Raw genomic sequence first — 144,179 nt, forward strand, 5'->3', positions numbered from 1 at the left:
ACAGTGAGAACAGCCTACCTTAATATGGTTCTCAATCAGAGGAAACGTCAAACACCTGCCTCTAATTGAGAACCATATCAGGCAACACATTTAACCCAACATAGAAACACATAACATAGAATGCCCACCCCAACTCACGCCCTGACCAACTAAACACATACAAAAACAACAGAAAACAGGTCAGGAACGTGACAGAACCCCCCCCCCCCCCTCAAGGTGCGAACTCCGGGCGCACCCCTAAAACTCAAGGGGAGGGTCTGGGTGGGCATCTGTCCGCGGTGGTGGCTCCGGCGCAGGACGAGGACACCACTCCACCATTGTCTTTGTCCCCCTCCTTAGCGTCCCTTGAGTGGCGACCCTCGCCCCCGACCATGGTCCAGGAACCTTCACCAAGGCCCCTCCTAAATATAGACAACTCAGGACAGAGAGGTAGCTCAGGATAGAGAGGTAACCCAGGACAGAGAGGTAGCTCAGGACAGAGAGGTAGCTCAGGACAGAGAGGTAGCTCAGGACAGAGGGGTAGCTCAGGACAGAGGGGTAGCTCAGGACAGAGGGGCAACTCCGGACTGAAGGGCAGCTCCGGACAGAGAGGCAGCTCTGGACTGAAGGGCAGCTCCGGACTAATGGCAGCTCCGGACTGAAAGGCAGCTCATGACTGGAGGGCAGCTCATGACTGGAGGGCAGCTCATGACTGGAGGGCAGCTCATGACTGGAGGGCAGCTCATGACTGGAAGGCAGCTCATGACTGGAAGGCAGCTCATGACTGGAGGGCAGCTCATGACTGGAGGGCAGCTCATGACTGGAGGGCAGCTCATGACTGACTGGCGGCTCTGGCAGCTCCTGACTGATTGGCGGCTCTGGCAGCTCCTGACTGGCTGGCGGCTCTGGCAGCTCCTGACTGGCTGGCGGCTCTGGCAGCCCCTGACTGGCTGACGGCTCTGGCAGCTCCTGACTGGCTGGCGGCTCTGGCAGCTCCTGACTGGCTGGCGGCTCTGGCGGCTCCTGACTGACGGATGGCTCTAGCGGCTCCTGACTGACGAACGGCTCTGACGGCTCGGGACAGACGGGCGGCTCTAATGGCTCGGGACAGACGGATGGCTCAGATGGCGCTAGGCAGATGGATGGCTCAGATGGCGCTGGGCAGACGGATGGCTCAGATGGCGCTGGGCAGACGGATGGCTCAGATGGCGCTGGGCAGACGGATGGCTCAGACGGCGCTGGGCAGGCAGATGGCTCAGATGGCGCTGGGCAGACGGATGGCTCAGACGGCGCTGGGCAGACGAGCAGTGCAGGCGGCGTTGGGCAGACGGCCGACTCTGACCTGCTGAGGCGCACAGTAGGCCTGGTGCGTGGTGCCGGAACTGGTGGTACCGGACTGGAGACACGCACCTCAAGGCTAGTGCGGGGAGCAGGAACAGGGCACACTGGTTTCTCAAAGCGCACTATAGGCCTGGTGCGTGGTACCGGAACTGGTGGTACCGGGCTGAGGGCACGCACCTCAGGGCGAGTGCGGGGAGAAGGATCAGTGCGTACAGGGCTCTGGAGACGCACAGGAGGCTTGGTGCGTGGTGCTGGAACTGGAGGCACTGGGCTGGAGACACGCACCATAGGGAGAGTGCGTGGAGGAGGAACAGGGCTCTGGAGACGCACTGGAAGCCTGGTGCGTGGTGTAGGCACTGGTGGTACTGGGCTGGGGCGGGAAGGTGGCGCCGGATATACCGGACCGTGCAGGCGTACTGGCTCCCTTGAGCACCGAGCCTGCCCAACCTTACCTGGTTGAATGCTCCCCGTAGCCCATCCAGTGCGGGGAGGTGGAATAACCCGCACTGGGCTGTGTAGGCGAACCGGGGACACCATGCGTAAGGCTGGTGCCATGTACACCGGCCCAAGGAGACGTACTGGAGGCCAGATATGTAGAGCCGGCTTCATGGCACTTGGCTCAATGCTCAATCTAGCCCGGCCAGTGCGGGGAGGTGGAATAACCCGCACCGGGCTATGCACACGTACAGGAGACACCGTGCGCTCTTCCGCATAACACGGTGTCTGCCCGTACTCCCGCTCTCCACGGTAAGCATGGGAAGTGGGCGCAGGTTTCCTACCTGCCTTCGCCACACTACCCTTTAGCCCCTCCCCCCCAATACATTTTTTGGGTTCCTTCACGGGCTTCTTACCGCTTCGTCGTGCTAACCTCATTCGCCGGTATCCCTCTGCACATTGCTCCATCGAATCCCAGGCGGGCTCCGGCACTCTCCCTGGGTCAACCGACCACCTGTCTATTTCCTCCCAAGTGGTGTAACCCAGATCCGGCTCCTGCTGCCGAGCTAGCTCTTCGAAACGCCGCCTCTCTGCTTTTGCTGCCTCCAGCTCTGCTTTGGGGCGGCGATACTCCTCTGGCTCTGCCCAGGGTCCTTTTCCGTCCAGCTCGTCCTCCCATGTCCAGGAGTCCTGTGTAATTGGCCGCTGCTGTCGCTGCTGCCCGTTACCCCGCTGCTTGATCCATTGTTGGTGGGTGATTCTGTAACGGTCGTCTTGTGGTGAATGAGCGGACCAAGGCGCAGCGGGTGATGAATACATAATGAATTTAATTATAATAACGAATACGAAAATACAAGACAAACTACAAAACAACAAACGACGTCAACAGACCTGAACATGCGAACTAACATAAAACGAAGAACGCACGAACAGACTAAACAAAACGAAACAGTACCGTGTGGTGCACAAACACAGACACAGCAACAATCACCCACAAACAAACAGTGAGAACAGCCTACCTTAATATGGTTCTCAATCAGAGGAAACGTCAAACACCTGCCTCTAATTGAGAACCATATCAGGCAACACATTTAACCCAACATAGAAACACATAACATAGAATGCCCACCCCAACTCACGCCCTGACCAACTAAACACATACAAAAACAACAGAAAACAGGTCAGGAACGTGACATATGCAGTGTCTTTGTCATTGGGTCAGTGCCACTTTTGTTTGTTTTTGGACAATAATTTCCTCCTCCAGGTTAGATGGACATCATATTGTATTTGTGTCTCCCCTTTTTGTAGGCCGGTGGATCAGACAATGTTGTTTTTTATTGATCTGTTTGTCAGTGACAGCAGAGTAGGCTGCCCTGTCATTTTTGTAGTAGGCCTATTAAAAGAAAATTGTGAGTGCACTTGGGTGTCCCTTACCAGTAAGAAATGTAATCTACTTTCACCCCTGGTTAATCTGTAATCATGATAAGCTCCAGTATAACCTGGTATCAGAGGATAGATAGGGATATATAGGATAGAGAGGTAGGATAACTCCCAGATGTAGTGTGTCTTTTTAGCCTTTGAATCCTGATCATTTCTTGTTTCTGGTTGAAAGTACAGTACATACAGTATAATTACCACTTTGAGAGCTGATCTACACATCATTTTGAATGTATTAATATGGAGTTATTTGGTATTCAGAGAGGCAGTGGTAGGCTACGCTGACTGTGAGTGTGTGCTACTGTTAACCTGTCCTCGGGGCAGATTAGATGCTGGGTCGTCCTCCACCAAACCCTGCTGATTAGATGAGAGAATTGGCACTATTTACAACAATACCACTGTCACACTCACTGCTATATAATGAAATTGTGTGTGTGTGTGTGTGTGTGTGTGTGTGGCAAAATACCCCTGTAACAGATGTGATGGTGACATCTTAGACATTTATCATCATTTATCAGTCTTTGATAATAGAAGGGGATCTTACAACCCATGATTAAACCACCCAGAAGATCATTATGTCGTGTAAAGTATAGAGACATGGTGTGTGTGGACAGGAATGATATATGAAATGTCAATCTTGTGGAGAGCACACACTAACAAGCCAATACTGGTAAAGGATACATGACAATATGTTCCATATCTCTCCAGTGAGGAGAATGCCCTGAGAATATTTTATTTCACTGATCGAAGATCTACATTTAAATTACACCAGAGAAGCAAGAAATCTCTACCAGTATGATGACAGATATAAGATATACACACAGCTCACTGTACACATGACCAGCACAATAACCATCAGTGGAGCTTTATAGGCTACTGTGTATTTCCAAATATACAGTGTAATACAATTTTAGATACAGTATGTCCAGAATTTCCCCTTTACTTTATTGGCTAATTAACCTTAGAGACAGGCCAGCTCTGTTTGAAAAATGTATCAATGGATTGTTACAGTGCGTGGCGATGATATCCCAGCAAATTAAATTTTTCATAGGTCAATTAGGTCCTTTGCTCCTCGTTGTACAAATTTTGCTTCTTTACTGGAAACCTGGCTGCCAATCTTAGAGTAATATCAATATCAGTGGTCATAGATCATTTATAACGTGATACACCACAGCTGTGTGTTGGGTTTACAGAGAGAGAGAGAGAGAGAGAGAGAGAGGGAGAGAGAGAGAGAGAGAGAGGGAGAGAGAGAGAGAGAGAGAGAGAGAGAACGAGAGAGAGAGAGAGAGAGAGAGAGAGAGAGAGAGAGAGAGAGAGAGAGAGAGAGAGAGAGAGAGAGAGAGAGAGAGAGAACGAGAGAGAGAGAGAGAGAGAGAGAGAGAGAGAGAGAGAGAGAGAGAGAGAGAGAGAAAAAAACGAGAGAGAAAAAAAACGAGCGAGAGATGGGGGATGGGGAGAGAACACACCATTGAATGTCCCAAGCCATTAGAACAAGGGATATTTCTGGTTGACTGAGCAATTCATTCTCGACGTGTCACATTGAATTTCTTCCATTATAAAACACTGCTGCCTTCTCCACGTTAAAGGCAGATTGCCTGCTCCTGTTTCATCCAGTAAAATATTGCCTCTCCCTCAAACAATATTTTTTTATCCTAGTTATGAGGAAATTCAGAACATAAGATTGATCTGTCTGTGTTCATAATGTGGACGGATTATTTGAAAGAGTCTCACATTATTTTATTAGATGGATAAATATTGAAAACCCTAATGTTATCATGCCATCCTTATGAAATACATGTATACCATCCTTGTATACAAATATAAATTGTAAGCCTTACATTTGTTCACATTTTAAAAGAAATAAGCAATCCAAATCCATTTACAGTAAAGCCAGTCTGTGTACTGTCATTTTATGACATGGTTTCTGATGTTGTACATCACACACCTGTCCATTTTCTCTGTTATTGATGTGTTATTGGACATCAAAAAGAGAATCCATCTGTAACTGTCACCATGTATGGGGCTTTAGTGCTAAAGTCTGTTTTTCACTGAACCTGCCCCATGACACATGGAGTAAAGAGTAGGATTGAGTCTCTTCTATCTGTCGACCAGCGGTATCATATCCTCTCATCCTCAGCAACATATTGTGGTTAGCTGTTAGCTCCACCACTTCACAGCATCTCTCTTTTAGGAGCCAGGCTTTATTCTGTGACTCAGACAGTTCTGACAGCCCTGCAATACAGATTGATGTTGCCCAGATCGAACCGGGAAGGAAAGAATGCCAATTATGTCTGCCTCAAAGAAACATATGTCTGTGTGTGACGATACAAAGGCCTCCTCACTACATTGTTATCATTCTCAATAACCCAAACAATGTTTGGGAGTAAATTGACTGTCTGCAGACATCTTTCCCTCTATCGTCTTCTCCTCCTTTCTGTGTCTTCCACCTCTATTCTATAATGAATCTTTCTTTCTGTTGCTTTGGGTAACATGAAGTCTTTCTGTCTACAAGAAATTGAATCACTGATAAAAAAAATTATAGTTGTTGGACACGAGTTTGCAGATTGAATACTATTGATACACACGCAAGACATCGTTGTAAGAATTGGGTTTGTATACAGTAAACAAACATGTATGCTTAAACCTGACCACAAAATGCTTGAATGGTTGTCTTTATCTACAATAAGCTGATACATGAACTAAGATATACAAAATAAGTTGTTAGTTCTGGATAAGTACAAGCCCTTTATCTGTGGGTAGCTGACAGCATACTGTATATGGGATTTCTGATACATTATGTTCTAAACAGAGAATGATCTAAAAGCTATTATTATTCCAAACCCCAGATTCCATCAGTTAAGAGCACATTTTGGATAGTGTCCAAGTTGTAGTCGGAATATGCTCTCATCTCTGTTAGTCGTCATTAGAATAACAAAGGAGGTCACATGAGATAGTTCTGCGTGATATGTACACTATTCAAATGACTAGTCAGAAGCCTATAGCTGATTACTGAAAATATAATAAACCATAAACATCAAATCCTGTACTTGTCCAAATAACACACTAACACACAATGGGAGGGGTGACTGAATGTATCTGACTGAGCCTCTGATCTTTCTGTGCTAATGGAAATGACAGTTGGGAGAGACAGACAGAGACAGTAGCAGTAGGATCCTGGCTAAGATCCAGATCCATCCACCCCTCTGTCTGCATCCCAAATAGCACCCTATCCCCTAAATAATGCCCTAATTTTGACAAGAGCCCTAAGGGTTCTGGTCAGAAGTAGTGCACTAAATAGAGAATAGGGTACAATTCGGGACGCCCCCTCTGTTGTTCCCCTGTCTAAACATGGCTGCCCTCCCTCTCTCCTGACCGAGCGAGTTCTCACAGAGCTTAATATGACACTCCACTGGTGTCATGGCAACCCTAAAGCCACACGGTAATTACTGCTGTGGAAATCAAATATCTGTATTGGGTATCAGATTAGATTGGTTGTCATAGAAAAACACTACCAATTTGTACTGACTTGTTAGTTATATTACCATACAAGATACAACCTAATCTGTTTGTGCCCTCAACAGTGTAGCTACTATTTACCTCAGCATGTTGCTTGTGTTTAGGAGCGATACACATAGAAATAGAATTACAGATGTAGGATTTTAATTTGATCACCCCGTTGCAGAACAACTTTCGTGCCAGTCCATTAATTATAATCCACATAATAACTAATATTTCCTGTTGCTCCAGGATTATTTTGCTGCTGTAGCAGACTGGCTCAAATTAGGATCCTACATCTGTACATCATTTGAATCGAATGACAGTCAGATAGAATGACATTAGTCAAATAGAGTGGCATGAGTCCAGAGGACAGGATTCTATTCCATTCTATCAGTAGGAATGACAAAATGTTGAGTTAAACGATAGCACGCCGGATTAGGATTGAAATTAACTACTTGCTACAAATCAAATATGTGTCACTCAAACAGGGACAAGTCTGGGGCTTTCTTCTCTGGCAGACTCATCGATTTCAGCAAATGACACATTTACATACAACAGAATATGAATTCACATTTTGTTTTACACTTGTGTTGACATTTAATTCAAAAGACAATGGGCCAAGAGGACAACTCCATTCTCAGGCTACTGTTTAATGTGTTTGAATGGCTATTGTAAAGACAAGCCCTGATCTCATTGAGATAATGGCCAGAAAAGTGGATTCATAATTGGTTTGTAGTTTAATGTATTATGTTGTCAAAAATGTGGATCAACGCCAACAGGAAAACATATCAAGATGAGACATTTATACAACCAAGTAGGCAGTGCTATTCTACTGCTCTTCTATCTATTGAAACAGTACAATTAAAGGGTCCCTTTCCAAGACCAGTGTCCATACCATATCACATATAATTTCCATGTGATCAGATTGCATTTCATCAATGCTCAGGGACCAACACTACAGTAATAGTCAAGGCCATGGTAAAAGCACAAAATAAATACACTATTCAACAGCTATCTCTACTGGACACCTATGGGTAAGATAAAGTCTTCATGTATTGTTTTAAATGAGTTTCAGATTAAGCCAGCCTACAGCCGCTAGACTCCTGTGAGCTTTTCTATCCAACGGGCTATATGTAATATTCAACGTACAAGGCAGAACAGCTAACAGCAAACAGCCATCAAGCTGTGCAATAGTGAGGGGTGAGTAGTGTTCAACTGCAGTGTTGCATAAATATTGATGAGATTCCTAGCTACAAACCTATGATATAAACATCAGAAAATGACCAGTGACAGCCATTAGAGAGTGGTCACACTGAATCAAACAGAATAGCCTGTCTTTGATGCCAGTTGTCAGCATTATCACTGCCATTAGTGGACACATAAGAGGAGAAAATGATTTTCTAAATAGACTCTGACTCTGGCACTCTAGCCTTAAATTAATGTTTTTGCAGCACCTTTCATGTGTGCTATGGAGATGAGGGGGTTTAGCAGCCAGTGACCCTGGCAACTCTACACTCTTAGAAAAAAAAGGGTTATTCGGCTGTACCCATAGGATTACCTTTTTTGGTTCAAGGTAGAACTCTTTTGGGTTCCATGTAGAACCGTCTGTTCGAAAGGGTTCTACATGGAGCTCAAAAGGGTTCTTGCTGGAACCAAAAAGGGTTCTCCTATGGGGACAGCCGAAGAACCCTTTTAGGTTCTAGATAGCACCTTTTTCTATGTTAAAGTGATGCCAGCACGGACTATTTTTATTTTACCTTTATTTTACCAGGGAAGACATATTGAGACCTAGGTATTTTTTTCAAATGTGCCCTGCACAATACAACAGAAATATACACAAAATATACACATACAGTACCAGTCCAAAGTTTGGACACACCTACTCACACAAGGATTTTTCTTTATTTTTACTATTTTCTACATTGTAGAATGATAGTGAAGACATCAAAACTATGAAATAACACATATGGAATCATGTGGTAACCAAAAAAGTGTTAAACAAATCAAAAAATATTTTATATTTGAGATTCTTCAAAGTAGCCACCGTTAACTTAGATTACAGCTTTGCACACTGTTGGCATACTCTCAACCAGCTTTATGAGTTAATCACCTGGAATGCATTTCAATTAACAGGTGTGCCTTGTTAAAAGTTAATTTGTGGAATTTCTTTCCTTAATGCCTTTGAGCCAATCAGTTGTGTTGCGACAAGGTAGGGGTGGTATGCAGAAGGTAGCCCTATTTTGTAAAAGACCAAGTCCATATTATGGCAAGAACAGCTCAAATAAGCAAAGTAAAACGACAGTCCATCCTTACTTAAAGATATGAAGGTCAGTCAATCCGGAAAATGTCAAGGGCAGTCGCAAAAACCATCATGCGCTATGATGAAACTTGCTCTCATGAGGACCGCCACACGAAAGGAAGACCCAGAGTTACCTCTGCTGCAGAGGATAGGTACATTAGAGTTACCAGCCTCAGAAGTTGCAGCCCAAATAAATGCTTCACAGAGTTCAAGTAACAGTCTCATTTCAACATCAAATGTTCAGAGGAGACTGCGTGAATCCGACCTTCATGGTCGAATTGCTGCAAAGAAACCACTACTAAAGGACACCAATAATAAGAAGAGACTTGCTTGGGCCAAGAAACATGAGCAATGGACATTAGACCAGTGGAAATCTGTCCTTTGGTCTGATGAGTCCAAATTTGAGATTTTTTTTTTTTTGTGAGACTCAGAGTAGGTGAATGGAAGATCTCCGCATATGTGGTTCCCATCGTGAAGCATGGAGGAGGAAGTGTGATGGTGTGGGGGTGCTTTGTTGGTGACACTGTCAGTGATTTATTTAGAATTCAAGACACACTTAACCAGCATGGCTACCACAGCAGTCTGCAGTGATATGCCATCACATCTGATTTGCGCTTAGTGGGACTATAGTTTGTTTTTCAACAGGACAATGACCCAACACACCTCCAGGCTGTGTAAGGGCTATTTGACCAAGAAGGAAAGTGATGGAGTGCTGCATCAGATGACCTGGCCTTACCTTGAGAACTGCCAGTCTCAAGGTAATTTACCATATTTAATATAAACTCATTTAGCATCTCCTGGCTTCCACGCATAGCCCACAAGCCACTGATGCAGACCTTTGGAACATCTACATTTTAAAAAGTCAAATCCATTTAATATAGTCTACACCATAACAATAAATCCATTATTTATTTTAGAAATGTCTAAAGAAACATGATATTGTAAGGGTGTGAACTGGTGGCAGAGAAGTCAGACGCAGGAGAGAAATAACTGTTTCCAACGGCTCAGTTTATTTACAAAAACCCACCGGAAAACATAATAAAAAAAATCAATGGGTAACATAACCCGACGCACACCAGTACAGATGTACACATACACAAAACAATCACTGACAAGGACATGAGGGGAAACAGAGGGTTAAATACACAACAAGTAATTGATGGGATTGGAACCAGGTGTGGTGGAAGACAAAACCAATGGAAAATGCATTTTTCATTTTCCATTGGTTTTGTCTTCCACCACACCTGGTTCAGCGATCAGCGATGGCTAGAAGGTCGGTGACGTCGACCGCCGAACACCACCCAAACAAGGAGAGGGACCAACTTCGGCGGAAGTGGTGACAGATATGAAGAAAATTTTGTCTATTTCAGAAGAAGAGAATAGAATACTCTGACTTGTCCATGTGTTAGGCCCTGATCTTGCTATGCCATGTGGTTGTGGGCTACACTAGTTCATTTAGCAGTCAAGATTTGCGTAGAAACACAAAAACAGACACGTAACATCACCAGACGTAACAACTAATAAGCCCGCACAAACACTAGCGGGCAAAATGAACCTAAATAGTACCCATCCCAAAACCCCAACAAGGAACAGGTGAAAACAATTAGACAGACATAAACGAAAAGGAAAAAAGGATTGGTGGCAGCTAGTAGACCGGCGACGACGACCGCCGAGCGCCACCCGAACAGGAAAGGGAGCCACCTTCGGTAGTATTCGTGACAGTACCCCCCTCCTGACGCGCGGCCCCCGCAGCGCGCCGACACCGGCCTCGGGGACGACCCCGGGGGCGAGGCGCAGGGCGATCCGGATGGAGGCGATGGAATTCCCTTAGTATATTTGGATTCAATATATCCCCCACCGGGACCCAGCACCTCACCTCCGGCCCGTACCCCTCCCAGTCCACGAGGTACTGCAGGCCCCTCACCCGGCGTCTGGAGCCCAGAATGGCCCGTATCGTGTACGCCGGGGACCTCCGGAACCTCACCTTCCTGCATGGGACCAGCTACCACCGGCCTGAGGAGAGACACATGAAACGAGGGGTTAATACGATAATACGAAGGAAGTAACAATCGATAACACACCTCGTTTATTCTCCTCAGGACTTTAAATGGCCCTACACACTGCGGACCCAGCTTCCGGCAGGGCAGGCGGAGGGGCAGGTTTCGGGTCGAGAGCCAGACCCTGTCCCCCGGTGCAAACACGGGGGCCTCACTGCGGTGACGGTCAGCGCTCTTCTTCTGCCGTCCACTCGCCTGACGCAATGACTCCTGGACGGCTCTCCAGGTCTCCTTAGAGCGCTGCACCCACTCCTCCACCGCAGGAGCCTCGGTCTGGCTCTGATGCCATGGTGCCAGAACCGGCTGGTACCCCAACACACACTCAAATGGTGACATGTTGGTAGAGGAGTGGCTTAGTGAGTTCTGGGCCATCTCTGCCCAGGGGATGTATCTTGACCACTCCCCTGGCCGGTCCTGGCAATACGACCGCAGAAACCTACCCACCTCCTGGTTCACTCTCTCCACCTGCCCATTACTCTCCGGGTGATAACCCAAGGTCAGGCTGACCGAGACCCCCAGACGCTCCATAAACGCCTTCCATACTCTGGACGTGAACTGGGGACCCCGATCAGAAACGATATCCTCGGGCACCCCATAGTGCCGGAAGACATGGGTGAATAGTGCCTCCGCAGTCTGCAGGGCCGTAGGGAGACCGGGCAACGGGATAAGACGGCAGGACTTAGAGAACCGATCCACAACGACCAGGATCGTCGTGTTCCCCTGAGACAGGGGAAGATCAGTAAGAAAATCCACCGATAGATGGGACCACGGCCGTTGTGGAACTGGGAGGTGTTGTAATTTCCCTCGTGGCAAATGCCTAGGAGCCTTACTCTGGGCGCAAACCGAACAGGAGGAGACATAGAATCGCACGTCTCTCACCAAGGTAGGCCACCAGTACTTCCCTCTAAGACTTCGCACTGTCCTTGAAATACCCGGGTGACCTGACGAGGGTAGACTATGAGCCCATCGAATCAATTGATCACGAACAGCGAGCGGCACATACCTACGACCCTCCGGTCACTGTGGAGGCGCAGGTTCCTCCCTTAGTGCCCGCTCGATGTCCGCGTCCACCTCCCATACTACCGGTGCTACCAGCTTGGCAGCCGGAATGATGGGAGTAGGATCGATGGACCGGTCATCAGTGTCGTATAGTCGGGACAGCGCGTCGGCCTTAGTATTGAGGGAACCTGGTCGATACGAAATCGTAAAACGAAATCGGGTGAAATACATGGCCCACCTTGCCTGACGAGGATTCAGTCTCCTAGCTGATCGGATATACTCCAGGTTACGGTGGTCAGTCCAGATGAGGAAAGGGTGCTTAGCCCCCTCAAGCCAGTGTCTCCACACCTTCAGAGCCTTAACCATGGCCAACAACTCCCTATCCCCCACATCATAATTCCGCTCTGCTGGCCCGAGCTTCTTCGAAAAAAAAGCACAGGGGCGGAGCTTCGGTGGCGTACCCGAGCCCTGGGAGAGCACAGCCCCAACCCCAGCCTCGGATGCGTCCACCTCAACTATGAACGCCAAAGAGGGGTCAGGATGCGCCAACACTGGCGCATCGGTGAACAGCGCCTTCAAACGACGGAAAGCTCCGTCCGCCTCTGCTGACCACTGCAAGCGCACCGGCCCCCCCCTTCAGCAGTGAGGTAATAGGGGCCGCCACCTGACCAAAACCCCGGATAAACCTCCGGTAGTAATTGGCAAACCCTAAGAACCGCTGCACCTCCTTTACCGTGGTCGGAGTCGGCGAATTACGCACGGCTTTTACGCGGTCACCCTCCATTACCACCCCCGAGGTGGAAATGCGATAACCCAGGAAGGAAACGGCTCGTTTGGAAAACTCATATTTCTCTGCCTTCACGTACAGGTCATGCTCCAGCAGTCGCCCAAGAACCTTGCGCACCAGAGACACATGCTCGGCGCGTGTAGCGGAGTAGATCAAGATGTCGTCAATATACACCACTACACCCTGTCCGTGCAGGTCTCTGAGAATCTCATCAACAAAGGATTGAAAGATGGCTGGAGCATTCTTTAACCCGTACGGCATGACGAGGTACTCATAATGGCCAGATGTGGTACTAAACGCGGTTTTCCACTCATCTCCCTCCCGACTACGCACCAGATTATATGCGCTCCTGAGGTCCAATTTCGTGAAGAATCGCGCCCCGTGAAATGATTCCACCGCCGTAGCGATGAGAGGTAGTGGGTAACTAAAACCGACAGTGATGGAATTTAGACCTCGATAATCAATACACGGACGCAAACCACCCTCCTTTTTCTTCACAAAAAAGAAACTCGAGGAGACGGGTGACATGGAGGGCCGAATGTACCCCTGTCCCAGAGCTTCCGTGACATATGTCTCCATAGCCAACGTCTCCTCCTGGGACAACGGATACACGTGACTCCTGGGGAGTGCAGCGTTTACCTGGAGGTTTATCACGCAATCCCCCTGTCGATGGGGTGGTAATAGGGTCGCCTTCCTCTTACTGAAGGCGATAGCCAAATCGGCATACTCAGCAGGAATGCGCACGGTGGAAACCTGGTCTGGACTCTCCACCGTTGTCGCACCGATGGAAACTCCTAAACACCTGCCTGAACACTCATCAGACCACCCCTGGAGAGCTCCCTGTCTCCACGAAATAGTAGGATTGTGAATAGCCAGCCAGGGAATCCCCAACACCACCGGAAACGCAGGTGAATCGATAAGGAACAGACTAATCCGCTCCTTAAGATTTCCCTGCGTCATCATCTCCAGAGGAATCGTGGCCTCCCTGTCCAGCCCTGACCCTAACGGTCGACTATCTAAGGAGTGCACGGGGAAGGGGGGGGTCTACCCTAACTAACGGAATCCTCAACCTCTGAGCGAGTCCGCGATCAATAAAATTCCCCGCTGCGCCTGAATCGACTAGCGCCTTATGCTGGAGAGATGGGAAAAACCTTAGAAAACAGATTAACAAAAACATGTGACCAACAGGAAGCTCTGGGAGAGTGTGGTGCTGACTCACCTGGGGTGACCGAGGAGTGTTCTGCCTGCCCTCTCGACTCCCAGATGGACTCCTCCAGCACCGACCGGAAGTGTGCCCTCTCCGGCCACACTGGGTACAGGAGGAGCCTCCTCCTCCGGTCTCCCTAGACGCAGCCCCTCCTAGCTCCGTAGGAATGGGAGTGGGGGGGGCAGTAGGTGGAACTGACAGGACCCTTTCAGAACGTCCGCGAGCAGCCAGCAGATGGTCTAGCTGGATTGACATGTCAATCAGCTCATCCAAGCTGAGCGTAGTGTCCCGACAAGCCAGCTCCCTGCGGACGTCCTCTCTTAGGCTACACCTGTAATGGTCTATCAGGGCCCTGTCGTTCCACCCTGCTCCAGCGGCCAAAGTTCGGAAGTCCAATGCAAAATCCTGCGCGCTCCTCGTCCCCTGCCGGAGATGGAACAACCTTTCACTCGCCGCTCGGCCATCCGGGGGATGATCGAACACAGCCCGGAAACGGCGGGTGAACTCCAGGTAGTGACCCCTCGCTGAGTCGGGCCCATTCCAGACGGCGTTGGCCCACTCCAGGGCCCTACCCGTCAGGCAGGAAACGAGGACACTCACGCTCTCCTCGTCCGAGGGAGCAGGTCGAATGGTGGCCAGGTAGAGATCAAGTTGTAGCAGAAATCCCTGGCACCCAACCGCTGCTCCATCCTACTCCCTCGGAGGCGTGATGCGCAGGGCGCTGGCACCGGATCCCGCTGGAGGAGATGGTAGAGTTGCTGGTGGGAGGGTAGGTGGGGTAGTAGGGAGACCACTCCTCTCCCAACGATCCATCCTCTCCATCATCTGATCCATTGCTGATCCAATGCGATGGAGGATGGACGTATGAAGAAGGACTCTCTCCTACATCGTGGGGAGAGGGGTGGTCGCTGCTCCTGCTGACTCCATCTGGAGGTGCGGGCTTCTGTAACGACGGGTGAGTGAAATGAATGAGGAGTCAACTGCAGAGAGCGAAATGTCCGGGAAAAACGCTTTAATGTCCTTCGGAAAAAGTAACAGGTCCAAACATGGGTGAATGCCCAAAACACTGGCGCAACACAAACCCCAAAACCTTATTACCAATTATCGGCCTCAGATAGAGCTATACACCCCATTCCAATTCTCACTGCCTACTGACATCTAGTGGAAGGCGTATGCAGTGCATGTAGACCCATAGATTCCATGCAAATTGATAGGCTGACCCTGGAACAGAGCCCCCGATTTCAGATTTCTCACTTCCTGACAGGAAGTTTGCTGCAAAATGAGTTCTGTTTTACTCACAGATATAATTCAAACGGTTTTAGAAACTAGAGAGTGTTTTCTATCCAATAGTAATAATAATATGCATATTGTACGAGCAAGAATTGAGTACGAGGCAGTTTAATTTGGGAATTTTTTTTTACAAAGTGAGAACAGCGCCCCCCCTATTTAATGTGCTTAATTTTAAGAAGTTATTTGGCCACTTTTGTTGTGATACAGACCTTATCAAATAGGCTTATAGGCTAGGCTACATGAGGTGTGCAACTATGATTTGAAAAAGTCAGGGAATAAAGGTATGCGCTGTTTCTTGCCTTACTGCACACAAGCTGGGCATCATTCACAAGTGATAATACATAATTCACTAGTGATAGGCTTATATCACCCATCAGCATATTCTTGATTTAATCTTGTCTTTACATATACTAAATAATATATGTGTGAAATTTGTTTTGATTTAGAATGGACCATTATCATGCACCTGTCTCTAAACAGGGGCAGGGGGAAAAAATAAATGTAATCTATGCACTTAAATAGCGAATGGAGGACACTTTTCCCGTGTTTCATTTTCATGCTAGCTAGGTAGGCTATACTCCTGTTGTAAAGAGAAGAAACGTGCTTAATATTAGGAAAGTTGAGAAATAAATATAGTAGCCCTAACCTATAGAAAGCTGATGGGATCCTCATCTTTTTAATAGAGGCCATCTAAACTGTTTTCTCATGCAATGCATAGCCTATAGAACGTTTTTGCAACATAAGCTCATGGGCTCTCATGAAGTGTTTGATTAGATTTTTGATTGCATTTGCCTTGATTAGAGTAGGTATTCCCCAACTGGGGTACACGCAATGCCATCGGGGTTACGCCAAATAAAAATATGATTCACTTTTTTTTTTACATAAAAAAAATAAAAGCATTTCTTCACATTTTGAAACAGTAGATTTATATTTTCCAACGGGGCTATATAATCTGGTGAGGTTTTTTTCTCGCCTGAGTAACCTTGTTTCACTGCCATTTTTTTTTTACCATCTAGTGTTCAGCAAAATAACAACACAACGTCCAATCACATTAACCTTTACTCTCTCATGTGAAACCTTCACTCTTGCACAGACATTTAGAAACCAAACATGACAATTTGAAAAATAAGCCACGGGAGTTTTTTGAGCGAGAATAAAGACGACATTCAAGTAGTAAGACATGTATAAAAACAACAGATACCATTTCTATGAAGGGTCTAGAAGCGTCTTAAACATATTTTTGGGCTATATTTGTTGCACCCGTGAGTGAAAGTGCTGTACCAATTTAACTGATATGTGGTAGTAGTGCCCCATCAATTTAAACTATATAGGGGACAGATTGGAGTGGCAGCAAGTCTTAAACCTTTAATGGTTGAGCATTTTGCCATGTCCTTGGTTTGTTTTGCACTGTAGTCGCTTTTTTCCATCATTGTATGATTTTTTGTGTGCAAATGAACTCAAGCTTACGCACAATGTCAAATGTGATATAGCAAAGCACCTGAGTGAGCTGGGTGCTCAATTACTCAGGTACTTTCCCGAAACGGATGACACAAACAACTGGATTCGCTATCCCTTTCATGCCTTGCCTCCAGTCCACTTACCGATATCTGAACAAGAGAGCCTCATCGAAATTGCAACAAGCGGTTCTATGAAAATCGGGCTGTTAAGACACTGATGCCCTTTGCAACCATGTACCTATGTGAGAGTGGATTCTTGGCCCTCACTAGCATTGGAACTAAATACAGGCACAGACTGTGTGTGGAAAATGATTTAAGACTGAGACTCTCTCCAATACAACCCAACATTGCAGAGTTATGTGCATCCTTTCAAGCATACCCTTCTCATTAACCTGTGGTGAGTTATTCACAATTTTTTAACAAATACGGTTTTATATGTAAGAAGGCTAAAATAAAGAGCAAAATGATTGATTATTGTTATGTTATTATTTGTGCTCTGGTCCTATAAGAGCTCTTTGTCACTTCCCACGAAGTCACGTGTGCTCCCTCTCCGGCCTCTAGGTCACCAGGCTGCTCATTATGGCGCACACCTGTCACCATCGTTACGCGCACCTGCGTGTCATCAGACTCACCTGGACTCCATCACTTCCCTGATAACCTTCTCTAAATATTGCACTCCCTTTGGTTCCTTCCCCAGGTGTTATTGTTTCTGTTTCAGTTTCATGTCTGTGCATTGTTCGTGTCTCTTGTTTTGTATTATGTTGTGTTCATTTATTAAAGCACTCACTCCCTGAACTTGCTTCCCGACTCTCAGCGAAATCGTTACATTGTGACAAAAACTCACACTCATTCTTATGTTTAATAAATGTATCGTATAGTGTGTGCGGCAGGCTCGTATAGTGTGTGCGGCAGGCTTACAATGATGGCAAAAAACAACATTTGAAAGTGCACTGACCCTGGTGCTAGAGGGGTACGCAGCTGGAGGTTGAATGTTTGAAGGGGTACGGGACTATAAAACGTTTGGGAACCACTGGATTAAGCGATGTCATTTACAAAATAGCCTCCAACACTCTACTCAGCAAACTGGATGCAGTCTATCACAGTGCCATCCGTTTTGTCACCAAAGCCCCATATACCACCCACCACTGCGACATGTATGCTCTAATCGGCTGGCCCTCGCTACATATTTTGTCGCCAGACCCACTGACTCCAGGTCATCTATAAGTCTTTGCTAGGTAAAGCTCTGCCTTATCTCAGCTCACTGGTCACGATAACAACACCCACCTGTAGCACGCGCTCCAGCAGGTATATCTCACTGGTCATCCCCAAAGCCAACACCTCCTTTGGCCGCCTTTCCTTTCAGTTCTCTGCTGCCAATTACTGGAACGAATTGCAAAAATCGCTGAAGCTAGAGACTTATATTTCCCTCACTAACTTTAAACATCAGCTATACGAGCAACTAACCGATCGCTGCAGCTGTACATAGCCCATCTGTAAATAGCCCAACCAATCTACTTACCTCATCCCCATATTGTTTTTATTTACTTTTCTGCCTATTTGCACACCAGTATTTCTACTTGCACATCATCATCTGCACATCTATCACTCCAGTGTTAATTTGCTAAATTGTAATTACTTGCTACTATGGCCTTACCTCCTCATGCCATTTGCATGCACTGTATATTGACTTTTTTTTTTTTCTATTGTGTTATTGACTGTACGCTTGTTTATTCCATGTTGTAACTCTGTGTTGTTGTTTGGGTCGCACTGCTTTCCTTTATCTTGGCCAGGTCGCAGAACTTGTTCTCAACTAGCCTACCTGGTTAAATAAAGGTGAAATAAAAAATAAAATAGAGGGACAATAGAGTGCTGAGTACCAGGCAGTTAGCAAGTTTGGTAGGCTACTAATGACCATCAGCAGCTTCAGAGCTTGGAGAAGCCTAGTTACCACGGCTAAACGGTCACGTGGAATTTGACTGCGGTCATGACTCGTGACCGCCGGTGTGGCGGTAATATGGTCACTGTAACAGCCCTAGTAGGGCCTTGTCATTCTTTTAGCACTGTTGTACAAACTGAACAGGAACATGTTGCCATGAAAGTCACTAGCAGAATGCATTGCTTACCATTATGGCAGAAAGAATGCGTTGACATGACATACTTGAATTATAGACAACAATAGGATCAATGTAGATGGGTATTTATGCAAGAGGGTGACAGCAAGCCTGTAAACATGCTAATTTGCTTAGTTAACGATGAGATGAAGAGAATACATTTTCATTCAGAGCACTGATGGGGAACAGACTACACAAAGACGTGCAAAGCAAATTGTGGTAGAATAATTGATTTAATTTACCAAAATGGCAACCCCAAACTATCCATCAAAAGAGGATGTGGGTAGAAATCGTATTATGCTGCAGCATTTGGAAAATAAGCTCTTTGGGAGATAGCTATTTCTTATTTTACCTCAAGACAATCTTTGGTTTCTTGTATCTGTCAATATTGTGGGTAGATTAGATTGTATACAAAGAAGTGCAGGCATTACCCTTATACAAAAATACCATGTAAAAGAGTCAGATAATAGGATTCTTTAACTTTAGTATCACGCTGACATTAATATGAAGTCCTTGTGGAGGGTTCTCACAATTATATGTTTTACACACAAATTGCTGAAAGCCTTGTGAAATATAAAATTATTATAAAAACACTGAAGCATATAATGTAATTACTTCCCCGAGTTTTTACAGAATGTCAATCAGCATCATATCTCTGCATCATTTAATGGGATATTGAAATATCCTCTTACAGCATGAGGCACTGGAGGCTGCTCTACTAATTAGTATGAATGACGAGCGCTAAGATGACTAATGCTGCTGAGGACAGGTTTTAATTGAGAATAATATAATGAAGTATCCTGTAGATTTGTCAGAGTTCTCTAGATGACTTTTCATTGGTCTACTTGGGGGATATGAGAGGGGTAGCTAGTGTTATTTAGGTCCTGTATACAGTAATAACTGTATAATAACATAGTATTAACAGTTACAGTGGTTACTGTGTAACATGTTACTTATAAACAATATTTTTGTCATTGTTTAAAAGGGCAGGGGAAATCAATTTTTGTAGAGGTTGCAATTACAATCTTCTTAATGTGCTGTATGTGTGACTCGAATAGGGGATGGCTTACTTTGAATGATTAAACTGTCTCTGAATATAAATACAATGCTGGCCACTTAGGAGGGAACTCAAGTCATGCATATTAATTAGGGTGCTAGTATGCACTGTATTTTGGGATGGGGTGGAGCTGAGTGGAATGGAGTTTCAGCACCTTAATATAGAACATCATTCAATGAAAATTGAATTGGTTTCTGGTAGACATCATCATTGAAAAGCTACATATTCTAGAGACAGATTCATCTCCCATTTCATGTTCATGTTTGAACATTTCAACAACAGTCAATGAAAATAACTGTTTCAGTAACAAATAGTTCCTAGAAACTGTCCTTTGAGGCGTTAATGGTATTACATATGTTCAAATGCAAATGTAGGTTCCGCGGATATGATTCAGCATTGAAAGACATGTTACACAAACATGCCCTGTAACATTACCGCATAGGCCTATCACCTTAGAGGAAGGGAATGGTTCAGTTTGGCTTTAATCTTTAATCTTCTCATCATTACCGAGTAGTGTAATAGAGGCAATGGTCCCCAAGAGCATGGCATGACACGCAAACACAACACAGCACATCTAAATCTATCTCCTGCAGGATGAACGATGCTGGCTGCTAGATATACTCAGGCTAAATGGTACCCTATTCCCTATATTGTGCACTATTTTTGACCAGGGCCCATAGGGGCCCACAGACAATCAGCTCAGGAGACATTCAGGTTGGACTGGAAATATTACAGCCCTATGATAGGCAATGAGCTCATGTCAGACTGCATCACGACCAATCTGATTTAAAAAAACACACATTCCTTTTTTTAGAACACTGTAGCTGCATTTACAAAGGCAGAGCAATTCTGATCGTTTCCCAATTATAGGCAAAGGATATGATCTGATTGGTCATGGCACAGTATCTTCTTCTGTGGTGGAGGTATTCAAAAGGAGCTAGGGATTAGAAAGATGCTTAATGACTTAATGACTGTCCACAGCTCAGGAGGCTGTCTCTTTCTCTGTGTGGGGTTTGGGTCTGCATTATCCACTTCATGTTTACTCCTCAGTGGCTAGCTGCAGGCCACTATTTATCTCCTAGGAGTGTGTGTCAGGGAGGTGTATATGTGTGTGAACTGACTGAGTGATCACCAACAGTGCACTGTAATAGAAAACTGTCATTTATATGTTAATTTTGGGTATAATTAACAGTAAAATACAGTGAAACGGTGAACTGCAGCATTCTGTAAAGAATTGCTGTATTTCAAATGGTACTGTATTCAAGCCCACAGAATACAGTACCATACTGTATTATTGGAGCAGGAAAAACCTTTGACCAGTAGTGGGTGCATGGTATTGTTGTTTCTGGGTCATTAACATATTTTTGGGCTAAATTTGTTGCACCCGTGAGTGAGAGTGCTGTACCAATTTAACTGATATGTGGTAGTAGTGCCCCATCAATTTACATTGTATAGGGGACAGATTGGAGTGGCAGCAAATCTTAAACCTTTAATGGTTGAGCATTTTGCCATGTCCTTGGTTTGTTTTGCACTGTAGTTGCTGCCAAGTGGAAGCTATTGTTCAGGCCTCTAGTACAAGTGATATAAAACACCAAATATCCATTGATATGCTGTGTTAACACATTACCTAGCAGCCAACCTGCTTGCATCATTCAATATAATTAAAGTAAAATACTGAAATACAAATCTCCTCTCAATGAATTTCATTTATTCATCCATTCATTAATTACAATTACAGTAAAATGAAGTCCCTTCTACAGTATTACTAGACACTACTTGTTGTGATACTACCGAGATTACAGTAGGTGTCCTACAATATAAAATACACAAACTAACTTACCACTAGCTGCCTGTAACTTACAGTAAAATTCATGGCAACCCCTTTACAGTGTGTACAGTCACCTTATGCATGTCTTACAGAAGCACTGCTAGCTCATGGGCAGCCAATGTCCTCTCCAATGACAGACTCTCCTGAACATTTAGTGTTCTCTTTCTGTAAATTAACACATTGTCCTGGTGTGGTGCTTCTTAACCAAGCATGTCCATTCTATGTTACACAGCATGTACAGTTGAAGTCTGAAGTTTACATACACTTAGGTTGGAGTCATTAAAACTTGTTTTTCAACCACTCCACAAATTTCTTGTTAACAAACTATAGTTTTGGCAAGTCGGTTAGGACATCTAATTTGTGCATGACACAAGTAATTTTTCCAACAATTGTTTACAGATTATTTCACTTATAATTCACTGTATCACAATTCCAGTGGGTCAGACGTTTATATACACTAAGTTGAATGTGCCTTTAAACAGCTTGGAAAATTCCAGAAAATGATGTCATGGCTTTAAAAGTTTCTGATAGGCTAATTGACATAATTTGAGTCAATTGGAGGTGTACCTGTGGATGTATTTCAAGGTCAACCTTCAAGCTCAGTGCCTCTTTGCTTGACATGATGGGAAAATCAAAAGAAATCAGTCAAGACCTCAGAAAAAAATGTAGACCTCCACAAGTCTGGTTCATCCTTGCGAGCAATTTCCAAACGCCTGAAGGTACCACGTTCATCTGTACAAACAATAGCAGACAAGTATAAACACCATGGGACTGATTGAGAACCATACTTAGGTAGCCTTTTCCCACCTGTGTTCTGTGGGTAATTATTTTCCGTGTGTGTTTGTGTGCACCTCGGTTGCGTCACGTTCTTTGCTGTTTACCTGTTTGTTTTTTGGTTGTTTCGGTTTCACTTTCATTAAAAGATGTGGACCTACATGCACGCTGCGCCTTGGTCGATTTATGACAGGGAGTTTGAGGATAGCGAGCGTGACATATCCACAGTAAAACGAGTCCTTTATTGACATATCCTGAAAGGCCGCTCAGCAAGGAAGAAGCCACTGCTCCAAAACCGCCATAAAAAAGACAGACTACGGTTTGCAACTGCACACGGGGACAAAGATCGTACTTTTTGGAGAAATGTCCTCTGGCCTGATGAAACAAAAATATAACTTTTTGGCCATAATGACCGTCGTTATGTTTGGAGGATAAAGGGAGAGGCTTGTATTCCGAAGAACACCATCCCAACCGTGAATCACGGGGGTGGCAGCATCATGTTGTGGGGGTGCTTTGCTGCAAGATGGACTGGTGCACTTCACAAAATAGATGCATCATGAGGAATGAAAATTATGTGGATATATTGAAGCAACATCTCAAGACATCAGTCAGGAAGTTGAAGCTAGACCGCAAATGGGTCTTCCAAATGAACAATGACCTCAAGCATACTTCCAAAGTAGTGGCAAATGGCTTAAGGACAACAAAGTCAAGGTATTGGAGTGGCCATCACAAAGCCCTGACCTCAATCCTATAGAAAATTTGTGGGCAGAACTGAAAAAACGTGTGCGAGCAAGGAGGCCTACAAACCTGACTCAGTTACACCAGCTCTGTCAGGAGGAATGGGCCAAAATTCATCCAACTTATTGTGGGAAGCTTGTGGAAGGCTACCTGAAATGTTTGACCCAAGTTAAGCAATGTAAAGGCAAAGCTACCAAATACTAATTGAGTGTTTGTAAACTTCTGACCCACTGGGAATGTGATGAAAGAAATAAAAGCTGAAATAAATAATTCTCTCTACTATTATTCTGACATTTAACATTCTGAAAATAAAGTGGTGATCCTAACTGACCTAAAACAGGGATTTTTTACACGGATTAAATGTCAGGGATTGTGAAAACTGAGTTTAAATGTATTGGGCTAAGGTGTATGTAAACTTCCGACTTCAACTGTACATTAAGATCCTATAGTTCAACTGAATGTCCACTGAGTATACACACATTCAGAAAGATTTGCTCTTTCCATGTCCTAGACTGACCAGGTGTATCCAGGGTGAAAGCTATGATCCCTTATTGATGTCACTTGTTAAATCCACTTCAGTCAGTGTAGATGAAGGGAAGGAGACAGGTTAAATAATATTTTTTAAGCCTTAAGAAAATGTAAACATGGATTGTGTATGGGTGCCATTCAGAGGGTGACAAAATATGTAAGTGCCTTTGAAAGGGGTATGGTAGTAGGTGCTAGTTTGTATCAAGAACTGCAACGCTGTTGGTCCACCACCCAAAGGACATCCAGCCAACTTGAAACAACTGTGGGAAGCATTGGAGTCAACATGGGCCAGCATCCCTGTGGAACACTTTTGACACCTTGTAGAGTCCAAATTGAGGAAATCAGTCAATTGAAATAAATAAATTAGGCCTACAACTTTAATCAATTAAATGCAATTGTGTTCATTGTCCATAGATTATTCCTGCCCATACCATAACCCCACCATGGGGCACTCTGTTCACAACGTTGACATCAGCAAACCGCTTGCCCACACAACCCCATACAAGTGGTCTGCGGTTGTGAGGCCAGTTGGACATACTGCCAAATTCTCTATAACAACGTTGGAGGTGGCTTACGGTAGAGAAATAAACATTAAATTCTCTGATAACAGCTCTGGTGGACATTCCTGCAGTCAGCATGCCAATTGCACGCTCCCTCAAAACTTGAGACATCTGTGGCATTTTGTGTGTCAAAACTGCACATTTTAGAGTGGCCTTTTATTGTCCCCAGCACAAGGGGCACCTATGTAATGATCATTCTGTTTAATCAGCTTCTTGATATGCCACCCCTGTCAGGTGGATGGATTAGCTTGGCAAAGGAGAAATGCTCACTAAAAGGGATGTAAACAAATTTGTGCACAACATTTTAGAGAAATAATATTTTTGTGCGTACGGAAAATGTATGGGATTTTTTATTTTAGCTCAGGAAACATGGCACCAACACTTTAAATGTTGCATTTATATTTTTGTTCAGTATACAAAGAGAAATCAAATGGATGAACGCTATGGTGCACATGCACAAAACAACCATTGGCTGGATAGATAGAGGGTTAACTAACCAATGGCCCGACAGAACAACCACAAAGCACAGGAAGCCTCCAGGTGTCCCATGTCAAGGTGAGGTTGTAGCCTTGGAAATAGTGTTACAGTAGGTTGTGGATTTAGTAGAATAGTATGGAGATAAAACATTTGTACATTGTTATTGTGTACATGGTGCCCTTCAGTAAGGATAAAATCTTCCGCAATGAAATCTACATTTTGTTTTGCTGTACATGTAACAGTATTATGTTATATGTTTTGATAAAATCATCTATTCTCGTCTTAGCAGATGTAGCTTGATAATAAATGTTCTGCACATCACATTTGGTCAGGTGTTAGGGTTGCATATCTTATGTCCAACGTATGTCAGTAATTCACATAAGTTCTCCACTTTCCTCGAATAGATTGACATTCTAACACGTATGCTGATGCAGCTGTATCCACAATGCACAATATGTTCTCAATGGGTTAATGAGATGGTAATCATAACAGCTCTGGGTATGAAATGTACCTGAGCAGTTTTTAATTTGAGATGGGAAATAATGAGCATTTGATTTCACTAATGTAACACAGGATGAAAAACAAGCACGAGAATTCAGTTACAAACATCCAAAAGCAGTTATTTGTTCAGGTTGCCGCACAATGGAATCCCATACTGAATATGAGGAGGATCATAAATAAAGATTATTAGGTTAATTAATTATTTTGCATTTATTTCTCTTTTGTACCTCCACATAATTACTCAGCACTGATTTAATTGAATTTGAACGAGAGCCAGCGGAAGATAATTTGTTTTCAGGTTACCAAATGGTTCCAATGTTGCCTGAGAGAGCTGAGAGAGGGAGAAATGACACATGATTGCATCCCATTTGGCACACTATTCCCATCCCTGGTCAAAAGTAGTGCACTATAAAGGGAATAGGGTGCCATTTGGGACATATCCATGGTAGCAAGGCATAATTCATCAGGCTGGGACACTGACACCCAACCAACAATACGGAAATTAATTCAGCTCCGCAGCTGCATGGGCGAACAACATTAAACACAGAAATAAATAACAACACCAACCCAAAGACCTGCAGGAGCCAGAGCCGTGCTTTATTCAAAACCAAAACATATCTAATAACCATGAGCTATTGAATTAGAAATGTAGTGTGGCGGGCGGTGGCACTCTTATCTGATAAATTATGTGGGAGATTGTGTGGGTTTTTATGTGTGTGTGTGATAGTGAAAGAAATGTGATTGAGTGTATATATGTGGGTGTATCTGTATGTGTGCATGCATAATGCTTTTTTAGGCATGTTTGCAGTTTAATCATCCAGGAACATAACATAAAAACATCCACCTTGGGTCAACGTATCCATAATTGCAAAGTATATTTCCTTTGCGAAGCTACATGGATTTTTTTACATTTTGTTAACCATCTTAAAGCAAGCGTTGGATCGTTGGACAGCGCTCAAAACAAGGATTATCTTCTAGCATGGGCATACAGTGATGTACAGTATTTCTTTTCTATCTTCTAGCATGGGCATACAGTGATGTACAGTATTTCTTTGATTCAGTCTTCAATAACACATGCTGAACACCTCCCACATTCAGAATATCTTATAAAATGAAAACATACACCAAACCTTCACCCACTTGGGACCACAAAGGAACCTTAGATCTGAGATGTTCAATAACGCAAGCTCTCCATTTCTTTAACACGTATGGCAGTACTCCATGTTTAGGTATATGTGTAGGTATGTGTTTACATACAAGAAGAATACTTTGTCCTTAGATGTTTATGTGTGTGTGTGTGTGTGTGTGTGTGTGTGTGTGTGTGTGTGTGTGTGTGTGTGTGTGTGTGTGTGTGTGTGTGTGTGTGTGTGTGTGTGTGTGTGTGTGTGTGTGTGTATGTGTGTGTGTGTGTGTGTGTGTGTGTGTGTGTGTGTGTGTGTGAGTGAGTGAGTGAGTGAGTGAGTGAGTGAGTGAGTGAGTGAGTGAGTGAGTGAGTGAGTAAATGAGTGAGTGAGTCAGTGTGAGAGTGAGTGAGGGATAGAAAGGTAATAGAAAGCCCTTTGTCCGGGGTCTCTTTGTGGTTGCTAATAAGTGATGCCCCTCATTTTCATCTCTCCACTGGTCAGTATGTATGCAGCAGGCCTACTATCCTGAAGAGATAGATGTGCAGGCAGGTGGTTGAAGTATCTAATAGGCCATGTCTCTACATTGGGCCGTATATGTTTGACTCGGCCTGACAAGAAATCAGGTTATCATTATATACATAAGAGGCCGAGCACACATAAAGTACATCTCCTCCAATCCCTGTAATGGGAGATTCTGACTGTTAGTTCAATCTTTTCAGAGGAGAAAAGAAACAAGTAGGGCTACACATCATTGAGACATGATGATTATTGTAAATAGACTGTTTGTATTCATTCTACTGTCCCATGTGGTCATATTAGGGAGGGGGCCAACAAGCTGCTTCAGGCTATAGCGATCCCTAAGATTGGATTGGCTTTCAAAACCAATGTTTGTTTGTTTTGAAGAGATTTTCATTAAAAACAATGTTTGATTTAGTTAAGCACATATAAACAATTATAGTAATACGGTTTATAAGGTTAATAAGGGTTTTGCTGCGGCAGGTAGCCCAGTGGTTAGAGCGTTGGGCCAGTAACCGAAAGGTTGCTGGATTGAATCCCGGAGCTGACAAGGTAAAAATCTGTCGTTCTGTTCAGGGGTAGGATGTCATTGTAAATAAGAATTTGTTCTTAACTGACTTGCCTGGTTAAACAAAATACATGAAAAAAATATGACCAGTATTACAAACATAAACAATTCTCAATTGAGCAACTGCTGTAAAAACGTGTATATTGCTGATTAAGTATTTTTATATAAAATCTGTCAATCAAAGTATCCCCAGAGACTGAAAGCAGTGTAAAATGTAACTATCTAGTGTTTTCATTGAAGCAGATGCTGGCTAAATGGGAGTGGCGTGCTGTGTTCGGGGAGTAGCCCGGGTTGTTCACACATTGTTCATCAACAGAGCCAAAGACTGAACCAAGCATCTATCTAGTGTTGTATAGCAAATCTACTAATTCCACATTATTGGTTGACCGCACAAATTTATAATTTTTTGTCCCGAAACCCCACTCTCCACTGGTGGAACACTGTAGCAGAATTCCAGGGAATACAATATCCTCACTGCTTTATGCTACCTTCGCCAACTACTGTCCAAACTTGAGGAACAACAACTTTTGCGGGGAAACGAGCGCTTTTTACGTGGATAGTTACTCTCCTGTGAGCCGGACGTCTTATTATACACATATTATAACGTTAGTTCTGTTTTCAATTTTGTTTCGCAAGCTGAATAGGGGAAAGACAATTGTGCAGTCTGTCCCTGCCGGTCGCGTGGCTTCTTTGTGTACAGCAGCTGCCTCTAAATGCATGGGCAAACATCACGGCTTGGCGCAGATATCATAAACCTTGAGGACGAGCTTGGACATAGCTCAACCGTTATTTGGGTTTCAAAACTATGAACAGCTTCTTCAACGAGAAGAAGAGGAATAACAAAACTTCGTATTTTATCCCTTACCTCTTCTTATCCCGCTTTCTATTTCTTTGATTTACGGTCCCGATAAAGCTTGCCCGCCTCGCCGCCTTTCTCTCACTCTGTGCGCGTGGATTGTAAAAAGGTAGAAACAAATTGAGCTCTGTTCACAGTACAGCAGCGCTGTTGCCTGATACATCATGGATGTACGGTTTTATCCGATTGCCGGAGGAAATCCTATTCCAGGAGACCCACCAAACCTGGATTTTCCCCACTGTTTGGGCTACTACAACTATAATAAGGTGAGCAATTGCGTTCTACATTGTTTTGCGTACTTCTATCTTGTTTCTGCACACTGTATTCAAACCCCATTCCTCTGGAGTCCGGACAGACTAATATAATGACAAATGGTGTTGTACACGATTGGGAAGGTTTTCTTTGATGATTAATTAGGCTTCTCCATCATCCAATCCTATTCTGCATTGGCATTACAAAGCTTTTATAAAATAGACAGAATAACACAATAAGACAAGAGGCAGTTTTACCAGTGCATTACACACTTTTATCAATTAGGCAAGTTACCATCTTCCTTTGGTGCTGGAGTTCTGCATGTCATAATTTTTACACGTTGAAATGCTTTCTCATATAGCACATCTCTCAATTGGATGAAGTTTTGGTATCCTATCTCTTGTAGAGTAAGCTATTCATGCCAGGTGGCAGTGACACTGCTACTTTACAATGAGTGATCAACTTGATTACATGTGTGACAGAGCCTTTAAAAAGTGACTTGATCCATAATCATTTAATCATTTAATGGGCAGTGTTTATAATTTATAATTCCATCATCATCAATCAACATGCAGTTCATATGTTTTAGATTCACTGAAGACACATGATAAAGTGATGTCACTACCTATAGAGCTTGTCATATTTCAGGGCAATTCATGAATTGTGAAAGGCATTAATTATCCTTGAAGTGAGCAGGTTGTTTATGTTGATATCTGATGTCTGATTCAACTGCAGTTGTTTCAGATCGGGATCCCTAGTTTTGCTCACAGATAATATGTCCCTGTTTACTGATGTGTTGCAGTGTTTTGAAAAAATGTCATACTGTCCCTAGTAGGGTTATCCTATGTGAGATATCCTTACACAAACAGTCCCAGACAGACAGGTGGTTTGGTACACAACCAGCAGCAGATATTTGGTATTTTTGTATCACAAGCACAAAGGAGTATTTGTTTTGAAAAGGATAATGGCTCTATTTGACAACATCTTCAGGATGTGGAAGCATGGTAAGCTGCCAAAAGAGAGAGACAGTCCATATCAAATGAGTTTCCAGACTTTTCCCCAGAATATCCTCTAAAACTGTTCTGAGAACCAATAGAAAACATACTATAATCCTGTTCTGAGAACACTCTGAGACCAGAGCAGTGTTTGCGTCTGCTTGGCCAAATAGCCCAGGCTTGTTAAAGCTCCCAAGTGCAACCACATTTGTTTGACTGTCCTATAATAGATAAAGTGTGGTTTTGTGTTTGCTTGAAAACTCCCCGGGCCAAAGATTGAGAAAGGAAATAGTCTTTCTGTCAGGGATAGGCCAAAATGCAATTGTAGTCTGAGAGGGAGAGGAAATGAAGCGCTCCCTCTGCTACATGTCTCATCACAAACCACATATCACATGCCAATTCAGAAGCCTCTGCATACTGAGTGGAAGGGAGATTTGCATGTGTTTGCATAATGCAAGACACATCATCCCCAAATTGATTCGACCAAACTCATTGAGAGGAAACATTAGTCATCCAGATGATGTGTCATGTTTTCAAGTTGTATAGACTCAAATTAACTTGGGTTGATAACAGAGTTATTTATTATAGCTTTCATGTCAAGTTCCCACTCCAAGAAGCTGTGACAGTGCCTTGGTCAATGTCAATGGGTACTCAATGTGATGTATAAACAGTAACACCCTCAAAATGTTGTCTGAGGAAATCATTCAGATTTAATCACAATGGGGCCCAGAGGCACTTTCAAACATCACAGATTTTTTAAATCTACAGAAACATCCAAACGAGTGGCACAAACTTAATTATGTACTACAGTCATCATGATTCATGACTAATGAATCCAGCCGTGATTTGGCAATGAGATAAAGGGAATATGTTAATATCATGTACTTTACAAGGGAACATGAGCTGCTAGTAATCTAGTAGAATTGAACCTCGGACCTTGATGATGAATGTCATTAAGAGCTGATTTAAAGCACACTTCATATAGGCTACATATTATTCTATACCTTTTTAATATTTAATGGTGTGGATTGTGTTCAGGTGTATGACAGGGCAGTCTCAGCAGGGTGCCTTTGGTAAAGTGCTTTGATTTAACTGGGACACAAGGCAACTATGTTTAGGGGTATATACCCACAGGGACTCTTTTTAGCCACTGATTGGTTGGTAGTTGGTACTTCAGAAATTGTGTGCAGTCTTATGTTCAATTTATGTGGGATAATGACTTGGTTTTTACTGGCTCTTTGGTTTATACTGAGCACATGTGGTCTTAGTCAGTGAAATTTACAAGAAGCCCGGCTTCACTTCTGAAACCTTATGAATACACGCCTAGATTATTTTTGGTCATCAGGGTGTATTTTCTCTCCTTTTCTGTCGCAAAAGTTGAATCTTTTATATGTCCCCCTTGGTTTAAAATGTGGGACATTTTGTGGTCTACATAACTGTGCAAGCTCTTCAGGTTGGACACTACTAAAGGCTTTGAGCTTTTTTGGTATATTCTCAACTGTACTGGTTTACATTTAGCATGTCTAAATGATTTGACCGTTTGATTGACTGAAATGCCTTTGTTCATGAGTGTGCAACCGCCCCCCCCCCCCCCCCCCCCACACACACACCTCCCCTGTTACTGGCACATTTATAGTCCTGTGTTATACTCCCCTGAAGTTTAATAATGTTTTAGATGTAATATACATTTCATTAGCTGCACTGGTAGAGGTAATTAGTTGGTTGTTACCAGATGTAACTGAGGAATGGGTTGCACCTGCAGCACTGCCACTACTACAGAGCTTTAGTTTGTGAAACTATTACTAATACTGCCAGTAAGTGATTATAAATTGTGGATGGCTATGTTCAGATCCAAAGATTATGTAATATGCATTAGCATTGTTTTGACTGTGATTGACTGAATTTTTCCACTGTTCCGTAGCCATATTTTTCTGTTGGTTTAAAAGGTGTCATTACGGAAGAGTGATTGATTGTCTTCCAAGAATCCTTTCAGTGACAACCGCTGTAAACAGGAAGTCTGTTTCACTAAGTAGGGTTGATAGTAACAGCTGATTGGCTCTGATGACAAATGGCGTCTGAGACTACCAAATATATGTGTTTCCTCTTATTCAAGGAAGCGCTTATCAATGGATTATATCTCAACTTTGAGTTGTATCAACCACTCGTCTGTCATACGTAATAGACTACATACACTGTAAGAACAACAAATGGGAAGTTATTCACAGCATAACACATGAGGATGGAAGGCAGCAGCTGCAGCCGGCATACTCTAGGACTTTATTGAGCCTTTAAATGAGTCATGTAGGTGAAACAAAAGCCTGATTGAGGATGGGTTGGATCCTATTGTTCCTTGCATATGTATAGGAAACAAAGCAGAAAGGACATAAATGGACTCAGAGATGCTACATTACAGTCCCTTCACACCAGAAAACCCTTGGGGCAATATCTCCCCATTGTCCCCTACAGCCAGATTGGCCTAGCCTCCCGTGGTCTTTGTTGTCCCGTCTGTGGAGTGGTAGTGAAGGGGTTAAGACGCTCTTCAAACACACAGTGGGCCGTGTGCATCTTGTCAGTGTACACAGCTGGTGCCATTTCACCACACACACATTGTAAACATATCCAAACACTACTAGGACTCTAAATCGCTGGTACCCCGAGAAGCTGCTTACTTTGCCCTTTTCTAAAGTTGATGGATGTAACCGAAGTTATATGTTTCAAGGTTTAAATGTTGAGGAAGTGAAAAGCTGATGTATTTCCTGGGCATTTTAATTGCAGTTTGTCGGACGCCTAGTTCAACAGATTTATTAAAGACCCGGTTTTCCATTTGAGATTGGGGAAGTTCATTTTTAGCTCGCTCACTTGAAGTACAGTACTTGGAACCCCTGAGCTAATGGATGCTCTGTCCGAAAGTGAGTTACTCTGCAGATTCAGACAATTTCCCCAATTCATCTGGTTCTATCTTCATTAATTAAACTGATTTGTGTATGTGATTAACTATGTAGTGTTTACGTTTTTGTCCTAACTCTGAACTTTTATCAGCTCAGTAAAGCTTCCTGCATGGAAGACCCTAATAGTTGTTGCTATGGAAGCTGTGTCCGGACTGTGAGTCATATACTGTATATTAGAGGTGGCTTTGTGGTGGAACATTAGTAGATCATACTCTCTGTTTTCTATGGCTGTGCCGTAGATGATCTAAGCTATTACACACATCTTTCCTTGCAATGTACACACACACACACACACACACACACACACACACACACACACACACACACACACACACACACACACACACACACACACACACACACACACACACACACACACACACACACACACACACACACACACACACACACGACTAGGGAGTCCTCCTGTTTGTGTTTGAATCTCTCTGCGGTATGCACTTTTGAATTTTACATGGACGTAAATCAACACTTAAGAGGCCTCGTCTATATGTCCACTGAACCTGTGTGCAACATTGGGACCGATTGACTGTCTTTACAAGGTGGATTTGGATAGAGAGGCTGTGGTTGGTGTTGAATATGTAAATCTCATGCTGACACAGTCCATTACCCTGATCAGCTCTCATGAAGACCATCTTTAATCCAACCACCACCCAGTGCTCATGAATCCATTCCATCTCCTCTTCTCACATCACCATCATCAGCCAGCAGGCTGCATGTAGATAGAGTTCACACAGTATTGCTACATTTTAATATCCACCCTAGCATACTACTTAGAATGAAACGATGTAATGGGCATGCACGGCAAGCGGTACCGATGCACCAAGTCTGGAACCAGCAGGACCCTGAACAGCTTCTACCCCCAAGCCATAAGACTGCTAAATAGTTAGTTAAATAGTTAACCAATAGCTACCCGGACTATTTGCATTGACCCTTTGTGCACCAACTCTTCTAACTCATCACATACACTGCTGCTATTGTTTATTATCTAACCTGTTGCCTAGTCACTTTATAGCTACTGATATGTACATATCTACCTCAATTACCTCGTACCCCTGCACATCGACTCAGTACTGGTACTTCCTGTATATAGCAATTTTATTACCTCGTACCCCTGAACATCGACTCAGTACTGGTACTTCCTGTATATAGCCATGTTATTACCTCGTACCCCTGCACATCGACTCAGTACTGGTACTTCCTGTATATAGCCATGTTATTACCTCGTACCCCTGCACATCGCCTCAGTACTGGTACTTCCTGTATATAGCCATGTTATTACCTCGTACCCCTGCACATCGACTCAGTACTGGTACTTCCTGTATATAGCCATGTTATTACCTCGTACCCCTGCACATCGACTTAGTACTGGTACTTCCTGTATATAGCCATGTTATTATCTCGTACCCCTGTACATCGACTCAGTACTGGTACTTCCTGTATATAACCAAGTTACTCATTGTGTATCTATTTTTCTATTATCTCTCTTTTCTTTCTCTCTGCATTGTTGGGAAGTGCCCATAAGTAAGCATTTCACCTTTTGTTTACCAAGCATGTGTCAAATAAAATGTGATTTGATTTTGGAATGTCCACACTAGCCTACTACGTAGAACACATGCCCGATACATTGCTTCCTTTTAAGTAGTATGCTAGTATGGACATGGGAACAGAGAGACTGTCTCAGAAGGTTCTGTTTTCTCTCTGGACAATCCAACAGCCATGTCACTGTTACAGCTCCACAGCACTCAGATATAATAGACGGGTAGTAGCTCAGAGCTGAGGTGTCATGCTCGGTGTAGGGTTACGGTCATTTATCATGACACACCTGCAAGTGAATGAGAGAGAAAGGCCTCATTTAACCATTATTGCTTAAACTGTCAAAGTTCTGAATCATTTAACAAAGGTGTTGTACCCTGGAAACTTGAGCTATAGCATGTCCTCTGCCTAAGGGTCCTAGATGGACCTTCTTTAGGCTTTAAAACCACAGCCAAGCGTTTGCCTGGCTACCCATCCACATCGCTCCGGCCAACTGATGTTTCTTCTCCACGTTGAGTCTGAATTTGCCTCTCTCCCCAACAATTTCTAGAATGTGAACACATTCTGTCCATTCTAATTGGTCTCAGAAACCGATGGATTGGTCCAGAGCCGGCCTACATGATGACATCATTAACTTTGGTACTCTGATTGGTTAGACTGTTAGAGAAGATCCAATCGCTGATTAATTTGTTCTGTACAACGCCCCTCATTTTGAAGTCACACAAACAACAGTTTCAGACTGAATGCATAGAGCGATTGATAGAGCAGAGGAATTAAATTCAGGGTGAGTCGTTAGGCAAGCCTAACATGTCTCTTTATATCACACCAGGGTCTACTAACTCACCATGAGACCTACTTTTTTCACCAGGATCAACCATTTCAATCTGTCTTTGTCTCGCTACATCTCTGACAGCATCAACCTCACTGACTTATTAAAGATAGAATCTGTTCACCCCAGCGCCATTGTTATTGTTTTTGTTTTGTCGACTAAACGGAGGTGAGCAGCGTCCAAATGGAAATGAGCAGCGTGGTACAACAAATTGCACTACATCAGTGGAGGCTGCTGAGGGGAGGACGGCTCATAACCATGTGGAAACCATGTGTTTGATGTATTTGATACCATTCCAGTGATTCCGCTCCAGCCATTACCACGAGCCCATCCTCCCCAATTAAGGTGTCACCAAACTCCTGTGCAGTACATATTCTGCTGTTCTATTGAAGCGTGCAGTGATGTTTGAGGCAAAACAACTGTGTTCGTTGTTTGCTGTAACTTCTTGTGTGTTATAGTATCCCAAATTGATGTGGCAGTTTCACCATTAAGGATTCCATCTTTAAAGAGAATAATTTATTCTCTATGTGCCACAGAAACTGCTTTTACTGTGGAATTAAGCAGTAGGACCAGTCAATCAGTTCTGGCTGGGTGATTCAATAAATTGTGTCCTATAAATGATTAGCCTTGCAGTTAAGACACCTACATTTATTTTTAAAGCGCTGTTGCAGTGAGGCAGCCATCACATTTTTCACATAACTACTTTCTAATGCCTCGTAATGGGCTGACGGAGGACTGTATCAAAACATTTAACTGATCTCCCCTGGATTTAACCTTTAATCCAACACAGATTTAATTAGTAGATAGATTAGAAATGTGACGTTTTACAAAATCAAATATGCATGACCCCCTTCACTCAACACGTGAATATGAGGTCCTGTCAAGAAAACGAGACTTAAAAGTTCAATTGTTAGAATTTCTGCCTGTGCTATTTTTCAGACCATCCCTTACTGTTCAGAATGGAAGTATTTTCCGTCTCATCAAGGTATTGCTGACTGTTATTATTACATTAATTTGCAGGGTAGTGCATTGTCGTGACTCTAAGTGTGAAATGTCACCTCATTAGTGAGCTATGTGCTGTAGGGACTGAGAGAGAGATATTACGTACAAGGCAAAGGAGATTTATGTGCATCCAAAATGACACCTACTTCCCTTTGCACTACTTTTGACCAGGGCCCTGGTAAAACAATGTGCACTATATAGGGAATAGGGTGCAATATCAGACGCAGCCATACTGTGGTGATTAGTCCAGCTATCCTTTGTTCAGCTGCCCGTAGCACCACCACGACCATGCAACGTTCCCATAATGCTCAGTGTGTGTCACCACCAGGTCGTCCTTTAAGGAGAAGACAATGGCAGCAGGTGGGCAAATATCCATCAGACCTGCTGAACAAAGAGCACAGCAAATGTAGTAATACAACAGCTATTTGAATGTTTAAATGGGAGACTGAAATGAACCACAGTAACAACGTACTGTTTTTCGATAGATGATTTAATGTGACTTGGCCCTATGCCATGGTTACTGTAATACAGTAGTAAACAAATCATCTGTGTCACGTTTAGAACACATTGACTTTAACGGCTATGTTTATCTTCATTTCCAAACTGTTTTTTTACATTTTCCCAACCAGTGCAGAGGTCCCCAAGCCAACAGCTGGAGTCAGTGTTATGGAAATAGGGGAGCCATGTTGGCCTCAGAAGGTCATTGATCGTAGATCGCCGCTCCCCCAACGTTATATATGTGGTAACAGGGTAAATGTTAAAATCTCACTGCTAATCCAATTTTACTGCAGCGTTAATACTGTAGCATTTAAAGTCATTTTCACCTAATAAATAAACTTTAATAGTCTCCTCAAAAGCTAATATAAATTGGAAAAGCGCCATCACACTGCCAGATTTTAATTGGATCTTTTATAGACGTGCATTAGAATGATAAGAATATTCTATTGCAGAAAAGTCCTTTGTTTTTCCTGGAAATTTAATTTGCCATCATTTATGTTAGAATTAAATGGTAGCAGAGATCTACAGTACATAGGCACTGTGCTGACATGGCCTTGTCTGTCTCTCTTCTCTGTGTAGGCCTAGCTCTGAGAGTTTTGAAAGAGCTGTTCTTGGGAGAATGTCGCTGTTTCTTGTTGTTTATTTATGGGTTTAAATTGTTGATTGTGTCCATTGTTCTTTAACTGGATAGTAATGTCCAGTAATATTCAGAATTTATCCACTCTGTCAGAAAGAGTTCATCTCATATATGGATACTTTGTATTCATTTCTTTGTGTACAGGTACACAATTGTAGTTACAACTCCTGCCTGTAGTTTCCAAAGCAGTCAGTTCACAGTGATGTCTAGAATGTTTTTCTGAATAAAAATGCTTGACTGTACAACCCAAAACAATTCATCATTATGCCAACATATGAAATTAGACACATGGTGAGTGAGCCCCAATATCAAAACAGGGAAAGAGAAAAACCGAGAGAGAAAAAACAATATTTTACTAAAACATCAAACTCTCTCTAACATATTCAATAATCATAAAGTTGTTGTCAGCCTATGGGGTGCACCATTAGTCTCAATAAAATAACACGTCTGGCAACCACACAAATCCCTCTCACATATCCGCTCTGAACCCTTCTTTTGAGATGTAACAAGTAGCATTTCCCTATCTGTTCTCAATGTACCACACATTTACTGTAAATCACTATTTAGTTAGAGTGCATTTTTATATATTGGAGAAAAGATAAAGACATGTAGTGTTTTGTAGAAAGCACAAGCCTATGGATAGATTTTTTCATCCACCAAGCAACATATGGTTTCTCTCATGCTCTGGCTCGGCTCTAATATTTATTTCATACGCATATTAAAACTGGAAAGTGATCTCTTTGTAGATGGTTTCCAAAAATGGTACAGTGATTGCTTCATTGCTGATTTTTATTGGCCTCAGAAGTACTGTGTGTTAAACAAAAAGCGTGCCTCCCCTTTCCCCTGCCGTAATTCAATGTTGCATTTAGTATGTACCAATAAAGGCCCAATAAGGGGACACTTTGCTGCTGGCCTCCATCTGGATCTCTGAAAGCAGTATTGATGTGGAGGGAGAAGATTCTGAAAAGTAATCTGCTAGTTGGTTTAGATCTCTTTTGTCTCTTGGCAACCATTCTTGTGGGGTTTAGAGGTCGCTGGTTGCAACCTCCAATTGTTTGCAAACTGATGACTTGATGAGAGGGTTCTACCATGTATTTGTCTTATGAAGACTCCCCTAGTACATTTGGGAAAGGAGCTGATATTTTAGGCTTTTTGTTGGAGCTCATCTCTTTGTGGCAGTGCATTGCAGGGGGACTTAATGCACTGCCACTGCACTGTGACCCGGTGAACACTTCCTCACAGGTGGCTGTGGTGTGGGATGGCAGTGGTAGGAACCAGGCCAAGGAGAAAGAGGCCTCAGCATTGAGGAGTCCTTTAGTTTCCTCCTGAGACAACATGCTATTGACAAGTCTTTCATACTCCATTCCTTTCTAGGAAAACGATCTAGTTTCTCTGACAATGGGCAATAACCCTGAACCTTCCGCTCTCCTCTTCGGAAGCTCTTACTCACGTGTCTTTCCAGACACATGCAGATCCTGGAAAAGGAGCTTGCTCTCTTTTTCTCTCTTTCTATAATGAGACACAGGTACGTTTTTCCTTCCTACCCGCTGCTAAATGAGAAGTAGAAGCAGAATGATTACATTGTATCAGAGACATTACAGGCAGTTGATTAAAGCGTTAGTTGGGGAGTTAGCCAAGGTTAACAATCCATAATGAAACACTGTGAAAATAATGATACGCTGCATGGTTTTATGAAGGCTTGTGGCTGCTCAGCAGAGCTGCGTTGACCTTCAGCAGTTACACAAGCTAATCGTGGTGAACCTTCAGCCCCCCTGTAGTTTCCAGCAGACTCCATTAGCTTCTGATATGCATCTTCTAGGAGAGCAGCCTAGACCTTACAGAGTTTTGGCTTTGGGATTGGGATTGTTCTAGTGACATTGAGATTACGGGCTATTCTAAAATAGCTCTTTTAGGTAGTATCATAAGTTGTTCTTCTGACGTATACCAATACTTAGGGGTTTACCCTTGATACACCACACTTCCTTTTACATTGGTGTGGCTGGCTTGAATGGCAACAGTTATTTAAATGAATCAAGTATTTCTTTGTTGTGGTTTGTTTTCAGTGAAGTCTATTAGAGTGCCATTGATTCTCCTGGAGAGAGCCAGAGATTGGTCACTGTCCAATGTCAGATCCTTTGTGTATGTTGAAAGCAGTTGTCTGGTGTTACTAAAGTCTCAATTTGTGATGCTGTCAAAACAGCAGCATATCTGTATGCTTTGGACAGTAGCTTGGATCATGTTCCTACTGCTTTATCCAGACCATTTGCTACTCAACAGGCCATAGTGCTAGCGGCCTAGCACCATTAGCTTTGATCACTGACTAATAAAGCGTTCTACTATCTAGGGATCCTGTTGCCACAAAACATTGAGAATGTCAGGTGATGTCATATTTTGATTGGCCTGTAACGGTAAGTCTTTCCTATTGGCTAATGACAACATTAACCTGTTGCTGACCAAAATAGTAACTGTAAGACATCTTACAGGATTACACCTACTTCTCCTCCACAAACTATCCTCCAGATGCTAATAAGATATTTAAGCAATACTTAGCCTATATAGCGATGAACTATTGCTTCAAAAGATAACACATTTTCTCGGCCCCGATGTGTGAAATCACAGAAAAACGGCATTGTTTACTTTAGCATGTTCCAAGTGAAGCTTCATGCATGCATACCAACATCTGTGAGAAGTGAGTATTGTAATAAACTGTGGATGAGGCGATATGCTAAAGTTAGACGGAGGAGCGTGAGTTACGTCTATCTTTCTGTAATTACCTCAGTGATTGTCCGCTCCTTTGGTTCTTATCAGACATAAACTTGAAGCACATTCCTCTGTGTAATTGTGCTCGCCATTATTACTGCAATTACTGTAAGTTATTACTCATATTGTTCTCTGTTGGACTGGTAGTTTGCTAGTTGCCAAATATGGACTCTAGGGTTGGGGAGTATTCAGGTTTTCATACCTTCATACCGTTTCTGTAACCTCCCAAAAACATTTATTTTATTTTTGACACACAAACAATTTAGGCAACAGGGATCTTCATCCAGGGGGGAATTGAATGCCTCTGCTGTAACCAAGAAGCTTGATCTTGACATCTAGAGAATTAGCCTGCAAACCAAATGCATAGCTGGAGCCCTGAGCTGGATATAATTTATTTGACACATCTTAGATTTCTTATAGTTATACTAAACTTATAGTTATAAGCAGTGGTGTAGCATGCACCCCCACAGCCACCACGAGGCAGGGATGCCCCCACGTTTCCACTTAACAATAACAGCACTTACAGTTGACCGGGGAAGCTCTAGCAGGGCAGAAATTTGACGACATGACTTGTTGGAAAGGTGACATCCTATTTTAGTGCCACTTTGAAAATCACTGAGCTCTTTAGTAATCCCATTCTACTGCCAATGGTTGTCAATGGAGATTACATGGATGTGTGCTCGATTTTATACATGTGGCTGAAATAGCCTAATCCACTAATTTGAAGGGGTGTCCACATGCTTTTGTATACATACAGTGCCTTCTGAAAGTATTCAGACTTTTTCCACATTTGATTACGTTACAGCCTTATTCTAAAATTGATTAAATAAAAGAAAATACTCGGCAATCTACACACAATACCCCATAATAACAAAGCGAAAACAGGTTTAAAATTTAACAGACACCTCACAAGTCCTCAACTGGCACCTTCATTAAATAATACCCGCAAAACACTAGTCTCAACGTCAACAGTGGAGAGGCGACTCCGGGATGCTGGCCTTCTAGGCAGAGTTCCTCTGTCCAGTGTCTGTGTTCTTTTGCCCATCTTAATATTTTATTTTTATTGGCCAGTCTGAGATATGGCTTTTTCTTTGCAACTCTGCCTAGAAGGCCAGCATCAAGGAGTCGCCTCTTCACTGTTGACGTTGAGACTGGTGTTTTGCGGGTATTATTTAATGAAGGTGCCAGTTGAGGACTTGTGAGGTGTCTGTTTCTCAAACTAGACACTCTAATGTACTTGTCCTCTTGCTCAGTTGTGCACCAGGGCCTCCCACTCCTCTTTCTATTCTGGTTAGAGCCAGTTTGCGCTGTTCTGTGAAGGGAGTAGTACACAGCGTTGTACGAGATCTTCAGTTTCTTGGCATTTTCTCGCATGGAATAGCCTTAATTTTTCAGAACAAGAATAGACTGACGGGTTTCAGAAAGTTATTGACATTTTTCTTTCTTTTTCTTGACATGTTTCTTGACATTTTGAGCCTGTCATCGAACCCACAAATGCTGATGCTCCAGATACTCAACTAGTCTAAAGAAGGCCAGTTTTATTGCTTCTTTAATCAGCACAACAGTTTTCAGCTGTGCTAACACAATTGCAAAAGGGTTTTATATTGATCAATTAGCCTTTTAAAATGATACAACTTGCCATTGGAACACAGGAGTGATGGTTGCTGATAATGGGCCTCTGTACGCCTATATAGATATTCCATAAAAAATCTGCCGTTTCCAGCTACAGTAGTCATTTACAACATTAACAATGTCTACAGTGTATTTCCGATCAATTTGATGTTATTTTAATGGACAAAAAAATAGCTTTTCTTTCAAAAACAAGGGCATTTCTAAGTGACACCAAACTTTTCAACGATAGTGTATATATATAAAAAAAAAAAAAGGGGGTTGTGGGCTGCCTCGTGGGGGCTGTGGAGGTGCGTGCTACACCACTGATTATAACTATAAGTTATGTGTAACTATATGAAATCTAAGATGTGTCAAATAAATTATATCCAGTTTAGGGCTCCAGCTATGCATTTGGTTTGCTAGTTAATATATCATTTGTTTTTGTGTTTTAGAAAATAATACCGTCTGTATTTCAAAATACCCCAGTATATGGTGTAAACGGTATATCGCCCAAGCCTAGTGGACTCCCTCAAAGAATTAAAGTATCTTTCCAATTATTTACAGATTGGACAGGCTCAAAGAATTCAAGCATATTTACATTTTTTTTCTCCAATATATATATATTTTTTGCCTGTGGATAGTACATTCAGCAGATGGACTAATGATTACTTATACAGCATCTAGTGGCTGCAGGTAGCCTAGTGGTTAGAGTGTTTGGCCAGTAACCCAAAGGTTGCTGGATCAAATCCCTGCGCTGACAAGGGAAACTTCTGTTTATTCTGCCCATGAACAAGGCAGTTAACCTGCTGTTCCCTGGTAGGCTGTCATTGTAAATAAGAATTTGTTCTTAACTGACTTGCCTAGTTAAAGGTTAAACTTTTTTTTTATCCACCATACAGGATGTGTAATGTTTTCATAACGTTAACACATTTTCCACCAGTGTCCACCACATACCAGGCCTATTTATTCAATTCCAGGATCTCTTTCATTTTATGAACTAGCCTAATGTGCAGGGGGTTTCAGATCACGTTAGCGGATCAAAGCACAAATTCCCTTTCTATGTTTTTCTCTAGCATGTCTAACTACAAACAAGCTCTCATATTTTCCGGTTGCAGTTTTATTTTGTTTACTCAAAACAGATGAAGAGGTCCGTGACACTCCAGCACGAGAGTGGGCTGTGCTAATATCTCTCCAGGCTAAAAGGATGTCTGATAGAGCCATGATATTGAGGCTAAATCACGAGTGTGTGCACTCACATTAGCAGGCTACAGTTGGACAGCCACAAGGTTGAGTACTAATTAGTGTTTTCAAAAGCCAATCAGTTCCGCACGATGGCTGCTTACTGCCGTCCAAAAGTGCCATTTTATTTAATCTGGGTAACAAAGTTTATCCAGCAATGGAGTGTCATTGCAAATACAGGCAGATTGTTTTTGGTTTAATTGTGAGAAGGCGGAGACTGGGAAATGATAGGACAGAGAGAGAGAGCCTTATGTTCAGACTGGCTGTTGTGGTGTATTGTGGGTATTGACATTTTCAGAGAGAATATATTTTTAACAGGAGCTAATTAATAAATAAGAGTAAATGCTCCATCCGCATATTCATCACCAGGCAGGGTCATCTCTCTCACAACACAACAGGCAAGCCTTAAGCAGGAAAAACAAAGTAGTACATAAATCAAAGAGGTTTTCTCTGGCAAGGCGGAACCCCCTGGGACCTACCTTGGTGCTTCATTAGACTCCAGAAGGATCATGTTTTAAGTGGAGGTGAGCGAGTTCTGAATAACAATGACAAATCATGCTTCAGAGCATTGGGTGTTTAGGGAACATAAAAGCAACATATCCCTTTTCCTAAAAGTGAATAAAATATTATTTGAGAGAAAGGATATTCACTCCACTACATCATATACGTACAGTAGGGATATAGACTATAGTTAACGTAACAGCTACTATTGCTGTTTCTGGCAGAGTTTCCCAAATTGAGGTTGAGCATATTCCATTCATAATTAACCATATGGGATTACAATGAATATATACTCTTTATTAGACTTCAGTGTGATGGCTTCACGTTTTAGTAATTTAAATTGTTGTCCTTTTTTGCATCTCGTTATATTTGACCACATAATTCTATTCACTTAACTCACCCCACATACAGTACTTATGTGAGGAAACACTCATGGATAATATATGATCAGTATCACATTTCTCTTTTAATTATAAAAACATGATGTTTCTCTGCAGAAAGTGATACTAACATAACTGAGAGAATATGCAGCACTCTATGTAAAGCTTGTAAGATAAAATACTCCAGAGTTTGTTACACAGGCTGTCAAACCACTGTGTGCTGACATAGAGGCTTTTAGAGCCCAGTCAGGCAGGCCTCTGGCTATTGTTGTTCCTGATCTTTGAATTCCTGGATCTGACAACTCTACACTGACCGGCCTAACCAGCACTGATGTCTGATGGTCTGTGGGCTAGAGAGAGCCAACAACAAATCTGAGGGTAACAAATCATCATATAAAAATGATATGGATTAAGGATATGGATTCAGATGATGCTAGTGAGAAAGAGTCACTGAATTATAATATATCACAATTTGCAATGTGCGGCTGCCTGTTTAGAAAGGCCTTTACAAATAAGTAATACATTAAATAGAAAACCTTGTGTAGCTGAGTTATAATAAGAAAGCCATTTCCAGAGTATAAATCTGCTCAATTACAGACAGGAGAGATATGCTGGAGCAACATTCCCATGGCTATTCAGTCACACTGAATATCCACACATGGCAGATTTGAATAAAGAGATCGGGATTATTATTGCTTCCCAGTGTGATGGTAGCCTCGTTTTCCAATCCAGGCCTTTATTTGGATTTTGGGGCCAGCATGATAGCAGTAATGCTCCCGATTTAATAAAAACTGTGAAATACAAGGAGCTAACAGTCAATACTGTTGGAGAGCTGATTTGGTCGATCTCTTCAGTTTACATGAATGAAGAGATGAATTATCTCTGTGTCCATTGAATCTGCCCCTCTCTCTCCAGGTAAATTGGCTGATGACAGGCAGGGTGACAGCTTGTTCTCTCCCTCTCTCTCTCTCAAAGAAAGTGGCATTTTCTCTCCACCTGTCCAGCACAACTGTTTAAAAGCCTCTCACTCTCTGTGTCTTTAAAGAAGGACTTCTGTGAAGGATAGTGAGTAGGACAGTGTAGAGTAGATGAGATGTGGGCTGCTACAGTATGAAGGAGCTGCAGCTGCTCCCAGTAGACCCTATACTTACAGAGATGTGGAGAAACAGTTCAAACACAATCTTAATGAAGACGAATGGAGAGGCATGTTGGTACACACACACACACACACAGTGGGGAAAGTGCTTGGGTTCGTTGTAGAACGTATGGTGGAACCCGGCCTTTACTGAACTGTCTCATTTATTTTGGTGCAGAAACTCACAGCGTGGTTCCCATTTGCCCCTAACATAGAGGTCAAGGCTCAAATACAGCATATGTCACTGACTGACCCCTTTCTCATCTTCCTGGACTGTTAGAAATTGGATAAAACTGCTCTGAGGGAGTTGTGGTCAAAGGAGGAAGTCAATGACTTATTTTTCTATAGACACTTAGCAGACCTTGCTGCCTCAGAGGTGGAGTAGTGTACAAAATCAAATGTGCAGTGTTATTTTTAAGCGTGGAAAAACGGATACTTCCTATCTTAGAGTAGTTGTTTAAAACAAAATGTACACTACTTAATCTCTAGTCAACTTAATTAATACCCAGCATTAAACTGTCCATTAAAGCACCTCTACATTTCAATAAGTAGATCCTCATGTTCTAGAACACACTACCAAATCGAATTGAACCATGATCTTAATGTAATGTATTTCACTTCATCTAGTATACTCAGTTGAAAGGGGTTGGATAGACTAATGACATTACCATGACTCTCCTACTTTCCATTCCAGACCCAGATGTTGGTTTATGGTTGTAATGTACTGTATGCGCACATGACTGACTTTATGAGTTATACCATTGGCTCATACATTAGTCGTAAAGGCAAACTCTTAGCCTCATATTATCCAGAGGAAAATCCACACTTTTAAGTGTCATGGCTGTATTTGATAGGTCACATGCTTTTTACGTGTCAGCCTCACCAAGGATATTTTTGAGAGAGAGAGAAAATCACACAGACACACAAAGAATTTGAAAACAAATCAAACATTGATAAACTCCCATATCTGTGCAGTCATGGCAGCAAGATTCGTGGCCCGTTGCCATGAGAAAAGGGCAACTAGTAGAGCACAAACAACATTGCAAATACCACCAATATTTATCTATTTATCTTCCCCTACTATTCGTACTACAACTATTTGCACATTACTAAAACACTGTAAATAGCTGATAATAAAACACTTGAAAGGTATTTATCTTTTTGAAACCTTTTTGAGTGCAATATTTACTGTTAAATTCTAATCGTTTTTTGTTAATGTTTTGTGTCTTCTCACCTTTGTTTATTGTTTATTTCACTTGCTTTGACAATGTAAACATATGTTTCTTATGCCAATAAAGCCCCTTTGAATTGAATTGAGAGCGAGAGAGACGGAGAGACAGACAGAGAGAGAGGTATATTTTCTCCTTCACCTTTTTCAATTCTTTCCTAGCTAAGTTTAGCTTCTCTTTTTTCCTTCCCTGTAAAAAAGAAATCCTCTAAAACATAGTGGGGTTCCATTAACTCTGTGGACTGTCATTTTCAGGTTCACTTTGATCTCGCTGTTCTTTCTAACATTGAGGAAAGGAATAATTTTACATTGTGTCTAAACAGATGTGGATTTCTTCTTAAGCTCTCTAAATGTCACTGGCTGCTGTGATGTGAAATAAATAGTGAAGATTAAGTCTTTGTAATTATTCAACAGTAGGTATCATAATCTTACACTTCCTTTGAAAAGTGTAATGTTAAAATGGCACTTCAGGTGTAAATAGAGTGAAAAGCATGAACAGATCATTTAGTCTTGATGGCTCCTGTCACATAACGAAAACAATATCTGAAACTCAACAGACGCTTGTTTTTTTTGTTTTTTTGGAGGCCCTGTTGCCAAGAATTGTCAGTCAAATTGCTGAATGGAGGGTAGTATGCTGGAAAATACATACTTGAAATAGCTAATATGCAGGTCTAAACAGCTGTTTTTTGTCCACAGTTGTCTTTTGCAGCTGTCCTTTCATTGTGGAATAAAACAATTAATAACATGCTTGGCAGTGCACTAACATTGACTCTTGTGCTATAATGGGTGTGTATGTGATCTTATACACCCACCCCCAACGATTGTGTAGAAGAAAGATACTGTAACAACTAACAACGACTGGCAAAAATGGCAGGTATATGTCGCTCGACAACCCGAAAGAAAACATCCTTATCCATAGCATTTCCATCATTTCAGCCAATTTGCTCCAGTCATTGCGTTAATCTGCGCCGACCTGTTGATTGTCAGTTTTCCAGACACATTTCTGTAGCCGAACACAAACAGTATTTGCAGCAGGACCTCTCTCTGTTCTGTCAGTAGTGCCAAGCAACACAGCCACAAATTGGAATGTGGTAGAGCTCTGGGAAGGCAGCCAAGATTGAAATTAGACAATAACCTTTGCTCCCCTATACTGGCTCTCTCCTCCAGCTGCAGGCAGATCCATTTGTTTAATACAGTCAGCCCTGTAGTGTATAATAGACTGATATATGAGTCACCGCTCAGCAGTTTGTGTTTCTCAGATTTCTAGAGATTGAACAACTGGTCGGTTTCTACTTACTGTAGTCTTATGGAGAAAAAGACATGGAAAGGAAGGATGCATGCAGCCAGCACAACACAGGGTAGATAGATACAGTACACCCACGCCAGTTTACAGCTGTATCTTTACAATACATGCATGGGGATAGACACAGGTATTTACCTAATCCATTACTAGCCTAAAGAGTTTTGTTTTTGCGAGTAAGAAGAAAAGCATGAAAGCTTAACAGGTAATACTACAGATCCTACTGATTGTACACAATGAATTTGCTGTTGGAATAATTTGTTGGTACATCAGATCTATTTACATAAGCATTGGATGGTAGAATACTTTCATACTGTCACTTTTAATCCAGGAAGCTTTTCTGCCTGAGTCAAATTATAACGGTAGCCTGGTTTATAAACGTTGTTTCAACCTCCTGAGTTAAATAGAATTTTCATGCAATTACTCTCAAAGAATTAGAGGATTAGTTTCCAGTGAGTCCCTGAAACAGTGACTGGTACCTGCATTTTGCAGTGTGTACAGAGGCAAAACCGTTCTAATGAGTGTGTTAACCAGTAATAGTGTCCAGGGAATAGAGAAATGTGTCTGTTCTGCCAGCGCAATAGGAGAAGACTCCATTCTCCGCAGCCTTCAATAGGGCTGGATCCAGGTCACTGAGCCCATACCCACCTGTCATATCAAGTACAGCAACACCACCATCAGCACTAATACCACTGAAACAAACCCATCTACTGTGGTGAAAAGCTTTCCTGTATGGCGATTAAACAATGCATTATCTCAGATAATGACACCTAAAACCACAATAGCTGTAGACCAGAGAGCTAAGAGTGCAGTAAAAGGAAGCCTGGTTTAAATGATAGCATCTTGGAGCTGGAGTTACTTCAAAGTTGTCCCAAAGTAAACAGCATCTAGACATTCAAGGTTTAGAAGCGAATGCAAGACAACACCACCACCAAGTTGATTTGGACTACTCTCATGTCATTTCCTTAAAGGTCCAATGCAGCCGTGTTTATCTCAATATCAAACTGAAAACTAGCTGTTATTGGCAGAGAGGTTTGGAACTCTCTTTCTTATTGGTCTATTAAGTAATGTACATCCTGGTGATGTCACTAGGCAGGCCAAAACTTCATCCAGCAAAATAAGCTGAAATTTCAAGTGCTCTTTTCAAACAGCTCTTACACTAAAAGGGCATTGTCATCGTTGTCACAATTTTACAGTATTATTCCAACCTCATAGTGTGGAATTACTGTATATATATAAAACACAGGAAATCACATTTTTGACTGCACTGGGCCTTTAACGACTTGTGTGTCTGTGTCTGTGCTGCTAACAGCAGGCATTGTGGGAAAGCTTCCCCATGTTTCTGAGGCCTTATACTCTTCTCCTCAGCCCTAAGCCCCTTTGTGGCGGCGGGCCAATGGCTTTGCACCCCGCTAGATCAAAGATGAAACCCCTCATTCAGCTACTGCTTTCTTTTAGGGTTTGCTCTCGGGAGTGTGGACCAGACCAGACTCAGTGGCAAGGGGAGAAGAGGAGAGGGTGGTTCATCTACATAGTATGTAGACTAGCTGGATTGGACCCAGGCTAAGGACACAAGTCCATGTTTACCTAGTGCTAGAACAGATACTTTTGGTCATTATTGGTATCAACTAGGGCTGTGGCGGTCACGAAAGTTTGTCAGCCGGTGATTGTCAATCAAATAACTGTCGGTCTGACGGTAATTGACCATTAATTAACATAAACACATTTAGCATCTCCTGGCTTCCACACATAGCCTACAAGCCACTGATGCTGACCTTTGGAACATATACATTTGAAAAAGTCTAATAAATCCATGTAACATAGCCTACACCTTCACAATAAATCCATTATTTATTTTAGACAGGTCTAAAGAAACATGATATTTCGAAAATGTAGTCTATTTCAGAAGAACAGAATAGCATACTCTGAGTTGTCCTTATGTTAGGTCCTGATTTGGCTATGCCAAATGGCTGTAGGCTACACTAGTTCATTTAGCAGACAAGATTTGCTTAGAATTCCGTGCCATTATTTTATAGTATGAAGAATACAATTGAACATAGCTGAATAATTCTCCAAATGATTTGACGGAGTGCGCTCATGCGGCTATTCTGTATTGAACGGTTAACAAAGCAATAGTTATTCCTATATGCTTAATTTAAAGTTATTAATGTAACTTTAGTTGTTCTACAAACGTTGGGCGATGTGTTTTGATTTTTAATACATTGTAAGGCTGCATGATGCGACTTTAATGATGATTTGAAAACAGTTGCTTGAAAGGCATGATCTCTGCTTTGTTTTTTTGCGTAGGCTGTACACACTACATCAGTCACTCATTCACAATTCGACAAGCACTTGATATTGCCTAGAATTTAATGGCGGCATCGCCTTTGTGTGGCCGTAATGCACCCTAAAAAAATCCATGCCTTTTGCAGCCGGTGGCTGTTGTGCCCTCGCTGCGTGCCACATGCTCCATCACGTGAGTTGGTCTTTCTCACAGGCTACAAGTGAAGACAAACACATCGGGGACGCAACTGCACGCATCCTTATCCAATTCCAAGGTGCATATTGAAGATATTGGAAGAACTGTCCACATTTACTTTTCGTCAGCTAACAAGATGAGTAGGCCTGACGAACAGCAAAAGCACGAGCATATGTCAATCTACTATTCCCCATAGTACAAAGGTCGACCTACTCTATTCTGTGCAAGAAATAAATATTCCGAACATAGTCTGGGACAGTTGTGGGATGCGATAGATCCCAAATTAATACAACCACTACAATCAAAAAAACGTAGCTGATGCAACAGCTCAGAATGTTTAGCTTAAAATGTTGATAAACTATTAGGTTATTTCTTCACATTGTAAGCGCAGCAAGGCTATAAGCGCGAATGTTCCATCAGTGGAAAACAACACTATCAAAAGTGACCGCAAATGCAATTATGCATGTAATGCTTTTATTATAAAGGTGCATTTTTATTGTGAAAATGATCTTCCCCAAACTTGAAACTCACGTGCTGCTTATGTATGGCAGTTAGGCTCTACACCCCTTGTGAAGTGCAATAATGTGCTTAATTTTAAGAAGTTTGGCAACTTTAGTTGTGATAGAAACCTTATTAAAACATATAGGCCTATGGGCTAGGCTACATGAGGTGTGTGACTGATTTTTTTTCAATCGCAAAAAAAGGCATTGTTTCTTATGCTGGGCATCATTCACAAGTGATAATATATAATTCACAAGTGATAGGCTAATATTGTCACCCATCAGACTATTCTTGATTTAATCTTGTCTTTAAATATACTAAATAATACATATGTGTGAAATTTGTTTTGATTTAGAATGGACCATTATCATGCACCTATATCAAAACAGGGGCAGCGGGAAAAAATACATGTCATCTATGCACTTAAATAGCGAATGGAGGACACTTTTCCCCGTGGTTTATTTTCATGCCAGCCATGTAGACTATACTCCTGCTGTAAATATAAGCAATGTGCTTAATGTTAGGAAAGATTAAAAATAAATATAGTAGGCCTAGCCTATAGACAGCTGATCCTCCTCTTTTCAGTAGAGGCCATCACTCTGTTTTCTCATGCAATTGCATAGCCTATTGAAATGTGTGTTTAGTTTGATTTTCGAACACATTTGCATTGATGTCAGAGTGATTAGAGGGACAATAAAGTGTTGAGTACCAGGCAGTTAGCAAGTTTGGTAGGCTACTAATGACCATCAGCAGCATCAGAGCTTGGAGAAGCCTAATTACCATGACTAACGGTCACGTGGAATTTGACTGCCTTCATGACTCGTGACTGCCGGTGTGACGGTAATATGGTCACTGCAACAGCCCTAGTATCAACTACAGTGTTGAGGTTTTGGTGTGCATCTGTCACAGATCCAATGAATTTCTGACATACTTTGTGAATTGTTTTGACTGTAATGGAAGTAGCTTTGTGTCATCATAATTCCGAACATGTGGTTGATTGATACAGCCTTTTTATCCACATATTCCATATTCCTGAAAGATCAGATCAAGCATGGTTTGAGTCATAGGGGACATTTTTGAATATGTGACACGAGTAATAACAAGCAAAATGTAGCTACCTTTAGCACTGGCCGTCATACGGAACCAAACCACAACTCTCCTCGGCCCAGTGTTTGTTATGTTTGCTCTGCAGAGAACATGACAAAAGATGTCTGCGTCACTAACCTCAGACTTTTACTTACAGTCTGTCTCTCAACACTACCAAAACAAGCTGGCCCAGAGAAGAAACTTGAAAACGAAGTACACTATAATATCATTCAATCTCATTTCCTTTATTTTCTTAATTGACCACTTCAGTTTGTTTCCAAGTGTAGCCCATGTTCCTTAAGCCAGCAACAAGGAAGCAGTAATGTTCTTAGTTATGCCATGTACTGTAACATAGTACCTGGGAGGTTCTACTTAGGTTTAACTCCCGTCCCAAATAGACACATCTATATTAGGTGCGCTCACATTTCAGAGAGAGCACCCTTGGGACTGTATCTTTCATATATGTTAAAGTGAGCTTACACAAAATCTTTATGCCCATGAAGTCTTTCTGAGGGGACCTGCACCTGAGACCTGAAACTCAGTTTTATTAATACACTCAACCCCACCGAGGCTGCTTCCCAAATGGGACCCTATTCCCTACATAGTGCACTACTTTTGACCAGGGCCCATAGTGCTCCCATAGGGCTCTGGTCAAAAGTACTGCTATATAAGTAATAGGGTAATATTTGGGACGCAAGACATCAAACACTGGTAGAGTATAAGTGAACAGTGAACAGGTGGTCTTTTATAGCCATGTTGATTTCCCAGCATGGGGTTAAACAATTCCATCAGGTCTGGTCCAGGTTTATTAAAGCAAACAGGGCAGACTGACAACACAATGGGCATGTCCCAAATAGCAACCTATTTCCTATATAGTGCACTACTTTTGACCAGAGACCTATGGAATAGTGTTCCATTTGAGACGCAAACAATGCAGTGCCAAGCAGAAGAGAGTGGTCAGGCTGTGAAAGAGAGAGACAATCAGGACACAGACTGAATAAAACTGTCATCTCTTAGATCAGACTTCTGATAACACCAACTCTTTCTCTCTCAGACCTGTTCTACTGCTCCGTTTTAATCTAGTGAGGGGTGAGAGATAGGCTTGAATGGTATACCGTATATACCGTATACCGGGGTATTTGAAAATAGCCACGGGATGTTTATTCCATACCGTGAATATCATTGAAACGTTCTTTTAAGTTTTAATACATTTAAATATTTGTAGCTACTTTTTAAGTAAATACCTACGGTCAACTTGTACGCTACGTTAGGAGATTAAGAAGATGGTGTTCTTCATTTCAACTGTCACGTAATTTTTCATTATAGTTCCCAGTCACGTGGTGATTGTTTACAAGCACACAACGACGAGAGACTGGAGCCTTGTGAGTCACTCACTGTTGTGAATCATGCGCCAGGTGATCTAGTTACAGCATGGAATTCACAACTAAATGTTTGCCAGCTAGATATCTTATAACTATTAAGTTAACTGTCTAAAATGTTTTAAATGCTATGCAGTTGTGCTTTTCATTTGCTAATTTAGTAGCTAGTTAACTATCTAGCTAAGTGGTTAGCTTATTCCAAAATCAAGCTAAGATTGGTAACAGCAGAGAATCCCTTGTTGGAGCCATGTTGTCTATTATTTGTTTTGTGCGTGCAACAAACTGTGTAGCATTTTTTTGTATAACTTTATGAGCTGGGATGTCTGTCCTGCAAATAATTTAGGTCAGAGATTGTATAAAATGTTTGCAATAAGCTTTTTAGCATTCTCTATGCAATGTTACAGTTGAAGTCGGAAGTTTACATACACTCCACACTCCACAAATGTCTTGTTAAAAAACTATAGTTTTGGCAAGTCGGTTAGGACATCTACTTTGTGCATGACACAAGTAATTTTTCCAACAATTGTTTACAGACAGATTATTTCACTTATAATTCACTGTATCACAATTCCAGTGGGTCAGACGTTTACATACACTAAGTTGACTGTGCCTTTAAACAGCTTGGAAAATTCCAGAAAATTATGTAATGACTTTAGAAGCTTCTGCTAAGCTAATTGACATCATTTGAGTCAATTGGAGGTGTACCTGTGGATGTATTTCAAGGCCTACCTTCAAACTCAGTGCCTCTTTGCTTGACATCATGGGAAAATCAAAAGAAATCAGCCAAGACCTCAGAAAAAAAATGGTAGACCTCCACAAGTCTGGTTCATCCTTGGGAGCAATTTCCAAACGCCTGAAGGTACCACGTTCATCTGTACAAACAATAGTACGCATGTATAAACACTATGGGACCACGCAGCCGTCATACCGCTCAGGAAGGAGACGCGTTCTGTCTCCTAGAGATGAACGTACTTTGGTGCGAAAAGTCCAAATCAATCCCAGAACAACAGCAAAAGACCTTGTGAAGATGCTGGAAGAAACAGGTACAAAAGTATCTGTATCCACAGTAAAACAAGTCATATATAGACATAACCTGAAAGGCCGCTCAGCAAGGAAGAAGCCACTGCTCCAAAACCACCATAAAAAAAGCTAGACTACAGTTTTCAACTGCACATGTGTAACGGTTGTCCTCTTCCTCTTCGTCCGAAGAGGAGGAGTAGGGATTGGACCAAAGCGCAGCGTTGTTATACGACATGATATTTATTAAACAAGACGAAAACTAAACACACTTGAGAATTTACAAAATAATAAACGAAGTCAACAGACCTGAACAAACGAACTTACATATACACGAAGAACGCATGAACAGGTACAGACTAGACTACACAAATGAACGAACAAACGAAACAGTCCCGTGTGGTGCACAGACACAGACACGGAAGACAATCACCCACAAACAAACAGTGTGAACAGCCTACCTTTATATGGTTCTCAATCAGAGGAAACGTCAAACACCTGTCCCTGATTGAGAACCATATAAGGCTAATTACCAATGACCTAAACATAGAAACACAAAACATAGAATGCCCACCCCAACTCACGCCCTGACCAACTAAACACATACAAAAATAACAGAAAACAGGTCAGGAACGTGACAACATGGGGACAAAGATCGTACTTTTTGGAGAAATGTCCTCTGGTCTGATGAAACAAAAATAGAACTGTTTGGCCCTAATGACTATTGTTATGTTTGGAGGAAAAAGGGAGAGGCTTGCAAGCCGAAGAACACCATCCCAACCGGGAAGCACAGGGGTGGCAGCATCATATTGTGGGGGTGCTTTGCTGCAGGAGGGACTGGTGCACTTCACAAAATAGATAGCATCATGAGGTAGGGAAATTATGTGGATATATTGAAGCAACATCTCAAGACATCAGTCAGGAAGTTGAAGCTTGGTCGCAAATGGGTCTTCCAAAGGGACAATGACCCCACGCATACTAACAAAGTAGTGGCAAAATGGCTTAAACTTCTTATGGCTGCAATCCCGTTAACGGGATGATATGACAACAGCCAGTGAAAGTGCAGGGCGCCAAATTCAAACAGGAATCTCATAATTAAAATTCCTCAAACATACATGTATCTTATACCATTTTTAAGGTAATCTTGTTGTTAATCCCACCAAAGTGTCCGATTTCAAATAGGCTTTACAGCGAAAGCACCACAAACGATTATGTTAGGTCACCGCAAAATCACAAAAATCACAGAAATCACAGCAATTTTTCCAGCCAAAGACAGGAGTCACAAAAAGCAGAATTAGAGATAAAATGAATCACTAACCTTTGATGATCTTCATCAGATGACACTCATAGGACTTCATGTTACACAATACATATATGTTTTGTTCGATAAAGTTCATATTTATATCCAAAAACCTCAGTTTACATTGGTGCCATTTTCAGAAATGCCTCCAAAATATCCAGAGAAATTGCAGAGAGCCACGTCAAATAACATAAATACTCATCATAACATTTGATGAAAGATACATGTTTTACATAGAATTAAAGATACACTTGTTCTCAATGCAACCGCTGTGTCAGATTTCAAAAAGCCTTACGGCAAAAGCACAATATTCAATAATCTGAGAACAGCGTTCAGCCACAAAAGGAAGCCATACAGTTACCTGCCAAATTGTGCAGTCAACAAAAGTCATAAATAGCATTATAAATCTTCACTTACCTTTGCTGATCTTCGTCGGAATGCCCTCCCAGGACTCCCACAATAAATTTTCGTTTTGTTCGGTAATGTCCATCATTTATGTCCAAATAGCTATTTTTGTTAGCGTGTTTGGTAAACAAATCCAAAGTCAGGAAGCGCGTTCACTAATAGCAGACAAAATGTCAAAAAGTTCCGTAACAGTCAGTAGAAACATGTCAAACGATGTATTGAATCAATCTTTAGAATGTTTTTAACATAAATCTTCAGTAACGTTCCAACCGGAGAATTACATTGACTTCAGATGTGCGATGGAACAGAGCTCCCTCTCATGTGAACGCGCATGGTCAGAGCATGGTCAGGTCATGGTAGACCTGACTAATTCCTGTCTCCTTCGGCCCCCCTTCACAGTAGAGGCATCAGACAAGGTTCTACAGACTGTTGACATCTAGTGGAAGCCGTAGGAAGTGCAAACTCATCCATATCCCACTGTGTATTCAATAGGGGCTGGGTTGAAAATCGACCAACCTCAGATTTCCCACTTCCTGTTTGGATTTTTTCTCAGGTTTTTGCCTGCCATATGAATTATCTTATACTCACAGACATCATTCAAACAGTTTTAGAAACTTCAGAGTGTTTTCTATCCAATACTAATAATAATATGCATATATTTGCAACTGGGACTGAGGAGCAGGCAGTTTACTATGGGCACCTCTGGGCACCTTTCATTCAAGCTACTCAATACTGCCCCTGCAGCCATAAGAAGATATTAAGGACAACAAAGTCAAGGTATTGGAGTGGCCATCACAAAGCCTTGACCTCAATCCTAGAGAAAATGTGTGGGCAGAACTGAAAAAGCGTGTGCGAGCAAGGAGGCCTACAAACCTGACTCAGTTACACCAGCTCTGTCAGGAGGAAGGACCAAAATTCACCCAATTTGTTGTGGGAAGCTTTTGGAAGGCTTTTGGAACTAAATACTAATTGAGTGTATGTAAACTTCTGACCCACTGGGAACATGATGAATGAAATAAAAGCTGAAATAAATAATTATCTTTACTATTATTGTGACATTTGACATTCTTAAAACAATGTGGTGATCCTAACTGACCTAAAACAGGGGATTTTTACTAGGATTAAATGTCAGTAATTGTGAAAAATTGAGTTTAAATGTGTTTGTCTAAGGTGTATGTAAACTTCCGACTTCAACTGCACATGTACTTGTTAGCATTGCTAACCTTTGGATTTTTTTTATTTTACTAGGCAAGTCAGTTAAGAACAAATTCTTATTTACAATGAAAGCCTAGGAAGAGTGGGTTAATTGCCCTGTTCAGAGGCAGAATGGCAGATTTTTACCTTGTCAGCTTGAGGATTCGATCTAACAACCTTTCGGTTACTGACCCAACGCTCTAACCAATAGGCTACCTGCCGCCCCGGATTATACAGGCTCAGTGGGATTATGTTCATTGCCGGTATTACAGAATATTCCGGGATGGCACATGGTCGGTATGAAAATCTGGATACCGCCCAAACCTAGTGTGTAAGGGACAGAGAGAGTGGGTAAGGGACAGAGAGAGTGGGTAAGGGACAGAGAGAGTGGGTAAGGGACAGAGAGAGAGAGAGAGAGAGAGAGAGAGAGAGTGTGAGTGTAAGGGACAGAGAGAGAGAGGTAGAGAGAATGAGAGAGAGAAGGAAAGATGGGAGACAGACAGACAGAGAGAAAGAAATTCACTTTCATGTTACTTCTTGTGTAGTCCTGGACCAGCAGTCAGTTAGTTCTTATGGGAGGGAACAGTCTGCTGTGCTGTGGGAGTAATGATTTTAGCTTTAAACTGAATTACGGATCGATTCTTCCTGCAGATCAGAACACAGCTTGTGAGCTGACTGTGTGGACACGCTGTGCACTGGAGTCGCTTTACAAATTGACTGCCGAACACATAGTGAGGAAAATATATATATCTATATGTGTCAGCTTGGCACTGCATGTATGGGGGCATGCTGGGGGTGAATAGCCCCTATAATCACAGGAGGGTCCAGCTGCAGACTGTTTACGCTGAATTGGGTGGTAAATGAGCATGTATTTGGTGAGGAGGACCCAGGGAATCAGAGATTGGTGTTTACCCAAGCTGCAACTGGCCTGGTGGAGGTTGGGCAGAAAGGAAAGTGTTCCGTTTGTATTGCTAGTCTTGGTCTCCTCCCCTTCTGCTAAATGAAAGGGCCAAAGCTACAGTGGCTGGCATCTTAATGGAAATATTAAAATAAATAAAAACAACAGAGCAAATTACTTGTGGTTATACTCTGGACTGAACTGGAGGCGTAGTGTAGTTGCAAGTTGACTGGTGTTTTATCCTTCTTACAGAGAGATGACTGGACTGGAGAACACATTAGCATAAGCATTGTGTCCCGGAGAACAGAGGCTATGCTGTGATTACTGAGCGCATAGTTGAACTGTAAAATTGCTTGTCAGCAGCTGATATGTTTCTGGCAAATGTCTGCTCTTGATTGAATTAGTTTTTGGTGTTTCTGTGAGGAGGAGGGAGGAGGAACACGGCCAAGATGCTTACCTGCTGTCAAGTGGGGACTGATACTGATGGCTTTGGATTGTATTGTGTAACCTAAGTAGCCTATATTCTGCTCATTCTGTGTCTCGTCCATCACAGAGTAGACATTGTTTTTTTTACATAGCCAATCACTTATTGTGAGGTCATTTCATTTTGATTTATTCATGAGAGTCAACTTTAGAATTGAATAGTCTAATGTGCAGATGGAAAAGGAAGATTCTAGACCCTTTGTATTAAATTTAGTATGGAATTTTGCAGTCCAGGACTTAAGCAGAAAAAAATACTTGATTTATTCTTAGAAAATTATGTATTTTCTCTCTGTTCATGCTCTTGTGAATCTGGACTGTATGTTGACCAAACCAGCACACCAGTCCAAGCTGACTATACCAAACAGTTGTCTTATTTTATCTCCACATTTATGAGCATCATCATATGACAGTTTAAACAGGTCAACATTCACAAGGCCGCAGAGTCAGACGGATTACCAGGATGTGTACTCCGAGGATGCGCTGACCAACTGGCAAATGTCTTCACTGACATTTTCAACCTCTCCCTGTCTGAGTCTGTAATACCAACATGTTTCAAGCAGACCACCATAGTCCCTGTGCCCAAGAACACAAATGTAACCTGCCTAAATGACTACCGACCCGTAGCACTCACGTCTGTAGCCATGAAATGCTTTGAAAGGCTGGTCATGGCTCACATAAACACCATTATCCCAGAAACCCTAGACCCACTCCAATTTGCATACCGCACTAACAGATCCACAGATGATGCAATCTCTATTGTACTCCACACTGCCCTTTCACACCTGGACAAAAGGAACACATATATGAGAATGCTATTCATTGACTACAGCTCAGCGTTCAACACCATAGTGCCCTCAAAGCTCATCACTAAGCTAAGGACCCTGGGACTAAACACCTCCCTCTGCTACTGGATCCTGGACTTCCTGACGGGCCGTCCCCAGGTGGTAAGGTTAGGTAGCAACACATCCGCCACACTGATCCTCAACACGGGGGCCCCTCAGGGGTGTGTGCTCAGCCTCCTCCTGTACTCCCTGTTCACTCATGACTGCACGGCCAGGCACAACTCCAACACCATCATTAAGTTTGCTGATGACAGAACAGTGGTAGGCCTGATCACCGACAACAATGAGATAGCCTTTAGGGAGGTAAGAGACCTGACCGTGTGGTGCAAGGACAACAACCTCTCCCTTAACGTGATCAAGACAAAGGAGATGATTATGGACTACAGGAAAAGGAGGACCGAGCACGCCCCCATTCTCATCGACTGGTCTGTAGTGGAGCAGGTTGAGAGCTTCAAATTCCTTGGCGTCCACATCACCAACAAACTAATATGGTCCAAGCACACCAAGACAGTTGTGAAGAGGGCACAACAAAACCTAATCCCCCTCAGGAGACTGAAAATATTTGGCATGGGTCCTCAGATCCTCAAAAGGTTGTACAGCTGCACCATCGAGAGCATCCTGATGGGTTGCATCACTGCCTGGTATGGCAACTGCTCGGCCTCCAACCGCACGGCCCAGTACATCACTGGGGCCAAGCTTCCTGCCATCCAGGAACCTCTATACCAGGCGGTGTCAGAGAAAGGCCCTAAAAATTGTCAAAGACTCCAGCCACCCTAGTCATAGACTGTTCTCTCTGGTACAACACGGCAAGCGGTACCGGAGCGCCAAGTTTAGGTCCAAGAGGCTTCTAAACAGATTCTACCCCCAAGCCATAAGACTCCTGAACAGCTAATCAAATGGCTACCCAGACTATTTTCATTACCCCCCTCCCCACCCTCTTCTACGCTGCCGCTACTCTCTGTTATTATCTATGCATAGTCACTTTAATAACTCTACCTACATGTACATATTACCTCAATTACCTCGACACATTGACTCTGTACCGGTACCCCCTGTATATAGCCTCGCTATTGTTATTTACTGCTGCTCTTGAATTATTTGTTATTCCTATCTCTTACTTATTTATTTTTGTAGGTATTTTCTTAAAACTGCGTTGTTGGTTAAGGGCTAGTAAGTAAGCACTGTAAGGTTGTTCGGCACATGTGACAAATAAAATTTGATTTGATCCATTTGGTTCCTACCTCATACTGGAGGTTAGATGGGGTCATACTGGTGTAATATTGTGTTTGGTATAATAGCTGCTAACAGCTTATTTCCCACCTGACATATTTTCATACAAATATTCTTGAACTACGGTTATAAGATCCTGGCAGGTTGGAAATCTAGTTTTGAAATGACACAATATTATCAGTCATACAATGGCTTTACAAGGGTTATCAAATGTACCTGCTTGTGGATAGACTATTGGCAGAATATCAGTTTGGAAATATATATGCAGGAAAATGTGAAGAAAAGATCCTAATACAAGTTACTGGGTGGAAAGTCTTTCCAAATAAAAACAAACCGATGAACTACTATGGTATTTACAGTACATGGAGAAAGCAAATGCATCTCAGCAAATGAAGATGTAAAGAGCCACCATCTCCCCTCCTCTTCCAGCTCTCACAACACACTATAATGTGAGAGAAGACTGCCAATTGCAAAGGATTGGGTATTCTTTCCCTTCTCAAAACACAGAGAGAAATTAAATTAATCTCTTCATCTGATTCACTGTGAGGAAAGCTTCATGCTTTTCTGTCTCTCTGAGTGTTTTCCCAGACAGTACAGCATTTAGTCTTTTCACGGCAGGATCAGGATCATGTAAGCTCTTTAATTCTCTCTTCTCTGAAACATTTATTTAAGAAAGAAATGTTCTGCTAGTGCAGATAGAGAGGAAGTGGCTGGGAGTGAAAACACTAGGTAGATGGCTGGTCAGTCAGTGTGTTTTTTCTGCCGTTTCTGTCTCTCTCACACCGTCGAGGCTCGTGTTACACAGAGCTCCTTTGGCCATGGATCCACTCTGTTAATAAAAGCCTTCTATCCCAAGGATATTTTAAAGCTCTACTCTACTCTACTGCTGCTTGTTCCCCTCTGCCAGATAGAGCCTATAGGAGATAGAGAGAGTGAGAGAGAGATTGGGAGAGGGAAAGAGAGACATCACTTGTTTTTCAAACATGCTGAGCTTGGAGCTTGAATGTGCAGGGCTGTCTAATGCTTAGTAACAGGTTTGCCTGGCCTGTTGCTGCTGTGCTCTTATGTTCCTACAGATTTTTCACCCCCAGTTCCCTGGTTCCTGTAAGAACACCCCATGATAACATTTCTGTAACATTTACTCTGTCATGTTCAGGTGATAATACCGCAGACAATCTTAGTTCCACCAGTGGCAGATTTCACTGCTGCCAAAAAGCTTCCTGTGTAACATAGCGTGGTTTGGTTTTGTCCTAACGAGGGCTGTAGCAGGCAGAGTTTGTTCATCCATCCTGCTCATCTCATCATTTTAATTACAGAGTGCTTATTGTCTGCTCTGACCCATTTTAGTGCAGGCTCTGCCGTCAGCTGCACAGTCCTTCCAATCACACTTAATTTCATCTGGCATTTGACTCAATCAGAGCCGGCCGTGAAACATGAACATTAAACGCCGGCGTTCCACCAAATGAATTGGGAGCAACAATATAACAATAACAAGATCCGATCGTGTTGCTACTCCCTGTCCACTGAGGATGTGGCCAAGCGACTGCCACGGTAGGGTAGAGCTCTTAATGGTCAAGATTGATACTGGTGGCTGGGGACCATTTCCAATGGTGTTGGTGAGAGACTAGGATGTGTCCCAAATGGCACCCTATTCATTTTATAGTGCACTGCTCTTGACCAGGGTCCAAAAGTAGTGCACTACATAGGGCATAGGGTGCCATTTAGGATACAGCCTAGTTCTCAGAGGAGAGTTGGACTTGTACCCAATGTGCCCTGGAACTGGAAGCACAATAAAACACACCTCATGGAAATGGGGCAGTCTTCCTTAAGCGTTTCACAATACTAATTAATGGCCTTTCCTTATTGCAGTGTTTTCACTGAAACTAAATTACTGGAACTCAGGCCAGCATCAATTGTTGTTGGTTGTTTTCCTATTGTCTCACCTTAGAGTGTGGTGCTTGTGTTATTGAGGTATAAATTCACCATGTGTTGGGAGCACACACCACAGAGGCGGTAGTTTACAGATCTTAATTTGACCTGTATTGTCACAGCAAAATAATCCTGTGCAACAGGATTTTAATGTTTAGTCCATAATGTTACTTGATCGGTGGTTAGGCTATTAGCTGGTCAAAATGAGGCTACATGAAAAGTGGAATACTGTTAATATAACCACGTGTTAGTGCTGGTTTTCAGTGAATTTGTGTATATCACGAAGCTCATCTGCATTTTCTTCGGCACAGAAAAATATTCAGCATCAAAAGAGTGATCAAATTAAGATCCTACATCTGTATGTTGCAGGTAGTAATTGCATTGGGAAACGGTTGGATGTTGATGACGTTAATGAATAACTTAACACTGACAACCAACACACTCAAATCTGCCTGCATCCTCTGTGAAGACATAGCCTACCTCCGCATCAGTTCTTGCCATTAGAAAGCCCACAATAACAACAAAATGATGTATTCACCTCCTTAGATCCTTATGTTCTCTCTCAATTTCCCACAATGTTCAGAGTTCTCTTGGTTCCAGAGCTATTGTTTGTTCACCCCCTAACATCTCACTCACCAGAAAAAACCCAGGGGGGTTAGGAACAGAGGTAGCACTACACAAAACCCTCCTATCTCTCCCCACATCAACACAATGTTGCCTGTGTTTCAATAGAGAGAGATATCTCTGAGGCTTCAATTTGTAATCTAAAAGAAGAAGGGGACAGTGTAACACTTCACAGATAAGCCCAGGCTGCGTTGAGGTTAATTACTAGCCGAGTGCTGCTCAGAATGCCAGATGTGTGTGTGTGTGTGTCCGTGTCTGTGTGTGCTTCTCAGAATGCCTGATGTACCCTGGCCATGTCAGGTCTGAAAGTACAGAAGGGGGAAGGGAGGACCGCTCCTTATTGACAGAGGTTTCAGTTGAGGTTATCTGCAACTCTCTGTGGCGTGTGTGTGTGTGTGTGTGTGTGTGTGTGTGTGTGTGTGTGTGTGTGTGTGTGTGTGTGTGTGTGTGTGTGTGTGTGTGTGTGTGTGTGTGTGTGTGTGTGTGTGTGTGTGTGTGTGTGTGTGTGTGTGTGTGTGTGTGAACCCCCGTGCTCAGATGCAGTTCAGTGGGACAGCTCCAGGTAAAGGGGTCTACAAACGGGTTGTGTTGAATGTATCAAACCACCTGCTCTGCCAACTGCTAGTGGGGCTTGTGGCTTCCCTTCTCATTGGTGCATTACACTGTTAACATTGCTGCTGATTCTACACGCTCTCTCTCCAAGGCATAGGCTAATTAATGGATACCATTCGTAGTTGATTAGCCGCAGTTCTTTCGGTAATTACATTCGCATACTAACCACTCACAAGAATACGAGGGGAGAAAAAAACTAAGGAGTGGAAAATAAATTAATGCACTTCTCATCTCGCTCTGATCTTAATTTGTTTCCACTATTGTTTGGCTTCCGCTTAAGATAAGAAACCATTTTTTCTCTCCCTCTATATTTGAGTTGTTCCACATTCATAATGTTTCACTAGAATGACTTTGAAATAAATACACAAAAGGAGATTATTCCAGTGCTTTGTGCAAATGGAGAAAGTGTCTCACAGAGGGAGGACTCATGAAGACACAAACTTCTTCCCCTCTTCCTCCCTGCCCGGTGTAGGCTGGGGTTTGGGCTGCTGCTCTAGCCTGGTCACAGAGAGGTGCATTGTGCTCTAGAGCCCAGCTGCTAGTGCATAATTCTTCATTCTGTGTCCCATTGTTCCTACCTGTCAGCACGCTTGTGTATCCGAAGAAAGGAAGTGGCAGCCATTTTGCTAGGAGGGCTATGTGTGTGGGTTTAGGGGGCTCGTCATGAACGCAAAACACAGCGCTGTTGCTATTTCTTAACTAAACTAAAGGACACATTTTTTGATAGCTCATCTAGCTACACTTACCCCCTCCACTCATGCTTGCCTTTCACCAATCCAAAAAACCACAACCGCTGCATGTCCTATTGGTACTCTCCCACCATCTTTTTTTAGTTCCTTGGCAGCATCCTCCTCCCTTGGGTTACTTGAAGTTAATAACCTGCCAGAGCATCTTGATACTTTGCTTTGTGATGCAAACCCATGCTTAATTACCATCCCATAAGGCATGAATAGCCAGCCCAGATTTTCATTACCTTGCAGTGAATTGGCTACAGCCTCTCGAAAGACATATTTCTACTATGTGACAATAGAGCAATGTCACCCAAGCAGAAACAACTAGGACTAAACTCAACACGTGAACGTGAAAAACATAAACTCAAGTGACACTAATTGAATGGATCTGTGAAAGGAAATATCTCTGTGACACTGATTTGACATCATCTTGGTACGAGGCCAGAGGTATAATGATGATCTGTTCTCTTCTCTTGCAGTTTGCCAACAACAACAACTACATGAACATGGCAGATGTCGCTGGTGGTGGTGATGTAAGTATCCCTTCTCCACTTTCCTCAACTATCCCTTCTCCACGTTCTGATCTCTTCTCCACGTTCTGATCGCTTCTCCACGTTCTGATCCCTTCTCCACGTTCTGATCCCTTCTCCACGTTCTGATCCCTTCTCCACTTTCCTCAACTATCCCTTCTCCACGTTCTGATCTCTTCTCCACGTTCTGATCTCTTCTCCACTTTCCTCAACTATCCCTTCTCCACGTTCTGATCTCTTCTCCACATTCTGATCCCTTCTCCACTTTCCTCAACTATCCCTTCTCCACGCTCTGATCCCTTCTCCACGTTCTGATCCCTTCTCCACGTTCTGATCCCTTCTCCACTTTCCTCAACTATCCCTTCTCCACGTTCTGATCTCTTCTCCACGTTCTGATCCCTTCTCCACGTTCTGATCCCTTCTCCACTTTCCTCAACTATCCCTTCTCCACGTTCTGATCCCTTCTCCACGTTCTGATCCCTTCTCCACTTTCCTCAACTATTCCTTCTCCACGTTCTGATCCCTTCTCCACATTCTGATCCCTTCTCCACGTTCTGATCCCTTCTCCACTTTCCTCAACTATCCCTTCTCCACGTTCTGATCTCTTCTCCACATTCTGATCGCTTCTCCACGCTCTGATCCCTTCTCCACGTTCTGATCTCTTCTCCACGTTCTGATCCCTTCTCCACGTTCTGATCTCTTCTCCACATTCTGATCCCTTCTCCACGCTCTGATCCCTTTTCCACACGCTCTGATCCCTTCTCCACGCTCTGATCCCTTCTCCACGCTCTGATCTCTTCTCCACGTTCTGATCTCTTCTCCACATTCTGATCCCTTCTCCACGTTCTGATCCCTTCTCCACTTTCCTCAACTATCCCTTCTCCACGTTCTGATCTCTTCTCCACGTTCTGATCGCTTCTCCACGCTCTGATCCCTTCTCCACGTTCTGATCTCTTCTCCACGTTCTGATCCCTTCTCCACTTTCCTCAACTATCCCTTCTCCACGTTCTGATCTCTTCTCCACGTTCTGATCTCTTCTCCACGTTCTGATCGCTTCTCCACGCTCTGATCCCTTCTCCACGTTCTGATCTCTTCTCCACGTTCTGATCCCTTCTCCACTTTCCTCAACTATCCCTTCTCCACGTTCTGATCTCTTCTCCACGTTCTGATCGCTTCTCCACGCTCTGATCCCTTCTCCACGTTCTGATCCCTTCTCCACTTTCCTCAACTATCCCTTCTCCACGTTCTGATCTCTTCTCCACGTTCTGATCGCTTCTCCACGCTCTGATCCCTTCTCCACGTTCTGATCCCTTCTCCACTTTCCTCAACTATCCCTTCTCCACGTTCTGATCTCTTCTCCACGTTCTGATCGCTTCTCCACGTTCTGATCCCTTCTCCACGTTCTGATCCCTTCTCCACTTTCCTCAACTATCTCTTCTCCACATTCTGATCCCTTCTCCACGTTCTGATCCCTTCTCCACTTTCCTCAACTATCTCTTCTCCACGTTTTGATCCCTTCTCCACGTTCTGATACCTTCTCCACTTTCCTCAACTATCTCTTCTCCACATTCTGACCCCTTCTCCACGTTCTGATCCCTTCTCCACTTTCCTCAACTATCCCTTCTCCACGTTCTGATCTCTTCTCCACGTTCTGATCTCTTCTCCACGTTCTGATCCCTTCTCCACTTTCCTCAACTATCTCTTCTCCACATTCTGATCCCTTCTCCACTTTCCTCATCTATCTCGTCTCCACATTCTGATCCCTTCTCCACGTTCTGATCCCTTCTCCACTTTCCTCAACTATCTCTTCTCCACGTTTTGATCCCTTCTCCACGTTCTGATACCTTCTCCACTTTCCTCAACTATCTCTTCTCCACATTCTGACCCCTTCTCCACGTTCTGATCCCTTCTCCACTTTCCTCAACTATCCCTTCTCCACGTTCTGATCTCTTCTCCACGTTCTGATCTCTTCTCCACGTTCTGATCCCTTCTCCACTTTCCTCAACTATCTCTTCTCCACATTCTGATCCCTTCTCCACGTTCTGATCCCTTCTCCACTTTCCTCATCTATCTCGTCTCCACATTCTGATCCCTTCTCCACGTTCTGATCCCTTCTCCACTTTCCTCAACTATCTCTTCTCCACGTTCTGATCCCTTCTCCACGTTCTGATCCCTTCTCCACTTTCCTCAACTATCCCTTCTCCACGTTCTGATCCCTTCTCCACGTTCTGATCCCTTCTCCACTTTCCTCAACTATCCCTTCTCCACGTTCTGATCCCTTCTCCACGTTCTGATCCCTTCTCCACTTTCCTCAACTATTCCTTCTCCACGTTCTGATCCCTTCTCCACATTCTGATCCCTTCTCCACGTTCTGATCCCTTCTCCACTTTCCTCAACTATCCCTTCTCCACGTTCTGATCTCTTCTCCACATTCTGATCACTTCTCCACGCTCTGATCCCTTCTCCACGTTCTGATCTCTTCTCCACGTTCTGATCCCTTCTCCACGTTCTGATCTCTTCTCCACATTCTGATCCCTTCTCCACGCTCTGATCCCTTCTCCACACGCTCTGATCCCTTCTCCACGCTCTGATCCCTTCTCCACGCTCTGATCTCTTCTCCACGTTCTGATCACTTCTCCACGTTCTGATCTCTTCTCCACATTCTGATCCCTTCTCCACGTTCTGATCCCTTCTCCACTTTCCTCAACTATCCCTTCTCCACGTTCTGATCTCTTCTCCACGTTCTGATCGCTTCTCCACGCTCTGATCCCTTCTCCACGTTCTGATCTCTTCTCCACGTTCTGATCCCTTCTCCACTTTCCTCAACTATCCCTTCTCCACGTTCTGATCTCTTCTCCACGTTCTGATCGCTTCTCCACGTTCTGATCCCTTCTCCACGTTCTGATCGCTTCTCCACGCTCTGATCCCTTCTCCACGTTCTGATCCCTTCTCCACTTTCCTCAACTATCCCTTCTCCACGTTCTGATCTCTTCTCCACGTTCTGATCGCTTCTCCACGCTCTGATCCCTTCTCCACGTTCTGATCCCTTCTCCACTTTCCTCAACTATCCCTTCTCCACGTTCTGATCTCTTCTCCACGTTCTGATCGCTTCTCCACGCTCTGATCCCTTCTCCACGTTCTGATCCCTTCTCCACTTTCCTCAACTATCCCTTCTCCACGTTCTGATCTCTTCTCCACGTTCTGATCGCTTCTCCACGTTCTGATCCCTTCTCCACGTTCTGATCCCTTCTCCACTTTCCTCAACTATCTCTTCTCCACATTCTGATCCCTTCTCCACGTTCTGATCCCTTCTCCACTTTCCTCAACTATCTCTTCTCCACATTCTGACCCCTTCTCCACGTTCTGATCCCTTCTCCACTTTCCTCAACTATCCCTTCTCCACGTTCTGATCCCTTCTCCACGTTCTGATCTCTTCTCCACGTTCTGATCCCTTCTCCACTTTCCTCAACTATCTCTTCTCCACATTCTGATCCCTTCTCCACGTTCTGATCCCTTCTCCACTTTCCTCATCTATCTCGTCTCCACATTCTGATCCCTTCTCCACGTTCTGATCCCTTCTCCACTTTCCTCAACTATCTCTTCTCCACGTTCTGATCCCTTCTCCACGTTCTGATACCTTCTCCACTTTCCTCAACTATCCCTTCTCCACGTTCTGATCCCTTCTCCACGTTCTGATCCCTTCTCCACTTTCCTCAACTATCCCTTCTCCACGTTCTGATCCCTTCTCCACGTTCTGATCCCTTCTCCACATTCTGATCCCTTCTCCACGTTCTGATCCCTTCTCCACTTTCCTCAACTATCCCTTCTCCACATTCTGATCGCTTCTCCACGCTCTGATCCCTTCTCCACGTTCTGATCTCTTCTCCACGTTCTGATCCCTTCTCCACGTTCTGATCTCTTCTCCACATTCTGATCCCTTCTCCACGCTCTGATCCCTTCTCCACACGCTCTGATCCCTTCTCCACGCTCTGATCCCTTCTCCACGCTCTGATCTCTTCTCCACGTTCTGATCACTTCTCCACGTTCTGATCTCTTCTCCACGCTCTGATCCCTTCTCCACGCTCTGATCTCTTCTCCACACTCTGATCCCTTCTCCACGTTCTGATCGCTTCTCCACGCTCTGATCCCTTCTCCACGTTCTGATCCCTTCTCCACGCTCTGATCTCTTCTCCACGCTCTGATCCCTTCTCCACGTTCTGATCGCTTCTCCACGCTCTGATCCCTTCTCCACGCTCTGATCCCTTCTCTACGTTCTGATCATGTCAAGGCCAATAATGGAGATGTAGGGAAGTCAATGAATCAGATGTCAAAGATAACAACTACTATTTGTCCGACAGTGGACCGGCATACAAGCTATAGTAAATTATAGACTACAATTGTTTTTAACATCGAGTAAGGCTTTGTTGTATTGCTGTTAAATTGCTTCATACTGAAGCAAGACCCTGCATAGATTGATAGTAAGATTAGTCAAGTTCAATATAGAGCCCTCTCTTCTGAAAGCCTTGTGATGTGTCTAGCTTGACAGGACTCAGCAAGCCAAGGTGAGGTGTCAGAAAGTTAGGGATGTAAACACCTGTTTTCCCTCGTGTTCCAAGACATGATCAAGGAGCCTGAGGAGAAACACGTGCCATCACTCACAAAACCACTCTCTGTCTTGCCTGGCAGTTCCAATGCCTTGAATGTCATGTGGCATGACTTTAGAAGTGTCTGAATGATCTGTGTATGTTATGGTAAGGACACATAGAGAAGGTTTGGGACTACTTCTGATGAGCTGCCAAACTCACATTTCATGTCCCTCTGAGCGTTGGTGACAGGATTCAACAGTGTGCTAAATATACCAGTGTAGTCGACCTCCACCCTCTCTCCTGCCCTGTCATTAGGGATAAGTGCACCAAAAATACCCATCATCCATCCACAATAGTTCAAAACAGGGCAACCTCATACTGTTTAGTGTACCAGGGTGCTTTCTAAAGAGAGACTGATCTAGCCTGCTCTCTCAACCATGTACCAAGCAACCACAGTATTGCCATAGAGAAGAGGAAAACAGATGCCTTTGTAATGTTACACATCACATCTCTCTCCATGGTTGAGAAAGCTATAGTTTCTTAACTCATTAGCTCAATGGTGATGCTACTCAGTCAAGCAGTTACAGTACAGCAGGGACTGCACAGACTGACCCAACTACAAAGCTTTAATTAATAGAGTCTTATAGGGAGATGTTTCATTTGCCAACACATTTGCTAAAACTGGGTGCATCCATCCTCCATGTCCAGGGGCTGCTGAGGCCAAAGAAATATAATTACTAGAACCTGCATCCTCATGCAACTCAATGTGCCATGGTCAAAGGGGCTTTTCTAGTTACTCTCTTTAGTTACTCTAGTTACTCTACTTCTATGGCTGAGGCCCTCTGTGGTGAGGCGAGTGGAGGCCACACCATCACAAGCTGTTCAGAGATCGTTCAGCCCAAGCTGTGAAAGCCCAGTGTGGCTGGACTGGCTGGGTGGGGGCTGGTGGTAGGGGGAAGGCAGGAGAGTTGATAGAACAGCCAAGCAGCTCATTTGCATTTGATCAAAAGGAGCAACTGTTTCCAGTGTTAAGGCGCAGATGGCATTGTACTTCAGCCCACATGTTGTGTGTGTGTGTGTGTGTGTGTGTGTGTGTGTGTGTGTGTGTGTGTGTGTGTGTGTGTGTGTGTGTGTGTGTGTGTGTGTGTGTGTGTGTGTAGAGATATAGAAAAATATGTCTGAGTGTAACCACAGACAGAGCACAGATTATTATTTTTTTCTAATGAAAAAAGGATTGGAGTGTGTGAAGTATTGTTTCTTGTAACCTGAACTGAGGAGAAATTTAAGTGACTTTCCACTTTGAGTTGTGTAATTTCACACTAAAATGAGATTTCTCTCTACTGTAACGCTGTATTAATCAAGTTAATGTGACAGGCCTTGGCTCTGGGTGCACTGGAAGGGAAGGCTTCTGTACCAGCACCAGCCAAAATGGATCTGGCTCCATGATGAATGAGTGACTTTGACAGCAGCTAAATATATACAACTGCATTCTGCATAGACAATTGAGGCTAACGGTAATTGTAAAAAAAAACATCCAGTTCTCTTGCAACTTGTATAATACAGAACACTGAGTCATCTCTACACAAACACTACTGGCTATTTACTCACTGGTATACTCAAACTCAGAGAACATCTTTAAATTAGCCAATATGCTTATTCAAATAGATAAATCAATATTAGATACTTAGATGACTAGTGTATCAAAATAAACCAATATGCTTATCCAATAGATAAAATAACGTTGGATATGTAGATGGCTGGTGTACAAAATCAACCAAAACGTCATATGCAAAAGATAAAATAACATTGGCTATTTACTGTAGATGGCTGGTGTGTTATTACCTTCTGCACTTACAGAATGAGATAAGATGACCTTGGTGTGCTCCTGTTAAAACACCCATCCTAACAGGGAGAATTGACTGCTCTCCTTAGAGAGTATGATACTGTACACCGAGATTCAATTCCACTCAGCGGTGGATATCACTTCTCCCTTCCAATCAAATTAGACAGGAGTAATGATCTATGTAGAAATGGATTCGAGATGGTTACAAATTTGAAATGTTGATTACGGGCCCACTGTGATGTTATCATTTGAGTAGCTTTATGCTCCTCTGCCTCTCTATATGTTGGAAACTGGAGTCTCAATCCTGGCTCTATTGATCCCGGGGCCTATTATATTCAGTAATTGCATGGCTCTGCCTTTAACAAGTCTTGGTTATTGCATCAGTGAATTGGATTACAGAAGTTTATTGAAAGGCTGGCGATATTGCCTCAAAAGCTTTTTCTTGCTGCTGTCTTCGATATTGGGAGTGAGAACACCATACATGTTCTAGATAGAAGGAATATGAGAGAGAGTGGAGTCCTCGATGGTTCACAGAAACACATCAGATCAGAAGCATCTGAAACTCAACCATTAATCATCTCATGCTTTTCCTGAACATTTCCATAATCCTTGCCTGTTAGCTCCAATAGTCAACACTTTAGCAGTGAGCCAATGTGTTTGTCATAAACCTAATGGCCTTTTCACCATGCACGTAATGCTGCCTGTGAATTAACAACACATTACATCATACAACACTGGGGCTCTGTGGCTGCCTGGGAGATTCCCTATACATCTGCCCAGACATGCTGGATTGATCTGGTCTGGGCTCAGCTCCCTCTTACAAGCCCTGCTCTGCCCCCTATGCCATCGGACCCACGCCTGCCCATGGAACGACTCGTCACACATGCACGCACACCACACACACACACACACACACACACACACACACACACACACACACACACACACACACACACACACACACACACACACACACACACACACACACAGTGACCGACATGGACACACACACACAAACATGAAGCCAGCATCTGGTTTGCTTGGCACTTGGCTGTGCTGAGCTTTCATAACAATTTAAATGGATAACCAGGCTGCTGATGTGAAGGAAGTGGATTGTGCGTCTCTTAGTCTGAGATCAGAGCGACTCTAAACTGCTCCTGGTGCAGAATTAGCCAGGCTTTATGTGAAGTGACACCAGGCAGTAATGCTGCAATGCTGTAACAGTGTGTTACTCTCTGGGCTCCACCAGCCATCCAGGCAGGCAGGCAGGCAGACAGGCACTTCTAGTCTGGCACCTCTCCCCCCTGAGGATTTAAAAAAATATATATATTTCACCTTTATTTAACCAGGTAGGCTAGTTGAGAACAAATTCTCATCTGCAACTGCGACCTGGCCAAGATAAAGCAAAGCAGTTCGACACATACAACAACACAGAGTTACACATGGAATAAACAAACATACAATCAATAATACAGTGCAAAAATCTATATACAGCATGTGCAAATGAGATAGGATAAGAGAGGTAAGGCAATAAATAGGCCGTGGTGGCGAAGTAATTACAATATAGCAATTAACACTGGAATGGTAGAATGTGCAGAAGATGAATGTGCAAGTAGAGATACTGGGGTGCAAAGGAGCAAGATAAGTAAATAAATACAGTATGGGGATGAGGTAGATTGGATGGCCTATTTACAGATGAGCTATGTACTGGTGCAGTGATCTGTGAGCTGCTCTGACAGCTGGTGCTTAAAGCTAGTGAGGGAGGTAAGAGTCTCCAGCTTTAGTGATTTTTGCAGTTCGTTCCAGTCATTGGCAGCAGAGAACTGGAAGGAGAGGCGGCCGAAGGAAGAATTGGCTTTGGGGGTGACCAGTGAGATATACCTGCTGGAGCGCGTGCTATGGGTGGGTGCTGCTGTGGTGACCAGTGAGCTGAGATAAGGCGTGGCTTTACCTAGCAGAGACTTGTAGATGACCTGGAGCCAGTGGGTTTGGCGACGAGTATGAAGCGAGGGCCAGCCAACGAGAGCGTACAGGTCGCAGTGGTGGGTAGTATATGGGGCTTTGGTGACAAAATGGATGGCACTGTGATAGACTGCATCCAATTTATTGAGTAGAGTGTTGGAGGCTATTTTGTAAATGACATCGCCAAAGTCAAGGATCGGTAGTATAGTCAGTTTTACGAGGGTATGTTTGGCAGCATGAGTGAAGGATGCTTTGTTGCAGAATAGGAAGCCGATTCTAGATTTAATTTTGGATTGGAGATGTTTAATGTTAGTCTGGAAGGAGAGTTTACAGTCTAACCAGACACCTAGGTATTTGTAGTTGTCCACATATTCAAAGTCAGAACCGTCCAAAGTAGTGATGCTGGACGGGCGGGCAGGTGCGGGCAGAGGTTGGTTGAAGAGCATGCATTTAGTTTTACTTGCATTTATGAGCAGTTGGAGGCCACGGAAGGAGAGTTGTATGGCATTGAAGCTCATCTGGAGGTTAGTTAACACAGTGTCCAAAGAAGGGCCATACGTATACAGAATGGTGTTGTCTGCGTAGAGGTGGATCAAAGAATCACCAGCAGCAAGAGCAACATCATTGATGTATACAGAGAAGAGAGTCGGCCCAAGAATTGAACCCTGTGGCACCTCCACAGAGACTGCCAGAGGTCCGGACAACAGGCCCTCCGATTTGACATACTGAACTCTATCAGAGAAGTAGTTGGTGAACCAGGTGAGGCAATCATTTGAGAAACCAAGGCTGTTGAGTCTGCCAATAAGAATGTTGTGATTGACAGAGTCGAAAGCCTTAGCCAGGTTGATGAATACGGCTGCACAGTATTGTCTCTTATCGATGGCGGTTATGATATTGTTTAGGACCTTGAGCGTGACTGAGGTGCACCCATGACCAGCTCGGAAACCAGATTGCATAGCAGAGAAGGTACGGTGGGATTCAAAATGGTTGGTAATCTGTTAGTTAACTTGGCTTTTGAAGACCTTAGAAAGGCAGGGTAGGATAGATATAGGTCTGTAACAGTTTGGGTCTAGAGTGTCTCCCCCTTTGAAGAGGGGGATGACCGCAGCAGCTTTCCAATCTATGGGAATCTCAGACGATACGAAAGAGAGTGTCACGTTCCTGACCTGTTTTCCTTGTTTTTGTATGTGTTTAGTTGGTCAGGGCGTGAGTTGGGGTGGGCATTCTATGTTATGTGTTTCTATGTTGGGTTAAATGTGTTGCCTGATATGGTTCTCAATTAGAGGCAGGTGTTTGACGTTTCCTCTGATTGAGAACCATATTAAGGTAGGCTGTTCTCACTGTTTGTTTGTGGGTGATTGTTCCTGTGTCTGTGTCTGTCGCACCACACGGGACTGTTTCGTTTTCGTTCGTTTGGTTAGTCTGTTCCTGTTCGTGCGTTCTTCGTGTTTATGTAAGTTCACATGTTCAGGTCTGTCTACGTCGTTTTGTTGTTTTGTAATTTTCCAAGTGTTTTTTCGTGTTCGTCTTTGCTTTAATAAATATTCATCATGTCTTCACAACACGCTGCATTTTGGTCTGATCCCTACTCCTCCTCTTCAGACGAAGAGGAGGAGAGAAACCGTTACAGAATCACCCACCAACCAAGGACCAAGCGGCGTGGGAGAAAGCAGCAGCAGCGATCGCAGGATTCATGGACATGGGAGGAAATATTGGACGGTAAAGGTCCATGGGCACAACCTGGAGAATATCGCCGCCCTCGTGAAGAGCTGGAGGCAGCTAAAGCCGAGAGGCGGCGGTATGAGGAGGCAGCACGGAAGCAGGAGAAGGATCTGGGCTACACTGCGTGGGAGGAGATCGACAGGTGGGTGATCGACCCAAGGAGAGTGCCGGAGCCCGCCTGGGATTCTCTGGCACAGTGTGAGGAGGGATACCGGCGAATGGAGGCAGCACGAAGACGCGGTAGGAAGCCTGTTAGTCAAGCCCAAAAATTTCTTGGGGGGGGGGGGGGGGGGGGGCTAAAGGGTAGTGTGGCGAAGTCAGGTAGGAGACCTGCGCCAACTTCCCGATCTTACCATGGAGAGCGAGAGTATGGGCAGACACCGTGTTATGCGGTAGAGCGCACGGTGTCTCCTGTACGTGTGCATAGCCCGGTGCGGGTTATTCCACCTCCCCGCACTGGCAGGGCTAGATTGAGTATTGAGCCGGATGTCATGAAGCCGGCCCAACGCATCTGGCCTCCAGTGCGTCTCCTCGGGCCGGCATACATGGCACCAGCCTTACGCATGGTGTCCCCGGTTCGCCTACATAGCCCAGTGCGGGTTATTCCACCTCCCCGCACTGGTCGGGCTACGGGGAGCATACAACCAGGTAAGGTTGGGCAGGCTCAGTGCTCAAGGGAGCCAGTACGCCTGCATGGTCCGGTATATCCGGCGCCACCTCCCCGCCCCAGCCCAGTACCACCAGTGCTTACACCACGCACCAGGCTTCCTGTGCGTCTCCAGAGCCCTGTACCTCCTCCACGCACTAGCCCTGTGGTGCGTGTCTCCAGCCCAGTACCTCCAGTTCCGGTACCACGCACCAAGCCTCCTGTGCGCCTCCAGAGTCCTGTGCGTCCTGTTGCTGCTCCCCGCACTAGCCTGAAGGTGCGTGTCCTTAGCCCGGTACCTCCAGTTCCGGCACCACGCACCAGGCCTACAGTGCGCCTCAGCCGGCCAGAGTCTGCCGTCTGCCCAGCGGCGCCTGAACTGCCCGTCTGCCCAACGCCGTCTGAGCTGTCCGTCTGCCAAGCGCCGCCTGAACTGCCCGTCTGTCCTGAGCCTTCAAAGCCGCCCGTCTGTACTGAGCCTTCAAAGCCGCCCGTCTGTACTGAGCCTGCAAAGCCGCCCGTCTGTACTGAGCCTTCAAAGCCGCCCGTCTGTCCTGAGCCTTCAGAGCCGTCTGCCAGACAGGAGCCGCTAGAGCCGTCCGCCAGACAGGAGCCGCTAGAGCCGTCCGCCAGACAGGAGCCGCTAGAGCCTTCCGCCAGACAGGAGCCGCTAGAGCCTTCCGCCAGACAGGAGCCGCTAGAGCCTTCCGTCAGACAGGAGCCGCCAGAGCCTTCCGCCAGACAGGAGCAGCCCGAGCCTTCCGCCAGACAGGAGCCGCCCGAGCCTTCCGCCAGCCATGAGCAGCCAGAGCTGCCAGCCAGCCATGAGCAGCCAGAGCCGCCAGCCAGCCATGAGCAGCCAGAGCCGCCAGCCAGCCATGAGCAGCCAGAGCCGCCAGCCAGCCATGAGCAGCCCCTCAGTCCGGAGCTGCCCCTCAGTCCGGAGCTGCCCCTCAGTCCGGAGCTGCCCCTCAGTCCGGAGCTGCCCCTCAGTCCGGAGCTGCCCCTCAGTCCGGAGCTGCCCCTCATTCCGGTGTTGCCCCTCATTCCGGTGTTGCCCCTTAGTCCGGTGCTGCCCCTTAATCCAGTGGGGTTAATATGGAGGGTGGCCATTTGGAGGAGGCTACGGAAGCGGGGTTTGACTATGGTGGGGTGGGGACCACGTCCGGAGCCGGAGCCGCCACCGTGGACAGATGCCCACCCAGACCCTCCCCTAGACTTTAGGTGGTGCGCCTGGAGTTCGCACCTTGAGGGGGGGGTTCTGTCACGTTCCTGACCTGTTTTCCTTGTTTTTGTATGTGTTTAGTTGGTCAGGGCGTGAGTTGGGGTGGGCATTCTATGTTATGTGTTTCTATGTTGGGTTAAATGTGTTGCCTGATATGGTTCTCAATTAGAGGCAGGTGTTTGACGTTTCCTCTGATTGAGAACCATATTAAGGTAGGCTGTTCTCACTGTTTGTTTGTGGGTGATTGTTCCTGTGTCTGTGTCTGTCGCACCACACGGGACTGTTTCGTTTTCGTTCGTTTGGTTAGTCTGTTCCTGTTCGTGCGTTCTTCGTGTTTATGTAAGTTCACATGTTCAGGTCTGTCTACGTCGTTTTGTTGTTTTGTAATTTTCCAAGTGTTTTTTCGTGTTCGTCTTTGCTTTAATAAATATTCATCATGTCTTCACAACACGCTGCATTTTGGTCTGATCCCTACTCCTCCTCTTCAGACGAAGAGGAGGAGAGAAACCGTTACAGAGAGGTTGAACAGGCTAGTAATAGGAGTTGCAACAATTTCGGCAGATAATTTTAGAAAGAGAGGGTCCAGATTGTCTAGCCCGGCTGATTTGTAGGGGTCCAGATTTTGCAGCTCTTTCAGAACATCAGCTATCTGGATTTTGGTGAAGGAGAAGTGGTGGTGAAGGAGAAGTGGTTTGGGCGAGTTGCTGTGGGGAGCGCAGGGCTGTTGACCGGGGTAGGAGTAGCCAGGTGGAAAGCATGGCCAGCCATAGAAAAATGCTTATTGAAATTCTCAATTATAGTGGATTTATCAGTGGTAACAGTGTTTCCTAGCCTCAGTGCAGTGGGCAACTGGGAGGAGGTGCTCTTATTCTCCATGGACTTTACATTGTCCCAGAACTTTTTTGAGTTTGTGCTGCAGGATGCAAATTTCTGCTTGAAAAAGCTAGCCTTAGCTTTCCTAACTGCCTGTGTATATTTGTTCCTAACTTCCCTGAAAAGTTGCATATCATGGGGGCTGTTCGATGCTAATGCAGAATGCCACAGGATGTTTTTGTGCTGGTCAAAGGCAGTCAGGTCTGGAGAGAACCAAGGGCTATATCTGTTCCTGGTTCTACATTTTTTGAATGGGGCATGCTTATTTAAGATGGTGAGGAAGGCACTTTTAAAGAATAACCAGGCATCCTCTACTGACGGGATGAGGTCAATATCCTTCCAGGATACCTGGGCCAGGTCGATTAGAAAGGCTTGCTCGCTGAAGTGTTTTAGGGAGCGTTTGACAGTGATGAGGGGTGGTCGTTTGACCGCAGACCCATTATGGATGCAGGCAATGAGGCAGTGATCGCTGAGATCTTGGTTGAAAACAACAGAGGTGTATTTGGAGGGCAAGTTGGTTAGGATGATATCTATGGGGGTGCCCGTGTTTACGGATTTGGGGTTGTACCTGGTGGGTTCATTGATAATTTCTGTGAGATTGAGGGCATCAAGCTTAGATTGTAGGATGGCCGGGGTGTTAAGCATGTCACAGTTTAGGTCACCTAGCAGCACGAGCTCTGAGGATAGATGGGGGGCAATCAATTCACATATGGTGTCCAGGGCACAGCTGGGGGAAGAGGGTGGTCTATAGCAAGCGGCAACAGTGAGAGACTTGTTTCTGGAAGGATGGCTTTTTAAAAGTAGAAGCTCGAATTGTTTGGGTACAGACCTGGATAGTAAGACAGAACTCTGCAGGCTATCTCTGCAGTATATTGCAACACCGCCCCCTTTGGCAGTTCTTGTCGGAAAATGTTATAGTTAGGGATGTAAATTTCATGGTTTTTGGTGGTTTTCCTAAGCCAGGATTCAGACACTGCTAAGACATCTGGGTTGTCAGAGTGTGCTAAAGCAGTGAATAAAGCAAACTTAGGGAGTAGGCTTCTAATGTTAACATGCATGAAACCAAGGCTTTTACGGTTACAGAAGTCAACAAATGAGAGCACCTGGGGAGTAGGAGGGGAGCTAGGCACTGTAGGTCCTGCATTAACCTCTACATCACCAGAGGAACAGAGGAGAAGTAGGATAAGGGTACGGCTAAAGGCTATAAGAATAGAGGCCTGCCCTGCACTGACAGCTGACACACTCCCTCCGTACCCCAGACGGGCCTTAGCTAACTTCATGTCTCAATTTTCAGCTCCCAACTCGTGCAGATGTTAATTTGGATCATCATTAAGGACGGGAGACGAGGAACACAACCACAGTCTTTGATAGCGATCTCACTTCCTCTCTCCCTCCCTTGCTCCCTCCCTCCGTTACACTATTTAGCAGAAACTATGAAAAAAACATTCCTCTATTCCTGCCCTCCAGGGGCAGGTCTGTTTATCTTAAAGGTCACAGTCACATCACTTTTGCTCACCTTCATCTAAGGGAAGGCTGTCTCAATCCTCATCCTACTTGCCTCTATAATTCAGGCCACAATGCCTCAGCCTACGGTCCAACATCCCTATCCAGCTCGGTTCACTGTCCTGGTTTAGCTTCTTCCACACAGATCTTGGCAAGTTGTACCCATATGAAAAGGTCAGAGAGTAATACAAATTAATGTAATGTTGATGTCCTTTTTTCCTCCCCTAAAGTATCCTTCTGAGGCCTGTGAAACCAGCCAAACAAACAGAGAGGCCCTTTTTACTGCACATCATTCTTCTCTAATGACAGGTTCAGATTGGTGGAACCAAAAAGGGTTATCCTATGGGGACAGCCAAAGAACCCTTTGGAACCCTTTTTTCTAAGAGAGTATAAACGTGTCCGTATGCTTCCCAACTGAAACAGTTCATGCATATATTATGATGACATTCTGTGACATTTTTGTTTGTTTTGGCCTTCGGCAAGAGTTTTTTCGGCTGTTTATGCACACGATATTTTTTCTCAAGGCGAGCTGAATCTGTTCCCCTTCATCTGTAATTGGTAAACAGTAGGGATTGTTCAATGAAGTGTTTGTTGTCATTCAACAATAGACGACTAATTTTCATGCACATTTTTTCACTTGAGAAATACTAAACCCAACATACTAGTTAGATGTAAAATTGCGCGACTAAGATCTCCTTGGCAAAAACATCAAAATGAATGACCGTTTTTTTGTTGTTGTTGTTATCTTAGATTAGTCTTTCATTTTGAGGAATTCTATACTGGCTACGGCATCTCAAGATGGACTAACTAGTAATATTGGTATTTTTTTCAAATTTTTCAAGTGAAGGTCGAAGGTATGCGAGCACACTAGTTTGGTGCGCCTAGCCGAGTCCTGCTAGGCGCCCTCCAAACCGAAGCATGAGGAAGCCTTAAGCCAGAGTCCAGAGCTGTGATGAACATGCAGTGGCTCCTTCAGAAAGGAGAACTGATTGAACTGCTGTGAAACAAGCATCAGAAAGTTTAAAAGTGGTCTGAAACTAGGGGAACAGGAAAATACAACTCTATTAGCTGTCTCTGCCTCTGGAATTCATCAGTGCTTGTCAAGACAGCTGCCCTGAGTAGGCATTGAATTAGTTTCAAGTGTCTGTGTGCTAAAGCAAGCAACAGAAATATTACTACTCTCTAATCAAGGACTAGGCTGGCATATTCCCTCTGCTGCCACTGCCTTGGGTTTTTTCATTGCCTGTTCTAGAGAAAGGGAGAGAGAGAAAGAGAGAGAGAGAGGCTGATGGACTTCTGTTCTGCCTTCCCTGTAAGCTTGCCCTGGTAAAAAGTGTATTAACACTGATATCAACACACTGACCTAAAGCTAACAGAAATATGTTTTTCAACTCGATTTAAGACCTTTGATATTGAGGAAAGAGTATCTTCACTGCCATGCTAGTAGTGGCTATATCCAATTGTGGCGCGTCCTATATGCATGTAACTCAGATGTGGTCATTGTGGGTCACTATGTGAATACGTTGGCCTTTTACAGAGTGGCTTAAGGAATGTGCCAATGAAGACAAGACCAGCAGTAGGTGAGCAGAGCAGTTGGTACCATCTCCAAGAATCCAAATAAGCTAATTAAGTGTGACCAAAAAGCTTGAATTCTGCAGGCAGAGGGATTAGACTGTTTGATGAGCAGATTTAAAGGTTCAACCAAGGGGAACAATGAGAAACCCTTCTGGCCAAGCGTAATATTTCTGAGAACATTTTTTTTAAACCCATGTTTCTGTGACGTGTATTTTCTTTGCACTTCAGACCCAACATCTTCCATCCCTGAGATTAAGGGGCTTTTATCATGTATCCTCTCCTCTCTCATGATTTCTTAACTTTTTTGCAGAGTGCTTTTTTCCCCCTCTTCCCTCCTTACTTTGCTCAGAGTGGACTTTAATGGGTTTTAAGAAATGTTACATCTCTGTATGGTTATAGACAAGTGTTAGTACTACTCCACCTAACTTCTCCTCCTTTAAACAATAAATCCCTGAATGGAAGGCTTCATGCAGGTATGAGAGATAAGAATGATTCCAACTCGGATTGAAACGTTGTCTGTTTTGTGCGTCTGATTAAATCTCCATGGGAGCATAGGAGAGTTGCGGATATTCCTTTTTTCCTTTGATTATAATTAATGGTCATTTTTGTAGGGTTTGACACATTTTTCATGAGGAAAAATCTACTCTGAAATTTTGAAGTGGAAATTACAAACTTCAGAATCATTTTTACACCTCAAATACACTACACGTTTAACATTTCCATTGCAGGAAAGTTCTCTGTAACATGATCATTGGGATCATTCCAGAGTTGTGGACATGTATTCTTTCTTTGATACGTTCTTCTGGCCTGCACCTGATAAATTGGATGTGCATATTTTTCTATTATTTCCATGAATTATAATCCACATAATAATTCACATTTCCTGTTGCTGCAGGATTATTTTCCTGCTGTAACAAACTGGCTCAAATTAAGATCCTACATCTGCAGATAGTTTAAGCTAAATGTCATTATAAAGTATCTAGGCTTGTAGCGACAGTACACATACACTGATTATAAATTAATCCATTGATGTGACAGTGTGCTTTTCCTTCCTTTTTCTCGCTCAGCCAACTTTCACTACTAGTTTCCTATACAGTACACATGATCTGTATTTATTCGTAAACATGAATCCAATGATATGACCGTGTTCTTCCCTCTCCCTATCTGCTCTCTATGCTCTCTCTAGACATTCCACACCCCCAGCCTGGGAGACGAGGAGTTTGAGATCCCTCCCATCACCCCTCCTCCAGAGACAGAGTCTGGCCTGGGCCTATCGGATGTGGACTCCCCCTTCCCGGGGCACCCTCTCCAGCACAGGGGACCCTTCACCCCCCAGTTCCCCCCTCAGAGCCTTGAGCTGCCCTCCATCACCATCTCACGCAACCTCATGGACCAGGAGGGGCTCTCCAGCATCAACGGCCTGCCATTGGTGAGTACTAGACTGGACCAACACTTAGGGTTGAGGGGTTTAATAGATACTACGGTCACATGCATAGGCATCAAGTACAGCGTGCTATTAGGTCATGCACCTCTTCAATAATTATAGGGGTAGGGCGGGTATAAGGTGTCAATCTGATGGATTTGTTAATGCACAGAGAAAATAGAGTACCAAGCACCAACACTTGGGTACAGGATCAAGGTGCTGTCATATAAATATATAAATAAAAAAGGTCAGGAGAGCCCATGTGACCATTACAGTATGATCTGAGTACCAGGAGAATACCCTTACCCTTTATTAGGCCATAGAGTAACCTTCACTGCACTCAGTGCACACCTCCAGTTGTTACTGCATCTGGCACAGCATCTGGCCCGTTTATAAAGCTGGAGGATGGAATAGTATCACAATGCTAGCTAGACAATGGTCGCAGTATGTAAATACTGAATTCTGTTTGGGTTTATAAAGGAAAAACAAAGCCTACCAAAAGAACCCTCTTTGTAATAGGAAAAGATATTAATGGATCATGGGCATGATGGCACAATGTATTTTCCCCACAGGGAGTGGTGAAAGTGAGTCCCCAAAAAGTGCCACTGTTTCATGGGTCCGTATACAGTATTATGTATGTTGGTTCCAGAAACCCTGTTCTGTAGATGCTGATGAATCATTCTGTTCTGTCCTGTCCCCTCCACTGTCACATGATGTGTTTCCATGCCTTTATCTACATGTTGTTATGCTCAGAGCCTGAATGCACTCAGTCAACTGACAGACAGAGCTTTGTTTGAGTTCAGAATCCCAGGTTTTGTATTTGGTTAAATAACACGATGCTACTAGAATTAACCTTTCGGTGAGAGTACTTAGAAAGGGAGTCAATGAATGGATATCCAGCTTAGCCTTCCTGTCCATTGATGTGGATGAGACTGTGGAATGGTTCCGGAACCCGGTAATCACTTTCTTTATGTTGATAGAGTTCTATGTTATAGATTCAAAACATGTTGATAGAAAAAGCATTCTTAAATGCCATTGAGGATGAAATGCATTGAGGAGGAAACGTGGAAATGTCACTTGCTGAGAGATGATGATATTGATGCTGCGTTTTTTTGGGCTGAACTGCAAAAAAATCATTACATTGAACAAAAATATCATGATAGTTTTAGCCATATTATCCATGTAAAAATGTATTTCAGACCACCCACTTTTAAACCAGACACATATGGTGAATCGCATATGATATTACAGAATATGTATTTACATTCCGATATGGGCAGGCACTGGAACATTTTATTGCCTTTTTTCCTCCCTTCCATGCTGCTGGCATGTAAAATAATTGCAGCTTTTAAAATATCTGTGCTGCATAACCGAGCCCCGGAAGGCTTTTGCCTAAAGAATTTTCATTTCATGGTCAGTTAAGCTTTTTTACATCTGGAGAAGAAACGGAACCTTGACACAATTACGGTCCTGACTGTTCTCACGACTTGGTGGAGGATTAGATTTGATTCTCCAACATTATTCCTCTTTAGCACCATTTGCATGGCTCATGTCTCTGATTGTAAGGAGACTCTATTAAAACTACAGGGAAAGAATGTGAGGTTTCTGCTCCTTTGCCTCGTGGCATTGTCACTGGGAGACTGTTGCACACTGCTCTGCTCCTTTATCACTCAGCAAACATTGTACCACAGACAGAAAGGCAGAAAGGCTTACCGACCGTGAACTCCATTATGTTCTGGATATGGGATTGATCCCCAAAAGTCCTGAACACAGAGACAATGCAGGGAAATTACATTGATCTATGCCATTGTCTTTGGTTTGAGATTTGAAAAGGGTTGAGGGAAGTAACTATTTTAATTAACTATATAGTGTTTATAAAAGTGTTATTACGTTTTAGGTTCATTTTGTCAGTGGAATGACATTGGGGGACAACATTATGTACACTACACTGTTGTGTATCTCTTATTTGAAACGTCTGCAAGGACATATAAATAAACCATGCAAATAAACCATAGTAAGTACGTTTCCCAACCAGCCACAGTTTTCATATTCCCCAAATAGTTTTCTCTGTTCTCTTAGCTCTGTGGCAGTGGGTAATTCGTAACTGTGATAGCCTCTCGCTACACCACCATGACAGAAAAAAACAAACCAATGGGTGTACAATGTACCTGTACCATTTTCAAATCCCCCTCCATGTAGTTGCTCTGCCAAGTGTTCCACTAATTCCTTTCCCCTAATGCTCCATGTATGTCTAGCAAATTGGCCACAGATGCTATAGTTCTACAAAGAGAAATACATTTCTGTGGGCTGCAGACAGTCAGAAACGGCTGGCAGAAAGCAAGTCATTATTTATTTAATCTGCTCTCCTAACAAGCTTCTGACTGTCATTTGTGTCTCGCAGCATGTGTCCTGCTGATTTGTGATTTGGTCTGTGTCAATAGTGCCAAATACTATTGGAGGTGGAACTGCCAGTATCTATTTATTTAGAGCTCCCTTCATTCTCTCTTTCTTTTTCTCTCTCGTTCTCTCTCTCTCTCTCTGATGCACTGCACAGGCCTCTGGGTGCTATTTCATAAAATCTCCCTGTCTTCTCTACTGTATTTTTGCACAGAATTAGACTTTTCCTGTGTTTCCTCCCTTGTAAGAAAGTAAAAGCATGGGTGGATATGAAAAAGGTCCCTTCTATGTGTCATATCTTCATAATTGGGTTAGAAATAGCCCAAATATCCCGCTTGAGTAGAAATGAATATGGAGTAAAATGTATCTTTCTAGGTTTGTTGCCCAAAATTGATGCAGAGATGCATGTTTATTGTATTTACATGAATACATACTGACTATTGGCCAAAGTGTAGTCAGTAGGAATCTAATCTGCATCATTTGCGCTACGTTCACCCTAATGATTTATTACACACAAACATTTAGCCAGCTAGACTAGTACATTCATCCACAGTTGTTTTGCTCTATAGCCAACACCCAGCAATGCTATGCAATTGGGTCTGACCTGGAGATTTGTAGCTGACTGTATGTACAATACAGTTAATTACACCCTGATATTGTACAGATAGTCTATGAATGTAATCCCCTAGATTCTGACCCGTCACAAACCACTGTGTCTTGAATAAAATGGAAAATATGACCAGTGTTGCAGAAACAATGTTTTTTTTTACACTCTCTTATCTTCCTTCCAAGCTGAGTAGCACTGACATCAGTTGTACATCAATTTAAGAGAGTGGATTTTTTTGTCATTTTTTTCTTCGTCCTGTTTCTTTTCTCTTTTTACTTTCAGCCAGACAGATGTTGTGACATATCAGTCAGAAATGAAAGATATTCATGCAGGCATGCAATACTTGTAATGAAGTCTCAACCTGACCTTCTGTATGATTGATTCTGTAATTTAGTTTTCTCAGGCAGCCAGCGCTTGAAATGAAATTATATCATGTTGAACAACTTTTAAATACCCACAGTGCACCGGGAAAAATGGGGGAAGGAAGGGTTTTGGGAGGGGGGGCATTAATTGTGGGAGAAGGGGAAGGGGATGTGTAGCCCTTCAAGGTCAAGTAAAATGGGGTTGTGGAAGGGAAGAATTTGTTATTGAGCTGGTGGGTTGGATGGAGAGGGGATAGTCAGTGGACGGACTGTGACTGTGTATATGCACAGCAGTATACTGTGAGGTTTGTTAAAGCCAGAGACAGGGGAGAGAGGAGTCGAAAAACAATTTATCTTCATGCTATTATAGCCTTTACCAGCATTCTAAATTCCATTTTTCTCATTTGGCTTAAGCACCAAGGTTCTGCGGCCAGGGAGCCAAAAAGGGAGTAAGAAAATAAGATGTACCCGTTTAAAAGCATATGCAGTAAAGGACTATGTGCAGAGGACTGATAAACTATCTTTAATAGGACTGACCTTTCATGCTGGCGAAAGTTACTGGGGGATTCATCCTTATAATTACCATATAGATGATTTTACCCCTCTTCTGCAATGGAACATTTCCAAGAGCCTCTGTCGTTGATTGAATGGAAATTGAACTTGTTAACATTCTTTTCAGACTGTTACGGCTCACACAGTGCCACTGGTAATACATTTCCCACCTCCCCAAATTCTGATTCCAATATCTTCAAGAACAGACCCAAGGCTCTTTTCATTGACATCGCTGCTATTGAGATTTTATCTCTGGTACTTCTGAATGAGTAATATTGCATTTTCAGTCCAGCTGCTGTGTTTATTAGCCAGTGTGTTGTGGAAGGGTCTCGGCTATTGTTGGGTTTTTATTGCATCTTATACATAGTTGTTGGGATGCTTTGGTGCAGGGGAGAGGATAGGATGTGTAGTCAAAGCCAACAACCTTCTATCAAACAAGCCAATATACTTGTGACAGCTTGACAGGTACACATGACTTGCTGTGTATCATTTTGCTGCTGGCTCCTCGAGCTTGAGTTTTTTTTAAAGGCATAGATGTTGAGAGACTCCATATCAATATTTCCATCACAAGCCTTATTGATTGGAGAGTAGATTGCATAGACTCTGGGTTTACTTGTGTTTGATACACATGTCCATGTACACACACACACACACACACACACACACACACACACACACACACACACACACACACACACACACACACACACACACACACACACACACACACACACACACACACTAGTTGGATGGAGCCTGATAGGGGAGAGAAGAGAAGGGGTTGGCTTGTCACATCTGGCCACTGTGCATTCGAGATAAGGACTTATTTACAGATTTATGATGACTATCAAGCTATCTTCTTAGATGTCTGCTGTGACTCCAGACAATATCTGCGTTCCAAAGGCACCCTATTCCCTACATAGTCCACTTTGGGCAGTGGATAAAAGTATACACTATATAAAGAATAGGTTGCCATTTGGGATGCAGCCAATATTCCAATTAAAATGCAAATGAGAGGACAGAAGGACATAAATTAACAGACTTGTTGCAGATTCACACATTACAATCACAGCCACTGTAGCTGGAAATGATGTATATCCTTTCTCAGGGACTAGTATTATCCAGGGGTGTTTGATAGCATTGTTAACATAGATGTGTTAACATTAGGCCTAAGCTAGGGTATGTTCGTCTACTCTATAATCATGCACTCCTCTTCGGAGGACAACAGTAACTTTGTTTGTACAGCTTTTTTGTTACATACAGCATATATGTTACACACATTTTACATACATGGTACTTTTTTAACACTGTAGTTACATAGCAAATATATATATTTTTTCATATAGATTACATTAATCACTCACTCTTTTAGGTAAATAGTTATGGGCTGTAAAGAGCCGTAGATGTATTTGTAGCCACCAGTCCAGTTTATAATATTATACCACTATAGTCTGTATAGCAGGCTGGGTTATGTGATATTATTGTAACACTAGTGTAAGCTATTTCACCACAAACCCATTTACAAAAAGGCCAGCTATCACTAAAGCCAGCAAACACAAGATACATTTTGAAAGGCAAACGATCTTTGAGTAGGGCAGGGCCATAGCTGTTAAGAAGAAAACTCAACATTTGACACAAATGGCAGGATGTGTCATTGCTCTAAGTGATATTGCATCATTGTGATATTGTGTTGAAGTGTTGAAATGTTGTAACACAGATGGTCATGGCTAAAGAGCTCAGTGTGTTTCATCTGTGATGCTCTCAATGAGCAGAGAGTCACTCTGAGAGCACTCACTTACTGTAGCTCACTACTGGAGGTGACAATGAGACTTACACATCACGTGGAACAGTTTCAAACTGAAGATATGTAAATCAACATTACATCGCTATCCCATTGCTCAAGTTTATTTCACCATTTATTCAAAGAGAGAATTGAATGGTTGGCATGTTTTATTTCACTATTTATTCGAAGAGAGAATTGAATGGTTGGCATGTTTGCATCATTAAATTGTATTCTATTCCGTCTCTGGTGGAGTATTTCTATGTAAATATTGAATACATTTCTGCCTTGTAGACTGTTTTGTGATAGGTAGTAGACATGGCATATGAGAAAGATGGGAGACAAATGGATTGTAAATTCAATGTTTCTGTTCTGAGAAGGTGTTTTAATATTGTTTTGAATCTTACGAACGTAAGATTCTCTCAATAAGGCAAGGTGTGTGGATATATGATGTGTTGATGTTGGGAGAGATGGAGTTTGTGCTGCTGCTGAATACCAGATGGATGTTACACCACACAAACACACACACCTCCCAAACAAATCACATTTTTGTTGTGTTCGGTTATTTTTCACTATTCCCTGTCAGCTCTGCTGCACCACTGATCATTCTCCCCTCTGAGAGAATGGCAGGCCATGTAATTCCATCCTCAGTGCAATCAATGCAAACACCTACCTCTTCCTCTCTCTTTACTCAAAGAGCTTTTGAAAACCATAATGTTTTATCTGGAAAATATATTAGAAAATATGAAGATGGTATGATATACCCACAACGGTATAAAGAGGAAGAAAAATGCCCATGACATGCCAATCGTATCCCTTCAGCCAGTTGATTTATAGAGTTGATTATATAGAAATATTTTTTCACTCTTTGGCAGTTAAAGTATGATCTATGAAACCTGCCAGCAGATAGCATTTAATCTCTAAACATACTGGAGGAGGTATCATTTTGTGCCCCCATCTGCCAGCCAGGGGAAATGTATAACCTTCAAAATGTCAGACTTCACAGAAATGTATAGCATTTTTATTTGTTGCATGGGCATTAAATCCAAAATGTCTTCGAGGTAGTCATTGTGCATACAAATGTTTTTGTCCTGGCATTTGAGGTTATGTAGCCTAACCATCTCAAGGGTACTAACTCAGTCCATTATACACCAGGGTCTGAGCAGTCAAAGCTGTGCCACAGATTTCCATACAATAGAGCACAGGTGTCAAACTCATTCCACGGGGGGCCGAGTGTCTGCGGGTTTTCGCTCCTCCCTTGTACTTGATTGATGAATTAACATCACTAATTAGTTAGGAACTCCCCACACCTGGTTGTCTAGGGCTTTATTGAAAGGAAAAACCAAAAACCTGCAGACACTAGGCCCTCCGTGGAATGAGTTTGACACCCCTGCAATAGAGTGTTGTGAACCGTATCAATTGAGCTGTGAAGCCATCTATTAATGGCAGATCAAACTGGCGACTCAGGTTTCAAGATAATTCATCATAGTTGATAATGGGAGAAGTTAAAGACCCAGGGCCAGGTGTTATGTTATGTGATGCATTGTGGCCATGTTATTTTACTGCTATGCTCTGGTCCAATATCTGTTTGTGCTGTATAGCCAAGTCCTACTTGGTTGTGATGCCAAACAAATGGCTATATAGCACAAACAGATCTGGGACCAGGCTACAGATACAGTACAGTCTCTTACAAGATGCTGTCATATTTACTGACTTTTCCCTCTCTTTCTCCTCTGATCCAGAACATGCAGGGCCACCTCCACCAGTACCCCCCTAACCCCGCCATGGTCATGAGATCCATCATCAGCATCAACAACCCCAATGGTATGATGTCCCGGAACCAGCTGACCACCATCAACCAGTCCCAGCTCAGTGCCCAGCTGGGCCTGAACATGACAGGACCCAAAATCCCCCATACTTCGCCCTCACCACCAACCAGCAAGTCGGCCACGCCCTCACCCTCCAGCTCTATCAACGAGGACGACCAAGACCAGGACAATAGGGTGAGTGAGGAAAACTCTATGAAACTGCCTTATATAAAAACACATTTTAAAGAAGGCTGCACTAAGACTGTGCTCACTTTAGTGTGAAATAGACCTGATTGAATATCACAGTGACTGCTTGATATTCATATACATTTGTTGAGGGTGGTTGTGTTAGTAAAGTGTCACATGCACATTTGGGCTCCTGAGTGGCACAGCATCTCAGTGCAAGCGGCGTCACTGCAGTCCCTGGTTTGAATCCAGGCTGCATCACATCCGGCCCGTGATTGGGAGTCCCATAGGGCGGCACACAATTGGCCCAGCGTCGTCCAGGTTTGGCCGGGGTAGGCCGTCATTGTAAATAAGAATTTGTTCTTATCTGACTTGCCTAGTTTAACAAAATAAAATTCATTTGGCACTACAACAAGTCACCATTGAATTACATTAATCTGTCTAAACCAGATCACTCTTCTTGTAACAGGTAATGGCAGGAGAGAAGCGCCCAGCACCAGATGCTGGGAAGAAGCCCAAGACCCCCAAGAAGAAGAAGAAGAAGGACCCCAACGAGCCCCAGAAGCCAGTTTCAGCCTACGCCCTGTTCTTCAGAGATACACAGGCCGCCATTAAGGGTCAAAACCCCAACGCCACCTTCGGAGAGGTTTCCAAGATAGTGGCCTCCATGTGGGATGGCTTGGGAGAGGAACAGAAGCAGGTAAACCATCACTATCTGTCAGAACAGTCCTACACTATGACGTTTACACCACTGGGTCTGCATTCACAAAGGCTGTGTTTACACAGGCAGCCCAATTCTGATCTTTTTTTCTCACTAATTGGTCTTTTGACCAATCTGAAAAAGATCTGATGTGAAAAGATCTGATGTGATTAGTCAAAAGACCAATTAGTGGAAGAAAAAACGAATTTGAATCGGGATGCCTGTGTAAACGCAGGCATAGCATCTCAGACTAGGAGTGTTGATATAGAATCAGTTTAGCCTTTTAGATCATACTGAATACGATTATATATGAACAGGACAGGGGAGACTTACCAGATCCTGAATGAGCACTTTTACTCTGAGATGCTTTGTGAATACGGGCCCTTGACTTTTATATCTTATTGAGAAGCAAATGCATGATGATCAGTAATTAGCAGTAATTCCTCTAAGGGGATGCATGAAGTCAGATTGTATAATTTCTCAATTTGTGGAGAGCTACAGAAATAAATCGATGAATATAGACATCAAAAGTAGAAGGCTTTTTAGTCAGTTATATTGTGCTGCCTATGCCTGCATTTAGATGTTGTATCTCTTTACAGAGTGATCCTTTGTTTGTCACCTGTCGTTCACTCCTGTCGGTCTTGTCATAACAGGGCTATAAAAGCAAAACAGAGGCTGCTAAAAAGGAATATTTAAAAGCCCTCGCTGCCTACCGCGCCAGCCTGGTTTCAAAGGTGAGACACTGCTTTCACTTTTCAGCCAACAGAAGTGTGAACTGCTGGGAAGAAGCCCAAGAACCCTACTTTTATTTCTGATTTTCTGACTGTTATATTTTTGATTTGACTTGATTATTATTGATATTGATGTTTGTACTGCATTGTTGAGGAGCGCTGCATTTCACTGCACCGTTTATAACAGCAGTATCCTGTGCATGTGACAAATAAACATTGATTTGATTTGAATTTAATTATGACAAGTAGTAAACTTACAGTTGAAGTCGGAAGTTTACATACACTTAGGTTGGAGTCATTAAAACTCATTTTTCAACCACTCCACAAATTTCTTGTTAAAAAACTATAGTTTTGGCAAGTCGGTTATGACATCTACTTTGTGCATGACACAAGTAATTTTCCAACAATTGTTTACAGACAGATTATTTCACTTATAATTCACTGTATCACAATTCCAGTGGGTCAGACGTTTACATACACTAAGTTGGCTGTGCCTTTAAACAGCTTGGAAAATTCCAGAAAATTATGTCATGGCTTTAGAAGCTTCTGATAGGCTAATTTACATAATTTGAGTCAATTGGATGTGTACCTGTGGATGTATTTCAAGGCATACCTTCAAACTCAGCGCCTCTTTGCTTGACATCAGGGGAAAATCAAAAGAAATCAGCCAAGACCTCAGAAAAAAACTTGTAGACCTCCACAAATCTGGTTCATCCTTGGGAGCAATTTCCAAATGCCTGAAGGTACGACATTCATCTGTACAAACAATAGTACGCAAGTATGAACACCATGGGACCAGGCACCCATCATACCACTCAGGAAGGACACGGGTTCTGTCTCCTAGAGATGAACGTACTTTGGTGTGAAAAGTGCAAATCAATCCCAGAACAACAGCAAAGGACCTTGTGAAGATGCTGTAGGAAACAGGTACAAAAGTATCTATATCCACAGTAAAGCGAGTCTTATATCGAAATAACTTGAAAGGCCTCTCAGCAAAAAAGAAGCCTTTGCTCAAAAAAACGGCATTAAAAAGACAGACTACGGTTTACAACTGCACATGGTGACAAAGATCGTACTTTTTGGAGAAATGTCCTCTGGTCTGATGAAATAAAAAATAGAACTGTTTGGCCACAATGACCATTGTTATGTTTGGAGGAAAAAGGGGGATGCTTGCAAGGTGAAGAATACCATCCCAACCGTGAGGCACGGGGTGGCAGCATCATGTTTTGGGGGTGCTTTGCTGCAGGAGGGACTGGTGCACTTCACAAAATAGAAGGCATCATGAGGAATGAAAATTATCTCAAGACATCAGTCAGGAGGTTAAAGCTTGGTCGCAAATGGGTCTTCCAAATGGACAATGACCCCAAGCATACTTCCAAAGCAGTGGCAAAAAAGCCCTGACCTCAATCCTATAGAAAATGTTTGGACAGAACTGAAAAAGCATGTGCGAGCAAGGAGGACTACAAACCTGACTCAGTTAAACCAGCTCTGTCAGGAGGAATGGGTCAAAATTCACTTAACTTATTGTGGGAAGCTTGTGGAAGGCTACCCGAAACGTTTGACCCAAGTTAAACAACTTAAAGGCAATGCTACCAAATACTAATTGAGTGTATGCAAACTTCTGACCCACTGGGAATGTCATGAAAGAAATAAAAGCTGAAATAAATCATTCTCTCTACTATTATTCTGACATTTGACATTCTTAAAATAAAGTGGTGATCCTAACTGACCTAAAACAGGGATTTTTTACACGGATTAAATGTCAGGGATTGTGAAAACTGAGTTTAAATGTATTGGGCTAAGGTGTATGTAAACTTCCGACTTCAACTGTAGATATTCAAATGTTCCTGCACGAGCTGCATCAACATCCTGAATCTTTTCAAGATTACAATCTCGGAAAAGTAAGAGGCTTTATAGCTTTACGTTGTTACCTCAGGCTATTGTCTAAATAAACATATTTGTTTAGTGAGTAGGTCTAGTGTCCATTCCTAGTCTGTATCTAACATGCTGTTGTTTCACTTCCAGGCTGCCCAGGAATCAGCAGAGGCTCAGACCATCCGTTCAGTCCAGCAGACCCTGGCCTCCACCAGCCTGTCCCCAGGTCTGATGCTGCCTTCGCCACTCTCCCAGCACCCGTCCATGTCCTCCATGTCCTCCATGGCCCAGGCTCTCCAGAACGGCATGCCACGGGCCATCGCCCCCAAGCCGCTGCAGATGAGGATGGGGGGCAACCAGATCGTGACCTCGGTGACGGTGCAGCACCAGAACATGCCCAACGGTGTGCCATCCCAGCTGCTGAACCAGATGGGTGGAGGTGGTGGAGGAGGGGCCATGGTGGCCGGAGCCCAGCCCACGGCCGTGTCCCAGATGAGCCCGCCCATGCAGGGTGGCGTGGGGGGGCACATGCAGCAGCTGCAGCAGCAGCAGATGCAGCAACACCTGCAGCACCACCAGATGCAGCAGCAGCAGATGCACCACCAGCAGATCCAGCAGCAGATGCAGCATCAGCATTTCCAGCACCACCTCCAGCAGCAGCTGCAGCAACACAACATGCAGCAACAACAGCAGCAACAACAACAGCAGCAGCAGCAGCAGCAGCAGCAGCAGCAGCAGCAGCAGCAGAGGCATGACATGCAGCAACAGCAACTGCAACTCCACCAGATGCAGATGCAGCAGCTCCACCAGCAGCAGATGCAGCAGCATCTCCAACAACAGCAGCAACAGCACCAGTCCCAGTGTTCCCCACCACAACACTCACCCAGCACGCCTCAATCAGTGGGGGGCTCCGCCTCCATGGGCAGTCCCCAACCCGCCCCCCAGCAGCCACACCCCTCCCAGATCCAGGCCCATGCCCAGGTTTTGTCCCAGGTCTCCATCTACTGAGCCAAATGAATGGAAGATATCTTACTTATCTCAAAGAAGAGGAATAGAAATAAAAGCATATTTTCCACATTGCTTTTCTAAGTTGCACTTAAGAAGTGTGTAAGAATTAGAATGTTTTACAAAGAACTTGTCCATTGTTATAGACGGATATGAATACCTACGTAGACATGTAAAGGGGCAGATACCTTAGCTGGATTTTGTCTATAAAATAGGCTGCGCTATGAGGAAAAGTCGGTAGGCAAATTCCCATTGATTGTTTATTGTTTGTTTGTTTGTCTTTCTCCGCTCAATAGTCAATTCAAAACTGACTTTGGGCACATTTGTGAAAAGACTGGTATACCTGACTCACACAGGGGAAGGAATGCCCTGTTTTTATTTAACGATAGAGCTTTATTTATGAGGTCAAAGTTGTCAGTTCAGCCCAACTACTGGACACAATGAATGGATTTCAACAGGCATTTTTTGCAGCTCTAACCTCTCCCAGAGAAGAACACCTGAACTGAATGACTTACAGGTACAATACTGGAGACCAGTAACCCACACATTAAACTTGTTTCCACACTGGCCAGTATATTATGAGACTTTCTACCTTTTTCCCATTTTTCTCTTGCCCTACATTCCTCCAGATGTAACTGTTTAACAAATTGTCTAAAGGAAACTCTCCATAAACCATCATGCATTTCAGGCCAATGTGATATCTGAGTGCATTCATCCTATGGCATGAAGGCAAGAGACAATATCTTAAGGAAAAAGGGAACTGAAAAATGTCTTGGGGATGGGGGATTGTGGGGGTTGCTGGATGGAGGAATGGAGGAATGGACAGACTGAGAGACATAAACTGCCATAAGATCATTTATGTCATCATATGTCATCAAACTGTAAATGTAACCTACTGTAAGTGTTTTGTAGAGTTGGGGACCTCCTCTTTCCACTAAAATACCCATTTGCTCAAAAAGTGTGTGTAAAACTGGCACTCCAAAAAATCCTCCTTTTATGTATTTGTTTTTACCTCAGATGTTTAACAATTAAATTATGTTTTTTTTTGTGTGATAAAGGGGATATTTTATGGTAAATGAAAAATTCCACGATCAAGGTTGATGGTTTCATGATTGATTGATGTATTTTTACACTACGTACTCCTTGATACTACAAAACTTATCAAAAGTAAGAAGAAGTAGCAGAGACACTTTGTTGCACTGTCAGAGCCAATTGAAAAGGCAATGGGGGTATTTTCTTGCCAGATGAAGTGATATATCCATGATGAAAAGAGAAGCGTTGTACATTTTTCATATCACCTGTTGTAAAGTTTTAATATGTGAGGCTGTAATTAAAACATTGGTAAAATGACCTGTATGATTACTATATCACGTAGTGCATTTCTGCTCTTTTATACTTTTTTATGAGTTATAATAGCAGCAATTCATTTGTTTGTATTTTGCTTACAGATAAAAATCCAACTGATTTTTGAAAACTGTCCATAGAATAAATACATTTCAGTATGAATATTCTACTTGTTTTTGAGCTCTTAATAGGACATTTAATTTAACATTTGAGCTTAAATGAAAACATAACCAGAGACATTCCATCAATTATACGATACTAGCCATAATTTTGTATGACGTCTCCTTATTGTTAGCTATTGAAAAATTTAAAGAGAAAAACTATATTTATGTATATAATTATTTCAAGATAATAATAAAAAAAGAGATTTGTATGCTTTGTATGGAGTAAATAAGACGTATAATATAATAATAATAATAATAACGATGCAGGGATATAAAACCTACTTCTCATGTTGCCATTATTATAGTGTGTATATGTTTCTCTGATTTCAACATGGAGTACCAACCATTGTAACTGTGTCAAACAAACAGTGTTGAGACTGGAAAGAGTCAGCATGTAACTGGTGCTTGTCTCAATAACAGTCCTCATTCTCACTGACAAATGTTTTGGATTCTGACTCTTTCTTCACCAGGAACTAACCGTTTCGTACCACCACATATTAACTACTTCATTTCTAAAATAGCCTATCTTCAGGGGGCCCTGAGCTTACATCAACATGGAGAGTGAGTGGGGGAGGGAAGGCTGGCAAACAATAATTATCATATATCCACAATGAGCAGCAAAGCCATTAGACTACGTAGGGGGGAGGGACATTTATTTTAAACCAATTGTAAAATAAATCTGAACCTGTAAAAAAATTGTGAAATAAAACTCATGCATATTTTATACCGTCGATTTATATAATTTTCAAATTGTGGCTTTGTATTCAATTAGTTAGTTTGAAAAGGCATTTGTAATTTGGATTTTGAGGGCTGGCTGCTATTGCTTAGTGTGTAGTGATTGGCTCTTCATCTCTGTGTGGAGCAACAAAGTCCATTTCTCCGTCCGGCGTGATTAATTGCAGCATCTGTCCTGTCAGAAGGCAGTAGTGAAGAGGTCCGCAGGAAAACTGCAAATAAGATCTGGCAACAGTCTAAAAGCACTTATGATGAAATGAAAATGAAAAACAGCAAGTGCCGTCCATGACCTGAATCTCAATAGGAGGGAGGTGGGGGGGGAGGAATGAGAGAAAATGTAGAGTGGGGTGTCCATGGCGACCAAACACATGCTTAAAAACACAGTAATGAGGCGGAGGGAAATGGCTAATATTATTCTGAACAGATTCACGGCGGAGCTCCCATTAATAATGCATGGAGCACCTTGTTATTCCATAACCCCACAGCACTGCGGTCACTGTGTGGACAAATATCTCACAGCCAGGGATGGGAGTTTTGGGACTGTTCAATAAAAAGGTTACAGATTTATTTTCAAAACATTGTTAGTAGCCTACATCCTCAACATACATTTTAAATGATTACTGTTGAGTAAGTCTTCTTTGGGAGACTGACTGGATTAGATTGAAGATCTAGCTGAATATATTTCACTTGCTTTCAGTGGACTTCCATTGAGGTTTTCTGCAGGCATTTACACTACATCATAACCAGTGTATTTATCTACATTTGCAGAAGTAGGCTAGTGCAACATTTATAATAAATGATTCCTCCTCACAATTTGACAGTTTTGATAACAAACATAACATAATAATAAGTAATATGGTAGGCTATATCAGGGATGGGCAACATTTGAAGGTCCTCTGATAAATTTCCACAAAAAAAACTCAGTCGGGGTCTCAACTTACTGTTACAAGTTAGAATCGTAGAATACACGAGGTGCAATTTCGAAATGTGGTTGTGCATCAGCAGTTTTTCTCTTGTTATGTCAGTAACTGATAGTCACTCAATTAGCCCATGTCAGCTAATTTGTTTTCGATTGGTAAGTTAGTCTAGCGGCCAGCTATCTAAACTTAATAAATCATGGTTAAATTACCGGCTGGGGGGCCCCCATTGATTTTGTTAGTCAGTCTTACTCAGATATCATATCAAAAACTGCAAACATTTCTCTCCACCCTATGGCAAAATGTGTAGAATTTTTGTAAATTAGCTGTAAAACATCACATGTTCCTCTCCGACCCATTGCAAAATGAGTAGAATTGCATGAAATTAGTTATAAAATTGCAAATTCACTCCGCCCTATGGCAAAATGTGTAGAATTGCAGCAAACTTGCTATAAAACTACAAAATTGTCTCTACGCCTGATGTCAAAATGTGCAGAAATTAACTCTAAAAAAATTCTCTGTTCTCTGAAGAGGAGGGGCTGCTAAAATGTTTTGCTCGCAACTGCTGCCCCTCATGATGCGTTCAGATTTTTTGGGCCACTACCACCATCAAAGTTGCCCAACCCTGGGCTATATGCTTCATGCATAACCTGAGCCAGTTGCCTTCATCCTTATTCGGGTCTTATGCCTCATATGCTTGGCGTTGTGTTAGAGGAAGCCTGAGGAGCCAGATGTGGAACCTGTATGATCCCTATATTTTAATGATTTATTTGGGTCCTGTGTTTTCCTGTTCAATGCACAGATACAATGTAGCCATAACAATAGCCCTGCTGCTACTGACTCCTAGTCCCCCAAACACCCAGACCCACGTAGGCTTGGACCATACCCCACACCCAAGCTACAGCCAATATCTGTGTCTGGACTTGGACTCCAACTCCGGTATGCAGAGTTACTGACCTGACACTTTGCCTATCAAAACTATGTCTAATATAAAAAGCACACAGCCTTTGGGTGTGTCTGAAATTGCACCCTATTCCCTTTATACAGATGTAGGATCTTAATTTGATCACCCTTTTGCAGGAGAACTTTCCTGCACTAGAGGAAATGTAAAACTTGTAGTGTGTTTGAGGTTTAAAAAGGCTTCTGAAGTTTGTAAATTCACCTTGATTTCAGATTTGATTTTCCCTTACAAAAAATGTATTAATCTCCGATAAAATGTCAGTTAATTATAATCCACATAATAATTCACAATGCTGCAGGATTATTTTCCTGCTGTAGCAAACTGGCTCAAATTAAGATCCTACATCTGTAGGATACAAACGGACTATACTAAACGAGATAAATGTCTTACCTGTGATTAAATGTTTTCCCTACTTGGACACTGGGTCCCCACAATTTCCCAGTCTTCCACATTGAAAACCTATAGACACAGCGCTCTTCTCGCAGGGTCTATTTCCCTACGTGGGATTTTTTACCTGGTTACATTGACCAGCACAGCAGCTTTTTGGTATTTGTTGTTATTTCTGTATAACAAAAAAATCTACGCTGAAGTTGGCTCTTTTCCAATGGGGGTCAATGGGAAAGAATGTTTGTTTTCCCCGATTTGTGGGCGAGGTCGAGGGGAATATCGACTCGGGGTATAGGCTGCCATTTCAGATTCTGCCTTTAACTCCTAACACCTGGTCCTGGAGAGATGACAGTTGACCCTCCAAGTCCAATGGCAAAGCTTTGTTTATGGGAACCGTTAAGCTCAAATGTTTAAAGTCCACTGGTGATCTTTGTTTAGAGAACTATTGACCCCATGGTTCAATGATGAACTTTGTTTAGGGGGGCTCGCTGGCTCTTCAGGTTTTGGGAAGATTCATTCTTGACTCCCCTGACCAATGGTAACCTTTGTTTAGGGAACTTTTGACCCAGCAGACCATGGATGGACATAGTTGAGATGATAAGCAACCTCTCAGGATGATAAGACTAATTTAGTGTCTGTGGGAAGCTTGTGATAACCCCATACAACCCCTGTAAAACTTTCACTGATGCGTATCCATGATGTTAGTGTGTGGCATTTGCATTTTATTATCGCTATAATGAATTTAGACCTACTAAAAAGAGTATAATGACTTGGGTTAGGGTCCTTTGCTCAGTTTTTTGTAAAGCAAAAGAAACCACAGCATTAGTTTGCCGTATTGGTAGTATAACCAGCAGATTGAAACCTAGCACACAAACACACAGGACACACACTTGCACACACACATTCTCAATCATTGGTGACAGTGATTCAGTCTTTATGCTTATCCCCTCTTTTGTTGAATTCAGTGAATGTAAGGCTGAACTGGCCACTCTACTGACCTTGGTTGGTCTGAGATTCATGCTATCTCACACTATATCACAGGCCTGCTATTTGCGTTAGTTTACCATACAAATATAAAATACCATATTTAGAGGGGTACCCAGCTCCAGACGTGTTTTAAAGGTTTGTAATCAGACGATAATGTAGGCTTACAAACATCCTTACTAATCCAGCGTAGAGTCTACCTCCTGAAATAGAACCAAATACAAAACTGGAAATCCACTATGACAGTATACATTGAGTATACAAAACACTAGGAATACAGTTGAAGTCGGACGTTTACATACACTTAGGTTGGAGTCATGAAAACTAGTTTTTCAACCACTCCACACATTTCCTGTTAATTAACAAACTATAGTTTTGGCAAGTCAGTTAGGACATCTACTTTGTGCGTCATTTTGCTTGACATCAGAGGAAAATCAAAAGAAATCAGCCAAGACCTCAGAAAGAAATTGTAGACCTCCATAAGTCTGGTTCGTCCTTGGGAGCAATTTCCAACCGCCTGAAGGTACCACATTCATCTGTACAAACAATAGTATGCAAGTATAAACATTATTGTACCACGCAGCCGTCATTCCGCTCAGGAAGGAGAGCCCTATATCGACATAACTTGAAAGGCCGCTCAGCAAAGAAGAAACCACTGCTCGAAAACCACCATAAAATAGACAAACTACGGTTTGCAACTACACATGGGGACAAAGATCGTACTTTTTGGAGAAATGTCCTCTGTTCTGATGAAACTGCTGCTGGAGAGACTGGTGCACTTCACAAAATAGATGGCATCATGAGGAATGACAATTATGTGGATATATTGAAGCAACATCTCAGGACATCAGTCAGGAAGTTAAAGCTTGGTCGCAAATGCTTCCAAATGGACTATGACCCCAAGCATACTTCCAAAGTTGTGGCAAAATGGCTTAAGGACAACAAAGTCAAGGTATTAGAGTGACCATCACAAAGCCCTGACCTCATTCCTATAGAACATTTGTGGGCAGAACTGAAAAAGCGTGTGCGAGCAAGGAGGCCTACAAACCTGATTCAGTTACACCAGCTCTGTCAGGAGGAATGGGCCACAATTCACCCAACTTATTGTGGGAAGCTTGTGGAAGGCTACCCGAAACGTTTGACCCAAGTTAAACAACTTAAAGGCAATGCTACCAAATACTAATTGAATGTATGTAAACTTCTGACCCACTGGGAATGTGATGAAATAAATAAAAACTGAAATAAATCATTCTCTCTACTATTATTCTTACATTTGACTTTCTTAAAATAAAGTGGTGATCCTAATTGACCTAAGACAGGGTTTTTTTACTAGGATTAAATGTCAGGAATTTCCGACTTCAACTGTACCTGCTCTTTCCATGACTTAGACTGACCAGGTGAATCCAGTTGAAAGCTATGATCCCTTATTGATGTGACTTGTTAAATCCACTTCAAATCAGTGTAGATGATGAGGAGGAGGATACAAGTTAATGAAGGATTTTTAAGCCTTGAGACAATTGAGACATGGATTGTGTATGTGTGCCATTCAGAGGGTGAATGAGCAAAACAAAATATTTAAGTGCTTTTGAACGCGATATGGTAGTAGGTGCCAGGTACACCGGTTTGAGTGTGTCAAAAACTGCAATGCTGCTGGGATTTTCACACTCAACAGTTTCCCGTGTGTCAAGAATGGTCTACCACCCAAAGGACATCCAGACAACTTGACACAACTGTGGGAAGCATTAGAGCCAACATGAGCCAGCATCCCTTTGGAACGCTTTCAACACCTTGTGGAGTCCATGGCCCAACGAATTGAGGCTGTTCTGAGGGCAAAAGGGGGTGCAACTCAATGTTAGGAAATGTTTTTATTTCACCTTTATTTAACCAGGTAGGCAAGTTGAGAACACGTTCTCATTTACAATTGCGACCTGGCCAAGATAAAGCAAAGCAGTTCGACACATACAACAACACAGAGTTACACATGGAGTAAAACAAACATACTGTCAATAATACAGTAGAAAAATAAGTGTATATACAAGGTGTTCCTAATGTTTTATACACTCAGTGTATGTAGGCCTAATGAAACTATTCTATGAACACAGTCACTACACATCACTTCAGTTTGTTTAAGTTCTCATGTCTCTTTAAATCCAACCATCATGTGAAGCAGCAGCTCCAGAAGAAACTTTAGGGCGAACACAAACAAGAACGAGAACACATTCCTCAAGTACAAGGCAAGGGAACATTCCAGAATCGTTACTGTCAACTTCTGCAAAGATCATCGAACAAACATCTGAAGTCAAATATCAGTTGGACAAAAATGCCATCAAGCCTGCCTATAGTCCCACCATGCTGTGAACTGGATATACATTGAGACCACCCACTGGGCACAGGTGTCAATTCTATGTCTAGTTTTGATAGAAATTTGGTTGAGTTGTCAACTAACGTGAATTCAACGTGAAATCAAACAAAAATATCACAATTGTCATTAGATTTAGGTGAAAAGTTGGATGGGGAAAAAAACGAAATTCCCTTACGTTATTGAGTTTTTGCAAATCCAATCAGTTTTCCACGTTGAGTCAACATCATCACATTGAATTTGTTTGTTGAAATGACTTTGAAACAACGCTGATTCAACCATTTTTTCCCCTCCTGGGCTTGACTGGCTACCCATCCACATTGCTCCGGCCAAACGCCACACCCTCTGGATTTGTTTCCTCCCCGATGACTTCTCAAACTGATCTGATTGGTCCCAGAAACCGATGGGTTGGACCAGAGCCGGTCTACACGAATCATGAATCACATAATTTTTACGTCAGCACAAACAATTTCTATGACGGTAGATTGAGACTGATGTATGGAGCAATCGATAGAGCAGTGGAATTAAATTCAGGATGAGTTGTCAGGCAAGCCTTCTGAAGTTCTAATGTATTTTGCAGTATTTATTTTTTGTAGCTATGAGTGACGAGTCATTTATGTCAGTGATTTGAGAACTCTGGCTACAGTATACTGTGACAGAACATCATATCCCAGAGGTGTTCTGCAGAGTTGCCCATACTCTGACATTGCCTTTTATTGCAACTTACTTAGTCTGTTTATAAGCTATTGCCGAGCTCACATGTTTCTATGGCAACAAAACCAGACCAAAGTGATAGCTTACATGTGCGTGCTGTGTCATATCCAATTAAGTCAGACTGACTATACACCACCATTATGTGTTCCTCTGCTCTGGAGGAAAATCAATAAATATGGACAGTGCCCAACAAGGTCCCCCTTGTATCTTTTTCTTATCCACTTTGGACTAGCAGATAAACAGGGAGACTAAGATAGATCAAGCCACTAGGATGTCTCTGATGCTACAAGAGGCAGGTGCTCTGTAGACACCATTCAAAACTTGGCCTATTCAGTCCGAACTCCTCTAACGTCCATTCATGCACAGAAAAACACCATCTGCTGCTGTTTTGCCTGGAGCATTCACAGCTGACCAAAAAAAACATGATACCAGCTGTTGCTAAACAAAAGCCAAACAAAGGGGGCAGGAAAAGGTTAGACACAAGTTCGACCGTGCTGAAGATTACTCAGTGGAAAGAGGGAGAGAGCGAGAGAGGGGATAGATGGAACATTTTTGTTGGCTCCCTCAAATCATCAGAGTAAGAAGGGTCTTTTCAGGAACAGTGAGTGTAAAGGGTTAAACATGAGATATTTAATCCCTTAGTCTAGAAGAGCCTTAAAGCATCAGTGGGTCAGGTGATAATAAAGATGGATACTGTGGATGAGGATGGTTTCACAGTTCACACAGTCACCGTCAGGGGGGAAACATCATGGTATATTATCACTGTCCTGGTGCCTGCTGTAGCACAGAGTGGCTAGTAGGAGAGCATGTAAAACACAGGTGTTAAATGAGACTGAATTTAACAAGCAGAGGGCCAGAGGGGGAATCACATGATAGATAATTATTCTAGTGAATATACTAGAAATGTGTAATAGTGAGAACTAATCATAAGACCATATCAACACATTAATTCACATCCAAAATCAACAAATAGAAGGAAAATCGAATGATCCACTGAAGGAGAACTGTTATTTTCAGTGAATATTGAAATGTATAATAGGTAACATACCTTGTCGCCAGACCATATCAACATATCTTTATACTTAAGCTAAACAAACAGATTAGGTAAACTAATATAAATACAATCAGAGAGGGCTGGGTCACAACCTAAATCAGTGCATCACATTCCTTTCTTCCTTATTAAGGGGCTCTAATTGTCCCCATCAGTGTGATGCTCATTGCTCTGTATTGTAGAGTGATTGGCACCAGTTCCTGGACCCTGTGAGACTGATCCTGCTCTAATGTATGGCTGGTTGACCTGGGGGAGGAGCAGCAAGGAGATGTGAAAGACTGAACAGCTTGCGTGCCTTCAGACTTCAGCTGTCCATGCAGACTGTATCTGCGTCAGAAATGGCACCCTATTCACTTGTGCACTGCTTTTGACCAGAACCCCATTGTGGCTCTTGTCAAAAGTAGTGCACTATATAGGGAATAGTGTTCCATTTCGGACACAACCTGACAGGGTTGGGCTCAATTCAGAATTTTTAAATGGACTCCTATTCAACTTATGAGTTGAACATTTAATTGGCCACACCCCACAGGATGTAGAATAAAAGTTTGAGTGACAGGAAGTAGTTTAATTCGGTGCAATTCAAAGAAATTCCACCCACACATAGAACATGAGAGTTTTATTGAATCTGACAGGTCACACTTTCAGATACCAACAAATACATAACTTCTGTCTAGAAACAATGTCCATGTACTCTTTTAACTTTAGTGCTTAGAATAGCAAATTATATTTCCACCAACCATTTAATTTGTTTGGCTTCTTTTTGAAGGCCTCAGGGTCAACTTGAGGGTTAAACTAATGCATTCTGGGAAATGTTGTATTTTCTCCCATATTGAACAAAATGGAGGAAGTGATTTATGAAATTAAAAATAACTTAGAATATTCATATACAGGTTTTGTTTTCCTTAATCATTCATTTTAAGAGTTTTTCTGAAAATCAAATGTTCAAACAATATTTTATATGCATGTATATAACGACATGTTTGATGTTTTATGTACCCAATGTATATTTGTATAGGCTACACCTAAAATAGAATAGAAGAGGCATTTGGAATTAATTAATTTGAATTGAATTGGAATTTGAGGCATTTTCAATTCAATACTGAATTGTGCCCAACCCTGCAACCTGTGAGCTGTAAAAACACTATTAGAGCCACACAGACATGTTGTCAGAATAGGGCAACCATCTACAAAAGTAACAAGGTGTCACAAATAAATGCAGTGCAGTGGGCACTAACAATATACTACCACCAGTACACAAAGAGGGAAAGGGGAAAGGGATACCTAGTCAGTTGCACAACTGAATGCATTCAACCACAATGTGTCTTCCGCATTTAACCCAACCCTTCTGAATCAGAGAGGTGTGAGGGGCTGCCTTAATCAACGTCATCAGCGCCCGGGGAGCAGTTGTTGTTGGGGATTAACTGCCTTGCTAAAGGGCAGAACGGCTGGGTCAGGGATTCAAACCAGCGACCTTTTGGTTACTGGCCCAATGCTCTTAACCGCTAGGCTAGCTGCCTAAAAGGTGTGTGTGTGTGTGTGTGTTGGGATACTGAAAGTTTGATTCATGTTGACAGCAAAAAAATATATATTTTAATTTTACCTTTATTATATATCTGAGGCTGTATATATTTTAATTTTACCTTTATTTAACTAGGCAAGTCAGTTAAGAACAAATTCTTATTTTCAATGACAGACTAGGAACCCACTGTTCCTAGTCTGTCATTGAAAATAAGAATGTGTTCTTAACTGACTTGCCTAGTTAAATAAAGGTAAAATTAAAATATATATTTTTTTGCTGTCAACATGAATCAAACTTTCAGTATCCCAACACACACACACTGTTAACTGCCTTGTTCAGGGGCAGAATGACAGATTTTTACCTTGTCAGCTCAGGGATTCAATCTTGCAACGTTTCAGTTACTAGTCCAACGCTCTAACCACTAGGCTACCTGCCACCCGAATGAATGGTGCTATTTCCTTTTCCATCTGAGGCTGTAAGAGAGGTGTCTATTGGTGGAACTTACATTTACAAACAGACATTGTTGATAATGCAATTTGACTAACAAATGCAATTTGACTAACAAATGCATGCAGGTGCTGTTTTTGCATCTGATTGTCAGTTTGTTATTTATACTGTCTCTTCCAATAGTCCAATAGATGTATGTTGTTCAATAGATTGATCTTGGAAATTCTGCTTCAGGAAAAGGAGTATGTGGAATTTTTTTAAATTTAAATTATGAATCTTACAGAATTAGATCAACTTTCTCCTTATTAATTTCTATATCTACTGTAGCTAAGTTAAATGACAGTATGTCTGTATGCCTGGAGTGAGAGGGGAGAAGGAGGAGAGAGGGACAGGCTCCAGTCTGTAACCATTAGCCTATTAGAGGTGATTTGGCTGCTGTACTGATTTCAGTGCCTGCAGTTTTATCAGTTTAAAGCACAGGCAGCGTTCATTATTTCTTTGCCGGGAGGGTCAGCCTCTCTTCAGCAGAACAAGTGTGGGTTGTGTTTCTGTCAAAAGGGGGGTTTAGTGCTTGACCCGCAAAGCCATTCAGGTCTCAGAGTGATCCATTGTTTGTGTCCTCTCTTTGTTTGCACTGTACAGAAGAGAGAGAGAGTGAGGGAAGGGGCCAGTGCAGGGGGAGGGAACAAGGGAAAGAAGCCGGGGTCTTCAGTGCAGTGCCAGAGGTTTGCACTCTTCTTCCCACTCTACACACACAGATCCTAGACTACAGTAGGCCTACACAGTTTACTCTAAGTCCATGCTCTCAGAATGTCAGCCTGAACTCCTAGTAGGCGTGATTATCAACTACGACGAGACAGCCTACAAGGAGGAGGTGAAAGAGTGGTGTCAGGAAAATAACTTCTCCCTCAATGTTGACAAAACGAGGGAGCTGATCGTGGACAACAGGAGACAGCAGAGAGAGCACGCCCCCATCCACATTGACAGGGCCGCAGTGGAGAGGGTCAAAAGCTTCAAGTTCCTCGGTGTGCACATCACTGAGGACCTGAAATGCTCCCTTCACACCGACACCGTGGTGAAGGCGTAACAGCGCCTCTTCAACCTTAGGAGGCTGAAGAAATTTGTCTTGGCCTCTAAGACCCTCAAGAACTTCTACAGATGCACCATCGACAGCATTTTGTCAGGCGATATCACCGCCTGGTACGGCAAATGCACCGCCCGCAACCGCAGGGCTCTCCAGAGGGTTGTGCGGTCAGCCAAGTCCACGAGTCCTGTGTCCTCTGTTGCTGCTGTCGCTGCCCTTTACCACTCCGCTTGATCCTTTGGTGGTGGGTGTTTCTGTAACGGCAGTCGTAATCCTCCTCCTCGGACGAGGAGAGGCGAGACGGATCGGACCAATACGCAGAGTGGCTAGTTTCCATAGTGATTTAATAATTAACAACAACAATATGCGATACAAAATAACTACCGTGACAGTCCTGTGTGGCGGAACACTGACACAAGAACAAACACCCACAAAACACACGTGAAACCCAGGCTGCCTAAGTATGATTCTCAATCAGGGACAACGATTGACAGCTGCCTCTGATTGAGAATCATACCCGGCCGAACACAAACATCCCAACATAGAAAATCACACATAGACAAACCCACCCAACTCACGCCCTGACCAACTAAATAAATACAAGACAAAAGAAAACAGGTCAGGAACGTGACAATTATTCTGACATTCAAATATAAAATAGATTTAGACTTTATAGATATAGATTTTAACACTTGTTTGGTTACTACATGATTCCATATGTGTTATTTCATAGTTTTGATGTCGTCACTAATAGTCTACAATGTAGAAAATAGTACAAATATAGAAAAACCCTTGAATGAGTAGGTGTGTCCAAACTTTTGACTGGTACTATTCACATATTTATATTCCGGACTCTGGTCCGGAAGCTACATTCCTGCAATTCTATCCATTTTGCCATGGGGTTTTGTACTGTGTATTTAAATACTGTATTCTCGACATAGCACGTTGTAATATTTATTCTACTGTACATTGCATTTTACAGTAGTTACACTGTTTATATACACCACATATGTATTTATGTACTGGATTCTTAACACCCCTTGACTTTTTACAGCCTGAATTTAAAATGGATGAAATTGAGATTTGTTGTCACTGGCAAGATCCCAAGATCCCATAATGTCAAAAAATTAATTTGTTTTTGGAGATTCTTACAAATTAATAAAAAATGAAAGCTGAAATGTCTTGAGTCAATAAGTATTCAACCTCTTTGCTATGGCAAGCGTAAGTTCACCGGTACAAATGTGCTTAACAAGTCACATAAGTTGCATGGACAATAATAGTGTTTAACATGATTTTTGAATGACTACCCAATCTCTGTATCCCACACATACAATTATCTGTAAGGTCCCTCAGTCGAGCAGTGACTTTCAAACACAGATTCAACCACAAAGACCAGGGAGGTTTTACAATACTTCACAAAGAAGGGTACCTATTGGTAGATGGGTAAAAATAAAACAAAAAGCAGACATTGGAAATTCCTTTGAGCTTGGTGAAGTTATTAATTACACTTTGGATGGTGTATCAATACACTCAGTCACTACAAAGATACATGCGTCTTTCCTAACTCAGTTAGGATTTCACCATGAGGCCAATGGGAACTTTAAAACAGTTACAGAGTTTAACGGCCGTGATAGGAGAAAACTGAGGATGGATCCACAACATTGTAGTTGTGAAAAGAAGGAAGCCTATACAGAAAACATTCATCCTGTTTACAATAAGGCACTAAAGTAAAACTGCAAAAAATGTGGCACAGAAAACAACTTTATGTCCGGAATATAAACTGTTATGTTTGGTGCAAATCCAACACAACACATCACTGAGTACCACTCTTCATATTTTCAAGCATGGTGGTGGATGCATCATGTTATGGGTATGCTTGTCATCGACAAGGACTAGGGAGTTTTTTCATGATAATAAGAAAAGGAATAGAGCTAAGCACAGGCAAAATACTCTAGCAAAACCTGGTTCAGTCTGTTTTCCAACAGACACTGTGTCACGGCCGATGCTGGAAGAAGACCAAGGTTCAGCGTGGTGAGCGTACATTTTCCTTTTTATTTAAAATGTCGCCAACAAAACAACAAACAAAAGAAACAACCGTGAAGCTTACAGGGCATTAGTGCCACAAACAAAGTTAACTACCCACACCGAAAGGAGGGAAAAAGGGCTACCTAAGTATGGTTCCCAATCAGAGACAACGATAGACAGCTGTCCCTGATTGAGAACCATACATAGAAACACAAAATCATAGAAGTAAAGGACATAGAATGCCCACCCAAATCACACCCTGACCAAACCAAAAAGAGACATAAAAAAGGCTCTCTAAGGTCAGGGCGTGACACACTGAGCGACAAATTCACCTTTCAGCAGGACAATAACCTAAAACACAAGGTCCAATTTACACTGGAGTTGCTTACCAAGATGCCATTGAATATTTCTGAGTAGCCGAGTTACTGTTTTGACTTAAATCGGCTTAAAATCTATGGTAAGACTTGAAAATAGCTGTCTAGCAATGATCAACAACCAACTTGACAGAGCTTGAAGAATTTTTCTCATGTGTGCAAAGCTCTTAGAGACTTATCCAGAAAGGCTCACAGCTGTAATCGCTGCCAAAGGTGATTCTAACATGTATTGACTCAGGGGGTTGAATACTTATCTAATCAAGATACATTAGTGTTTTAGTTTTCATATTTTTTCTTCCACTTTGACATTGGAGTATTTTGTGTAGATTATTGACAAAAAATGACAATTAAATCCATTTCAATTTTACTATGTAACACAACAAAATGATTAAAATTACAGGCCTCTCTCATCTTTTTAAGTGGGAGAACTTGCACAATTGGTGGCTGACTAAATACTTTTTTGCCCCACTGTATATGAATTTCACTGCACCCGCTATAACATATTAAACTGTGTACCTTGAATGACCAATAAACTTAGATTTGATTATTCGATTTTGGCCTAGGCTGACAAACCAAGCAGGTAGGTTCAAATTAAACAAAAATAATAAAAAATTTGGAATTTGACCAAATTCAACTTTTTTGCTTGCTGTTTCATACACATCTATGTGCTTTTACGAAGAAAAAAAACACGTAGGCTATATGGATTACACCAAGTTAGGCTTACCTGTAACGGTCATTCTCCTCCTCTTCGTCTGAAGAGGAGGAGTAGGGATTGGACCAAAGCGCAGCGTGGAATGTGGACATAATGATGTTTATTAAAGTAAATACGAAACACGACAACACTTCAACAAACTACAAAACAAATAAACGATGTAGACAGACCTGGACTTGAGAACTTACAATATACGAAGAACGCATGAACAGGAACAGACTACATACACGAACGACAACGAAATAGTCCCGTGTGGTGCGACATACACAGACACGGAAGACAACCACCCACAACAAACAATGTGAAACAACCTACCTATATATGGCTCTCAATCAGAGGAAAACGTCAACCACCTGCCTCTGATTGAGAGCCATACAAGGTCAATTAACACTGACACTTAACATAGAACAAACAACACAGACTGCCCACCCAGCTCACGTCCTGACCCACTAAACACAACTATACAAAAGGAAAACAAGGTCAGGAACGTGACATTAACCCCCCCCCCCCAAGATGCGGACTCCGGCCGCAAAACTCAACCTCAAGGGGAGGGTTTGGGTGGGCATCTGTCCACGGTGGCGGCTCCGGCTCTGGACGCTGTCCCCACACCACCTTAGTCACTCCCCGCTTTTGTAGCCTCCTCCCAATGACCACCCTCCAAATTAACCCCACTGGACTAAGGGGCAGCACCGGACTAAGGGGCAGCACCGGAATGAGGGGAAGCTCCGGACTAAGGGGAAGCTCCGGACTGAGGGACGGCAGCTCCGGACTGAGGGACGGCAGCTCCGGACTGAGGGACGGCAGTTCCGGACTGAGGGCTGACAGCTCTGGCTGGTCATGGCTGGCTGACGGCTCTGGCTGGTCATGGCTGGCTGACGGCTCTGGCTGGTCATGGCTGGCTGACGGCTCTGGCTGGTCATGGCTGGCTGACGGCTCTGGCTGGTCATGGCTGGCTGACGGCTCTGGCTGGTCATGGCTGGCGGACGGCTCTGGCTGGTCATGGCTGGCGGACGGCTCTGGCTGGTCATGGCTGGCGGACGGCTCTGGCTGATCCTGGCTGGCGGACGGCTCTGGCTGATCCTGGCTGGCGGACGGCTCTGGCTGCTCCTGTCTGGCGGAAGGCTCTGGCTGCTCCTGTCTGTCGGAAGGCTCTGGCTGCTCCTGTCTGACGGAAGGCTCTAGCGGCTCCTGTCTGGCGGACGGCTCTAGCGGCTCCTGTCTGGCGGACGGCTCTAGCGGCTCCTGTCTGGCGGACGGCTCTGAAGGCTCATGGCAGACGGACGGCTTTGCAGGCTCAGTACAGACGGGCGGCTTTGAAGGTTCAGTACAGAGGGGCGGCTTTGAAGGTTCAGTAGAGACGGGCAGTTCATGCGGCGCTTGGCAGACGGACAGTTCAGACGGCGTTGGGCAGACGGGCAGTTCAGGCGCTGTTGGGCAGACGGGCAGTTCAGGTGCCGCTGGGCAGACGGCAGACTCTGGCCGGCTGAGACGCACTGTAGGCCTGGTGCGTGGTACCGGAACTGGAGGTACCGGGCTAAGGACACGCACCTTCAGGCTAGTGCGGGGAGCAGCAACAGGACACACTGGACTCTCAAGGCGTACTATAGGCCTGGTGCGTGGTACCGGCACTGGTGGTACCGGGCTGAGGGCACGCACCTCAGGGCGAGTACGGGGAGAAGGAACAGTGCGTACAGGGCTCTGGAGACGCACAGGAGGCTTGGTGCGTGGTGCCGGAACTGGTGGTACTGGGCTGGAGACACGCACCACAGGGAGAGTGCGTGGAGGAGGAACAGGGCTCTGGAGACACACAGGAAGCCTGGTGCGTGGTGTTGGCACTGGTGGTACTGGGCTGGGGCGGGGAGGTGGCGCCGGAAATACCGGACCGTGCAGGCGTACTGGCTCCCTTGAGCACTGAGCCTGCCCAACCTTACCTGGTTGTATGCTCCCCATCGCCCGACCAGTGCGGGGAGGTGGAATAACCCGCACCGGGCTATGCAGGCGAACCGGGGACACCATGCGTAAGGCTGGTGCAATGTAAGCCGGCCCGAGAAGACGCACTGGAGACCAGACGCGTTGAGCCGGCTTCATGGCACCTGGCTCAATACTCAACTTAGCCCGGCCGATACGAGGAGCTGGTATGTACCACACCGGGCTATGCACACGTACAGGAGACACCATGCGCTCTACTGCGTAACACGGTGTCTGCCCGTACTCTCGCTCTCCACGATAAGTACAGGGAGTAGGCGCAGGTCTACTACCTAACTTCGCCACACTCCCTTTATCCCCCCCCAAGAAATTTTTGGGGTTTCTTTTCGGGTTTCCAGCCACGTCTCCTTGCTGCCTCCTCATACCACCGCTCCTGGGCTTTAGCTGCCTCCCTCTCTTCAAAAGAGCGGCGATATTCCCCTGTCTGAGCCCAGGGTCCTTTTCCGTCCAATATTTCCTCCCAAGTCCACGAGTCCTGTTTTTTTGGCCGCTGCTGCTGGTTCCTCTCACGCTGCTTGATCCTTGTTTGGTGGGTGGTTCTGTAACGGTCATTCTCCTCCTCTTCGTCTGAAGAGGAGGAGTAGGGATTGGACCAAAGCGCAGAGTGGAATGTGGACATAATGATGTTTATTAAAGTAAATACGAAACACGACAACACTTCAACAAACTACAAAACAAATAAACGATGTAGACAGACCTGGACTTGAGAACTTACAATATACGAAGAACGCATGAACAGGAACAGACTACATACACGAACGACAACGAAACAGTCCCGTGTGGTGCAACATACACAGACACGGAAGACAACCACCCACAACAAACAATGTGAAACAACCTACCTATATATGGCTCTCAATCAGAGGAAAACGTCAACCACCTGCCTCTGATTTAGAGCCATACAAGGTCAATTAACACTGACACTTAACATAGAACAAACAACACAGACTGCCCACCCAGCTCACGTCCTGACCCACTAAACACAACTATACAAAAGGAAAACAAGGTCAGGAACGTGACAATACCTAATTTCAAAATAGGCCATCATCACTGTCAATTGTAAATTATTATTATTCACATTTTACTGGTCAAACTGCAACAGCATGCCAATTATTTGATTGATCTCAATCAGTTTCATGGGAATAGCCTATGCATTTTGATCTCCTTGAATTACTCTTTAATGAGTGAAAGAAATCAAGCTTTTGGGGTGGTGTATTCATGCATCTCAATAAACCAGTGGCGATATTTTAACATCTTGGTGGGGCAAACTCCCAAAAATTTTTTAGAAGCATGCCAGCAAAGCCACAACAACACTGAACAATACATGAATTGCACTATAACGGTGACAAATGGTGCCCATAAACTGTAAGGGCCAACATAAAGCTGTCCCAACAGCAGAGATTTCTTTTCAGCACCATGGAGTGAATCCTTACCACTGCTACACCTGGCTATCAGCGGACCTTGTCTGGCAGCAAAACAGTTCATTCAGCCTAATTTACTGCCTTTTAAAAAAACATAGCTGATGTGGCTGAATTGCTTCAACAAATGTGGTTTCCACTGACAATTGAGATGTACAAACTATGGCATAAGAGGACAAAGAGCAGATAAGTGGCAATGCGTAATTTCGATTAAGACATTAATGAGCGAGCTAGGATGGACGTAGTCAATATAACTATTTGTTCAGCACTTTTGAAATGTACAGCGACAGAATTCAGAACATAGTCCGTTCTTACAGTATTCTCCCTGTACACCAAGTCAGAACCGTAGGATAAATAATGGTGGCATATAAGCAGACAATGAAAGTAGACAAAATTCAATGATGACATTTCTCTAAAACAGGCTATATGCAACATGTGCACCACCAAGTCAGAACAGTGGGCTAAGTTAGCAGGGGGAAAGGGACCAAATTATTAGGGTGAGGCACATGGGCTACTAACAGCTTACTACAGAACATACACTTAGTATTACTTTCTTAGCTACAGTACACATATCTCCCTGACATATTACATAATTTATGCAGCAGCATTCAATACTTCTTTGGACTCACCTTGTTGTGCTGTGCTCACTTGAACAGGAAGGAAAAAAACAAGGTTGAATCATGGAGTCAGTGTTCTTCAGGTCAGAACTCTAGAAAGAGGCTAGAGTTCCCGACTTGGAATTAGGAGTTGGATGACCATTCAAAACTTATTTTCCCAGTCGGAGCTCGTTTTTTTCAGAGTTCCCAGTTGTCTTGAACTCACTGAAGTCTGAAATTTCCCAGTTCAGAGTTTCCAGTTGTTTTGAACACAGAAGAAGTCATGCTGGATTGACAGCATGGCCAATGTATTCAACCTTTTCTGGCCCATCTTGTTGAATGTTTATCCTTTTAAGCTTAGAAAAGAGACCCTTAAACCCAGACATGGACACCCACTCCACTGAATAGCAGGACAGTGATTGCTTTGCAATGCTTGCAGTTAGCCACTGATTCCTTCTAAACCACTCATTGCTGAATTTGCAATTTCCAACTTGTTGTGTAATGTTTATGTCCAATGACCGACGAGCACTGATACATTTTATCTATCATTTCTCTTCATAATTTCTCTTCATATGACAAGGATTGAAAACGATTTGCCAGTAGATTGTTGACTTGATTCATAATGACGACTGCTAGCTACGATTTTTAACTTCTTGGGGATATAGGGGGTGCTGTTTCGACTTAGCGAAAATTGGTCTCCAATTAAACTGCCTAGTACTCAATTCTTGCTCGTACAATATGCATATTATTGTTATTATTGGATAGAAAACACTCTCTAGTTTCTATAGCCGTTTGAATTATGTCTCTGAGTGGAACAGAACTCATTCTACAGCACTTTTCCTGATATGGAGTGAGATTTCAGAAATCTTGGCCTCTGGTCCCAGGTCAGTTTTAAAATCCCTGTAAATGCTATGAGGATACAAACACTGCCCACGCCTTCCTCTAGATGTCAGTAAGAGGTGACAATTTGAATGGAGTCGATTGCGCAATCAGGGCCTGTATAAAAGGCCAAAGACCGGATGTACCGTTCTTTTCCTGCTGCGCCTGACGCACGATGGACGTCGGACCTGCTCTCTTTCCAAGCTTGGGTTTAGCCAGTAATATATCGCCGGTCATGTTTTTACTCGTTATAGGTGTTAAAAACATCATAAGGTAGTTAATTTAAACCGTTTTATAGCAATTTATATCCGTTTAGTGCGATTTTGAGGCATTGCTTAGTGTTGCACTTTGAAGCGCCGGGCACGTTTCGGGGTCCCGGTCGAACGTTAGTGGGCATTTCGACGGACAAGAGGACATCTTTCGACCAAAAGAAGATTAGACCCAAGAAAGGATACATTGCCCAAGATTCTGATGGAAGATCACCTCATAGTAAGAAATATTTAAGATGATAAATCGTTGTTCTGTCGAAAAATTTTAAACGCATATTCCGCCATTTTTTTTTGTATAGCTTCGCTTGGCGAACCCTGTATTGCACAGTAAGGATAATTTTAGAAATGTAATTCAGCGATTGCATTAAGAACTAATTTGTCTTTCGATAGCTGTCCAACTTATATTTTTTTAGTCAAGTTTATGAATAGTTATGCATGAGACAAGATCACTGTTAAAGATGGCGCCCAACATTTTCAGGCTAGTTTTGCTAGTATTGTCATTGTATAACCACGGTTTTTTGTGGCTAAATATGCACATTTTCGAACAAACTCTATATGTATGTTGTAATATGATGTTACAGGAGTGTCATCGGAAGAATTCTGAGAAGGTTAGTGAAAAAATTAATATATTTTGGCGATGATTACGTTATCGCTCTCTTTGGCTTGAATCAATGCTCGGGTAACGTTTGCACATGTGGTATGCTAATATAACGATTTATTGTGTTTTCGCTGTAAAACACTTAGAACATCTGAAATATTGTCTGAATTCACAAGATCTGTGTCTTTCCATTGCTGTGAGCTGTGTATTTTTAAGAAATGTTTTATGATTAGTAATTAGGTAATTCTCGTTGCTCTCTGTATTTATTCTAGTCGAGTTGTGATGGTGGGTGCAATTGTAAACTATGATTTCTACCTGAAATATGCACATTTTTCTAACAAAACCTATCCTATACAATACATATGTTATCAGACTGTCATCTGATGAGGTTTTTTCTTGGTTAGTGGCTATCAATATCTTTATTTGGCCGAATTGGTGATAGCACCTGATGGAGTAAGAAACTGATGGAGTTAGAAAAGTGGTGTCTTTTGCTAACGTGGTTAGCTAATAGATTTACATATTTTGTCTTCCCTGTAAAACATTTTAAAAATCTGAAATGGTGGCTTTATTCACAAGATCTGTATCTTTCATTTGGTGTCTTGGACTTGTGATTTAATGATATTTAGATGCTACTATTTAATTGTGACGCTATGCTAGCGATGCTAATCAGTGGGGGGTGGGTGGGGGGTGCTCCCCAAGTGGGACGCAAGCGTCCCACTGTCCCAGAGAGGTTAAAGTATGATGTTGACATGATCAGTCAAATCTACAGTAGATATAACGCGATTGGACATCATTTTATCTGTGGCCAATGACCTTGAGCCTTCTTGGATGGGCACTTTTAATGTACAGTGCATTCGGAAAGTATTCAGACCCTTTAACTTTTTCCACATTCTGTTACGTTACAGCCTTATTCTAAAATTGAATAAATATTTTTTCCCCTCCTTAATCTACACACAATACCCTATAATGACAAAGTGAAAACGTGTTTTTAGAAATCTTTGCTAATTTATATAAAAACGGAAATATCACATTTACTTAAGTATTCAGATCCTTTACTCAGTACTTTGTTGAAGCACCTGTGGCAGCGATTAAAGCCTTGAGTCTTCTTGGGTATGACGCTACACGCTTGGCATACCTGTATTTGGGGAGTTTCTCTCATTCTTCTCTGCATATCCTCTCAAGCTCTGTCAGGTTGGATGGGGAGCGTCGCTGCACAGCTATTTTCAGGTCTGTGCAGAGATGTTCGACCGGGTTCAAGACCGGGCTCTGGCTGGGCCACATTGAGACTTGTCCCGAAGCCACTCCTGCGGCTGTCATTGTCCTGTTGGAAGGTGAACCATCACCCCAATCTGAGGTCCTGAGTGCTCTGGAGCAGGTTTTCATCAAGGATCTGTCACACCCTGGCCTTAGTTAACTTTGTTTTCATTATTTATTTTAGTTAGGTCAGGGTGTGACATGGGGAATGTTTGTGTTTTGTCTCGTCTTGGGTGGTTATATGGTAAAGGGGGTGTTGGGTTTAGTGTACGGGTTTGTGTTCAGTGAATGTTTCTAGGTATGTCTATGGTTGCCTGAGTGGTTCTCAATCAGAGACAGATGTCTTTCATTTGTCTCTGATTGGGAGCCATATTTAAGGCAGCTATGGGCATCATGTGTTTGTGGGTAATTGTCTAGTCTATGTTGCATGTTTGCACTTAGTCGTTATTAGCTTCACGTTCGTCATTTTGTTGTTTTGTTTCGTTGGTTCTTCTTCTAAATAAAGAGAAGATGTATTTTTCACACGCTGCGCCTTGGTCCTCTCTCTCACCCAAAGACGATCGTGACAGAATTACCCACCAGAATCGGACCAAGCGGCGTGTCCAGCGGCAACAGGAGCAATACACACAGGATTCATGGACATGGGAGGAGATATTGGATGGTAAGGGACCTTGGGCACAACCGGGAGAATATCGCCTCCCTCGTGAAGAGCTGGAGGCAGCTAAAGCCGAGAGGAGGCGATATGAGGAGGCAGCACGGAAGCAAGGCTGGAAGCCCGTGAGTACAACCCAAAAATTTCTTGGGGGGGGGCTTAAAGGGAGAGTGGCGAAGTCAGGTAGGAGACCTGTGCCTACTCCCTGTACTTACCGTGGAGAGCGAGAGTACGGGCAGACACCGTGTTACGCAGTAGAGCGCATGGTGTCTCCTGTACGCGTGCATAGCCCGGTGCGGTACATTCCAGCTCCACGTATCGGCCGGGCTAGATTGAGCGTTGAGCCGGATGTCATGAAGCCGGCCCAACGCATCTGGCCACCAGTGCGTCTTCTCGGGCCGGCTTACATGGCACCAGCCTTACGCATGGTGTCCCCGGTTCGCCTACATAGCCCGGTGCGGGTTATTCCACATCCCCGCACTGGTCGGGCGACGGGGAGCATACAACCAGGTAAGGTTGGGCAGGCTCAGTGCTCAAGGGAGCCAGTACGCCTGCACGGTCCGGTATTTCCGGCGCCACCTCTCCGCCCCAACCCAGTACCACCAGTGCCTACACCACGCACCAGGCTTCCTGTGCGTCTTCAGAGCCCTGTGCCTCCTCCACGCACTAGCTCTATGGTGCATGTCTCCAGCCCATTACCACCAGTGCCTACACCACGCACCACGCCTCCTGTGCGTCTCCAGAGTCCTGTGCGTCCTGTTGCTGCTCCCCGCACTAGCCCTGAGATGCGTGTCCCCAGCCCGGTACCACCAGTTCCGGCACCACGCACCAGGCCTACAGTGCGTCTCAGCCGGCCAGAGTCTGCCGTCTGCCCAGCGGCGCCTGAACTGCCCGTCTGCCCAGCGGCGCCTGAACTGCCCGTCTGCCCAACGGCGCCTGAACTGCCCGTCTGCCCAACGGCGCCTGAACTGCCCGTCTGCCCAACGGCACCTGAACTGCCCGTCTGCCCAACGCCGTCTGAACTGTCCGTCTGCCAAGCGCCGCATGAACTGCCCGTCTGTACTGAGCCTTCAAAGCCGCCCGTCTGTACTGAGCCTGCAAAGCCGCCCGTCTGCCATGAGCCTTCAGAGCCGTCCGCCAGACAGGAGCCGCTAGAGCCTTCCGCCAGACAGGAGCCGCTAGAGCCTTCCGCCAGACAGGAGCCGCCAGAGCCTTCCGCCAGACAGGATCAGCCAGAGCCTTCCGCCAGACAGGATCAGCCAGAGCCTTCCGCCAGACAGGATCAGCCAGATCCGTCAGCCAGCCATGAGCAGCCAGATCCGTCAGCCAGCCATGAGCAGCCAGATCCGTCAGCCAGCCATGAGCAGCCAGATCCGTCAGCCAGCCATGAGCAGCCAGATCCGTCAGCCAGCCATGAGCAGCCAGATCCGTCAGCCAGTCTGGAGCTGCAGTCCCTCAGTCTGGAGCTGCAGTCCCTCATTCTGGAGCTGCAGTCCCTCAGTCCGGAGCTGCCGTCCCTCAGTCCGGAGCTGCCGTCCCTCAGTCCGGAGCTACCCCTCAGTCCGGAGCTACCCATCCGTCCGGTGGCGCCCTCTGGGATGGTCTTCAGTCCGGGACTTTCTACAAGGGTCGCCGCTCCAGAGGCGCCACCAAAGCGGGTATTGACAATGGTGGAGTGGGTGCCACGTCCCGCACCCGAGCCGCCGCCATATTAAGGCCCACCCCGGATCCTCCCCTTCAATGTCAGGTTGTGCGGTCGGAGTCCGCACCTTTGGGGGGGGGGGGTACTGTCACACCCTGGCCTTAGTTATCTTTGTTTTCATTATTTATTTTAGTTAGGTCAGGGTGTGACATGGGGAATGTTTGTGTTTTGTCTCGTCTTGGGTGGTTATATGGTAAAGGGGGTGTTGGGTTTAGTGTATGGGTTTGTGTTCAGTGAATGTTTCTAGGTATGTCTATGGTTGCCTGAGTGGTTCTCAATCAGAGACAGATGTCTTTCATTTGTCTCTGATTGGGAGCCATATTTAAGGCAGCTATGGGCATCATGTGTTTGTGGGTAATTGTCTAGTCTATGTTGCATGTTTGCACTTAGTCGTTATTAGCTTCACGTTCGTCATTTTGTTGTTTTGTTTCGTTGGTTCTTCTTCTAAATAAAGAGAAGATGTATTTTTCACACGCTGCGCCTTGGTCCTCTCTCTCACCCAAAGACGATCGTGACAGGATCTCTCTGTACTTTGCTCCGTTCATCTTTGCCTCAATTCTGACTAGTCTCCCTGTCCCTGCCACTGAAAAACATCACCACAGCATGATACTGCCACCACCATGCTTCAACGTAGGTATGGTGCCAGGTTTCCTCCAAATGTGACACTTGGCATTCAGGCCAAAGAGTTCAATCTTGGTTTCATCAGACCAGATAATCTTGTTTCTCATGGTCCGAAAGTCTTTAGGTGCCTTTTTTTTCAAACTCCAACCCGGGCTGTCATGTGCTTTTTACTGAGGAGTGGCTTCCGTCTGGCCCCTCTACCATGAAGGCCTGATTGGAGAAGTGTGTCAGAGATGGTTGTCCTTCTGGAAGGTTCTCCAATCTCCACAGAGGAACTCTGGAGCTCTGTCAGAGTGAAAATCAGGTTCTTGGTCACCTCGCTGACCAAGGCCCTTCTCCCCCGATTGCTCAGTTTGGCCAGGCGGCCAGCTCTAGGAATAAACTTGGTGGTTCTAAACTTCTTCCATTTAACAATGATTGAGGCCACTATGTTCTTGGGGACCTTCAATGCTGCAGATATTTGTTGGTACCCTTCCCCAGATCTGTGCCTCGACACAATCCTGTCTCCGAGCTCTACGGAATTCCTTTGACCATATGGCTTGGTTTTTGCTCTGACATGCACTGTCAACTGTGGGACCTTACATAGACAGGTGTGTGCCTTTACAAATCATATCCAATCAATTGAATTTACTACAGGTGGACTCCAATCAAGTTGTATAAACATCTCAAGGATGATCAACTGAAACAGGATGCACCTGAGCTCCATTTCGAGTCTCAGAGCAAAGCGTCTGAATACTATTGTAAATAAGATATTTCTGTTTTTATTTTTAATACATTTGCAAAAATATTCAGAATGGTGACATTTGCGCGATCGGTTTTCTATCGCTTATTTGCACGTCGTGTCAATGATATCATGTCACCATGTGGGACTGTGGGTCAATTAACTTTGTCGGAGTGGGCGCCCTGATTCTAGTTTGTGAGCTAGGCAGGCTACTGCCTGGGAAGGTCTCCCACTCAGAAGTACGAGATGGTGGAGGGGGCGGGGGTATGTTGATCTAAGGTCTCCCCACTGGAAGCCAGAGGTAGGGGGAGCGGGGGAATCTATCAAATAGCTAACTTTGTACAGTACTAATAAAGTTAGTAATGCAGTTAGTTGTGCAATTTAGTTTGTGTGTTTCTTGTTTGAAGCGCAATAGTGTAATAATCAGGTTCTCTTCTTTATAAGTGTGTTATTCTATTTGTGTATTTGTGTGATATAGGATTTGTGCAATTTAGTTTTATTTGTGTGTTTTTTGTTATCAAAAGGGTAATAGTGTAATAATTCGACTCTCTTTTTTATTTGCAATTATACGCTGCAATTTATTTAGTCTTATTTTTGTATATATATTTATATCGTTTTAAATGTTATGATTATTTATTTGTGTAGTTCCAAATGTCTGTATAAAAATTACAGTAAGTACAGAATGGTGCTTTTTTGGGGGGGGGGGGGGGGGCGCTGAAAAGGTGGTTCGCCCAGGGAACCATACAAGCTAGAACACTGGTCACAAGGCATATGAACTAACAGGTTATAGAGCAAACAACCCAATTATCACAACACGTGTTGTAATATGGCATTTTTTTCTGGCTTGGCTTCCCTAGTGATTTTCGCTATAACTAAGTGGTCACATATTTTTCTGGGTTCCACTGTGCAAGAGGGGGTCTGTGGAGTTTTATGAACATCAAGGCAGACACACTGCATTTTGAAATGGGAAAAAGTGAGGCCTTCGCGCTTCCCCAGTAATACAGACCTGTTCTCGACATAAACGTTGTAGCTTTAACCAGTGGGATATTTTTCGGTGCGCATTTGTAGGTTAAATCATTTCGCGGGTCAATGTGAGACTCGCACCATCTTCCTTTGAAGTCAACAATACCGGTGTGATTTTCGGATGCGGGAATAAACAAGAGACAGACGTACAATTCCCGTCAGTGCACCAGGTAGGTGGCTTTGGACACCATAATTAAAGTTTTGAACCTAGAATGGGTGCATTTTATGGTCAGTAAAGTCAAGTATCTATAAAAACTATTTCACACATTAGCAGCCTATACGCCCATTTATTGCAAGGAAAATGTACTATGAAGGAAAATGTTGGGAACGTCTCAAATATATGGCGCAAATAGGTTCATTTTGGTGTAGCCTACAAGTTACCAATAGGCCCAATAACTATAACCTTACGAATTAGAGTTGGCATGCTTGCAATATTATGATATGGACGAGTAGGTTAATTGCACATTTTGCCCTCACACTGCTACCAATGGGTCAGTTGCTTAAGCCACTAACTAGGTTCAGGAATCAATATGGCTATAGTTCATGGCCAATTCCTCCCATACTGCACTGTGGTCAGGGTTCATCTGAACATGTTCATGTTCCTTGCTTCCACTCCCTCAATACCAATGTAGCCTAATTGGAGAATCTGCACAGTGTGGGTTGAGAAGTGGAGGCTTGGTGATTTGGGTGACAGCCAGGATTCATGCAAACATAGGCAGCCTAGGCATGCTACTGACTGGAACCAGTTAATCAGTGGGTGCAGTCAATTTGTCTTGGGCTTTGATGTGATGGTGGGGGCTGGGAGGGAGGTGGTAGGTCTACTGCACTAATTCTGTGTTCATCATCTGCGGCAGTATCATCTATCACTGTCAAGTTGACAGACCCCTACCCCAACCAAGGCTCCCCCTCAAAAGCTGTTCTCATACATAAGGGGTCTTTTTTTCACTATGTCCTTAATATTAGAATTGCACTCCATTTTAACAATACAAATGAGAATGCACTGCCACAGTTAATTAATGGAATAGTACAAGCACTGCTATTCCCCATCCCCCTCATCCACGCATATGGGTTATTAAATGATTTACTGTATTTGGGATGATTGGAGTTGTAAGAGCTGTAAGGCTTTGCCATAGTCAGTGATGTAGTGGTAAAAAAAGCAAGTCGGTAAATTTTTCTGCAAAGGGTGGGTAAACTGTCAAGCAAAAAAAAAAACAAGTGGGGATGACCATCCTACTCAGTGCATTTCATAAAAATTTAAATAGTGAAACATTAAACTTTTTAGATAAAACTATACTAAATATATTCACGTCACCAAATAACTGATTAAAAACACACTGTTTTGCAATGAAGTATCCTCAACAGCACCCTGTAGGGGAGCACCAAAGTAGGACAGCTATTTTCCGTCCCCCTCTTGGTACATTGACTTCAAAACAATATCTATGAGGATCATGGTTCTAGCCCCCTTCCATAGACTTACACAGTAATTATAACGACATCTGGAGGACATCCTCCAACTTATCAGAGTTCTTGCAGCATGAACTGACATGTTTTCCATCCAATCCAAGGATCAGAGAATGAATCTATACTGAATCTATACTGTTAGTCCCATGTTTTGTCACACAACACAATGCCACAGATGTCTCAAGTTTTGAAGCAGCGTGCATTTGGCATGGTGACTGCAGGAATATCCACCAGAGATGTTGCCAGAGAATTTAATGTTAATTTCTCTAACAAGCTGCCTCCAACATCGTTTTAGAGAATTTGGCAGTGCGTCCAACCGGCCTCACAACCACCAACCCCGTGTAATCACGCCAGCCAAGGACCTCCACATCCGGCTTCTACACCTGTGGGATAGTCTGAGACCAGCCACCCGGACAGCTGATGAAACTGAGAAGTATTTCCATCTGTAATAAAGCCCTTTTGTGGTGAAAACTCATTCTGATTGCCTGTGCATGGCTCCCCTGGTGGGTGGGCCTATGCCCTCCCGGGCCCACAATGGCTGCGCCCCTGCTCAGTGATGTGAAAGCCATAGTTTAGGGCCTAATTCATTTAGCTAGGACTGCAGTGCATAAAATGTAATGAGTAGTTGAATCAAAGAGAAAGACAATAATTGTATTTTTCCATATTCTCTTTCACTTACTTAGCTAGCTAATGCAGTTAATTTAGCCTACTCAAGAACAACCTGACTCAAACAGAGAGGAAAGCTGTTTATGCAGGCTAAGGCAATCTAACACTCCTAACTCTTCCAAGTCAAGGTAAACTTTCGGTTGTATTAATTTATTGTCACCGGGGCCCACCGGTGTAACTGCTAAACTGCTTGCTGATTGTACACATGGATTGGATTGTGGGTTTATTAATGCATTAGTTCTAATAGTTATGTTGACTATGGTGTTAGCTAATATGGTGACAACGATGTAGGCTTTGTGTAGCGGTTAGCGGTTATTATATGAAGGTTTGGCTTGGAGAGGTTTTTTCGCATGGTCACAGACAGCTGTTGTATTGTGCACTGAAGTCCACAAGCGAAGGGAAAATGTGAGAAGAGGAGAGCGCATAGATGTGATGATGATGTTGTATGGCTGCTATGAAAGTGAACTGTGTCTGCACAGGTGATCAGGGGTGTACTCATTCTGCCGATTCTGTTGCAAAACATTTCTTAAAACAAAACGTGGATGGCCCTACCTGAATTTGTTCAATAGAAACTCTTGTTTTGCAACTGTTTGGACTAATTATTACATCCTAGATCAGCTAGATGCAGGCAAGAGTGTGCAAGGTGGTAAAGAATGTGTCACTGTCTGTCACCGGTCACTCCAATTTGTCTCTCGAGCTGTGCACCTATGTTATATACTTTCATTTGTAGGCTATGTGGTAGGGACCTCATGACGGGTATAGGGCAAATTAGAGTATCATGTAGTAGCCTAAACCTAGAAATGTTACGTTGACCTGGGTGAATGGAATATGAATGACAGTCCTCCAATATGCTGTAATAAAAATAAGGCCATGGTGATCATAGAAAAATGTGTTTTCCTTAATCTTAAACAGCACTGACCGCTACCGGATTATTCACTACCCTGTATCAGATGAAATTGCATGCTGTCATCCTGTGAATTATTTAGATAAAGCAACAATAATTTTTTATTAACCAGTATGATAAACCTAGAGGCCCCATGTTTTAGTTAGTGTCAGACAGTACCCCAAAAATGCATCAAATGCATTCAAACAAAACTTTGAGACAAAGAGTCAGAGTGGCGAGACCTGCATTCTGAAAAGATTAAAGGTGATGCAGCTAATTTAGCGGGCGTGCGTCAAACATGAGCGCTGGCTATGACCTTTTCTGTGGCTATGAGAACAGGCCACCTCACAAGACAAACTGTATTAAAAATAAATGGAGGAGCTTTGTGGAAAGGTCAGGACACATGTTTCTGAGATGTCTGGTGTAAGTCTGTCTATAAGTCTATATACCGTAACGGCTCTCAAATAGCCGCCTGTCCCTTCTAATTCCCCGACAATGTCACACATTTCAGCAAATAAATGCCTGTTTCAAATAAACGCCTTGTCTAAATGAATTGTTTATGAGGTTACCATGAATTACCATCAATTGTTTCCAATGTTTAACATTTGATTTGTTACATTAAAGATGCACTCTGCAGAAATCACTCTCCCATTCCTGGTTGCTAAAATTTGAATAGTATGCCTAATTTCAGTTTGTGACAAAACAAGCTAGTATAGCGTAGAGCAGTGGTTCCCAAACTTTTTATAGTACCCGTACCCTTTCAAACATTCAACCTCCAGCTGCGTACCCTCTCTAGCACCAGGGTCAGCGCACTCTCAAATGTTGTTTTTTGCCATCATTGTAAGCCTGCCACACACACACTATACATTTATTAAGCATAAGAATGCGTGTGAGTTTTTGTCACAACCCGGCTCGTGGGAAGTGATAAAGAGCTCTTATAGGACCAGGGCACAAATAATAATATAATAATAATCAATAATGTTGCTCTTTATTTAACCATCTTACATATAAAACCTTATTTGTTTACTGAAAATGGTGAATAACTCACCACAGGTTAATGAGAAGGGTGTGCTTGAAAGGATGCACATAACTCTGCAATGTTGGGTTGTATTGGAGAGAGTCTCAGTATTAAATCATTTTCCACACACAGTCTGTATTTAGTTTTCATGCTAGTGAGGGCCGAGAATCCACTCTCACATAGGTACGTGGTTGCAAAGGGCATCAGTGTCTTAACGGCGTGATTTGCCAAGGCAAGATACTCTGAGTGTAGCCCAATCCAGGGATAACGAAAGGGATAACGAATCCAGTTGTTTGTGTCATCCGGTTCGGGAAAGTACCTGCGTAATTGCGCTCCCAACTCACTCAGGTGCTTCTCTATATCACATTTGACATTGTCCGTAAGCTTGAGTTCATTAGCACACAAAAAATTCATACAATGATGGAAAGACCTGTGTGTTGTCCTTGTTAATGCAGACAGAGAAGAGCTCCAACTTCTTAAGCATAGCCTCAATTTTGTTCCGCACATTGAATATAGTTGCGGAGAGTCCCTGTAATCCTAGATTCAGATCATTCAGGCGAGAAAAAACATCACCCAGATAGGCCAGTCGTGTGAGAAACTCGTCATAATGCAAGCGGTCAGACAAGTGAAAATTATGGTCAGTAAAGAAAACTTTAAGCTCGTCTCTCAATTAAAACAAATGTGTCAATACTTTGCCTCTTTATAACCAGCGGACTGCTCTATGATCTAAAAGCATTACATGTTTTTTTTAATGTGAATCACATTTTTATTTGGGGTACCCAAAAAATATTGTATTTTCAAATGTTTGAAGCTGGTGTACAAAACCGAAAGGAAAAGAAGCAAATAAGAAACTTGAAAACGGGAAGCATAGAAATAGCGCACATAGAACAGAGCTACCGCTTCTTAGAATTGCTTTCAATGAGATTGACAGAGCTGTAACTCACATTACTATGTGAATTTGGTCAGGTCTCCCAAAAGGTTACATATTGCAACTTTAAGCTTTACAATACATTTTTTATCTTTTCAGATGATTTGGACATGATGGGCGAAATTTTTTATTTCGGTCCCATGACTTGAATGGGATTTGCGCCACAAATGCTAAAACATTTATATACTGTATAACGTGTATAAGTCAGTCTATATACTGTAAAACTTCAATTAAACGCCATGTCTCAAATAGAGCCTGTCACTTATAATAGCCGGGCAATGTCACACATTTCAGCATAAACGACTGTTTCAAATAAACGCTGGGTCTAAATGAATTGTTTACGAGGTTACCATGAATCACCATTAATTGTTTACAAGGTTTAACGATTGATTTGTTACATTAAAGCTGCGATATGTAACTTTTTTGGCGACCTGACCAAATTCACATAGAAATGTGAGTTATAGATCTATCATTCTCATTGAAAGCAAGTCTAAGAAGTGGTAGATCTGTTCTATGTGTGGTATTTCTTTGCTTCCCGTTCTAAAGTTTCGTTTTTGTGTCTTTTACTTTCGGTTTTGTACACCAGCTTCAAACGGCTGAAAAGACAATATTTTGGGTTATTGACAATATATTTCCCAGGGGTTTAGATGGTACAATGATTCTCTACACTATACATAGCTTGTTTTCTTACATAAAATTAAATTAGGCACACTTTCAGAATTTTAGCAATCTGGATATGGCAAAGCATTTCTGCATATTGCACCTTTAAGGAATTCTGTATTGACTTGTAAGACCAGTAAGAAACTGCTAGCCATTGGCTGCTAACAGCTGAAAACTGCTAGCTAACTGGCAAGCACAAGACAGTCAACAACTTTGGGAGTTCCGACACATAGAAATCGGCCGATCACCTTCCGGTGGTGAAAGTAAGAACTGCCGAAAATACACAGTCAAAGAGGAGAATAATTATTCTAAACTCAGCAAAAAAAGAAACGTCCCTTTTTCAGGACCCTGTCTTTCAAAGAAAATTCGTAACAATCAAAATAACTTCACAGATCTTCATTGTATAATGAACCATAAACAATTAATGAACATGCACCTGTGGAATGGTCGTTAAGACACTAACGGCTTACAGACGGTAGGCAATTAAGGTCACAGTTATGAAAACTTAGGACACTAAAGAGGCCTTTCTACTGACTCTGAAAAACACTAAAATAAAGATGCCCAGGGTCCCTGCTCGTCTGTGTGAACGTGCCTTAGGCATGCTGCAAGGAGGCATGAGGACTGCAGATGTGGCCAGGGCAATAAATTGCAATGTCCGTACTGTGAGACGCCTACAGGGAGACAGGATGGAGAGCTCGCAGTGGCAGACCACGTGTAACAACACCTGCACAGGATCGGTACATCCGAACATCACACCTGCGGGACAGGTACAGGATGGCAACAACAACTGCCCGAGTTACACCAGGAACGCAAAATCCCTCCATCAGTGCTCAGACTGTCCGCAATAGGCTGAGAGAGGCTGGACTGAGGGCTTGTAGGCCTGTTGTAAGGCAGATCCTCACCAGACATTACCGGCGACAACATCGCCTATGGGCTCAAACCCACCGTCGCTGGACCAGACAGGACTGGCAAAAAGTGCTCTTCACTGACGAGTCGCGGTTTTGTCTCACCAGGGGTGATGGTCGGATTCGCGTTTATCGTCGAAGGAATGAGCAAAGGTGGAGGTGGAGGTGGAGAGTCCGTCGTGGTCTGGGGCGGTGTGTCACAGCATCATCGGACTGAGCTTGTAGTCATTGCGGGAAATCTCGGTGCTGTGCGTTACAGGGAAGACATCCTCCTCCCTCATGTGGTTCCCTTCCTGCAGGCTCATCCTGACATGATCCTCCAACATGACAATGCCCTCAGCCATACTTCTTGTTCTGTGAGTGATTTCCTGTAAGACAGGAATGTCAGTGTTCTGCCATGGCCAGCGAAGAGCCCAGATCTCAATCCCATTGTGCACGTCTGGGACCTGTTGGATCGTGCCATTCCCCCCAGAAATGTCCGGGAAATTGCAGGTGCCTTAGTGGAAGAGTGGGGTAACATCTCACAGCAAGAACTGGCAAATCTGGTGCAGTCCATGAGGAGCAGACTCACTGCAGTACTTAATGCAGCTGGTGGCCACACCAGATACTGACTGTTACTTTTGATTTTGACCCCCCTTTTGTTCAGGGACACATTATCCCATTTCTGCTAGTCACATGTCTGTGGAACTTGTTCAGTTTATGTCTCAGTTGTTGAATCTTGTTGTGTATATACAAATATTTACACATGTTAAGTTTGCTGGAAATGAACACAGTTGACAGTGAGAGGATGTGTTTTTAAAGGATTATTTTATTTTTAATGTATACAGGCATACTAAGACAAAAGAAACGTGACACAGTGTGTAAATGATAACATATTAGTGCAGGAATTGAATAAATGTATTAAAATGCTGGAAGTGAACAATTAACAATTATCAATGCAAATGAGCAAAAGCAATATGCATTAAGGAAATAGGGAGAAAGGGAAAACAAGATGGTCAAAGACATTTTAATGAGTCGTTGAGAAATAAATATCTGTGGATGTGTAAAATGTTATTTTAGAGGTTGAAATCTTTTATGTTTTTAATGCAATACATTTATTCTGTTTAACCTGTTGAGGATAGAGGGCGCTATTTTCACTTTGGGGAAAAATCTTGCCCAATTTAAACGGCCTCGTACTCTATTCTTGCTCTTACAATATGCATATTATTATTACTATTGGATAGAAAACACTCTCAAGTTTCTAAAACCGTTTGAATTATATCTGTGAGTAAAACAGAACTCATTTTGCAGCAAACTTCCTGTCAGAAAGTGAAAAATCTGAAATCGAGGCTCTGTTCCAGGGCCTCCCTATCATTTTGCTTGAAATTTATGACTATACATGCACTTCATACGCCTTCCACTAGATGTCAATAGGCTGTGAGAGGTGAAATGGGGTTTCTAGGTATTTCTATGGTCAAAAGAGAGAGCTTGGAATGACATGACCCCCGAATTCCTTTGTTCAGGAAGCGCATAAAGGTCATCAGTATTGGCTTCTGAAAAGCATTCGCTATAGACGTCTTATATCTCCGGCTTTGATTTTATTTGATAAATGTGATAATATCATCGTAAAGTATGTTTTTTCAATATAGTTTTATCCGATTATTGAAATTTTTTCGGGAGTTTAGGCGTGTTGCGTTCTTTGCGTTTGGTGACGATGGAGAGCTTAGCGCCACTTGGCTAGTTTTGCTTGCTCATTCGAGAGGGAAAAAGCCCATTCTAAAACCAAACAACGATTGTTCTGGACAAAGGACCCCTTGTACAACATTCTGATGGAAGATCATCAAAAGTAGGACCCATTTATGATGTTATTTCATATATCTGTCGAACATGTTTACTTTTAGTTTGCGCCCAGATTTTGGGCGCTCTCTCGCTATAACGTAAGCTGCATGTCGTAATGAAGTTATTTTTAGAATTCTAACACGGCGATTGCATTAAGAACTAGTGTATCTATCATTTCCTATACAACATGTATTTTTTAGTAAAGTTTATGAATAGTTATTTGGTCAGAATAGGTGAGTGTCAGAAATATATCCGGACATTCTGGGAAAAAGATGCTAAGTTTTCACAATGTATAACCACGGATTTCAGCTCTAAATATGCACATTTTCGAACAAACCATATATGTATTGTGTAATATGATGTTATAGGACTGTCATCTGATGAAGTTTATGAAGGTTAGTGAAAAAATTAATATCTTTTGCTGGTTTATTCGCTATCGCTAACGTGCCTATCGCTATCGCTAACGTGCCTTGAATGAATGAATGTGGTTGTGTGGTAGGCTATTGTAGTAAGCTAATATAATGCTATATTGTGTTTTCGCTGTAAAACACTTACAAAATCTGAAATATTGGCTAGATTCACAAGATGTTTGTCTTTCATTTGCTGTACACCATGCAATTTTCAGAAATGTTTTATGATGAGTATTTAGGTATTTGACGTTGGTCTCTATAATTACTCTGGCTGCTTCGGTGCTATTTCTGATGGTAGCTGTGATGGTAGCTGCAATGTAAAACTGATTTATACCTCAAATATGCACATTTTTCGAACAAAACATAGATTTATTGTATAACATGTTATAAGACTGTCATCTGATGAAGTTGTTTCTTGGTTAGTTTGGTTGGTTCTTGGTTAGTTTGGTTGGTTATGTGCAAGCTACCTGTGCTGTGAAAAATGTCTGTGCTTTTTTGTATTTGGTGGTGAGCTAACATAAATATACGTGGTGTTTTCGCTGTAAAACATTTTAAAAATCGGACATGTTGACTGGATTCACAAGATGTTTATCTTTCATTTGCTGTATTGGACTTGTTAATGTGTGAAAGTTAAATATTTCTCAAAAATATTTTTTGAATTTCGCGCTCTGCCTTTTCAGTGGAATGTGGGAGGAGTTCCGCTAGCGGAACCCCAGGGCTAGACAGGTTAATTAATATTTTGACTTGATGGAATGCATAATTGCCATGTTTTGGTATTTAGTGCTGAAGTAATCTAAACCTAGATCATTAGAATATTTTTACCATTTATAATCAAAAGAAGTATGACGATGGTAGCTTGTAGGCCTGATTGCTACAATACCACATGAATCTCATTGAACATTTCGTCTTGCTTTCCTGCCGGCCTACGGGAGATTGTAGCTTAGTGCCACAGGCAGTCACACACCATTGCAGGAGAGGGGACCTACACCTACAGTAGGATTTGGAGTGGACCATCTCAGACCTGCAGCTACACTATGAGTAGGAGCTGTGCTCCATAACATCTGTCTTCCTATTCCTAGTAACATTAGGACTATCTGACATATTTCTTTCCTTTGGGAGGTCAGTGGGTGCGTTTAAGGGTCATTGGTTTGGGGAAGGTCGGAGTTTACCATTGTGGTTGGCCATTGTGGATGCTCCATAGACTATAACAAAGTGTCCACCATAACAGCTGCTGCAGTGTTGAAATTAACTGACCATTTAAGCCCTGATGAACTTGGGTCTTTGTCCCTCCTCTTTGGATCCCTTGATTTTGATTTCCTAGGCCATATTGGTTTTTGATATCATCTTATGACTGAATTAAGATCCTGCTGTAGGCCTAGTTATCGTAAAGTAGTGCACAAATGAGTGTGGCTTGTAGTAACTTGAGTCAAGCAAAGTTTTGATTATGTGAATTATGTGAATTGATTATGAATGAGCAGATCCTTTTTGTGTCTTTGTATTCACACACAAATCAAGATTGATTAGACAGCAATTACCATCTGCTGTGCAAAGCTTTTGAGTGATTTGAGTTTAAAATGCAGTAGCACACTCAATTTCAAAATGTGAATTTTATTCAAATTGTCACTTGAGCAGGTAATGGGTCACTTCCAATGCTGATTTAACCTGTTAGGCGGGCTGTCCCGACATCGGTACACTTATGACAACATCCAGCTCAATTGCAGGGCGCGAAATTCAAAATATATATTTTTTAAATATTTAACTTTCACACATTAACAAGTCCAATACAGCATATGAAAGATAAACATCTTGTGAATCCAGCCAACATGTCCGATTTTTTAAATGTTTTACAGCGAAAACACCACATATATTTATGTTAGCTCACCACCAAATACAAAAAAGGACAGACATTTTTCACAGCACAGGTAGCATGCACAAAGCCAACCTAACTAACCAAGAACCAACCAAACTAACCAAGAAACAACTTCATCAGATGACAGTCTTATAACATGTTATACAATAAATCTATGTTTTGTTCGAAAAATGTGCATATTTGAGCTATAAATCAGTTTTACATTGCAGCTACCATCACAGCTACCGTCAGAAATGGCACCGAAGCAGCCAGAGTAATTACAGACACCAACGTCAAATACCTAAATACTCATCATAAAACATTTCTGAAAAATACATGGTGTACAGCAAATGAAAGACAAGCATCTTGTGATTCCAGCCAATATTTCCGATTTCTTAAGTGTTTTACAGCGAAAACACAATATAGCGTTATATTAGCTTACCACAATAGCCAGAAACACAAGCCATTCCCCAGCAGCAAAAGTTAGCGATCGTAACAAACCAGCAAAAGATATATAATTTTTGACTAACCTTGATAAGCTTCATCAGATGACAGTCCTATAACATCAGGTTATACATACACTTATGTTTTGTTCGAAAATGTGCATATTTAGAGCTGAAATCAGTGGTTATACATTGTGCTAACGTAGCATCTTTTTCCCACAACGTCCGGATATTTTTCTGGCACTCACATATTCTGACCAAATAACTATTCATAAACATAACTAAAAAATACATGTTGTATAGGAAATGATAGATACACTAGTTCTTAATGCAATCGCCGTGTTAGAATTCTAAAAATAACTTCATTACGATATGCAGTTTACGTTATGGCGAGAGCGTGCCCAAAACCTGGCCGCAACCTACTAGTACAACATGTTCGACAGATATATGAAATAACATCATAAAATGGGTCCTACTTTTGATGTTCTTTCATCAGAATGTTGTACAAGGGGTCCTTTGTCGGGAACAATCGTTGTTTGGATTTAGAATGTCCTCTTCTCCAGTCAATTAGCACGGAAAGCTAGCAAAGTGGCGCTAAGCTCTCCTTCCTGAACATACGCAGACAACGCAACACGCCTAACGTCCCGAAAAAATTTCAATAATCTAATGAAACTATATTGAAAAAACATACTTTACGATGATATTGTCACATGTATCAAATAAAATCAAAGCCGGAGATATTAGTCGTCTATAACGACAGCTGTACAGAAGGCAAAACCAGGTCCCTTCGCGCGCTCTCCAGAAAACAGGAAACTGGTGACACGTCATACAAAGAGCATTTATTCGAGCCCAGATCAAGTTATACACTCAATTTCTTCTCTCACTGCCTGTCGACATCTAGTGGAAGATGTATGAAGTGCATGTAATCTAATAAATATCAAGGACCTTTATAGGCAGCCCCTAGAAGAGAGCATCGATTTCAGATTTTCCACTTCCTGTCAGGAAGTTTGCTGCAAAATGAGTTCTGTTTTACTCACAGATATAATTCAAACGGTTTTAGAAACTAGAGAGTGTTTTCTATCCAATAGTAATAATAATATGCATATTGTACGAGCAAGAATTGAGTACGAGGCCGTTTGAAATGGGCACCTTTTATCCGGCTACTCAATACTGCCCCTGCAGCCCAAACAGGTTAAACAGTAGTGTATGCAGCTTAGCACTAGGCTACTGTACGGCTATAGCATATGTCCACCGGGGTGTCAGTAGGCTTCATGGACAGCAGACCTGGGCAGAAAATAGTTGTATATAAATGTTTTCAAATACTTGAGATAGTCTAATATAGTTTATGTAGAGTTTCAACTAAAAGCCAACTACAGTATTTTCTTTGATATATAATACAGGTCTCAGTAAACCAAATAATATTTGAAGGTATTTGAATATATGTAAGGTATTTGAAAACAAAATAAATATTTATTTGATGGCTGCCAAATATTTAATGAAAAAACAAAAACTACAATAGTTAGTTGAATTCATGTAAATATACTGAATGATCATTAGCACATGGTTTGGAGGGCTCTTAGATATGAATCTTAATATAGACTATAGCTAGAATTACATTAAATACATGAGGGACATTGAATCATCACAACTTTAGAGTAGACCACTTTTGCAGCTTAAGAATGACTAACACATATATTTTCATAATAACTTGTCATGACGTTGCCTGTTTGGGTACATCAAGCCCCATCCCCCTCTCCCTGCCACTCCCTGGCTCCCCCTTTCCTCCTTCAACCCATGCTGTGGCCAGAGAGATGTCGTAAATTCCTGAGAATCTCCTCATGGACACACAGTATAGCAGAGGGTAAAACTTTCATAGAGAACAAAGGGGTTTCTTCCACCTCACAGAACTTGAGGTACGAACAGATTTCATGTTCCGGAAAAAGTAGAAAAGATCGGTGAAGATTCCAGCTATTAACTGGTCCGTTTGTCACAACTTGGGAAACTCATGGGAGACTGTGTGGCTACATTACCATACCGCTGTTTATATAATAGCCTCAGATATGAGGTTTACATCTAATTGTTGTATAAGATGAATGAGTGAGTATGATACTGTTTGTATAATTGTGTAATATGATTTTGGACTGTTTAATGAAGAAAAATCCAATTCCTTTTGATTCGAACTAAATCCGAGGACCCGTCCCTGAGCCCAGTTGGGTCAGACATCCTGGGACCGCCCCTTTCTGCAATCCTAATAAAAACCCAACTCTGAGAAATTATCACTAGACCATGTTTTTCTCCATTAGGAGGGGAACGAAGGTTGTGTACCATTGCTGAATCTTTTAACCATACCACGTGGTTAAACTCTTAGTCTATACCGACAGAATAAGAACAAGTCTTTGATATTGACTACTAGTCTGCAGCTAGGAATTCGGTATCATTGAACGCGAAGAACGACAACCGCCGAAACATCCACTCTATAACGAAACGAATGAATGTCCCTCTGAACTATCTCCTCTAATCAAGACAGAGAGAGAGAAAGACGGACGAAACTCTCCAACAGAAACTAACTTTTCTCCAGCGATCAAGACGACACACTGAGCGTAAATATATATATATTGATTGCAATTGTTCCCGAATGAGTGAGCGTTCATATGTAAAGGATTAGCATGTCAATTGTTATAATTATGAACTCTGTAGTGACTTCTTAGTCGACCCCCAATTTTCCCTTTGTCTAAAAAGCCGCCATGCCGGTTCAGCCCACTAGGGCATATTTCTCCTATCATTTCATGTAACCATTTTAAGTTTGTTTGTTTGTTTATGCATTTCTGTGAATTACTTAGTTAGTAATAAATAAATGATTTAAGACAATTGATGTATGGATGACTCATAGTGAAGACTGGGTTCGTGCAGATAACCAACAATTTACGACGTTTGGAATGAGACTAACGTGAGGTAAATTAAATAAATCATTAATCAGAAGACTATCGATCAGATATGAAAATATCTGAAAGGTTATATTGGGAAATTAGAACTTTGTAATCTGAATACTTTCCCTGGTGCCCCAACTTCCTAGTTAATTAGTTACGTTATTATTTAGTTGATCGCGTAATAACTAATTACAGAGAATCTTTGAAAAAAAACTATAAGTCTTCAATTTAATGACAGTAAAGACACGACAAACTGAGACATAAGGTAATGCGGTAACACTTGACATCAAGTTCCTATACATGTGTAGTAACTTTGTGATTATTACAATAGCAACATTGTTGTTACATAGGACTTTGGAAATTGCTTTATAATTGCATAATAATGGAGTTATTACATAAGGGGAATATGGAACAGTCACAGTCACTCTTGTGTACAGTAGTTACAAAAACTCAGCTCATTGCTATGGAATTAAAATATAATTACCAAAGTATTATGTAACAACATGCTAATAAAATGTTGCTCCAAAGTTAATTACAGTTTTATTACACAGGCACAAGAACAGTTTAATGTTAAGTGTTACTGAGAGTTCAAAAAGTAACGAAATATGGCTATTGTTAGGGTTGCAAAAGTTCAACTGAGATAGGAACAATATCACACCTGAACTTGGTTAAAATAATTGTTTCATTCAAAAGTTAATAAATGGCAAATACATTTTCCGTATATACGGGTTCAATGTTTCATCACGCAGGATAAGACAGAAAACGGATTTGTTCCTGACAAAGATAGTATATTATACTCGTGACAGAGATTAGTTCCCACTTCCGAGCCGGCCTGTCAGAGTAGAGACTGGGCGTGGTTTAGACTCACCCAGCCTATCGTTGGTGTTGGCACATAAGCTGGTCCCAGCCCCTTTGCGCTCCCTGGTGTCCTGTCGCTGTTGCTGTGTAGATTACGCTCTTTCACCCCAGAGACTGGGGTCAGACAGTTTTATAACATTGTCTGAGATATTCGCACCTGTATACAATGTCCACTGTTCTCGCTCAAGGCTAACTACAGCTTCCCAGCACTCTTATCTGAGCTAACTGTTACTTCCAGCACACACACACAGACATCCAGGCGCCCAGACCAACAGTTTGTCAATATCCAATCACATTTAATACAGTTGCTAATCACGTTTGTTATAGTATTCAATCACATGTAATACAGTTGCTAATATTCAATCACGTGTGTTATAGTATTGGGTTATAGTGCATAACTCAGAACCTCACATATGTTCTTCGTGTGTATAGTTGATCTGTTATTGTCTGGTCAGCAGTCTCCTGATTCACCCCCCTCCTGTGTCTCTCTAAGATTAGCACAGTCTCGGTCACACAGTACAGCGCCCACAGCGCCCTTTTTAACACACACACATTTCAGACTGCTGTTCATATCTTAGCTCAGATACATTTGTTGCATAGGCTGTGGCCTCATGGTTAGGCCCTGAGCACTGGTAAGAGTGAGAACAATGGAAAATGCAGGTTCACATGAGTCAGCAATTCAACCTTTAATGCATAAGAAGCCCTACTAGCTTATAGTTAGTTAAGCATGTCAAAAAAAACTTATAAAACCCCACAATCCCCCGTTTGACACCTAAAAGGTGTCAACATAGACATTTTTGATTCCCCTGTTTGACACCTGAAAGGTGTCACATACAATAAACATTTCATCCCTTTTCCATATACTAGGTGGGCTCGTTACCACCCAGGAACTTATAACCTTCTTAGGGAGAACAGTGTTATTCATAGATCTCTTTACATAGAAATTTTGATTCCCCCTTTTGACACCCACAAGGGTGTCACTCATTATAGTAATATGTTAATAGCATTTCATGAAAATAATAAAAAGTTTATTATTAATTAATTTATTTATTTTATTTTTTAATCAACAAAGAAAAAATCAACAAATGATATACGCTAAGTTGCATTTCGACTCCTCCTTTTGATCTCAGAATACAAAGATTAAAAGAAACACACCTTTATTGTATAGAAAATAAAAAACCATCTAGTCCACCCTGCTACCCCTAACAGGTACTAGGTTGGCTACCTCCCACCCAGGAAATTTAAACCTTGACATAAGGTAGGACAACATACAGGGTAAAAGATTACAAAGATATATTGTGAATTAAAACTAAAAATTAGCAAATTTTTATTTCTATTCTTTTATAGCAAACCATGGATCATCCTCTGTCAAGACAGTCTCAGCATCCCCCCGTGAGCAAACAGTGGCATCATAACTGCAGCGTGCGCAACATCTGTAAAAGATTTCCTCAAACAGGGGATAATACATGCAGCACAGCACATTAATATAAGAAATACAACTATTAGGGTCAGAAATCCAGTAACCATCAATGCAGTGTACTCACCAAACCAGCCACCCAGCCAGGAGAACAGTCCACTCTCCTCCACACCTGCAAGACCCTTCATCTCCACAGATAACTTTTCCAACCCGCTCAGAGCTTTTGAAATGCTCCCATCCGGACTGGTATTGTTAGGGATAAACGTGCAACATTGTTCTCCAAACATTTTACAAACACCCCCCTGGTTGGCCAGAATCATGTCTAGTGCTAGTCTATTTTGTCTAGCAGTTCGAGAGGTGGCATCCAATTGTTCAGCCATCCCCTTAAGTGCAGTGTGGGTGTAGTTAACAAATCATTGTTGACTATAGTAGATATAATTGATCCAGGCATTCTGCTTAGCATCAACAATAGCTGGGCCAATAATGGGCAATAAATGCCACAGGCCATCATTCCTGTTTAATGTCTGGAATTAGTGGGGGACCCCTATTGGGACCCCAACAGGTTGGTGTGGATGTTATCTGTACCCTCGGACCAAGGAGCGTCACATTTCTGCCGTCTCCTGGGTTGGTCCCGAGCCTCTGTGTCATGTGCAGCTCCCAGGAGGTGGTTAGCTGTAACCTCAATAATAGTCAATGGTGTTATCAGACTGGCCAAAGCACATGTGCCCTGCCAGTCTCCTTTCAAAATGGGGGTCAACCGCCTGGCAGGTCCACACATCCACCATACATCAGCAACACCTCTAGTTAATAGTGACATTAGTGATGCAGTCAGTAGTAGGGAGCCTCCCATAGTCTATACCCCTACCTGTACCAGTGATACAGCTGTAATTTCCCCCATATGCCTCAACTCCCCACGGTGCCTTCTGGGGAGGGACTTCTGGGAACACAAGACTCAGAGTTTTACACAGGGTTGAATTTGACTTAAACTTTCCAATATGCACATCCAACCTTCCCCATTACTTAGGGCAAATGGGTAAGCAGCCAGAATAGGTCTGGCATGTCCACATACGACACAGTCCTTTCTATGAAGTGTTTTGGCTGTGTATCTCATATAGGCCAACCACATATTTTCCCTTCCCTCATAACCAGTTTCAGTCCCCAATTGGTCACTATCTGAGATGTCTTTTACATTTATTACCTGTACCAGATTGGAGAGCTTAGGTGATGGTGTGGGACTTGGTCTTAAAGTGGTGGAGGAGGCCGGCTGAACCCCGGTCTGTTGGAACTGGTGGTGGTTCTGGCAGTACTGTGATGGTAACCATCCCCATCGTATCCCAATTAGATAGCTCAGTACTACAAGCAGTCCTGTAAAGCCCCACCCTCTCCCAGAGAACACATCATCAGCCAGAGATCAAGCAACACTTTCACTTCTATGAACGTACACAGTGATGAGAGGACGGGGTCAGGGAATCTTCAGTAGAGAGTTTGGCCCCCAGTACCCTGTTGGTTCTGGTTCTGCTCCTACCCCTGTGATTGTTCGACAGTGTCAGTGTGTCTCACCCTCCAAGCGCGATATGCCCCCAGGTCGAGTGAATCACCTTCTCCTTTAATTCACCTGTAATGCATAAAATCTTGGACATACAGGTTTGGTTAACAAACAGTTTCTCATTTGTTCTATCTGATTATATATTTAACTTCTATGCCTATTTGTTAGCTAGATTTTTTATTATTATTATTATTATTATTATTATTTTATTTTTTTAAATTAGTTTATTATCCAATAGGCCCCATCCTATCCTAAACCACAATGTACCCCTCCCCCTTTTGATACCTGGCTCTGGCCAGGTAACAACCTTACCTACTCTAAATAATGACTTAGGTAAGATTAGTAAAATATCCTTATGTTATGACATTATCATATAGGAACGCCCCTTTCATTCGCCGCATATCCAATTCTCCCTTGGGCGTCCATTCATATCTATCCTTTTCCAATTCTCTGTCAAGTGACTTATCTACTTTAAAATGTATCTGTGCTGCTTATATATGTTAACCCCTTTCTCTCCTGTCTTATTTCACAGCCTACCTTGCTCATTTCCTGGTCCCCCCTCTCCACTCTGCTCTCAAACCTTCAAAGTCTCAACAGTGCGGGGTAGACCCCTCTGTCTGCCTTTTTCTCATAATAGTCAATAACAACTATGTGTTCCTAAGTGTCTCACTGTTTTGACTTTATCTAAAATCATGGATTTAAAAAACAACAACATGTCTTATAGTGTCAATCTCTAAAGTCCTTACATAAACTTAATCAACCTATCTCCATCCTATCAATAATCCTAAATCATCACATATGTCATATACCCCTGTCAATTTTAATACTATTTAAATAAAAATCTTCTAATGGCCAAAACAAATGCTAACCATATCAAATCCTTTATTTAAATGCTTATGTATTTCTGTTCAAACTTCAATGCATCATATCTTCCCCCATTTATTATCGATGACAAATGGGAATTTTTCTGTTGTAATACCAAATCAATAATAGCCAATTCAAAACCGTCATAGCCAATGTTTAAAAACAGAATCCTGACTCCTCTGTGGTTCAAACTACAATTATGTTCAAGAGCTATAAACTCCATTATAATCAATTTACCTCAAAACTAGTATCCCAAATGACCACAAATTCATTATCCTCACTGCCCCCCCCTGTGGGTGATCAAACCACCTGGGAATGCAATGAAAACAGGTCAAAGGTTACACCACCCCCTTACATTCGTGTTCCATACCATGTCTAGACCTATTAAAGAACCCCTTTATCTTAAAAAATTCCCTTGTCTAAATAAAACTCAGAAAATAAAACTCCCAACACTCCACACACGAGAGTACCCCCTTAAGATATTTTGTCTCCGGGAACACGGAAATCCCCTTAACCCAAACGTTTACTACAAAAACAAAATCTAATAATTATGATAATACCCTCAAATCATTCGTTTTAAATTTCCCCGATGTTTCATGTAACTCATTCAGTCTTTTCTCCAAATTTCCTCCCCAAAATGCCATTACACTCACACAACTGTGATAAACGTGTACTGTCCCTCTAAAATAAAAATAAAAAACTCCCAGACATACCAGTTTGCGGGCCGTTCATTGTTTCCCATAATGAAAACAGATCACGTTTAGAATACGTTTACTTTTTGTTCGAATTCCCTGGTGTCACCTAACCAAAAACCAATAACTTTTAGCCACTTTTGAAAAGTGACTCAAAGCTATAATGCACGCATTTTCCCTCTAAATGACACAACAACCAATTTTTCTGGCATAATTTGATACGGCCACACCCGGTGGGGAAAGTACAAATTGTATCCCGTTCCTCCTATAATACCCAATGCTAAATTCAAAGTTGTGGTTAAATATACGGATTTGCCAATCATTATCAAATGTTGAATATATAGGTTTAGTAATTTTATCAAATAGATTAGTATAGTTCAAATCAAGACATGCGTTCACTAGCGCTCAACCTGTGTTCACTGTAAAACATTGTTGACTAACTGCAACAGGCAATAGTACGGGTTCGACTGTAAAACATTGTTGACTAACTGCAACAGGCAATAGTACGGGTCACAAAGGTTTGATCTTGAATAGAATATAAAACGTCAATCAACATCTCTTAATCAAAATTATACTGCAAGAAGTAAAGAAAATAGTGTACCTGAACAATGGCCAAATCCATTCGAGTAACGTAATCGTGTATCCCACCTAATGACGTTGTTTTACGTCGTTACAAAACAAATCATCCTGTCTCCAGCAACGTACCCTGAAAATTAGTAGCCAATACAATACCAAAACTAACTGTCTTATTCATGCCTCTAGGCAAAACATCTACTTACTCCAACTGAGTTTTGCATCAAAACTATCGTATAAGTAAAATTAACTTCTCAACTTACTCCACTCCAAAGTGTAAACTTACCATATACTTCGCTAAATTTATATCGCATGTCAGCCAATCCATAACAATAATAACATTAGTCTGTAAATTTAACCTAAATAAGTTATTAAATGTATTCTCTCTACTCCGAATTGGTTTTAAGTTTTTCTCTATGTAACCAGCATTCAAACAGGCTCCCCGTCGACTGGGAGACCGTTGAGTGTGGCAATGCTGCCCTCTTCTGTCCATTCTCTGTATAGCTTTTCACCCAGCCACCTTTTCAATTTGACACATACCTGTTTCTTATTATATCTTTTGTTTAATAATTTTTGTTTTTATCTGTTATTACCTAGTTAGACTAGAGTGTCCGTGACAAATAATGTGAGATTATAGTACGTGGTTAATGTGTGACTTAAGTATATATGGTTATGTAATCTACATGCATGACCTCACTTTCTGTTATTATAGCAGCCTGACACAGTTAAAACGTACAGTTCAATCATAAAGCAAAAAAAATCATACAGTGAATCTTATCTTATCTCCAACACGTCTTATTCAATCAGTGAATCTTATCTTATCTCCAAAACACTGCCGTAGGTAATATGTGCACATAAACCCATCTTATCTTATCTCCAATGTTTTGCCGTTCACTTGTTACAGGGAACATGTCTTATACAGTGAATTGCCGTCGAGGGACCACCTAGACTTATCTTATCTCCAATTCTTCTGCCTTTCCCTGGACTATGTTGCCGTCCACTTTTAACATTAAGCGACAATTTATTTTATTTCCAACACACCACATAAAAATCCGTGAATCCGGTATATTGCCGTTCCATTATTAGAATCTTATCTTATCTCCAATATCTCGTCATTCACGGTGGTTAATGTTGCTGTAACGGCATTCCTCCTCCTCTTCATACGAAGAGGAGGAGTAGTGATTTGACCAAAGTGCAGCGGGTTGTGAATACATAATGATTTATTAAATCAAACGATGAAACACGAAAACAAACACTTGGAAGGATTTTACAAAATAACAAAACGGAGTAGACAGACCTGGACATGGAACTTACATAAAATACACGCAGAACTCACGAACAGGAACAGACTACATAAACCGAGACAGTCCCGTGTGGCGCGACAAACACTGACACGGACGACAATCACCCACAAACAAACAGTGAGAACAACCTACCTTAATATGACTCTCAATCAGAGGAAACGTCAAACACCTGCCTCTAATTGAGAGCCATACCAGGCAACCCAAAACCAACATAGAAACAGAAAACATAGACTGCCCACCCAAAACTCACGCCCTGACCAATAAACACATACCAAACAACAGAAAACAGGTCAGGAACGTGACAGAACCCCCCCCTCAAGGTGCGAACTCCGGGCGCACCCCTACAACTCAAGGGGAGGGTCTGGGTGGGCATCTGTCCGCGGTGGCGGCTCCGGCGGTGGACGAGGACACCACTCCACCACTGTCTTTGTCCCCCTCCTTAGCGTCCTTTGAGTGGCGACCCTCGCCCCCGACCATGGTCCAGGAACCTTCACTAAGGCCCCTCCTACATAGAGGAGACAGCTCAGGACAGAGAGGTAGCTCAGGACAGAGAGGTAGCTCAGGACAGAGAGGTAGCTCCGGACAGAGAGGTAGCTCCGGACAGAGAGGTAGCTTAGGACAGAGGGACAACTCTGTACTAATGGCAGCTCCGGACTGAGTGGCAGCTCCAGACTGGGTGGCAGCTCCGGACTGAGTGGCAGCTCCGGACTGAGTGGCAGCTCATGACTGAGTGGCAGCTCATGACTGAGTGGCAGCTCATGACTGAGTGGCAGCTCATGACTGTAGGGCAGCTCATGACTGTAGGGCAGCTCATGACTGTAGGGCAGCTCATGACTGGAGGGCAGCTCATGACTGTAGGGCAGCTCATGACTGTAGGGCAGCTCTAGCGGCTCCTGACTGACGGACGGCTCTAATGGCTCGGGACAGACGGGCGGCTCTAATGGCTCATGGCAGACGGATGGCTCAGAAGGCGCTGGGCAGACGGATGGCTCAGAAGGCGCTGGGCAGACGGATGGCTCAGAAGGCGCTGGGCAGACGGATGGCTCAGAAGGCGCTGGGCAGACGGATGGCTCAGAAGGCGCTGAGCAGACGGATGGCTCAGAAGGCGCTGGGCAGACGGATGGCTCAGAAGGCGCTGGGCAGACAGATGGCTCAGAAGGCGCTGGGCAGACAGATGGCTCAGACGGCGCTGGGCAGACAGATGGCTCAGATGGCACTGGGCTGACGGATCTCTGACCCGCTGAGGCGCACAGTAGGCCTGGTGCGTGGTGCCGAAACTGGAGGCACTGAGCTTGAGACACGCACCACAGGAAGAGTGCGTGGAGGAGGAACAGGACTCTGGAGATGCACTGGAAGCCTGGTGCGTGGTGTAGGCACTGGTGGTACTGAGCTGGGGCGGGAAGGTGGCGCCGGATATACCGGACCGTGTAGGCGTACTGGCTCCCTTGAGCACTGAGCCTGCCCAACCTTACCTGGTTGCATGCTCCCCGTAGCCCGTCCAGTGCGGGGAGGTGGAATAACCCGCACTGGGCTGTGTTGGCGAACCGGGGACACCATGCGTAAGGCT

The 144,179-nt window shown here is 43.0% G+C and overlaps 1 protein-coding gene across 1 annotated transcript; it reads left to right on the top strand.

Moving 5' to 3' along the window:
• Window positions 1–28,588: 28,588 nt before the first annotated feature.
• LOC120056539 (TOX high mobility group box family member 3-like) lies at window positions 28,589–95,345 on the top strand. The gene is given in 11 exon segments (XM_039004723.1): window positions 28,589–28,690; window positions 64,483–64,528; window positions 77,471–77,485; window positions 78,563–78,567; window positions 81,655–81,897; window positions 86,211–86,213; window positions 89,332–89,592; window positions 90,053–90,283; window positions 90,937–91,017; window positions 93,040–93,601; window positions 93,683–95,345. Coding segments are annotated over 11 exon segments (1,764 nt in total). The 3' UTR covers window positions 93,898–95,345.
• The last annotated feature ends 48,834 nt before the right edge of the window (window positions 95,346–144,179 follow it).

The sequence above is a fragment of the Salvelinus namaycush genome, chromosome 1 (genome assembly GCF_016432855.1).
Source record: "Salvelinus namaycush isolate Seneca chromosome 1, SaNama_1.0, whole genome shotgun sequence".
NCBI classification, from domain to species: domain Eukaryota; kingdom Metazoa; phylum Chordata; class Actinopteri; order Salmoniformes; family Salmonidae; genus Salvelinus; species Salvelinus namaycush.